The 144179-nt window shown below is 40.9% G+C and overlaps 1 protein-coding gene and 1 pseudogene across 4 annotated transcripts; one reads left to right on the top strand and one right to left on the bottom strand.

Annotated features, from left to right (window-relative positions):
- Positions 5788 to 6986, top strand: LOC102185251 (annotated as a pseudogene).
- Positions 24132 to 140778, bottom strand: BCAT1 (branched chain amino acid transaminase 1). 4 transcript variants are annotated; one of them, XM_018048394.1, is made up of 11 exons: positions 140592 to 140778; positions 98097 to 98168; positions 87680 to 87880; positions 79066 to 79176; positions 76631 to 76750; positions 55543 to 55706; positions 49204 to 49346; positions 43223 to 43308; positions 38749 to 38889; positions 36291 to 36365; positions 24132 to 25204 (listed from the first exon to the last, which is right to left on the bottom strand). In XM_018048394.1, exons 1-11 carry the CDS (start codon positions 140595 to 140597, stop codon positions 25163 to 25165), a joined length of 1161 nt encoding a protein of 386 aa, XP_017903883.1. In that variant the 5' UTR covers positions 140598 to 140778; the 3' UTR covers positions 24132 to 25162. The 4 variants fall into 4 exon arrangements, with proteins under 4 accessions (XP_017903883.1, XP_017903882.1, XP_013819613.1 ...); XM_018048393.1 differs by lacking the exon at positions 140592 to 140778 and adding an exon at positions 99305 to 99637; XM_013964159.2 differs by lacking the exon at positions 140592 to 140778 and adding an exon at positions 98973 to 99262.

Here is a 144179-nt window from a genome sequence, read left to right as displayed (position 1 = left end):
GTCATTCCCTGCTTGAATTTTGTCTTTTCCAAAACATCATCCAGGTGGAATCATACATTGTGTAGCCATTTCAAATTGGCTTCTTTCACTTACTAATATGCATTGAAGCTTCCTCCATGTTTTTCTTTCTCTTTTTTAAGTTTATTTATTACTTTTGGCTTCTCTGGGTCTTCATTACAGTGTGCTGGCCTTTCTCTAGTTTCAGTGGGCGGGGTTACTCTCTAGTTGTGGTGCACAAGTTTCCCACGCCAGGGGCTTCTCTTGTTGCAGAGTATCGGTTCTAGGGAGCATGGCTTTCAGTCGTTGCAGTGCACAGGCCTAGTTATCCCGCGGCATGTGGAATCTTCCCAGACCAGGGAATGAACCCATGTCTTCTGCATTGGCAGGCGAATTCCTAACCATTGGACCATCAGGGAAGTCCTTGAATAGTTGAAATTATTATCGAGACCATTGGAGATTCACATGCCACTTCTAAGAAACAATAGAGATAACCTTTGCCCAGTCTCCCCAGTGATAAGTAATATTTTACAATACTGCAGGATTCTATCCCACCCAGGATACTGACATCACTACAACCCACTGAGCTTATTCAGATTTTCCTAATTTGCACGCATATTTGTGTGCATGTGTTTAGTTCTGTGCTTGTGTTCATTTTTGAAAAATAATTTTACCTATAATAAATGGAGTACTTGCTATCTGCCTGGCATTGTTCTAACTTCTTTATGTGTATAATCTTGTCCATTACTCATGGATTAAGTACTCTACTGGGCTGACCTAGTGGCTCGGATGGTGAAGAATCTGCCTGCAATGCAGACCAGAGTTTGATCCCTGGGTTGGGAAGATTCCCTGAAGAAGGAAATGGTTCTCCACTCCAGTATTCTTGCCTGGAGAATTCCCTGGACAGAGAAACCTGGCAAGCTACAGTCCACGGGGTCACAAGGAGTTGGACAGGACTGAGCAGCTAACACTTTCACTTTCACTTGGCCGCGTTTTACAGATGAGAGGGTCTAAATGATGTGGCAGGGGCAAAGCAGGGCCAATTCTCTTTACCACCAGGCCGCACACCTCTCGTTACTACAGAGCCCCTTCCGGTTACAATGTTCAGCCCTATAGAACCAGACCGTGTTCAGAGGGCATGAGGCCAGGAATATGCTTCTGAAATAGCTATAAAAGTCAATGTCAGTCGCACTCGCTCTCTGTGATGGCCCACACTGTGTCTGTAGAGGGTGCTTCTCTCTGGACCTAAATAAATCCATTTCTTACCTATAGAAAAAAAAAGTCAATGTCTCTTACAGAGGATTTTTAGGACAGTGAAATTATTCTATCTGATACTCTAATGGTAAGTATAAAAATTTATGCATCTTTCAAAACCCATAAAACTGTGGAACAGAAAAAGGGAACCCTAAGTGAAGCATGGGCTTTAGTAAATAATAATGTATCAATGTTGGTTCATCAATTGTAATAAATATACCACACTACTGCAATATGTTATTAAAGAGGGAAGGAAGCGAATGGGAACTCTGTACCTTTGCTCATTTTTTCTGTAAACCTAAAAACAATTTTTCTGTAAACTAACTCTAAAAAATACTCTTAATTTATAAAATAGTAATAGACTCAGAGACAGAAAACAAACTTATGGTTGCTGCTGTTCAGTCACCCAGTTGTGTAGGATTTGGGGACCCCATTGACTGAAGCACACCAGGACTCTCTGTCCCTCACCATCTCCTGAAGTTTGCTCAAGTTCATGTCCATTGCATCAGTGATGTTATCCAGCATCTTATGGTTACCAGAAGGGAAAGGGAAGGAGGAATAAATTAGGAGTCTGGGATTAAATTATACACACTACTAAACATAAAATAGATAGCCAACAAGGACCTACTGTATAGTCTAGGGAACCATACTCAATATCTGTAATAAGCTGTGATGGAAAAGAATCTAAGAAAGAAATACATATATATATATAACTTAATCACTTTGCTGTACACCTGAAACTAACACAAGATTGCAAACCAACTGTATTTAATTAAAATTTTAAAAATAATAATCTATTCATTTTATAAAAGGTTTTAAAGAGTCAATGGCTCTTTCAGATGGACCTAATCACAAAGTAACTGAAAATGCTTTTATCTTTGGAAATCTCCAAACTGTGGTCACTGAGCATTTATATTTCGTGAGCCATCTTGGGTTATCTGAAGTGGCAGGAAAAGAGTGACAAAAACTCAGGCACTTAGAGTGTGCCCTGGGGATGTGTGCAGCTTTTTTCCCCTTCCACATCTTTCCCTGCATGGACCTCCGTGGCTGAGCAGAACGAGGGCAGGCAGAGGAAAGTGTCTGTAATTCCCATCCATTCCTGAGCCCTGCGGAATCTGAACTTATGCTTACTGTGTTGTCACTTGAACATTCAATCTTAACTGTCAAGACGTTCTTCAAGGCAGAGAAAGGACTTCAACATGGTATGCCAAAATCTCTTTTCCATACACTTTTTGGCAGCTATGAAAGAAAATGCTGCTCCTATTCTCAAAAATACTGTTTTTATGTTCCTGTGGAAATTCACGAAGGGGATATTATATTTAATCTTTACCACAGAAGAAATACTCATTTCTGATGGAAATAATACTAGACATGGATATCATGGAAAATATTATGTAAGCTTTTATACTGAGTGGGAAATCCACTCTGTACCTCTAGAGTATTGTACACCCACCAATCAGGAGGCTGGCCAATGACTACCCACTGTGGAACTTGTTCCTTTGACAAACGTGCTGTGCTCCAGGCAAACTTACCTCTACACATTATCATATAAAACCTGAGACACAGATTAATCTTAGCAGCTATTTGGAGGAAGATATCTGAACATACCTCAGCCTCCTCCGCCCCAAATCACAATCCAATATTAACTCATAATCTTTTTCATTGGCTTTGGTAATTGTACCCTTTGAAGACAATCTATGAATATGCATAGAGCCCTTAGGCACCTTAATTGCCATTTCATCCAATTAACAAGTTATTAAAAATGCTTCGTGTGAGTACCTCTTCCCTTTTCCTTTCATCACCAAAGAGTGAGCAGAGCCTGTAAGGATGAAGGGCAGGAAGCAGTCACAGCAATGGCAGATAACAAAGGTATCAAAAACAAACAGCCAACTTCATCCCATTTCACTTTTTTAAAAATATCTTTTTTTTTTCAATTTTCTAAAATTTTTGGCTCCACAATATAGCATGTCAGATCTTAGTTCCCTGACTAGGGATCAAACCCACACTCCCTACATTGGAAACTTGGAGTCTTAACCACTGGATCACCAGAGAAGTCCGTAAAAAACATTTGTTTATTTGGCTGTACTGGCTTTTAGTTGCGGCATGCAGTAATCTTCCATCTTCATTGTAGCATGCAGGATTTTTTGTTGCGATATGTGGGATCTAGTTCCCTGACGAGGTATTGAACCTGGGCCGCCTGGATTGGGAGCTTGGAGTCTTAATCACTTGACCACCTGGGAAGTCCTCTCCCATCTCACTTTGTCACTTGACCCTCTAGGTTTAGGTTTTAATGATCAATTCTTCTCCTTTACTAGTTCTTAGGGGACTAGTCTGGAGAAGGCAATGGCACCCCACTCCAGTACGCTTGCCTGGAAAATCCCAGGGACGGGGGAGCCTGGTAGGCTGCCGTGTATGGGGTCACACAGAATTGGACATGACTGAAGCGACTTAGCAGTAGCAGGAGACTAGTCATGAGATGTTCCTGAAGTTTCAGTACGTTGCTTGAGTCATTTTTACGAAGAGTGTTATGGACAGATTATTTTCAGTGCAAATGAGAAGCAGATCATACTTACAGCTAAATTGGCAGAGAGATCCATTTAATACTGCAATCAGCTTTTTCCTCACTCATCCATGGAAGGAAATGGGCATAGTTAGCCTCAAGAAAAGGAACCTGACTTGAGAGAACAATCAAATAAATATATTTTAAGGGACTTCTACTTCCTATCACAACCAGGATGGCTATCAAGTTAACCTATGATAATGAACAACCCTCAAATCTCCATGACTCCGTCCAGGTTTATTTTTCTTCATGAAATGCGTCCAGCATGGGTCAGCAGAGTCTCCATGTCGTTTAGTCTCCCAGGTTCCAGGATGATAAAGACTTCATGCTAATTCATGTTCCCACCATCTCTGAGGCTTCCCTTGTAGCTCAGTCAGTAAAGAATCTGCCTGCAGTGTGGGAGACCCAGGTTCACTCCCTGGGTTGGGAAGACCCCCTGGAGAAGGAAATGGCAACCCACGCCAGTATCCTTACCTGGAAAATCCCATGGACAGAGGAGCCTGGTGGGCTGCAGTTCATGGGATTGTGAAGAGTCGGGCACGACTGAGTGACTAACACTTACTTATTTACCATCTCTGAAAAAAATGTGCAGTCGGTACCACCAATTAAATGCTTCTACTTGGAAGTGGCACATGTCACTTCCACTCATATTTTATTGGCTGAAGTCAAGTCACCAGCCATACTTAACTTTAAGGGGACAGGAAATTGCGATCTTAACAGGGACCCAGAAGGAGGAAAATCAGAATATTTGTGAGTAATTGTTACCATACTGCCTATTCCCTGTGACTGACTCAGGAGTTTAATGATACAGTGTGGTTTGAGAATTTAGCATTGAGTGTGTGACTCTACGAAAGTGGACCCTGAAGGTCTATGACAAGATCTAGTGTCTTGTGGGAGAAAGCTATTTAACTAATAAGTTGGCTTTGTGGTCCCCAACTTGTCACATTTGCTGTAATCCAAGGAAGGTGATAAAACCTGTATCTCTTATAAGCATACTTAGTTGTCCCTTATGAGAACTTTCTATTGTTTTAGGAACTAAGAAAAGCTTTGTCTTCCATTGAGGAGTTGGCATGTTTCCAGTTGGAAATTAATTAGAATCTGTTGACTCTGCAGAGAACTAGGTTATAAGCTTTGAATCAGCCCCAAGAGTTAACCTATTTTCTTATCTGGTTTTAACCTTGTTTCTTCCACTGTAATTAATTGTAAAACAATGGTATTATATTTGTCCTTTAGATAAACTACCTCCAGCCATTGTCAGAGATGGAGAATGAACAAAGAATTGGAAGTCGGGGCCGGGGCGGTGGGGGGGGGGGGACTTGTCATTTTGTTAAAAACAATAGCTTTCCTGGTGATGATGTTGTATTATAGTAATGGGCTTTCCAGGTGGTGCGAGGAGTAAAGAACCCTCCTGTCAAAGAAGGAGATGTAAAGAGACGTGGGTTTGATCCTTGGGTGGGGAAGATCCCCTGGAGGAGGGCATGGCAACCCACTCCAGCAGTCTTGTGTAGAGAATCCTTTGGACAGAGGAGCCTGGTGGGCTAATAGGGTCGCAAAGAGTCAGACACGACGGAGTGACTAAGCACCCATGCACTATAGTAATGCAAGATGTTGCTACTGGGGGCAACTGTGCGAAGGATATACAGGGTTCCTGTGAGTTACTTCTTACAACTGCATGTGAATCTGGAATTATCTCAATGTTAAAAGCTTTTTTAAAAAAAAATCTACAATAGCTTCCAAAGATGCTGCTAGTGCAGGTGCTTTAAGTTATTTTAAAGGACTTGAAAATGTCAAGATTCTCTTTCAAACCAATAATGTAATGAAATTCCCAATTTACCATGCAGTGGGAATCATTGTGGCAATGACTTGAAACCACAGACAAGGGATATTTCCATGAATTACTTAAAAAGAAAAGACACAAGATTCATATATTTAAAATTGAGATGCATCGCTGAAGTCTCCCCACCTCCACCACTGTCATGTCAAAGTCAGAGTTTCCCAAAGAACTCAAACAGCTACAAAACTCTCCGTCAGACATCTGAGCTTTGAAACAACCGATGAGAGCCTGAGGAGCCATTTTGAGCAATGGGGAACGCTCACAGGCTGTGTGGTGATGAAGGCTTCAAACACCAAGCACTCCAGAAGCTTTGGGGTTGTCACGTGTACCACGGTGGGGAAGGTGGATGCGGTCATGAAGGCAAGGCCATGCAAGGCGATGGAAGAGTTGTGGAGCCCAAGGGCCATCTCAGGAGAAGATTCTCAAAAATCTGGTGCCCACTTAACTGTGAAAAAAAGATTTTTATGGTTGGCACTAAAGAAGACACTGAAGAACATTACCTGAGAGATTATTTTGAACCATATGGGGAAACTGAAGTGTTTGAAATCATGACCGACTGAAGCAGTGGCAAAAAGAGAGGCTTTGTTTTTGCAACCTTTGATACTATGACTCCATAGACAAGACTGTCATTCAGAAATTCCACCCTGTGAATGGCCACAACTGTGAAGTAAGGAAAGCCCCATCCAAGCAAGAGATGGCTAGAGTTTCATCCAGCCAAAGAGGTGAAAGAGATTCTGGAGACTTTGGTGGTGGTTGTCGAGGTGGTTTCAGTGGGAATGACAACTTCGGTCATGGTGGAAACTTCAGTGGTGACGGTGGCTTTGGTGGCAGCTGTGATGATGATGGATATGGTGGCAGTGGGGACAGCTATAATGGATTTGGTGATGATGGAAGCAGTGTTCGAGGTGGCAGAATCTACAATGATTTTGGCAACTACGACAATCAGTCTTCTTGGACCCATGACAGGAGGAAACCAGAGGACAAAGGTCAGGCCCTTGCAGTGGTTGAGGCCAGTACTCTGCCAAATCTTGAAACCAAGATGGCCAGGGTCGTTCCAGCAGCAGCAGTAGCTGTGGCAGTGGCAGAGGTTTTAATTACTGCTGGGAAACAAAGCTTAGCAGGAGAGGAGAGCCAGAGAAGGGACAGGGAGGCTACAGATTACAACAGATTTGTGAACTCAGCCAAGCAGAGTGGTGACAGGGCCTAGCTGCTACAAAGAAGACACGTTTTAGATAATACTCACGTGTATGGGCAAAAAACCTGAGGGCTATACTTGTGACTAATTGTATAACAGCTTATTTTAGTTTCTGTTCTGTGGAAAGTGTAAAGCATTCCAACAAAGGGTTTCAATGCAGGTGTGGTTTTTTTTTTTTTTTTTTTTTTTTTTTTTGCACCCATGCTGTTGATTGCTAAATAAAATAGTCTGATCGTGACGCTGAATAAATGTGTATTTTTTTCAATGTGCTGTGTAAAGTTAGTCTACTCTGAAGCCATTTTGGTAAATTACCCTCAGTGTGAAGTTAGAATTCCTTCAGAGTAATGCCAGTTTCCATTTGAAATTTATTTACAACCTGCTTTGATGGAGAAGCTGCTGTCTTCAGAACCTTGGTGTAGTTGAACTGACAGTTATGTGTTGTGACCTGGAGTTCATTGTTAGAAGGGTCACCCATGAAAAGTCATGGAGCTTCTGTTTTTTTGTTTCATCATTGATGATTGTTGGCAATATATCTAAATTGAGTATATATGTATGCAATATACCTAAACTGAGTTATGGTATCAGATAAAGTTATAGATGGGAATGAAGCTTCTGTATCATCCATTATCATGGATAATCAATAAAAGATTTAATACCCTCTTGAAAAAAAAAAGTGAGTACTCTCTGCCTGTTTTCCTTTCTCTCCTCTCTCTGCTTTCTGTCCCCTTACTTCCTTTTCTCCTTCCCTCTCTTTCTCCCTTCCTCCTTTCTTTGTTTCTTTCTTTCTTCTTTCTTACATTTTTCCTTTTGAAACACAATTGAATCCCTCCTATTGCTAAAACTATGGTAAGCAGTTGATAAAGAAGACAGAAAATGTGTCTGCCCACATAGTGCTTATAATTTAAAGGAGGAGACAGTAAAATTACAGCTTTGATGCATGCTTAGAGTAAAATTAAGAGAGGGCTGGGATGAGGTAAGGGGAGTGAGGAGCTGCTCTAGACAAGGTCATCTGAGAAGAGGAAGGAGAGAGAGAGAGAGATTTGCATATTTTTGAGAATCCTTAAAACTACCGCACAATTGCACTCATCTCACATGCTAGTAAAGTAATGCTCAAAATTCTCCAAGCCAGGCTTCAGCAATACGTGAACCGTGAACTTCCTGATGTTCAAGCTGGTTTTAGAAAAGGCAGAGGAACCAGAGATCAAATTGCCAACAGCTGCTGGATCAGGGAAAAAGCAAGAGAGTTCCAGAAAAACATCTATTTCTGCTTTATTGACTATGCCAAAGCCTTTGACTGTGTGCATCACAATAAGCTGTGGAAAATTCTGAAAGAGATGGGAATATCAGACCACCTAACCTACCTCTTGAGAAATCTGTATGCAGGCCAGGAAGCAACAGTTAGAACTGGACATGGAACAACAGACTGGTTCCAAATAGGAAAAGGAGTCCGTCAAGGCTGTATACTGTCACCCTGCTTATTTAACTTCTATGCAGAGTACATCATGAGAAACATTGGACTGGAAGAAACACAAGCTGCAATCAAGATTGCCAGGAGAAATATCAATAACCTCAGATATGCAGATGACACCACCCTTATGGCAGAAAGGAAAGTGAAGAGGAACTCAAAAGCCTCTTGATGAAAGTAAAAGAGGAGAGTGAAAAAGTTGGCTTAAAGCTCAACATTCAGAAAACGAAGATCATAGCATCTGGTCCCATCACTCCATGGGAAATAGATGGAGAAACAGTGGAAACAGTGTCAGACTTTATTTTGGGGGGCTCCAAAATCACTGCAGATGGTGATTGCAGCCATGAAATTAAAAGACGCTTACTCCTTGGAAGGAAAGTTATGACCAACCTAGATAGCATATTCAAAAGCAGAGACATTACTTTGCCGACTAAGGTCCATCTAGTCAAGGCTATGGTTTTTCCTGTGGTCATGTATGGATGTGAGAGTTGGACTGTGAAGAAGGCTGAGCGCTGAAGAATTGATGCTTTTGAACTGTGGTGTTGGAGAAGACTCTTGAGAGTCCCTTGGACTGCAAGGAGATCCAACCAGTCCATTCTGAAGGAGATCAACCCTGGGATTTCTTTGGAAGGAATGATGTTAAGCTGAAACTCCAGTACTTTGGCCACCTCATGCAAAGAGTTGACTCACTGGAAAAGCCTCTGATGCTGGGAGGGATTGGGGGCAGGAGGAGAAGGGGACGACAGAGGATGAGATGGCTGGATGGCATCACTGACTCGATGGACGTGAGTCTGAGTGAACTCTGGGAGATGGTGATGGACAGGGAGGCCTGGCGTGCTGCGATTCATGGGGTAGCAAAGAGTCAGACACGACTGAGTGACTGAACTGAACTGAAAGGTGACCAGTTTGGTTGGAAGATGGTTGGCTAGGAAAAGGCAAAGATTATCTTGGAAACATTGTGGGCAAAGCAAAAGTGTACTGACTCCAAGCATTGTTATAGGCGACTGTCAGCTCAGACTGACATAATTACTGATATTTGTTCTAAATTAAACAAGTACATTGTTGAACCAATGGAACTTTAAGTAGTCATTGTCTCTCTGATATACTGTTCACATATTCTTCCATATTCATTTTCCAAAGAGAAAGCTAATGAATAAGAAGGGAAGTGATTACAAAATGGGATAGAAAAGTTGGAGAAGGAAATGGTAACCCACTCCAGTGTTCTTGCCTGGAGAATCCCAGGGACAAGGGAGCCTGGTGGGCTGCCGGCTATGGGGTTGCACAAAGTCGGACACGACTGAAGTGACTCAGCAGTAGCAGTAGCAGAGAGCCCTAGGTATCTAAAGTAGCAGCAATAAGGAAAGTCCTTTTGTTGATACACATAGGACACAATGTAAATTTATTATGATTCTCAGAGCCACTCTTTCCATGGGGATGGATATTCTGCTCCTAGCATCTCGTTCCATCTGCCCCAAATTCTGCTAAACATATTTGTAATCTATTTATTTTATTATTAGAAATATAAGGCCTAAATCCCTTGCAAAAACACTATGATTTAAATTTACATTAAAGACTAAAAGACTATTTTGGAGAGAGGTCACCTCCGAAGCGTGGAGAAGGAATGGCGATAGATGAGAGGATATTAGGATATCAAGGGAACTAAGCTTTTTTTCTTAGGGCATGTAGCATCTTAGCTCCCCAACTAGGGATCAAACCTATATCCCCTGCATTGGAGGCCTGGAGTTTTAACCACTGACCTACCAGGGAATTCTCAAGGACTAAAATTTCATGGTAACATTTTATTTATTAATATGGTGAGATGGGTACATGGATGATAAAGGTATTAATCTTTATAATGTTTTGGATTTTTGTGTAGGTAATTGCTTTCTCTCGTTTAAAGTTTTTATTTATTTATTTATTTTTGGCTACACTGGCTCTTCGTTGCTGTGCTTAACCCTTTCTCTAGCTGGCTTGTGTGGGCTTCCCGTTGTGGTGCCTTCTCTTGTTGCAGAGCATGAGCTCTAGGATACGTGAGCTTCAATAGCTGTGTCACACAGACAGGCTTTGTTTACCTACAGCATGTGGCATCGTCCCAGACCAGGAATCAAACCCATGTCCCCTCCATTGGCAGGTGGATTCTTAACCACAGGACCATTAGGGAAGTCCAGATGATTACCTCCTGACTGTGTCCTAAGAGTAATCTTTAAGCAAGTTAGCTCTTAAAATAGAAAAATTAAAGGAGAGGGGACAGAAGGAAAGGGCTATGGGAAAGACTGAGTCTACTAATGAGAGATTTCTCAGACTTGAAGAAACTTAGAGATTTAAACAGTTGACTAAAGGAAGCCCTCCTTTTTAGAGCAGTTAGTCTGTTCATGGTCATGGGACCAGTTGGTGGAGCTAGAGGAGGAAACAGGGGGTCAGAGCTTCAAGTCAAGAACTCCTGACTTCAAGCTGTTGTCCAAGAATTGCACGACAACTGCCTGGGATTTCCTTTTTGTTTTATCACTGTTGATACCAAATTTCATTTTAGTGACACAACTACTATCTGGAAGTTAGAAGTATACTTGTTATTTAATGGCAAACTGGAGAACGTATTTTAAACAAGGATGACAAGGGACTCTTCTGGTCCTCAGCAGGGTTTCCCGGGTGGCTCACATGGTAAAGAATCTGCCTGCAGTGAGGGAGACCCAGGTTCGATCCCTGGGTCAGGAAGATCCCCTGGAGAAGGCAATGGCAACCCACTTCAGTATTCTTGCCTGGATAATCCCGTGGTCAGAAGAGCCTGGCAGGCTGCAGTCTATGAGGTCACAAAGAGTGGAACCTGACTGAGTGACTAACACAGGCACAGTAGAGCAAGGAACATGTTTCTGGTAGGAGCCCAACCCAGCTGACTTTGCCTCCCAGCACCCTAGTCTCTGGTTCTGAAAACCTACCACCCTCAGAACTGGGGAAGGAAAACTCATCGGGATCACTTGGGGTCAGCACTACATCTCCACTGCCCCCCAAGAATACTCGAGTTCCTCAGGTTATCAACCAACCGTCACTGGCAGAGAACTTACTTTGATATAAAAGGAAGAACTTAATCAGGTTAGTGTTCCAAGAAACTTCAGAACAGCTGCAACTTGGCTGAAAATCTTGTTTATCTTGTTGATCTCTTTAATTGTGCCTATAAGCCCAGAGACCCTCTGATGGCTCTAATATAAAGAATAAATGGTGTATGGGAATCCAGTAATTAAGTTTCCTTTCATTTCCTGTGTGGTAATTTTTATGGAGACCACCATGATAATTTTCTCTCTTGAGGCTGAGACAGAAAGGAAGTGCCAGGAGAAAACTCAGAAGGAATGAGCAATTCAGGAAGTGCATCAATTTCATAATCAAACCTGCACATGTTGGGTTTCAAGCGGACTCAAGACTAGTTGGAGCACAGTGATCTAAAATCACTTCAACTTCAGGACAAATGCCTTTGTTGATAAAATTGATTATGCCTTTCACATGAATCCTTTTCCAGAAACTCCTTGATGGTCCGGTGGTTAGGACTCTGGGCTTTAATTGCTGAGGGCTTGGGTTCAATCCCTGGTGGGGAAACTAAGATTCCACAAGTGGTGTGATGTGGCCAACAAACAAATAATAATATCAGAGGGAAGAAAGAGATACAATATAAACAAAATAAAGAATATCTATATAAAACCAACAGCAAATATTTTTTAAAAATAACCTAAACAAATGAAAATTTTTTCCCACCCCACAGTAGTTTCTCAGTAGTATGCACCTCTATTTGGTGTTTACTGAGAAATGTTTTGATCACCACTTTCAAAAGTGAATGTGCAAATGAATTATTGGGTTAAAATGCAGATTCTGATTCAGTAGACAGAGAATGAGGTGGTTGGATGTCATCACTGACTCAATGAACATGAGTTTGAGCAAACACAAGGAGATAGTAAAGGACAGGGAAACCTGGCAGGCTGCAGTCCATGGGGTCACAAAGAGACACGACTGAGTGACTGAACAACAGCAACAAGATCTGAGATTCTGCATTTCAAGGGGATGGGCCTGAGATTTTGCTTGTTTTGTTTTGTTTTGTTTTTGCCACACTGAGTCATATGTGGGATCTTAGTTCACCAGCTAGGGATGAATCTGTGCCCACTGCCGTGGAAGTGTGGCGTCTTACCACTGGACTACCAGGAAAGTCCCAGATTCTGCATTTCTAGAGAGTGCCTAGGAGATGCCCATAGTGCTGGCCTGGGTTTTAGATAAGCTCTAAACTCATCCAACAGTTACTGTTTTATATTTCAAAAGACATTCTTTGAAAATAATAAATTAATCCAAACAACTGGAAACTAGGATGAGTTTCAATGCTAAAGGCTCATGTCTCTTTGGGCCAAGAAGAAACTTTTGTGAGTTGAGATCAAGAGCAAGCTGGTAGACAAAAGCAGTGCCAGGCAAGATGCCACCTGATTGGGAAGCAAGGCTTATTTGGAATTACTTAGTCCATGGGTTATGGCAAACTCAGGTCTCATCAAGGTCGTTTTCAAAATGAATGGTTACAGTCCGGTTGATGGGGTCCAGCAGTAATCATAATGGAGCAAGAGGCAGTGATTTTGTTCCAAAGGTGTCAATCTGGATGGAAAATGGATCCATCTATGTATTGATAGGAAGAGACAATGTACAGGCTTAAGAAGGTGGCTGAACCTCAGTCAGATGGGCTGTGGCTGTGAGCACAATGACTCCCACAAAGAACTGTACCAGAGCAGAAATCCAGTCTATCAGAAAGAGTGGACATGCATGTTGAGGGTTAGGGAAAAAGCACAGTTGGATCCACAGGGTCATCCAAGAGACACCAGATGCTAGGATTAGGACAGCAAAGCTAATTTCATGCCCCTGAATTTCAAATGTTAAATGCACTTTGAGACCTGTTTCCAACTAACTCATGAATTAGATGAGATTAAATTAATTGATGCTTTTGAACTGTGATGTTGGAGAAGACTCTTGAGAGTCCCTTGGACTGCAAGGAGATCAAACCAGTCAATCCTAAAGGAAATCAGTGCTGAATATTCATTGGAAGGACTATTGCTGAAGTTGAAGCTCCAATACTTTGGCCACTTGATGAGAAGAACTGACATTTGAAAAGACCCTGCTGCTGGGAAATATTGAAGGCAGGAGGAGAAGGGGACGACAGAGGATGAGATGGTTGGATGGCATCACCAACTCGATGGACATGAGTTTGAGTGAACTCTGGCAGTTGGTGATGGACAGGGAGGCCTGGTGTGCTGCAGTCCACGGGGTTGCAAAGAGTCAGACACCACTGAGTGACGGAACAGAAAATTAGATGAGACGTCTTCAATGCTTGGAGGTAAGTGGTGTTTCAAGAAAAAGTGGGAGCTGCCAGATATGGTATCTGAACACTACATAGAATGTTTAAGACCCACTACTTTTATATGATTAAAGAATTTTGCTCTGGGAAGAGAAGAGAATGAGGAAGATGCAATTCTTTGAAGAGTTACTGGTCAAGTGGGAGTGGGAACTTTGACACAAGTAAGTTCTCATGAGCAGAGCTGTCTGTGGGCTTCATATCCTCAGCTGAATAGTAGCCATTCAAATCAGGAATTACAGGACTTCCCTGGGGTCCAGTGGCTAAGACTCCAAGCCCCCAGTGCAGGGGACCCAGGTTCCATCTCTGATGAGGGAACTAGATCCCACATGCTGAAACTAAGAGTTTACATGCCCCAACTAAAGACCTGGTGCAGCCAAATAAATAATTGATAAAAACTAAATAAATTTTAAAAATAAGTAAATTTTAAAAAATCAGTGACTAGCAAGAAGAATAATTGTTGAATTGAGTTAGGAGGATTACTGACATTAAAGAGAGGTTGCATTGAACTAGGGTGGGGAAAAACTCTTGCAGAAAATACAAACATTTACCTCGCGATTATGACAAAAGCCAGGCCAAGAAAAATACTGTTTCTTTTCAAAGGAAACATGAAATTACCTTTTCCTATGTGAAAACCAAACTGATGAGGAGTTCCTTTAGAAGTTTTCTGTCCCCATCACTTAACCTCATCCAGCTTCTTATTGCCTTTCAGATTCCCTTGTCAAATCTTACTGGAGAAACAGACTCATTGATTCTCTTTACTCAGGAATTTACAAAGACTGTCTTGCAAAATATAACTTTAATATATGGGGTATATTCCTACCTATCTTGGTAAATAAAAGTCCAAATGACTACAAAGATGATTCCTAAATTGAGCATGGTAGTGAAAGTATCAGTAAGTATGGGGTTGAACCTGGTTGTCATGCTATGTCAAGTCAGCAGGGTCCAGGTGACTCTGTGATGTTCATCATAGCCTAGTGAATCTGTGAAACTGATTTTTATCATCAGAGTGGTTGTTTACCTGACAAAATAACCCCATCACTTAATTATACCAAAAAGGGAGTTCTTAACATCTATTTTTGGCCACATTGCATCCTCAATCAATTGGCATTGATTCAGGTCAAAAACACTAAGTCAACAGTATTTTATGGAGTATTTAACGACCCATCAATAAAAAAATAGTTTCCTCACTGATGCCTGAAATTTCACTGGTGATGTTTGTCTTCATTTAGTCAGTATAGGTTGTATAACATAACTAGCCCTGAAATTCTTAAAAAACTATTGCCAGTTCTTTATGCAATGAACAACTTTCTGAAAGCTAGGCATGCCTTAGGTTAGATACTTGAGTCAAAAGAAAATAATACAGTAAGTCCCCTATATACAAACAGGTTTCATTCCAAGAGCTCATTTTTAAGTTCAATTTGTTCAACAAAGTTAGCCTAGTACCCAACTAACACCACTGGCTTCCTAGCACTGTACTGTAATAGGTTTATAGTACTCTTCACATAAGTAATACATAAAAGAAAAACACACAAAAAAGAAAGAAAACACTTCTAACATTCCAGTACAGTAGCTTGAAAGGTACCATAGTATAGTACAACAGCTGGCTTAGAGGGGCTGACATCAAGTCAACAGGCGAGAAGAGTTACTGACTGGAGCAGGGAGAGGAGATGGGAGATGGTAGAGCTGAAGGATCATCAGCAATAGGAGATGGAGGGCAAGTGGCAACTTCACTCACCCCTGACCCTGATGTTGATGAAATGCACATTCACATCTTTGAAAGACTGCAACTTGAAGGTTCATATGTAGGGAACTTACTAAATAGGACATGATTTTCTTCTCTAGAAGAGGGACCCATAAGAGTGTTAAAAATAGTTTATTAGTGTACTAGTCAGGGTTCTATAGAGAAACAGAACCAATATATCTAGCACCTATATGGTACTTATACATAATGCATGCATGCTAAGTCGTGTCCAACTCTTTGCAACCTCCTGGACTATAGCCTGCCAGGCTCCTCTATCCGTGGGATTTCCCAGACGAGAATATCGGAGTGGATTACATTCTCTTCTCCAGGGAATATTCCTGACCCAGGGATCGAAACCAGCATCACCAGTGACTCCTGCATTGGAGATTCTTTATCACTGAACCACCTGGGAAGTCCTGTGCGTAATGTATTAGTTCAGTTCAGTTCAGTCACTCAGTTGTGCCCGACTCTGAGACCCCATGGATTGCAGCTGGCCATGCTTCCCTGTCCTTCACCAACTCCCGGAGCTGGCTCAAACTCATGTCCATCAAGTCAGTGATGCCATCCAACCATCTCATCCTCTGCTGTCCCCTTCTCCCTCTGTGTACCATTATCAAGGATATTGATGAGAAATGTTTAATAGATTATTGTAACTATCTTTGAAAACAAATGCAGCTTAATCTCTTTTTAACCAGTTTTGTTTAAAAACAGATATATTGCATTCAGGATACAATCAACCTGAATACTGAAACTCTAAAGTATTTCTGTAAGTGAATCTCATAGATTTTTCAAAAATCCTTAGTGATGAATAAAGACCTTTGAAGAGAATGAACCATGGTTTCAATCAACACTATCCCTTCTGCCTACAGACACAGTTAGAGAACAAATATGCACAGAAGGGTCTATATCTTGGCTGTGGGTTTTTTGGTTGCAGGAATGTGATCCTAAGTTGTCACTATCTTAAATAAAGTCAGGCTATAATAGAATATTTCATCTGAAGATATGGTGTCAAGCAACTATGAAAGGTCTTATATGTGGAATCAATTCTTGATTCAAAAAATATGCTTAAGATCAAACTGAATCAGTATAAACAGAAAAATAATGACAAAGGCTGAAAATTCTCCCCTAAATTTATTTTTTCTTCTTCTGTTAGTAAACTGATGTAGAAGAGACACTTTGTACCCTGAAGGAGACTGCTGTCGCATCTGATAAATCATATAAGCTCCAGTGAATGTATGTCATCACCCTCAGGAATGACAGGTCTATCTTTGTCACCCTTGTGGGATTTGAGCACTGACACTGTCAGAGAACTTGACTAATAACCTTCACCTGGACCTTTCAAACTCTGCACTTCTTGATAAAGATCGTGATAAAGGACAATATTTTCACAGGTTGACAGGGTCAGGAGAAGAGGGTCACTGAGGACTTTGACACTTTTAAGTTCAGTTTACAGAAGGCTGTGAGAAACCTTAAGTTTTGCTGCACTTACAATTGTCGGGATGAATCACAAGAAAATGAATATGTGACCCTCAGAGATACCGCACTGGCTTTATTCTCTCAAAGATATGTGCATATGAGGGCAATTATACACATCACTGTTTGACAAGGACACATTGCTGACATTCTCTAAGTTTAAATCGAACGCCTTTCACTTGATATTGCGCGCTTCAGGGCATGTGTTGTTTTATCAGTGAGAGATCCATTACGACAGTGAACGGGAAGAAGCAATTCATTCCCCTTATGTTCAAAATGCAAAAGCAAAGGTAAGCTTTGCTAAAGACGGAGCCACACCCAGGGGAGAGGACAATTCTGAAACGCCCATTGTATTTTTTAATCCACATGTTTGAAAATATGAGACAACCTAGACTCTATCCAGGGGAATGTGCTCAGTTCCTTCTTTCTCAATGTCATTCTGGTTAAAAACATCATACATTCACATCATGACCAAAAACCTTGGAACATCATAAAACGGTAACTAAGCATGATTATTTTGTGCATTCAATAATGCAGATTTCAAGAGACCACGCAAACAGGAATCCTTGAAATTGCTTTATTGTTGACAAAAACAGCATATAATTAAAGATTTGATGAGGAACCCGCAAACAATAAAGAATGTGACCACTGCCAGCAAAATACAATTATTCCAAGTCCTTTAGACATTACAAATATAGTTCTTTCACACCAGATGGTTCACATGTAACAAAGCCATTTTAGAATGCTTAATTGTGCTTTGACAAAACCTTCAAAGAATGAGGTAGTTTCCTTTACCCACCATATTTTCCACATTACCATTGTTACACTTTTAGTGAGCTTAAATCCTTTTAACATGACCTTTAAATAATTATTCATAAAAGCCAAGCCTCATTTACAGTATTTCTTTCTACTTGATTATTCTTATAGATAATTTCAAGAATCACTTCATAACTGGAAATTTTTGAGACAAGCAATGGTGCGGGCTTTTTCTTTACAATCAGACTTTGAGGCAAGAGAACAAGTTCTAAAAATTCCATAGTTAAGCTGGTATTCTCCCATTTCTGTCCATAAATGCTGATTTTAAAACTATGTCCACAAAAAAGCAAAACAAAACACTACTTCCTCACACTCTGATTTCCTCTCAGCCATCATGCAAGCACAAATTCTTTAGAATAGGGGGTTAGGTTCCATGTGTAGGCTGATTGGGCAATTCGTGTGGTCATCCATTCTTATTCATCAATAGGGGACCATCTGCATAATTTATGAATGCATACAAATTAGCTAGCTTATTTAAAGACTTCATTCAAAATCTACTCACAGCCATACTCTTGAGAGAATACTAACACTCTTCAAAAACTTATCAATGAAGTAGAAATTGAGGCAGGTATTCGCAATCCTTTCTCGACCCTGAGAATGACTTTAACAACCACTATGAAATTAGCTTGAGGACATCACGGCATGTTGTACAATTTAGTTAAAAACAAAATGATAATATTCGACTATTTTCCAAGTCAGTTAACCTTCACCAAGGAAAGGGGGGATGGTGGCAAATAGTATTCCCAAGGGGAAAAAGAAGTCGTGGTTTACTCCTTGCTACTTGTCTCAAGATGATTCACAAATCTTAAAACAGTTGAAGAAGAGATGTAATCGATTTTATAGATATGCCATTATAAACTCTTAACCAAATTGGTAGTAATTCGAAGTGGTTCCCATGGAACATGAATGTCAGATTCCCATGTAACATGACCTCAAGGTCATGGCAAAATTCTAGTATCTGATAAGCTGACCACTATATTTAGTTATCTCCTAGCTGGCAATGTTTGTACTTGGCACCTATATTGAAGGCTGGAGATCCCTATGGCTGGCACAAGAAAAAAAGAGCCGTTTTGGACAGCACAGACCCAAGTTTGAGATTTTCCTTTCTTTCTCTACAACCAGTTGTTCTTCCTCTAATATCTCTAACTAAAATTGTCTCCATTCAGTGATGGGTAACAAGGAATTTAGCCATTGCAATAGTGAGCTTGAGGAGAAATCTGTCAGTGAAAATACATTCAAGTTCATTCTCATATCACAGTTCACAATTTTTACCATCCCAACAGTGGATTCCATAGGTAAATATAATGTAATTCAAGTTTTAGACCTTATTAATTGGGCCTACTGTGGTATGAAAAATATACTTATTTACCTGAAACTTCAGTACTTGAATCCAGCAGACTCATTCGCTAAGACTGAACTTCATGCCTTTATCATTCACTAAAGCAAATATATTTACATGTATCTGAATTATTTACTCCAAACTCTTCTATATTCTACTGTTTCATTATCATATCCTCAGGTGAATATCTGGTACATATGCTGAAGATGGAAAATAAATCACTTTATTATTTCATTTTTTAATTTTTTTTCTTTTTTGTCTGTACAACTTTCAGGATCTTAGCTTCCCAACCAGGGACCAAACTCCAGCCCCTGCAGTTCACTGCACCAAGTTCAAACCACTGGACAGTCAGGGAATTCCCTACCTTTGTGTTTTTAAAACAGCTTTCTGGCAATGATTTTTTTTTTAATAAAAAAATCTCTTTGCAATATTTTAAATAGCCTTTCTTTTAAAACCTCAAACTGTGAAAAACTGTTGTGGTAAGTCTTCCTCCTGCTATTTTCCGAGTAGCTGTAATCCATCATTTTCAAGCTAAGTCTAAACAGTTTGGTTCATAATTGATATTTTCCAGAAAAACTCGCTCTAGAAACATTTTGTTTATTTCAATAATACCTGACTTTGAATTTAAGAAGATCAGCAAGGATGCTTTAGTTTGAAGTGTTCTTTTGTTAGATGTTCCCTGGTGGCTCAGCGGTAAAAGCGTCTGCCTACAATGCAGGAGACTGGGGTTAGATCCCTGGGTTGGGAAGATCCCCTGGAGAAAGAAATGGCAACCCACTCCAGTACTCTTGCCTGGAAAATCCCATGGACGGAGGAGTCTGGTGGGCTGCAGTCCACGGGGTCACAGAGAGTCGGACACGATGGAGTGACTTCACTTTTGTTAAATCTACCACAACAGCTTAACATTGCTCCAAAGGAATGCAGTTAAGAAACACACCAAGTTGCTACAACAATTACACCAGTATGCAGCATGCAGATTGGTGTGTGTGCTCAGACGCTGCCGACTCTTTGAGGCCCCGTAGACTCTAGCCCGCCAGGCTTCTCTGTCCATGGAAATTTCCAGGCAAGAATATTGGAATGGGTTGCCATTTCCTACTCCAGAGGATCTTCCACCCAAGGATCAAACTCTTGGCAGATTCTTGAGCCACCTGGATAGCTCAGTAAGCAGTAAACCAGGAGGTAATTCCTACCAGTAACCCCTAAGTACTAATCTACTGAGCAGTTTCCCACGAGAGGAAAGAAAGGAATGGAAAAATAGGACATATTTCTTCTAAAAATGAGATGAAAATGTTCATTGTGATTTCTTGATAACAGATGTGCTCTGGCCTTTGCTTCATTATCTAACTGTGTTATTAATAAATACTACTTTTACACCTAAAACTTGAAATAGGAGAGTACAAATGCCTTGAACGTAATGTCTATAGACTACTTATTTTCTAATCCCTACTGTGAGTTGTTAGGCACATTAATCATCAAATGAACTCATCATCAAATCAACTATAAGCTTTTCTGATCTTTATCAGTCAATATGTTAAGCTTATTGAAAGAGTGACTCCTTTTGTGGGGAGGTATTTAGAAAACAGACACCTGAACAAATTCTACCTGCGGCAAAATAAAATGATAGGTGTTATTGTCGTTGTTTAGTCACTAAGTGGTGTCCAATTCTTTGTGACTCCATGGACTGTAGCCCTCCAGGCTCCTCTGTCCATGGGATTTCCCAGGCAAGAATACTGTAGTGGGCTGTCATTTCCTTCTCCTGTGTCAAGGATCTTGCCAATTCAAGGATCGAACCAGCGTCTCCTGCACTGGCTGAATTCTTTACTGCTGAGCCACCAGGGAAGCTGGATAGGTGTTAATATCTACTAAAATTACTTGCCAGGATTAATATTTATAACTTAGTTATCACATATCCACAAAAGAAACCCACATTCCAGGAATATCAGGGATCTTCCTTATAATGTTTCTCTGTGCTGTGCTTAAGTCACTCAGTCATGTCTGACTCTTTGGACCCCATAGACCATAGGCCCCCAGGCTCTTTTGTCCATGGGGATTCTCCAGGCAAGAATAATGAAGTGAGCTGCCATGCTCTCCTCCAAGGGATCTTCCCAGCCCAAGGACTGAGCCTAGGTCTCCCTCATTGCAGGCAGATTCTTTACCATCTGAGCAACCAGGGTAGCCCAAGAATACTGGAGTGGGTAGCCTATCCCTTCTCCAGGGGATCTTCCCGACCCAGTAATTGAACCAGGATCTCATGCATTGCAGATGGATTTTTTACCAGCTGAACTATCAGGGAAGCCCAATGCTTCTCTAACCCCTGTCTAAGCTTTAGTGCACCCCACGAATATTTATTGCTCTCAATATTATAAAAACTATCACTCACTGAAAATAAACAAACATTGTTTTCTGCTTAAAATATTCTTTTCCCAATCGATCATAAGGGTAAACTGAACATATAATTTTAAAAAGGAACATTTTAAGGAAAAAGAATACAGTGATTGAGTGGGAATGTAGAAAATAAATAAGCTTATGGCAGCAACTGATGTTATAGCACAAATTCCCCTAAAACAGAGCTGAAAATGCAGCTTTAATAAAAGGTTCCTACAATTCTTTTGACCAAGATATATTCATTAATTGCCTTCAAGTGGCCACCCAATGGGAAGAGCTGACTTGGAAAAAAACCCTGGTGCTGGGAAAAATTGAAGGTAAGAGGAGAAGAGGGCAGCAGAAGATGACATGGTTAGATAGATAGCATCACCAACTCAACAGACATGAATTGGAGCAATCTCTGGGAGATAGCAGAGGACAGAGGAATCTGGCATGCTGCAGTCCTTGGCGTCACAGAGAGTCGAACATGACTGAGGGACTGAACAAGTGCCCCAAAGTGCTCTGATTTGAAGAAAGCCAGACTCCAATAATTTGGCCACCTGATGCGAAGAACTGACTCATTGGAAAAGACCTTGATCCTGGGAAAGACTGAAGGCAGGACGAGAAGGGGACGACAGAGGATGAGATGGTTGGATGGCATCACTGACTTGATGGACATGAGTTTCACCAAGCTCCGGCAGTTGGTGATGGACAGGGAAGCCTGGCGTGCTGCAGTCCATGAGGTCACAAAGAGTTGGACACTACTAAGTGACTGATCTGAACTGAACTGAGACCACTTCTTTGGGTACAATTGTGTCAAGGAACAGAACTGATATGATGAAGAGTTCTCATCCAGGGTATATAGCATAAGCTTCTCAGATCTTCAGAAGGCTGACACTGCCAAGTCATATAATCAGTGTGACGCTGCACTTTCTTGTAGCTGCTGCAGATCTTTTTTTTCCTCCCTAATGACAACCTTTTAAGAAAAGAATAAAGGGGGTTTACTAGGTAGGAAAAAAAAAAGTGATTCTCCAACAATGTTTCCCAGGCATTTATTCCTTTTTTCCCTTTTATTTTGGAAGTAAAGGTTTTATTATGAATGTATTCATTCCTGCAAGTTCTGGGAGGCATAGTACCTGTCCCTGAAATGGACTCGTCTTTTGGGATATTGTGAGCTGAATCCTTGATAAATAACTGCAACAGAGAAATTCCTAAAAGCAAACAGCTTTAGGAAATGCTCTGGTTATTTCTAATGCCTGAACACTTTGTTTTAAGATCTTGGTTTCTACTGATTTCATTTTGAAAAAGACTGATGAACTCGGTCTGAAATGTAAAAATGGGGGAAAAAAATGGAAGGAAGAGAACATGCAAAATAAGCTAATCATTACCATTTTAAGTGCCACCAGTTCTGTTTATAATCACGCACATGTGAATTGCTGAATCTCATTTGATCAACCCAATTAAACATTAAATAATTGCAGCCAATTATGCAAATATCAGCAACAATATTAATTTGTTGATCTTTTTGAGCAGATTAGCCTCACATGTTCCTAATGCTAGACTATCTTACGCCTTAAATGATCAATTAGTGTTACGATAACTAAGTCTTGAAGAATGGATAATTGCCTAGTTATAATGTGCCACTCTTGCTGTATTAATCCACTGCAATTAAACAAACAGTGCACAAGGAAAAAAGATGTGCAGATGTTCCTTTTAAATCTATTTAACAAGTTAGTGTCAAGGTCAATTTCCTGTCTTATTACTTAAATGAGAATGGCAGATTGTGTTCGCTGTTTTAGGAGACTTGGTTCCTTTAAATGTACATCCTTCATCTTCACAAAGTCTGGTTTTTAAGGGCTTAAAATGCTCTTAAGGTTTGATGAAAGAAATCACACAGACATAATGTCAAGACATATTGTTCTCCAACTTTTACAAGGAACATGTCTAGCCATACTAAATTTAGAGATGCAAAGTATAAAATGTATTTGTGGCAAACAAATGACTTCCATTTCTCATAGGAATGTTGAGAATTATTATGTTATGCTGGTTATTATGTGCTACTTGACAGGTTAGAATTACCTTAGGTCATTTCTAGACTACATAAGAGAGGTCACGAGGTTTAGCAAAGGCAAATGCATACCCTTAGAATACTACTTGGTGAACGACGTGCAGGCGGGACAGTCAAAGCATGTCAGACCTGAAAAGAACAGACTCTCCCAAGACTTTAGATTGCCAATTAAGAGCCTCCTAAAAAAGATATTTTTACCATTCCTTTTCATCTTCTACTTTTCTCATTTTCATTTTACCATTCCTATCTAAAAAGACCCTATGGCCAAAAGTCTTGGAAAAGAATCAAAGCCCCATTTGCTATGTGCTGCTAAATGCCTTAAGGAAATTTTTCCAGCACGTCAAACTTTTAGAATTTTTTTCCTTACTCTGAAAAGAGAATGAAATATGATCAGCAAGATGAAAGTTATTAGGACTGAAGGAAACCAAAATAAAATGTCTGAGAGTTGACCTTCCAAGGGTAAATGTTTTCTATCAAGATTTGACTTTCCCCTAGATAAACCAGGATACTACACTTTTAACTCACGGCTCCCAAACAAGGAAAATATCATCCATTATCACTCTCCCTATACCCTAGCCATGTGCTTATCCAATCCCCACTCAACAGGAAAGAGCACCTATAAACCCAGAGTATAAAATCCAGAGTATATTCCTCTTTGCTTTCTACCAAAAAACTAAATATGATTTATTTTGCATTTAACACTTTAACATTTATGTATTTAACATATAACATGTCATTTCCATTTGGCTGGTATGCTATCACCATCTTTTTAGAATTATTACTTTAATTCCAAGACACTCTTCAAATAAATCATTCCTCCAACAAACTACAATCAGAGTATCTCTAATGACTTGGCAGTCCATGGAAAGTAAAGACAACATGAGGTAAATATAGACAAAGTCAGAATCAATCACAAATTCTAATAAAGAGGTTTCATAATATAGAAACAAAGAAGGTACACTTCTATAGAAGCTAAATGTTCATTCATTCCTTACTATGGGCCAGGCTAGGGGATGCAAAGATCTGTAAGGCACAAGACCCTCAGTCCTGTAGTGAAGCCTGCCCACGAATTACAACACAATCTGGAGACAGCAGGGGCGGTCTTGTTGATGTACCAGTGGAGCCTGGTGCAGACTGTGATATCAGGAAGGAGGAGAGCTTTTCCCTAAGATGGACTTAGGGACCTGGAAAGAAATGTAAGGGAAAGAAATCCAGTTTCTCTAAGTTTTGATTTATAAACAACAACAACACACTTTTCTGAGGATGGAGATGTGGCCTGGGAAATGGTACCTGTGAAATGTACTCAGATCAGCTTTCAAACACAAAGACACTCATTGATTGAGAAGCAGAACATAACATATGCTAAAGAATAAACATTAAAAAAAAAAAAATCTGAGTGAAGCCCTAAGGGAGGCACTAAGATTATGGAGGAAAACTCTACAATTATATGGCTTCCATAATCAACTCTAGAGAAGGTAAGGAAAACTTCTAGGAGCAAGTTTAGAAACTATCATTGGATGATTGTGATTCGTCTTCTCTGGCATGAAGAAACAATCGCCCTGGTAACACACATAATATGAACAACGTGATGCACAACCAAAATCAGGTAGCCAAAGACATTTCCCATAACTCAAATGCCACAGTCTGTCCCAAGCGCACACAGATGATATCCTGTTCTTTTCCACTCAGGCTACCGTGATTGTCCAGTCGCTCTCTTCTCTTCCGTACTACAAGAAAAGCAAGAAAGCAGGTTTCAGTGTAAAAGCTAACAGCACAGGAACAGCTTATAAATAAACTTAATGATATAACCAACGTTGAACAAACGGTTCACTTCTGTTTTGTACATTAAAAGCAGGTTCATATTGAAAATAAGACCGTGTATAAAGAAACAGTCAAATACCTGGGAAGAATCATAGATTTTATAATTATTGTTGAGCTCCAATTTATAGCTGGTATAGGTTCCTTACACATGCCTTTTCATTGCTATTCTGTATTTAGTTTCTCAGATCATGTCCCGTTTTCGCTTGAATCGCCTCTTTAGTACTAATATAACTTCAGTTGAAATGAATACAAAACATTAGAATTCCTAAATTGGAAAGAACATTACAAATCGTCTAGGTTGCACGGAATGAGCCAAATAAGTGTGGCTCTGGATTTAACTTCAGAGCAGTTCTACTTCTATTGGTTTCATATACTAGGATTCCAGGAAAGGTCTCTTTTGCAGAAAGTTCTAAGGCTTAAAAAATCAAGTGTGAAGAGCAATAAACAAGTCCCGCTTCTCATTTAAGGACACTAAGGCTCTGTGTCCTTAAAAACTCTGTTTTTAAAGTTTTCTTTCATTGAAGTATAGTTGATTTACAATGTAATGTTAATTTCTGCTATATAAAGTGATTCAGCTATGCATACATATATATGTATGTGTGTATATACACACACGCACACACACACACACACACACACACATACATATACATGTCTATATATACACGTTGTTGTTCAGTTGCTAAGTCATGTTCTACTCTTTGCGACCCCCATTGACTGCAGCACTCCAGGTTTCCTTGCCCTTCACTATCTCCTGGAGCTTGCTCAAACTCATGTCCATTGACATGATGCCATCCGACCATCTCATCCTGTCGCCCTCTTCTACTCACAGTCTTTTCCAGTGAGTTGGTTCTTTGCATCAGGAGGCCAAAGTATTGGAGCTTCAGCTTTAGCCTCAGCCCTTCCTATATATATACATATTTATTTATATATAAATATATAAAATATATATTCATTGGAAGGGCCTATATATATATAGACTTCCCTGGTAGCTTAGCTGGTAAAGAATCTGCTTACATTGTAGGAGACCCTGGTTTGATTCCTGGGTCAAGAAGTTCCCCTAGAGAAGGGATAGGCTACCCACTCCAGTATTCTTGGGCTTCCTCGGTGGCTCAGAAGGTAAAGTATCTGCCTGCAATGCTGGAGACCTGGTTTGATCCTTGGGTTGTGGAAGATCCTCTGGAGGAGGGCATGGCAACCAACTCCAGTATTCTTGTTTGGAAAATCCCATGGACAGAGGAGCCTGGCAGGCTACAATCCACGGGGTCGCAAAGAGTCGGACATGACTGAACAACTAAGCATCGCACAGCACCTATATATATATGTAAATATATATATGTTTCCATATTCTTTTCCATTACGGTTTATCACAGAATACTGCATATATTTACCTGTCCTATACAATGTAGGTTCTGTTGTTTATACATTTTCTACATGGTTTCCTTGTGCTAATCCCAACTTCCCAATCCATCCCTCCCGCACTCCCATCCCCCTTGGCAGCCATAAGTCTGCTCTCTTCTAGGAAACTCTTAACTACAGCCCAGTTCTGTCTCTGTGCAATGCTATTTCTCCTCCATCACACTGCCCATGTCCTGGGTGCCTCTTAATGGAGCTTTAAAGACTTCAGAGAGCAGAATCTATCACATTGGTAGAAGTACTAGAAGCTAAGAATGGGTCCCCCTACAACCTTCTGGTTTACATGAAAAGGAGAATGAAGGAAGCCAGTGTCACTAAGCGACTTACTTAATCCACATCAGAAAGTGTCGCCTACAGAGTATGGCCTCCCACTGTTCACACTGTTGACTTCATAATGAATGCCAGACAAAACATTCCCAAATTCTGCCTGATTTATATATAGAGGGAAATACACGTTTTATTTTTCCTATTTGAATTTCCATTAATACATTAGACACTTTAGCCATTAATAATAATTGAGTATCAGCCTACTGATACTTTGTATGCTAAGTGGGTTTCCACATTTCCTTTTGGGTATGTGTGTGCTTGCATACTAAGTCGCTTCAGTTGTGTCCAACTCTTTGTGACCCTATGGGCTGTAGCCTGCCAGGTTCCTCTGTCCTTGGGACTCTCCAGGCAAGAATACTGGGGTGGGTTGCCATTCCTTCTCCAGGGGATCTTCCGGAACCAGGAATCAAATCCGCATCTCTTGTGTCTCCTGTACTGGCAGCTGGGTTCTTTACCACTAGCGCCATCTGGGAAGCCCTATTGACATTTTAGCAGATCTACCAACTTACGCTTCATGACTACAATTTCATCATGAATCTCACCAGTTAAAATGAATTTGTTTTCAGTCACTAATTTTAGTTTTATCAACAGTCACGATCAGTTTGAATACAATGACAGTCATAGGCCGTGTAATTCTAGGAACCTACAGAATATGTATTAAGGTTTTTCTCTCTTGTCCTGCAACTCATGCTTTCATGTAAAATCATAGCATCTTGAGATGTTATTCAAGGGCTGTGATAATACAGCTAATTCATAATATCTAGACCTAGGTGATTATCACCTTTCATTTCAATGATGAATAATATACTTTAATTTTCCAAGGTGAAATAATTCAAAGTAGAGATGACAGATTTTAGCAGGAATAGAAATATGCTGCCTTTAAAAGGTATCCAGAGAAGGCAGGGAAAGAAAACACTTGTCTGCATGGACCAGGCTGTCCTTATACTGCGGTCAGTGCTTTTAATGGGCTTCCCTGGTGGCACAGTGGTAAAAGAATCTGCCTGCCAATGCAGGAGATGAGGATTTGATCCCTGGGTCGAGAATATCCCCTGGAGGAGGAAATGGCAACTCCAACATTCTTGCCTGGGAAATCCCATGGAGAAGAGCCTGGCAGGCTACAGTCTATAAGGTTGCAAAGAGTCGGACATGACTTAGTGACTAAACAACAAAAATGCATCCTTAACACTACCATTAAAGGCGACAGCCTTTAATGTTTGCAATGCAGTAAATCAAATCCAGCCTGTGGGATGGTACTTTGAATCCATGTGGAAGGCTCAGTGTGCTGTGCAGAATTTTTCAACTTTTCATCAATTACAATTAGAACACTGAACTAAAACGTGACTAATAATGACAAGCTTATTGCTTGCATTCAATGCACATTTGGCAAGTAATTTTACAAGGCTTTTGCTAAAACGTGCCTTTTACATTTGGCAGAAAATTCTAAAACATAAAAGGCCACGCTGCAAGTTAGGCACTTAACTCTCAAAAAGGCCAATAAAAACAGAACCAGTGCTGCCCACCAGTTAACACTTCATTCTGGTTGTAGGTCATATTCAATGGCCATGCAAAGCTCTGAGATCCGAAAACAAGGGATGAAGTGTGAATGAAGGAACAAGGAGAGGCTGGGAAGCTGGGCAAGGAACTGCAGCATCAAGGCAATCTAGGATGTTCACCAAGTCTGCAAACACACACAGAATAGCTCAGGACTTCTCCAGGGAAAGAACAGCTATTTTTTTCTCACAAAGCTGCAGCCACTGGTGGGAAAAGAGATTTTTAAAATTCTATCTGGTGATGGGCTATCAATACAGATCACACTTTGATCCCACTCATCTTCCCTTATTTTAAACTACTAAAGATGTCGACCTCTGGGTCTTGACAATCACTCCTCCCACTTTCTGAAATGGCAATAGCAGCACTGCTAGTTATTCAAACATGCTACCCTGATATTTACGACCTGGGCTGCAGCTTTTACCCGATCTTGACAGCAGTTTTGATGTATATCTCACTTTGAAAAAAATCTAAATCAGATTCTCTTAAGATTTTTTTTTTCTTTTTGTAAAATAACTTGACATTTTTCTCTCTTCTCAGAATGTGTTAATACACAAGGGCAGCACGTTTCTCTTCTTCAGTACTTGCTTGGTGTGTTGCTCACCCATTCATTTCTTTTTCAGCATTACTGAGGTTCCTGCCTGGCGGTCCAGTGCTTAAGAATCTGCCTTCCAATGGAGGGGACCTGGGTCCAATCCCTGATCAGGGATTTAAGATCCCACAAGCCACAGGGCAACTAAACTCACATAACACAACTAGCGAAACCCACGTGCTGCAATTACTGAGGCCGTGTGCCACAAGAGAAGCCCACAGGCACCACAACCAGAGGGAGGCCCTGTGCCACAGTGAAGAGCCATCACAGCCAAAATTGAATTAATTAAAAAAAATTTTACTTAACAAATTAATTTTAAAAATTGAAGAATATAGTATAAAGAGAAAATATTAGCAGGAGTCAGGGTAAAAAAACTAAAAAAAAACAAAGAAAGAGACATTGATAAGTATGTACTGTGACACAGACGCTGTGAGAATATTGGAGTTACAAAAAGAGAATAAAATAACACCCACACTCAACCAACCATGGCACAAAGGTAAGTGTGTCACTAATCAGAACATACTTTAAAAGTCCTAAGTGATCATCCAGGGGCTATGGAAAATGGGGAAGCAGCAGCATTTAAGTGGGTGAATGTATGTTTGTACTAAGGAAAGGGGATGTTATTCCAGAGATTTAAAAGATTCTTCAAGGAGATGCATCTTGAAGAAACAACCAACACTTATCAAACAGGCAAACTGTAGAAGATACAGGAAGGCAGGAAGGAAGCAAATATAGCAGAGCATATTGGAGGACAGAGAAGACCCCCATATGGCAGAAGCAAAGGTGAGTATGATGGTAACAGGAATAGCAAAGAGCAATGGGAAGGTGAGGGATATGGACAGCATGGTGATGTTCTCCAAGTTCAAGCCCGGTTAAGTATGAACACAGAAGTGCTTTTTATTTGTTGTTATATCGCTGCTGCTGCTGCTAATTCACTTCAGTTGTGTCCGACTCTGCGTGACCTCATAGACGGAAGCCACCAGGCTCCGCCGTCCCTGGGGTTCTCCAGGCAAGAACATTGGAGTGGGTTGCCATTTCCTTCTCCAATGCCTGAAAGTGAAAAGCGAAAGTGAAGTCGCTCAGTCGTGTCCGACTCTTCGCGATGCCACAGACTGCAGCCTACCAGGCTCCTCCGTCAATGGGATTTTCTAGGCAAGAGTACTAGAGTGAGTTGCCATTGACAATAAAAACAGCAGCTGTAGTTCTACCACTTAATGAGAGCCTGTCATTTTATTTATTTATTTTTTTAATAAAAAGAAGAAGAAGGGACTTCCCTGTTGGTCCTGTGGTTAGAATTCACACAATGGTTCAATCCTTGGTCAGGGAACTAAGATCCTACACACCAAAGAGCAACTAAGCCCAGAAGCTTCAACTAGAGGGTCCATGTGCAATGAAAGGAGCCCGAATGACAATGAAGATCCCACGTGCCACAACTAAGACCAAACACAGCCACATAAATAAATATTTTTTTTTTAAAGTCACAAAATCAGTCTGCATTCACTGATTTAAAAAATTGGAAAAGAACTCTAAAACCTTGTCATTTGAAAAGTTTCCCCCCAGGAGGTAATTTGTAGGGCAATAAGACCCAGGGAACTATATGGCTAATTAGCCAAATGGGATGAACACTCAGCCTCAGAGATTCTTGCTCATATACAGCAATATAGAAGTTAAATGAAAATCAGATCTGTGGTTAAGAAGGAATTCTCCCCCCAGAGGAAGAACTGGCAAGAATCTTGAGGATTCTTTGGTTGCTACTGAGCTCCTTTTCAATTTCAGAGCACTTGGGAGGAAACATCATGTTTCCATGTAACGTCAAAGAGATCAAATGTAAAACATGGTGCAATTCTATGCTTTTTCCTCAGTAATAACTTAAATTATTTTTCTTGGAGAGAAACAGACAATTTAGTAGCTTGGCTGACAGCATCAATTTGCCATTTTGTAAGAGAATAATTTTGAAACTGTAGGTTTCATGCCCACAGGCACAAAATAATTGAAGAAGAAAAGAGGTGGTCTTAGATTCCAAAGGGATGGTCCTGGGTTACTTAACAATTTGGAGCAGATTTGGTGCTTGGTTTGTGGTTTAATTCAGAATCTCATGTATCCCTACACTTCCCAGGTGGCTCAGGTGGTAAAGAACTTGCCTGCCAGGAGAAGCAAGAGACAAAGATTCGATCCTTGGGTCAGGAAGATCCCCTGAAGGAGGGCATGGCAATCCACTCCAGTATTCTTGCCTAGAAAACTCCATGGACAGAGGAGCCTGTCAGGCTATAGTCCATGGGGTCGCAAAGAGTTGGACATGACTGATCACGTGCATGCTTGCATCCCTTTGCTTCTTTGTTCAGTACAGAGCTCTTGAACATATCATTAGTTTTTTAGTGTTATTACCATTACACTTTACTACCTACGGTAAAAAGAAATTACTAACTTCTTAGCCAAGTTATAAAGAGAATACATACAGGTAAGAGAAAAATGTTCTATTTCTCCTTTTCTACTTCATATGTAACTTTTATTTTTAAACCTTTGGATATGGTCTCAAATTTAAATTGAATAAATCTGTCCTTCTATACCAGTTTGCTCTGACTTCTTCAATTTCCTGGTCACTTTTTTTGCTACTCTATTCCCGGGCATCTGAAACAGCCTCTGGCATACAGTGTGTGCTCAATATAATTGTTGAATGAATGAATCAAAACCATTCACTTCTGTCACCTACATTCCTGCGTTCTGTAATCTTACTTCTAAATATGCTCTTTCTCACAGGGAACTCTCCTCAATTTTACGTGGCAGCCTGAAAGGGACTGCATTTGGGGGAAAATGGATACATTACAAGTATGGTTGTGTCTCTCTGCAATCTACCTGCAACTATCGCAACATTGTTAATTGTCTATACCCCAACATAAAGGCTTCACATATATACACTACCAAGTGTTAAATAGACAGCTAGTGGGAAGTTGCTGTATAACACAGGGAGCCTTCCAGTGAATATTCAGGGTTTCCTTTAGGATTGACTGATGTGGAAGCTGAAGCTCCAATACTTTGGCCACCTGATGAGAAAAGCCAACTCACTGGAAAAGACCCTGATGCTGGGAAAGACTGAGGGCAGGAGAAGGGGATGACAGAGGATGAGACGGTTGGATGGCATCACCGACTCAATGGACATGAGTCTGAGCAAATGCCAGGAGATAATGAAGGACAGGGAGGCCTGGTGTGCTGCAGCTCACGGGATTGCAAAGAGTTGGACACAACTTAGTGACTGAACAACAACAGGGCGTCCAGCCCAGTGCTCTGTGGTGACTTAGGGGGCTGGGGTTGGAGGGAGGAACAAGAGTGAGGGGATACATATACACACACACATACACGCACATACTTATGGCTGATTTGCATTGCTGTATGGCAGAAACCAACACAACTTCGTAAAGCAATTATCCTTCAATAAAATAACTAAAAATGCCCTTCTGAGACCTTTTGCAATGGCTTCCCATCTGTCGCAAAGTTGCCTCTGGACTTCTTTTATTCATAATATAGGGTTTGGGGGCATATATCTGCTTTACTGACTATGCCAAAGCCTTTGACTGTGTGGATCACAATAAACTGGAAAATTCTGAAAGAGATGGGAATATCAGACCACCTAACCTGCTTCTTGAGAAATCTGTATGCAGGTCAGGAAGCAACAGTTAGAACTGGACATGGAACAACAGACTGGTTCCAAATAGGAAAAGGAGTACGTCAAGGCTGTATATTGTCACCCTGCTTATTTAACTTCTATGCAGAGTACATCATGAGAAACGCTGGACTGGAGGAAACACAAGCTGGAATCAAGATTGCCGGGAGAAATATCAATAACCTCAGATATGCAGGTGACACCACCCTTACGGCAGAAAGTGAAGAGGAGCTAAAAAGCCTCTTGATGAAAGTGAAAGAGGAGAGCGAAAAAGTTGGCTTAAAGCTCAACATTCAGAAAACTAAGATCATGGCATCCGGTCCCATCATTTCATGGGAAATAGATGGGGAAAGAGTAGAAACAGTGTCAGACTTTATTTTGGGGGGCTCCAAAATCACTGCAGATGGTGACTGCAGCCATGAAATTAAAAGACACTTACTCCTTGGAAGAAAATTTATGACCAACCTAGATAGTATATTCAAAAGCAGAGACAGTACTTTGCCGACTAAGGTCCGTCTAGTCAAGGCAATGGTTTTTCCTGTGGTCATGTATGGATGTGAGAGTTGGACTGTGAAGAAGGCTGAGCGCCGAAGAATTGATGCTTTTGAACTGTGGTGTTGGAGAAGACTCTTGAGAGTCCGTTGGACTGCAAGGAGATCCAACCAGTCCATTCTGAAGGAGATCAACCCTGGGATTTCTTTGGAAGGAATGATGCTAAAGCTGAAACTCCAGTACTTGGGCCACCTCATGCAAAGAGTTGACTCATTGGAAAAGCCTCTGATGCTGGGAGGGATTGGGGGCAGGAGAAGAAGGGGACGACCGAGGATGAGATGGCTGGATGGCATCACAGACTCGATGGACATGAGTCTGAGTGAACTCCGGGAGATGGTGATGGACAGGGAGGCCTGGCATGTTGCGATTCATGGGGTCGCGAAGAGTCGGACACGACTGAGTGACTGGACTGGACTGAACTGAACTGAATGTAGTCACCATCTCAATGGGGATGATACTCATTTCTGCTTTGCCTTAAAAAGATTCATGATTATGCTGGCTGAACACCTCTACTTAGCTTTTTCTTCTGATTCATATGTAATAGAATTTAATTTTCCCTCTGTCATCTTCATGACCCAAATAATCATGACGGTGTGATCAGTCACCTAGAGTCAGACATTCTGGAATGTGAAGTCAAGTGGGTCTTAGGAAGCATCACTACAAACAAAGCTAGTGGAGGTCATGGAATTCCAGTTGAGCTATTTCAAATCCTGAAAGATGATGCTGTGAAAGTGCTGTACTCAATATGACAGCAAATTTGGAAAACTCAGCAGAGGCCATGGGACTGGAAAAGGTCAGTTTTCATTCCAATTCCAAAGAAAGGCAATGCCAAAGAATGCTCAAACTACCGCACAATTGCACTCATCTCACACGCTAGTAAAGTAATGCTCAAAATTCTCCAAGCCAGGCTACAGTAATATATGAACCGTGAAGTTCCAGATGTTCAAGCTGATTTTGGAAAGGCAGAGAAACCAGAGATCAAATTGCCAACATCCACTGGATCATTGAAAAAGCCAGAGAGTTGCAGAAAAATCATCTATTTCTGCTTTATTGACTATGCCAAAGCCTTTGACTGTGTGGATCACAATAAACTGGAAAATTCTGAAAAAGATGGGAATACCAGACCACCTGACCTGCCTCTTGAGAAACCTGTATGCAGGTCAGGAAGCAACAGTTAGAACTGGACATGGAACAACAGACTGGTTCCAAACAGGAAAAGGAATATGTGAAGGCTGTATATAGTCACCCTGCTTATTTAACTTCTATGCAGAGTACATCATGAGAAATGCTGGGCTGTATGAAGCACAAACTGGAATCAAGACTGCCGAGAAATATCAGTAACCTCAGATATGCAGATGATACCACCCTTATGGCAGAAAGTGAAGAAGAACTAAAGAACCTCTTGATGAAAGTGAAAGGGGAGAGTAAAAAAGTTGGCTTAAAGCTCAACATTCAGAAAACTAAGATCATGGCTGCCAGGCCTATCACTTCATGGTAAATAGATGGGGAAACAATGGAAACAGTGGCTAACTTTATTTGGGGGGCTCCAAAATCACTGCAGATGGTGACTGCAGCCATGAAATTAAAAGACGATTACTCCCTAGAAGGAGAGTTATGACCAACCTAGACAGCATATTACAAAGCAGAGACACTACTTTGCCAACAAACGTCTGTCTAGTCAAGGCTATGGTTTTTCCAGTAGTCATGTATGGATGTGAGAGTTGGACTATAAAGCAAGCTGAGTGCCGAAGAATTGATGCTTCTGAACTGTCACCCACTTCTCCTCCTGCCCTCAATGTTTCCCAGCATCAGGGTCTTTTCAAATGAGTACTAAGAAACAGGTGTGCATGCTCTTTGACCCAATAATTACCATTTCAGGAATTTATCTTAAAGAAAAAAACTAAAAATACACTGTTCATAACAATGAAATAATTTCCAACAACATAAATGTTCAACAAGGAGGTTTCTTTGAAAATTATTCTTTACCAACATAGTAGAGTTCAATTAAACTTTATACATAAAATTTTAAAATTTACTGATATCAAAAAGCAAATGATTTATTAATTTAAAAAAGCAGGTTAACAAAATTATATGTGATCCCATTGTTAGAAAAACATCTATCTAAAAATATCTAAATGATTACAAAATATTAAAAATCAAGATATCAAAAATTAACAGTGCCTCTATCTGTGATGGAATCACAGGTAATATTATTTTTTCTGTGCTTTCTTCTACTTTAAAGCTTTTTTTCTTTTTTAAAAGTATGTTACAAAAAAAAAGTATGTTACACTTTTCAATGAGATTTTTAAGTGTTATCAAAATTTACTGAATATATTTATTTTTTAATCTTAAGTAATTGAGTCTCTGACTCTCTCTGTATATATGTGTTTGTATCTTTTCCCCCTTCTTCCTTCCTTCCTTTTTTTTTTTTGTTCTTTTTTTTTATTTATTTTTTAAATTTTTTATTTTTTTTAAATTTTAAAATCTTTAATCCTTACATGCGTTCCCAAACATGAACCCCCCTCCCACCTCCCTCCCCACAACATCTCTCTGGGTCATCCCCATGCACCTGCCCCAAGCAAGCTGCACCCTACGTCAGACATGGACTGGCGATTCAATTCTTACATGACAGTATACATGTTAGAATTCCCATTCTCCCAAATCATCCCACCCTCTCCCTCTCCCTCTGAGTCCAAAAGTCCGTTATACACATCTGTGTCTTTTTCTTTTTTCTCATTTCCCGCTTTGCTCATGCCTACACACACTAGCAGCAACATCTTCCTTAAATTTAGTTTGTTGACCTCAAACGGCAGTACTTACTCTCTTCTCTCCACAGAGGTAAGATTTGGTTCTAAGCTTTGAATGAAATAAACAACATCTTAAAAATAGATGCTCTTACCTGAATATCAGTCAGTTTTTCTAAGATGCGGCTTGCAAGCTTAGGACCGTTCTCCATAGTTGGAATGTGTATAGTCTATAAAAGAAAAGCAGACATGAACTAGTATGAGGATATTCATGTACACAGTGACAACAGGTAAGAAACTAAGCAATTTTACCAAAATAGGGAATGGCACTATGATAACCTTGTTACATATGCTAACTTCTATGACAAAGATTCTTATTCTTAATTTGAATAAACAATCTACTCAATGCTAGGTTGTTCATCTCCTACCACTTGATTTCAGGGTACAACTGGTTTATATGCCAATCTCCAGGCTGATTTCAAGAACGAACAAGAAGCCAGGGGTACCTAGAACCGTGGCTAAACTTAAAGAACCCTACTTCCTCCAGCATCCTGAGAATCTAGAAAGATGAAATATTAGCCTCCACATCTACCCTTTTGGCAGGGAATGAGAACTCAAAAGATATTCTGCCGTGAATTAAAGCAAGCCATTTCAGGGACTTAAGTTGTTTTTGTTGTTGTTGTTTTCTTTCTGGCCTTGTTGTATGGCATGCGGGGATCGAAGCTGTGCCCCCTGCAGTGGAAGCAAGGAGTCTTAACCACCAGACCACCAGGGAAGTCCATCAGTAGCATAAATGCAAACAAGTCTATGTCTTCACAAAAGGGGTTGCCAAATCTGTCTGTTCTCAGCCAAGCTACCAAGGGCCACAAATTCCACAAAGTTGCACAGATGGTTACAGTCAGGGCAAAGAGATTTTATGACCCTAACCTGTATTCTGAGCCATGCCTATTCATGCCTTGCTGGCTTGAGGCTTTTGATAGTTTGATTTTAGTAGACAGTTTATACTCCTACTTTTCTTATTATACACTCTAGGATAACAGGATAATTAGATGTGCCTTTTGGCTCTGAATGCTCCCTTATAACAAGGCCACAAAATGTGTTAAACTTGACAAACTTACTTCTAGAGATGAAGTAACAACTGGACTTTAAAAGTCTGACTCAGGGACATCCCTGATGGTCCAGTGACCAAGAATCCACCTTGCAGTGCAGGGGAATTGTGTTCCATCCCTGGTCAGGGAACCAAGATCTCACATACTGTGGAGTAACTAAACCTACGAGCCACAACTACTGAGCCCATGAGCCACAAATAGAGAGACCCTGTATGCCTCAAGGAAAGATCCTGCATGATGCAGCAAAGACCCGATACAGCCAGATAAATAAATAAATATTAAAAGAAACATGTGCTTTAAAAAAAGACTGACCTAATGACAACTTTAGTTCATTTAAGTGTAGACCAATAATATATTATCTAGTTATTACCACCATAAAATGTGAAACAGTAGCTTTATAATCAGTACAGGTATCCATATAAAATAGAATACTCTTTTTCCCTTGAAATCGTCTATCTGTTCATGCAATTATGTCAAGTTTTTGAAAATCCCAAGCAATGAAGCAACCACCATTTAAATCAGCAGAAAAAAAAAATCAGTTCACCCAGCTGAGGAAACATAATTATAATGCTGAATTTAAAAACCAATAGAATTTGCATTTACTATTATGAATAATTTAAGCCAATTATAAAAATAATGCCCCTATGCCTTTGAATTATGAAGTTAGGTGAGGACAGAGCTATGTTGTTATAAAGAAGAAAGCAAGAAACAACAACAACAAAAAAAACACTGACAAGAAATGGAAGTACAGCATATATAAACAAGATTAATTTAATAGGAGAAAATGTCTTCCAACTAAAAGCTTCTGGAAGTAAATGCATCATGTTTGCCAAATGAAAATCTTCTATGAAGTGGTTTAATTAATGATGATGATGAAGATGAAAAAATCATCATTTAAAAGAGTTTTCCTTACCAATTTGCTATCCCTCCTCCAGTAGTTAGGAAGTACTTCTGGAAACCGCAGACTGAAATATAATTACTTGCAAGTCCTCCTCTGGGGCTTCCCTGGTGGCCCAGGGGTAAAGAATCAGCCTGCTAATGCAGGAGACTCTGGTTTGATACCTAGTCTCGGAAGATCCCCTGGAGAAGGATATGGCAACCCACTCCAGTATTCTTGCCTGGAGAATTCCATGGACAGGGGAGCCTGGCAGGCTATAGCCCATGGGGTCGCAGTTCAGACACAACTTAGCGACTGAACAACAACAAGAAGAAGACCTTCCCTAGAGAGATGCGAGATAAGTGTAAGCCTATTGGCATACTTAAGGCAGGTATGATAACCAAGGATGAAACTGCTGGCGCTTTCAGGAAACCACTGGAAGGATGAGTAAGTCATTTGCTAACACAGGTTCATAAAGACAACTGCTGCAATCAACAGAATATCAAGTTATTTAAAAAATGCTTTGCATCCTGAGGTCAACTAGCATTTTGTCCATATATATATCCAAAGAGTTAAATTATAGGCAAATGTTTGAAAATGACAGGAAGTGAAGAAACAATGTGTTACCTCATCCTTGTACAGTATAGTCGAAACAGGGCAAACAACACAGGCGGTACCTGAACCAAACATCTCCCTCACCCGATTCTCCTCTACAGCTGTGGTCAAGTCATCCATGGTGAGGTATCTCTCTGATACCTTAAATTCACCCTGTTTGGAATAGAAATAAACAAATATAATTCAAGAGGGAGCAGACATATGTATACCTAGTGCTGATCCATGTTATTTGGCAGAAAAAAAAAAACAAGAACAAAATTCAGTAAAGCAATTCTCCTTCAATTAAAAAATAGATTATATATCTATATATATTTAAGGAAAAGACATGCAAAAAAATGCCCTGAGGTACGGATCTTTCTACTTTACCTTCTGACTGAACTGAAACAATGTCATAATCATGTTTAGAAGAAAAGCTGGAAAGAGTGACATCATCTTTTGGGAAACACACCAAGATGCTAAGCAACCTACTCCAAGGTCACACCATCTCTAAATGAGATGATCAGAATATAAAATATAAGATCAGCATGATAGAGTACACAGTATATTTTAATACTTGCTTTCTTTTCTGCCTTTTGTTTGTTATCATGGCCAAAGTTTCACAAGCTGATGCACTCGAGTGTCACCTAATGTGTGTTCCAAACCCTTATTATCATAAGACAAAGTACACTATTATCTAATATTAATAATTATAGCCACTATTTATTGAGCATCAGTTACATGCCACGTTCTCTAATTTTTAAGATGGGTCAGTTCAGCTCAGTCGTTCAGTCGTATCCGACTCTTTGCAACCCCATGAACCACAGCATGCCAGGCCTCCCTGTCCATCACCAACTTTTGGAGTCTACCCAAACCCATGTTCATTGAGTCAATGATGCTATCCAACCATCTCATCCTCTGTGGTCCCCTTCTCCTCCTGCCCTCAATCCCTCCCAGCATCAGGGTCTTTTCCAATGAGTCAGCTCTTCACATCAGGTGGCCAAAATATTGGAGTTTCAGCTTCAGCATCAGTCCTTCCAGAGAACCCCCAGGACTGATCTCCTTTAGAGTGGACTGGTTGGATCTCATTGCAGTCCAAGGGACTCTCAAGAGTCTTCTCCAACACCACAGTTCAAAAGCATCAATTCTTCGGCTCTCAGCTTGCTTTATAGTCCAACTCTCACATCCATACATGATTACTGGAAAAACCATAGCCTTGACTAGACGGACCTTTGTTGGCAAAGTAATGTCTCTGCTTTTCAATATGCTGTCTAGATTGGTCATAACTCTCCTTCCAAGGAGTAAGCGTCTTTTAATTTCATGACTGCAATCACGATCTGCAGTGATTTTGGAGCCCAGAAAAATAAAGTCAGCCACTGTTTCCCCATCTATCTGCCATGAAGTGATGGGACCGGATGCCATGATCTTAGTTTTCTGAATGTTGAGCTTTAGGCCAACTTTTTCACTCTCCTCTTTCACTTTCATCAAGAGGCTCTTTAGTTCTTCTTCCCTTTCTGCCATAAGGGTGGTGTCATCTGCATATGTGAGGTTATTGATATTTCTCCCGGCAGTCTTGATTCCAGCTTGTGCTTCTTCCAGCCCAGCGTTTCTCATGATGTGGTCTGCATATAAGTTAAATAAGCAGGGTGACAATATACAGCCTTGACGGACTCCTTTTCCTATTTGGAACCAGTCTGTTGTTCCATGTCCAGTTCTAACTGTTGCTTCCTGACCTGCATACAGGTTTCTCAAGAGGCAGGTTAGGTGGTCTGGTATTCCCATCTCTTTCAGAATTTTCCAGTTTATTGTGATCTACACAGTCAAAGACTTTGGCAAAGTCAATAAAGCAGAAATAGATGTTTTTCTGGAACTCTCTTGCTTTTTCAATGTTCCAATGGATGCTGGCAATTTGATCTCTGGTTCCTCTGCCTTTTCCAAAACCAGCTTGAACATAAGGAAGTTCACAGTTCATGTATTGCTGAAGCCTTGCTTGGAGAATTTTAAGCATTACTTTACTAGCGTGTGAGATGAGTGCAATTGTGTGGTAGTTTGAGCATTCTTTGCCATTGCCTTTCTTTGGGATTGGAATGAAAACTGACCTTTTCCAGTCCCGTGGCCACTGCTGAGTTTTCCATATTCGCTGGCATATTGAGTGCAACACTTTCACAGCGTCATCTTTCAGGATTTGAAATAGCTCAACTAGAATCCTATCACCTCCACTAGCTTCGTTTGTAGTGATGTTTCCTAAGGCCCACTTGACTTCACATTCCACGATGTCTGGCTCTAGATGAGTGATCACACCATCATGATTATCCGGGTCATGTTTTTTTGTACAGTTCTTCTGTGTATTCTTGCCACCTCTTCTTAATAGCTTCTGCTTCTGTTAAGTCCATACCATTTCTGTCCTTTATCGAGCCCATCTTTGCATGAAATGTTCCCTTGGTATCTCTAATTTTCTTGAAGAGATCTCTAGTTTTTCCCATTTTATTGTTTTCCTTCTTTGCATTGATAGCTTAAGGTGGGTATTATCACCCTATTTTACAGATGAGAAAATTGAGGTTCAAGGATGTTCAGTGACACCCCTGAGGCCTCACAGCTAGGAAATGGCAGAAACTGGATCTGAACTCAGGTCTGATCTCACTGACTCCAAATCTAGTCCTCTTTCTACTGTGTCTTTTATGAAGTAGAAACAGGGGCTGAGTTTCAATATCTGGAATATTTCATTACTTTAAAACATACATAGATAGCATATTTGAGAAATTACACTGTGTATTTTTTTTCCCCCAATTTCATTGGTTCAATTGACTTTACAGCAGTAATCCTCTTCTTTCTCTCTGATGCAGTTTCAGGTTGAGTTTCATCACAGAATTATTGGTATACTCTCTCATCAACTTCCGCTTAATTATTTGAACATCTGCTCAAAGATAGAAAGTGGGGGAAAAAAAAAAACCTGATGCTTTTAAGCTGTGTTTAAAGTATGTTTCATACTCATTCTTTAATCCGTTTAATTCTCATTCTTTGTTAGTAGTTAAAGCTCAAAAAAAAAAAAAAGAAGAAGAAGAAAGAAAAGCTGGTCAAGAGGCTATTTGAATTAAGGGCAGCAGAGAATGGATACTTTAAGTAAGAAGAGAGCATTTTTTTTTTAATGTACAAGTCCGCAACAGATACAAATGGAAATCACTGCCCTTGGCAAGATTCAAAGCATTAGAAGAGTGCTTCGTGCTGTAAGTATATTTGGAAAGATAAAAAAAATATATGCCTGCAACAGAAATGTGGCTTTTTGTAAGTTTCAATTTATCTCAGTCTGCAACTGCAATTAAGTTGTACAAAGGTAAGTAGATAAATAAATATATAAACTCCAGAAAATCAGCCAAGTTAAAGCTGAGTTTTGTGTTCTGGAAAAGAAAAAAAAAAAATCTCCTGTAAATAAACAGAATTGTTTTTCCTCTCCTTACCCTCCTTTATCTTTGGACAATTTTCCCCTGTCTGGCAAATACTGGTAACCCCCCACATGCCTCTTGGCGTGTATGTCTCACAGTTTTAAAAATAAATTATAGCTAAGGAGTCAAGAAAAAACTTCCTCCATAATAACCTATTTTTCATGCTAGCAAATCATTAGTGTGGGAAAGCATTTCCACTTGCAACTTGTCATCAAACCTTCTGTACTTGGTTGATTTTTCTCTTTAATGAAACAAAAATTACTGAGCTTGGAAAATACATCTTTCCAATTGCAAACATATTTAGGACAGGGCAAGCTGTTTGAAATTATACCAACAGTCTGTAAATGTCATGCCCAATGTGCCAGCCAGCATGTGGCAGTTGGGTCTTGTCTACTTCAGGGTTTTGTAGAATTATTTATAGCACATTTTCTCTACTTCCAAAGCCTTTTCCAAAGAAACTGTACTCTCCTAGATATGTGTATTTCTAAACATTTGTCCTATTAACACTGTTTGACCACAGTATGTTCAAAGCCTTTTCTTGTCCCCTGGAGACCATTTTAACACATGGGTCAAAAGTCCCATCCAAGAATCTTTGCCAGATTAACCAACTCATTCAATATTCATCTTGAATATGCGAAGTCATTTCCAATACCGAATGGTTTAACAGACTTGCCTGTGTCATGTAAATCAGAAAGGCTACTGAAAACAACTTTTCATTTACTTGAGTGTTTAGATTTTTAAAGGCTGGCGAAAAGGAAGTACACGGAGGATAAACCAGGTGAATTAATAGGAGACACCTGGCATAAAGCTTGAGTCTAGTACTAGAATACTTCTTCACTAGGACAACTTGCTAAACTGGTTTCTGCCTGCCCTTCCCTATAAACAGTACTTATTTGATAGTCTTGCCAAGACAGTCCTTCTAGAAGAGTTCTTTTCACTCAAGTTATGATTTAAAGATAAGATAACATTAGTTGGAGCTACAGGAGATTATTTTAACACTAAGCTGGACTTATTCTGATTACTTTTTATTTCATGCTTTTATAAAAGGGGTTCATGCCAAAGGTACCCACCCACTTATGTGCCAAGTCCAGAATGCTCTGCCTCATCACTCCCGGAAGAATGATGCCATCTAGCGGAGGAGTTGCCAGTTCTTCTTCTGTCAATTAGAAATTGGAATAGTTTCAAACTTTATTAGATGCTTTTCTAAACAACAAACACTTCTTGTTATTGTTCTGGTAACAAACACAAAAAGGGGGCCATTGTTCTGTACTGTCAAATTTTCCAAATCAACTCACACTTCAGGTAGATCCTTATATTTTCTTTAAAAGAAAAAAAATGCAGAAAAAAGAACAAGAAAGAAAATCAGTCATCCTTCTGCTTTAGTCACTAAGCTGTGCCCGACTCGTTGCAACTCCATGAAATATAGCCCACCAGGCTCCTCGAGGTCCACGGGATTTTTCAGGCAAGAATACTAGAGTGGGTTGATTTCCTTCTCCAAAAGATCTTCCTGCCCAGGGGTTGAACCTGCATCTCCTACATTGGCAGGTGGATTCTTTATCACTAAGCCACCAGGGAAGCCCAATCAGTCATTCTACTACCTTCAATTTATCCTTAACCAGTGAAGAATGAGATGGTTTCCCACTAACAAACAATAAGAGTTATAAAATACTCCAAAAAACAACATTCCAAAAGTCAAGAAACATTGCCAAGTCAAAAAGATTAAAGCTGGTTATGATTAGGAAAATGGAGGTAGACCCTTATCCAGAAACACTGGGCATTTCCCAACCTTCTAAGAGCACTGTGGGGCAACCCTGTCCTAAGAGGTATGCAGGCCCACTCAGGCTGCCGCTGCTCCCACACTGGCCCTGACAACTCTATCCAGCGACATTCAACCGTGGAGGAGCACCCACATCAAGCATGGAGACGCTGACTTCATCCTCTGAAATTTGAATGTAATGCATGCAGGGTGGGCTCAAGCATGGATATGCCCAACAAAGAAAGCATAAGAAAGAAGAAAAAAGGAAATCCAAACAACAAAATAACACTCCACGGGTGACCCACAGGGCCAAAGCCAAGACACTGGTCTACTAAGAGAAAGACTGCAGACACTCCCAACCACAGTGCAAGTTGGCACGATGACCTGTCTACAAGACTCAGTGTGGTGCTTCCCTGGGGGCCTAGCAGTTGAGAATTTGCCTGTCGATGCAGGGAACATAGGTTCGATCCCTGGTCGGGGAAGATCCCACAAGCCATGGGACAATTAAACTAAGCCTATGTGCCATAACTACTGAGTCTGGGTGCCACAGCTACTGAAGCTCATGAGCCTAGAGCCCGTGCTCCACAACAAAAGAAGCCATCCCTGTGAGAAGCCTGCACACTGCAACAAATAACCCCCGCTCGCAGCAACAAAGACCCAGTACACCCAAAAATAAATAAATCTTAGCAAAAAAAAAAAAAAAAAGTGTGGCACACCAGCCACACAGCCTCCTTACAGAAGGATGCCAACAAAGACCCAGTACACCCAAAAATAAATAAATCTTAGCAAAAAAAAAAAAGAGAGTGTGGCACACCAGCCACACAGCCTCCTTACAGAAGGATGCCTCTGGTACTCAACATTCCCTTTCCTCCTCACCTCTGGCACCCAGGAAGCTGAATCTAGTGGGAAATTTGAGCCTTAAACCATCATTTTTATTTAGATGTTGAACCTCAGGACAGATGTGTTGCCTGTCATGTGTCTGCAGAGGACTTCACAAGGGATGTTGGAAAGGACCACTGGGTAGCAAAAGTTGGGTAAAAATCGGTCTTTGAGCTCCAGAGTCACTTGATGCAGCCTGAAAGGACTTTAGAGATCACCTAGTGCAGTCCTGTTTTCCAGAAGGAGAAACTGAGGCTGAAGAAACATGGGACTTCCCAAGGTTGGTGACGCTGGGGAACACTGTCAGCGCTCAAGCCTCTCAACACTGTGGCCACCGCCATTTGCTTTTATAGGCTGTGCTCTGGACTCATCCACTCCACTGTGGCCACATGAGACGTCCCCAACAACAACACAGCTCTCTGGAATGCAAGGACTCTATGTTTACTCCTGTGTCCCCAAAACTCAACAACATGCCTGGCCCAGAGTGATATGTAATACATGTTTTTGAGTTTGTTTGTTTGTTTTTAAAAAAAAAAAAAAAACAAAAAAAAACACCTCTTGCTAGGGTATAGCAGTATGATTTCTTTGAATTTTGAGTCAAAAAATCATCTGCTGAAAACCACTGTTTCAAAAGAAGAAAATTTGTTTTCGGCAATGTTTTGGGGGCTACTTTGATCTCAAGATAAACACGTGTTTTGCAATAGCAAGCAAGCTGGATATATGGATGTACAGATCTATACATGTATGCACACATATACCCCACACATATAAACAAACAATTCTAGTGCCCCCAAACTGGACCTCCCCTAAAGCTTGCTGGGCTTTAAGACCATGTGCTAAGTCACTTCAGTCGTGTCCAACTCTTTGTGACCTCATGGACTGTAGCCCACCAGGCTCCTTTGTTCATAGGATTCTCCAGGCAAAAATACTGGAATGGGTTGCCATACCCTCCTCCTAAGACTGCATAGAGTTCAATGAAAACAGTGGCCCCGCGTGTGCAAATGCAGTTTTGTGAAACATATGTAACACCCAAATCTGTAACCGCTAGCCTGAGGTCAAGGAACAGAACATCTGCTTCTCTGGCTGCCAGACAGAGATGATGACATGACAACATTTGGGTGAGAAATATTCATTTTCCTCTGCAACCACAAACAAGCTTACAAGAGCCAGAATGAGCTCCAGATTGCTCAACAGGAGGAAAACAGAGCCTAAGAACACAGCTTGTTTTTGACAGAGAAATCATTTGGGGGAGATGAAGAGTTTAGAAGCAATAACAGCAGGATTCATCTGACTTCCCAAATTCAAGCACTAATGAGAACCAGGAATGTGGGTTTGTGTTAATGACCCAAACACCAACAGCACAATCATTCATTCATTCAGCAATATATACTGAGCATCTATCAGTATCAGTGTCAGCATCAGTGCCGCTGGCCATTCTAAGTATGAGGGATACATCAGGGAACAAAATTGATGTGACTCCTTGCTCACTTTCTAATGGGCAGAGGCAAACAATTATATTAAATAGCATGTTAGGCAATGGGAGGGGAAAAAAAGAAGGTGATGGGGAGTGTTGGGGAGAGAGTTTAAGATTTGTATTAAGGTATCCAAGAAAAGGCTTACTAAGAATGGGTGTCTGGCAAAGACTTGAAGGAGGTGAGTGAACAGCCACCTAGCAAGAGTACTCTGAGCAGAGCTGGTGTAAATGCATCGCAAACTCACTGTGAAACTCAACCATGACAATCCCATCTTACTTTCACAGTAGTTCCAGTGTCTAGTATTAGATAATATTGCTTTCTCAACAGTGAACAGTAAGTGTGTATGTCATATGACTCATTAATGAAATAAAACAGAATTGGGGGCCATGTGACCTTACAATCAGGGCTGCAGTTATGGAATCAAAACCCACATGAATAGACACTCAGAAAGGACCTCCTGTATAGCACAGGGAACTCTACTCAGTGTTGTGATAACCTATAAGGGAAAAGAATTTTAAAAAGAATATAAACACACACACACACACTGAATCACTTTGATATACACCTGAAACTAACACAACCTTGTCAATCAACTATACTTCGGTTTAAAAACAAAAACAAAAAAACCCATGAGTTCCAAGCCAAGTGCCACAAAACGGCACAGCACTGTGGCAGCTACCTTGGCCCAAAGGAATGGTGAGTGGGTGCTCATGGAAAGAACTCTGCTTGTAACTCTTACTGGAAAGCTTTTTGGGAAAAAAAACTCAACATTTTGCTGATTTTCAGTGCATTATTCTTTGTCTTCTCCTAAAGCCACACAGTATAAATCAAAGTTACTAGACTTGCTGTAATGTCTGTTTTCTTTTTAAGCCCAAAGATTGTTCCTGACATTTCCCTCACTTCTCTCAGAGTACTGTTCAAACATTTGTTCCATTTCCTTTCTCCTTAAATTTTATCTGATCTGTCAGTGAACAGCATCTTCACATTAAAACTACTTATTTCAGGCAACCATAACCTGAATAGGAACTCTCAAGGTCTTGTATATTTTATAAGAGTCAGAAGACAAATTCATTCAATTCTCTTCTGACCTTTAAAAGCCATGGAAATGGTTCATGATCATTGTTTGCATAAGAGGTCATTTTTCACCAGGACAGTTTCTGGTGTTTCTGGTTAAATCATGTAGCTCTGATTCAGACTGTGCTTAAATCCTGACATCTCCCCATCCATAAATAAGGATGGTGCCACTTCTGTATGATGTCACTGGTTTTGTTTGGGACTGCATGGGTTTTCTTGGCGATGGGGAAGGCAGTGGGTAGATGGAAAGAATGAACTGAATCGATTTATTATCTCCTATGTACAGAGTTCAACAGTGGCTGTCAACTTTCAGGAACAGCTTTTGATATATGTCATATGCAATAACTCCAAATTAGAAATCACAGATATTCCAGTACAGATTTTGTTTTTCAAGAGTGTCAACTACAAACAGCCAGGTATGGAAGGACAAACATAATCTATACCTGGCTTTTCATATGCCAAGTGTTACCAAGGATCAATCCCAGAACGTGGTGTACTCACCACACCTTCGGTTTGTTCTCGCTGGGACTGGAATATAAGGCTCATTTTGTAATTCTCTGAAAGCAATGCTCAAATTAGCTCTGAAGTCAGCTACATCTGAATCACCATTTCCCTCTATCTGTAGCCAAATAACAAAAGAGCAAGAGGCTACTATATCTGCTTTAAAATTAAAATTTCATTTAAAATCTGAATTAAAACCAATCCCAAGATTTCAGCAGTATTAGGTTGGTCAAAAAATTGTTCAAACTCAACTCAATCTTTGAAAACTTATCATTTTCCATTTGGGCTTTCCCTGGTGGCTCAGACCGTAAAGAATCCGCCTGCAGTGCAGGAGACTCGGGTTCAATCTCTGGCTTAGGAAGATCCCCTGGAGAAGGGAATGACTACCCACTCCAGTATTCTTGCCTGGAGAATCCCATAGACAGAGGAGCTACATTTGGAAACTTATCATTTTACATTTCTAGTCTGTGGTTTCTGCCAACTAATTTCAAAGAAAAGAACTGCAAAGAAGGAAAGTGAGCATTCAGGATATTAAGGATAATAAATAAGTACTGATTTTTGTAGTAGACATATATTAATGGTCTTAAATGAACCACAATCTAAATACAATCCCCAAATAAGGCCAATTTGTCCTAAAAACGGTGTCCTTTATTCAAATAGAGCTCCAGTGTAAATCTGGAAGGCTTCTAATGTATTATCAAAATATGTAGAAAGGGCAATGATTGTTAAACGAATTACAATAAAGAGTGCACTAAATTTCATATCAGTAGAAAGAGCAGACTATGGTTATCACTATAGTGTCTTATACATAGTATATGGTAAATGACCACAGGCTTCCCCACTGGCTCCGATGTAAAGAATCCACCTGCTACGGAGGAGAGGTGGGTTCAATCCCTGGGTTGGGAAGAGTCCCTGGAGGAGAACATGGTAACCTACTCCAGTATTCTTGCCTGGGAAATGCCATGGGCAGAGAAGCCTAGCGGGCTAATCCATGAGGCTGCAAAGAGTCAGACACGGCTGAAGCAACTGAGCATGCATGCATGCATGGTAAGTGACCACTGAAATAATCAGACAGGAAAAATGATAAGATAATAAAAAGGATAAGGCAGCACATTTTCAAATAGTGGAGATTTAAATTCCTTAAGTTGACAACTCAAAAGTAAGTACATCTAAAGCCAAAAAACAAAACCAAAAATCTTTGTAAATACTGTAAACTCATGTAAACTTGGACAGCAGAAGCACAGAAAATCTTAAGATCTTGGAATTGTGCTCCTTGTTCTCTTGTTCTAAGGTTTTAGTTCTTTTCTCTCCAATCCCACTGAAAATGATTGAAAAACAGCAGAGCGCTGAAATCTGAGTGGGTTACCTCCATCTTCATTTATCCAATAAAGAAAAAGATTCATAGTTCCAACTTCAGTTATTTGATTATCTTCTCCATAGAGCCACAGAACCTGCTGACACGCATTTTCCACTGCTTCACATTGGGCAAAAAGAGATGAGCCATAATTCCTTTTAAGAAAGAGGAAACACATGATTATGAATATACTTCAGCCCCTACCTCCCAGCAAGTCTTTAATTCAAGCATGGATGTAGTCAATGTACGAGGTTCTTAATTATATATCCTCTCCAGTTAACTGCATAATATTAGAGGAAACACATTAGAGAATCTATGTGGTCTAACCGCATTCATTTGGGAGAGAGAGATCAAAGAAACATTGTGCAATTCTAACTTGAAAAGAGAAAACACAGGTGAAGAGCCAAGTCAACAACACTTAAAAGTTATTGAGTATTTTTTTCACATGCCAATCAATTGTATATGAATTACTTCATTTTGGAGGCGTGCTAATTTTTCCCTTTGTTCTAATGTTCTAGTTCTTTGCACTGGAAAAGACCATGATGCTGGGAAAGATTGAAGGCAAAAGGAGAAGAGGGCAGCAGGGGATGAGCTGGTTAGATAGCATCACTGACTCAATGGACATGAATCTAAGCAAATTCTCGGAGACAGTGAAGGACACAGAAGTCCAGCGTGTTGCAGTCAATGGGGGTCGCAAAGAGTCACACATGACTTAGCGACTGAACAAGAATATTCCATTTAAACCCCACAAAACACTATTGAGTTCACGATGATCATTAGTCCCTTGGTTCAGATGAGACACTGAGGCTTAGAGAAGTAACTTGTATCAAGTTATATGTGTTCATTAGCAGAGCACCAACTCCGTGCTTTAACTGGTACCTTTCAATATAATCAAGAAATACCTATTGTTCAACGTCTAAATTCCCTAAAAGTAAGACAAGAGGCTAAAAATTCCTGATTTTAACCAAGAAGTATTCCAAAAACCTGTTTTTCTCAATCAATACTATTCACCTTGGATTATTCAAAGGAACATGGCATATCTTCCTGGAATGACAATGTAGTTTATAATAGTAATTTATTTACTCATTCATTCATTCATTTGTTACCTGACTCCTAGAAGTTTAAGTAAACTTGGTAGGGGAGCACTTTCCTCTGTAAGTCAGAGTGTTAGATATAACTGACATTTAACACACACATACACATGGCTCGTGGAGAATAAATTCAAACTAAAGAGACAAGAAATTTAGATATATTGGAATTCTTTTTAAAGAAGATATATTTTGACAAATGGTCTATCATTTGGAAGGAGAAATGACTTCTAAATTAAACAGAAATATTAATGCTTTTTATACCTTAAATTTTTATTTGGCATAAGTAGGTTCATTCATAATGATGCCTAGCTCTCACTATCCTCATTAATGAGTTCTCCAACTATATGTTGCCTTAGGAGAAAAGGACTGGGGCTTCCCTGGTGGCTCAGAGGTCTGCCTGCAATGCAGGAGACCTGGGTTCGATCCCTGGGTCAGGAATATCCCCTGGAGAAGGAAATGGCAACCCACTCCAGTACTCTTGCCTGGAAAATCCCATGGACAGAGAAGCCTGGTAGACTACAGTCCATGGGATCGCAAAGAGTCAGACACAACTGAGCAACTTCACTTTCACTTTAGGAGAAAAGGAAGTAATATTTTAAATTTATCTTTTATTAAACTTAAATGGGAAAAGTATTCAGTAGAATATAAAATATGAATCAATGCTTTAGATAAAACATGAGAGTCCTTAAACATATGTGATGCTTGTTTGCCTTTCTATGCTTCTGGCTATATAATTCACTTTCCTTGGCTTTTAGAAGATATCAGCAAACAAGTTTGAAAGCACTCCTCTAAGACAGTCAGGACTAGGAAAAAACCCTAGACCCATCCTTGGACTATGAAGCCCCAAGAAGAACATAGAAACAATCAAACATACTACCAAAAAATTAATGTTATTATTACCTTCCAGAAAATACCCACCTAGGCCTTTTAAATGATCTCTTTTATATCTGGGCAAGATTAAATTTTTAGTATTTCCTAAGTTAAAGTGTAACTTAAACACAGAAGCCATATATCACAGTGGCTACATGCCATTCTCATCTGCACAGCTTCTCCTCTCTTCCAACTGTATTCTCCTGGGCCCTTCCTATGCAGCCAAGTCATTCTGCTTGGGTGGACAATCATAGCATCCTGCCCCTATCACAACTGAAGAAAAGGGTGGGCAAGTAACTAAGTTGTTCATAAGTTCTTCTTTGAGTTTACTCACTTATTCATTTCAATGTACAAAACCCTTTGAAAAATGTAGTTTTCCCCTTTGAGAATGGTGGCAGCTTGTCTGCTATGATGCTGGGTCTCTCGTATCCATGATCACCAGCCTTCAAAGGAGAAGATATCTGAATTAGGAGAGCCTTATGCTAACACGTAGCCAGAAGCTTAGACAAGAGATGGGGGAAGGATGGAAAGAGAGGGCAAGGAGAGAAGAGAGAGACTGGGGTGGACGTAGCACGAGCAGGACATACGCAAGGGCAAAGCAATCTGGCGACAATGATTCGAGCTCTTATTGGCCCACAGCTGCCATCCTACTAACATGAGCCAGTCATTCCCCTCTCTACTCAAGATGCACTGAGTTAGTGTTCTGACCTGTAACTCAAAGACTAGTGACTAATGACTGAATTATTCTAGAAAGCTATGGGAAACAGACATCATACAATCTGGGGAATGATGAGATTTACTTACACCAGGGTATTCAGATTCCTTTAAAAGACCCTCAACATGTATACTTCAAAACACAGGCAATGAAATGTAAATTACTAGTCAGTCTGGAGATGACACAATTCTGATATTCAGGAGGCTTTCATTCTTAATGACCATAGAACATCAGACCACCCATATTCAGAACTAATGGCAAATACGCAGTCACTGGGTTCAATGATGAATACTTTTTAAGGAGTACAGACCAGCCTGCAGGGAGTCTGTAGACAGAGCATGGGCTTGGAGCCAACAGGCCCGCATGCAGCTCTTTACTGTCTACTTCTTGTTTAGCTGCTAAGTTATATGCGACTCTCTTGTGACCCCATGGACTGTAGTCCACCTGCCTCCTCTGTCCATGGGACTTCCCAGGCACGAATACTGGAGTGGGTATCTCCTCCAGGGGATCTTCCTGACCCAGGGATTGAACCTGCATCTGCCTCACTGACAAGTGGATTCTTTACCACTGAGCCCAGGGAAGTCCATTTATAGGTGTGTTTTTCCCCCAATACAAATGTGTATCAAAATTCTCTCTCAGGTGTAAACTGTATTATTAATGTCCACTGGGTTATTGATACTTTGGTAATATACTTGGGCTTCCTTCCACATGCTGCCAATATTAAGAAGGAAAACACATGTCCTTGGAGGAAAGAGGAAAATGAAAAAGTAGGAAAACTGTCTACATATAATTTTAATGTGGAATCTGGGAGACTAGGAATATTAAATACATCCCTCCAAAAGAGTAAATCCTACTGTGTGCAATCTAACTGATTACTCCTAGGAGAGAGTCCAGGAGATAAAACCAGAAAGAAAGAGAGCCTCATAATATAAACTATTGTCTGTTGAGGGAGTACCACCTACCAGGCAGGGTGCTAGGTTCTGAACCCCATTATTTCAACAAATTGTGTTAACACAACCCAGATGTTATTATACTTTTGAGGACTTGTAGGGAGAAAGGACTTAATTGCATAAGATCATGCAGATATGTGCACGATTTATGGGTATCTCTTATTCCCAGATCCACACTGGAAACTGCCAGGTTCTAACTCCATACTTGTTGAGAGCTCCCTAAGTGCCAGCCAGGATCCTAGGCACTTCACATTATCCTCCTTCATCCTCACAGGTAAAGTGGGCATTATTACCCTCACTTTATCAATGAGGAAACTAAGGCTTAGAATTTAAATTAATCTGTTCAAAAAGTTCTAAGATTAAAAAATTTAATCTTAGAATTTAAAAAATACATATATTCTCTCTCTTCCTCAGACTCACTTAGACAGAAAGCAGAAAATTCTTGAGCTCGTGAAAGTCAATAGATATTTAATAACTACCAATTGACTACAGAGATACTAAAAAAAGATTAGAAGGTAACTATTGAATAAGTTGGAGGAGGGCATGGCAACCCATTTCAGCATTCTTGCCTGGAGAATGCCCATGGACAGAGGAGCCTGGAGGGCTACAGTCCATGGGGTTGCAAAGAGTCGGACACGACTGAGCAACTAAGCCCAGCACAGCACTGAATCAGTCAGGTCTAGAAAAGAACAATAATACATAAATCTAAGGGTGCCGCCAAATGTCTCTCTTAACTAAACTGAATGACGGCAGATGCAAAATCATTTGTTTCCCTGTGCTCCTCCAGGTTGGGAGTACAGGAGCAGAGAGCTTTGAAACTCTTGGAAGCAACAGGCGGGTTTGTGACGAATCCACTCTCTGCTTCAAGCCTGCCCTCTTGCCAGTTTTGCTTTTATGTATGAGGCCCAATACTCTCTTCTCTAAGAAATTTCAAGTCAATGTCCACTGATTCTGGTCCACATGAGCCTAATGAGTCAAACTAGTAATTTATTTTATAGTTGGCTTTATTTCTTAGAGAAGTTGCAGATTACAGAAAACCTGAGCAAAAAACAGAGCTTCTATAACTCTTCTTCCTCAATTGCCATTTCCCTTCTTATTAACATCTCACACCGGTGGGGTACACTTGTTATAACTGATGAGACAATATTGAAACCCTAGTTGTTCATAGTAACACCAGAGTTCAGTCTCTGTGTTGTACAGAAAGTATTGATTTTTAATTGCTCTTTAATGATCATATATTCTATGAGACTGCCTCAATATCATCTTTGTAACAAATAACCATCTGCCCAGACACCAAACTAAAGGATCCCCTGCAGTTTGCGTCTCCATGTTATCTTTTCCCAAGGCAGGTAGGGGGAGCTAGAGAGTAAGATTTAAAGAGGAAAAAATTTTATGTTATCTCTTCATCAAGACGGTTGCTTTACCGCACTGTGCACGGAGAGAAGTTTTAATAGACTAATACAGATATGCTCTGTGAATAAGTCTGAAAGGTAAAGAAGCCATTGAGAGAATAAACAAAAAAGTTTTTGACCTGGCTAGCCTAGGACTTAGGAAGGAGATCAACACGGAATAAAGTGACTTAGTTTATTTAATGAACTCCATCAGAATTGTTTTCTTTTTTTTCCTGGGCTTCCCTCATAGCTCAGTCAGTAAAGAATCTGCCTGCAATGCGGGATACCTGGGTTTGATCCCTGGGTTGGGAAGATGCCCTGGAGAAGGAAATGGCAATCTATTCTAGTATTCTTGCCTGGACAATTCCATGGACAGAAGAGCCTGGCATGCTGCGGTCCATGCGGTTGCAAGAGTCGGATACACCCTAGCAACTAAGCCACCACCGTCAGGATTTTTCTGACCCGATGAGGGAATGCAGTTAGTGAGTGAATGCCAGTAGGGATGACAGGACATAGCATTTTACCACCATGCCTTTTTGGGGATAGAAAAGTGAGAAATAGAAAGTCTATGGAGGGTTCAAAGCCAGCTGTCAAGGTCTCTCTGGCATGTCAGCACCACATCCTTTCTCTCTCCCAGGGCTCTGAGACTTTACAGTTTGCACCAGGGCCCAGAAGACTGCCACTGAGTCACCTTGCAGGCCAGCTGGTGCTCTTCCAAAGGAAGAGCCAGGCTGGGTAACCCGGCTATTCTTGTTCACCCGTCGGGGCATTCCCGATTCACGGCCAAGTCCACCCCTGAAATTGTCTAACACTTTCAAATGCTCTTTTATTTCCAGTCAGCTACATATGGCCTATGAGACTGGCCTGACCGAGCCAAAGCAGGGCTGTCCCACAGCCAGTTGGCAGCAGATATGGTTGCAATCTGCGGGAATGAAGACAGCACTTCAGTGAAGCAGGCACCTTCCCCAGACAGGGCTCCTTGGAGCCGACTGAGAGCTTGCGCCCCAACACCAGATGCTCTCGAATGCCAACTGTCAGCCTGCGGCCAGGGACCAGCATCCCGGGCAGTTCATCCAAAGCGCTGATTTCATTCCTGGTTTAGTTACTTTAGTTCTTGCTTATGTGTTAACAGTCAATGTTTCTCCCTTACAAAGGGCCGCAGAGGTTATCCTTCAAACAGCTAGCACATTCAAACCACTGAAGGCCACACACGAAATAAAAATGAACATTCCAGTGTGAATACTAATATATATAATTTGTATTGAAGTCAAATGGTCATAACTAAATGGTCACAAGGGACTCTATCCTTTAGACAGAAACACAGATCAACTTACCCTCCCATCTTGCAGTCCCCGGTCCCACCTTTCCAGGCTCTTACATACTTCGGGTTGGCCCACAGGGACACAGGATTAAAGCTTCCACTGGAAAAATAAGGTCCCACTGGGCTCAAGATTACAAAGAGCAGGGCTTTAGTCGGCTTCTTGACTCCCAGAGAAGGCTGGAATATAGTAAAAGTGCACACAACTGTTAATCTAAAAGGCAGATGCCAGTCTCAAAGTCTATAACATATCTGCAACAGCTCCCAGAAGCCACAAATGACAGCTGTTACTTCTGAAGCTGAGTTACACAAAGCCTGATGGTCTTTTAAGAAGAAAACACCAAGACTTGGTTCCATTTTGCTTTGCTTTCAGAGTTATGATTTTAAAGGAAAGGCAAATTTGTCTACTGTTTTATTAGTAGGTTTTTTGTGCGTGCTCAGTTGCTCAGTCCTGTCTGGCTCTTTGTGACCTCATGGACGGTAGCTCGCCAGGCTCCTCTGTCCATGGGATTATCCAAGGCAAGAATACTGGAGAGGGTTGCCATTTCCTCCTCCAGGGGACCTTCCTGACCCCGCGATCGAACCCACGTCTCCTGGGGCACCTGCATTGGCAGCAGATTCTTTACCAATGAGCCTCCTGGGAATACCAGTACATTGCCAACTAGCCATATACTTTTGACAACTAGCCATATAACACCTTTCAGGATTGCACTGATTGGGAACTGAAAAAGGAAAGAACCTAGACATGATTTCAGTTTTGGGGGGTGAAACCTAACATCTGCTTCTCTAACTTGCCCTTCTACTTCGTTCATAACACTCTGGTGCCAGCAGACTTGGGCTGGAGAAAGTGCCATTAGCATATCGGACTGTGACAGATAACAGACACCAAAACTGTAGCTTCACTAGAAACAAAGACATCAGACAAGACAAATCCCCGCCACCCGGGCCCCTGCCCACCAAAAGACACAGGACGAAGGACTTAGGAATTCGTATTAGGAATGACAGAGAAAACAACCTTCCCCACAAACACTGAGAAAATCACAAGCCAACAATGCAATCATAAATTTCTTCAGCACAAAAGTAATTACTCTCAGTTGGTTTTTAAACAGAAAAATTGAGAGACTAAAAAGTTTTGAGGGCTACATATTCTAAAGGCATTAAAGGTTGCTGGGTTATCCTGTACAGTTAGTTATAGGCCATGCAGGTAAGCAAACAAATTAAGACTATTATATTAAATCTTGGACAATAGAATACATACATTGAGTCTTCAAAACAGAAGCCTAGTCTGCCTGGATGGGGTAGCAATCTGGTGTGAAAATAATGGGAGACTCAAATTCAGCCAATTCGTGACTTTTATAATATTTAATGAAACTGGCTAAAAGTGGGCCTGGGGATATATTTTTTTTCTGAATTTCAATTAAATCTCCTCTCCTGCCACCTTTTAGCTCAAGGAGCCTCACCCACTACTTACGCCCAGATGAAGAATCAGGTAGGCAAAAGATGTGTGAGCCTGATACAATGTGTTTGTACATGTGCATTCTGATGCCACCAGAGAGGCTTACGAAATGGGAAGCTGAGTCCATTCACACAGTGTGTGAACCTGAGGGTCACACACGGCTTGGCTGGCCCCAAAGGAAATGGATAAAGAGCGACAGATACCAAGTCAAGGAAATGAGTCAGTTCACAGACTTAAATAATGAACTTATGGTTGCCATGGGGGAAGGATGGGGTGAAAGGATAGCTTGCATGTTTGGGACTGACAAGAACACGCAACTGTATTCAACAAGGATCTAAAGTATAGCACAGGGAACTCTGCTCAATGTCATGTGGCAGCCTGGATGGGAGCGGAGTCTGGGGGACAATGGACACATGTCTATGTATGGCTGAGTCGCTTTGCTGTCCACCTGAAACTGTCACAACATTGTCAATAGGCTATACTCCAATGCAAAATAAAAAGTTCAAATTAAAAAAAAAAAAGACAAAGAAATGAATCAGTGTTAGGGAAATTAAATAGTCTTGTTTAGGCTTCAGAGACAGAGCAGGGCAGGCCTCCGACCTTGCTTCTGACCTACATGGATACAGCCCTGACTACTGCTGTGGGTGTCAGCCACACCTGCTGTGAGTGTTAGAAGAGAAACACAGTAGATAGATAGGGAGAAGATCTTGTAATTTGTCAAGTCCTCTGAGGAGGTCTGGCCTACCACTCCTAGGACTTAGTAACATTCCAAGATTTGCGTAACAAAGCAAGTGTTAGTTGCTCAGTCCTTTCAGCCTCTGTAGCCCACCAGGTTCCTTTGTCCATGGGATTCTCCAGGCAAGCCTACTGGAGGGGGTTGCCATTTCCTTCTCCAAAAAAGGAAACAGCATTGTAAAAACTTAACGTAATACCATTGCCGCAGTTTTGCTGGCAGATTGACCATGATTTATCAATAACCTCAGATATGCAGATGACACCACTCTATGGCAGAAAGGGAAGAGTCTCTTGATGAAAGAGAAGAGTGGAAAAGCTGGCTGTTACAACTCAACATTTCGAAAACTAAGATCATGGCATCCGGTCCCATCACTTCATGGCAAATAGATGGAGAAACAATGGAAACAGTGACAGACTTTATTTTCTTGGGCTCCAAAATCACTGCAGATGGTGACTGCAGCCATGAAATTAAAAGACACTTACTCTTTGGAAGGAAAGTTATGACCAACCTAGACAGCATATTAAAAAGCAGAGACATTACTTTGCCGACAAAGGTCCGTCTAGTCAAAGCTATGGCTTTTCCAGTAGTCATGTATGAATGTGAGAGCTGGACCAAAAAGAAAACTGAGCACTGAAGAATTGATGCTTTTGAACTGTGGTGTTGCAGAAAATTCTTGAGAGTCCTTCAGATTGCAAGGAGATCCAATCAGTCAATCCTAAAGGAAATCAATCCTGAATATTCATTGGAAGGACTGATGCTGAAGCTGAAGCTCCAATACTTTGGCCACCTGATGCGAAGAACTGACTCACTGGAAAAGACCCTGATGCTGGGAAAGACTGGAGGCAGGAGGAGGGGATGACACAGGATGAGATAGATGGCTGGATGGCATCACTGACTCGATAGACATGAGTTTACGAGAAAGCTCTGGGAACTGGCAATGGACAGAGAAGCCTGGGGTGCTGCAGTCCATGGTGCCTCAAAGTGTCGGACACGACTGAATGACTGAACTGAACTGATGAGAACGTATCAGTTTGCATCCTGAGATTATAAGTGGGAGAAATGGAATCTTTGAAGTCTCACCCACAAAGCGGACACGCTGCCTGGGAACTTTTCCTAACTGAACTCCAGACCGCTGTCACTCGAGACTTCCCAGTGCTGTTAAAGTACGGATGTTGGCAAATCCAATTTGGTGATGTATGTTCTATTGCTCTCCTCTGCTGTTTCTATTTCTTTTTTCTTTTATGTTAGAATATTGAAAGTAGACTAGATAGTTCTCTAAGAAATATTTGTATTGTTTATTTGTATATAACGCATGGCTTATTTTGTTAACAGATCCTCTGGACCTGAGACAATAGTGAAAACTTTCAGCCAAACAGCCAGCAAATAACAACAGGTTTTGGTTTTTTTTTGCTCATTTGGGTTTGTTCTTTAGTGGAGGCTGAAAAGGTCACCCCTACAAAGAATGAGACTTAAACTCCATTTGCTTTTACTGGTTTCATTATTTGGAAAAAGAAATTCCCAGAATAACACACGTATTTGCCTTTCTTCCCAACTTTGATAAAAATTGACTATCTTATCTCTGCACTTTTATTTACCTGTCAGTTAAGTAAGTACACTTCATATCAGGGGGGCTTTGAAGCTTCACATTAAAAAAACAAATTATTGACCATTATAATAAGGAATTAAGCTTCTCAACATAATTTAGAAATACAATACGCAGGACACAGTATCAATAATTTACCTAGCTTCTAATGTTCTAAATAAAATACCTTATTTATGGATAAGCTGATAAGCATTTTATTATTGATATCACATGAATGCCTGGACTTTTTTCACTCTTGTATTTTTTGCAACCTACACTCTACTAAAAAAAGTAACAATAACTCATCATCATGGATAAATTTCATGTTATTCATTTCCTTCCCTTGATTTTAATTGACAGGTAAACTTGCATTTAATCCACTAGGTGGCAGTAGAGAGAAAACAGATGAAAAACAGAATAACAGATTAAATCTATTTCTAGAGAAGAATATCTTGATAAAAATCTTTAAACAATATCTTTATCCCATTCCAGTATTCGTGCCTGGGAAATCCCATGGACAGAGAAGCCTAGTGGGCTATACAGTCCATAAGGTCGCAAAGAGTTGGACATGAGTAAGGGATTAAACCACCACCACCATTCTTAGCAAGCAGGTAGATTATAGACTAGAATTTTTCCATGCTGAGAGAAAATGTGTTAATGTGTACTAACTTTTAGTTCTGAAATTTAAGCAAAGTCAATTCATATTTTGCAAGCACTTTAAGTAGTGGTGTCACCTTCATCCTTAAATAATTATTTACGTCAAATATCTTTCCATGAAAAGAACTGTGACTTTACTGAAAATGATCACACTGTTTCATAAGTGAGAGTAAGTAGAATGTAACTTTTGGGATCAGGAAGGGAACTTGGTGATTGGATCTGTTTCTCCCCTCAGCATTTGTCCTTCAGTTCTCCCTTCTTTCCTGGGAAGCAATTTAAATTCTGCACTATCCCTGCAGTAAAGAGTAGTAGCGTAACATTAATCAAATGGCAATGAACAACACTCTAGGATCACAAGATCAGGATTCTGGTTGAAATCAAATAAAAGCCATATACATAAAGAAAAATATGGATAGTAACAGCTGATAAGTTATGTAGACCAGTTTCACTGTCTTATTTTGATTGATTTTTAAAAAATTCTCCTCTACTAGTTTCTTGGATTATTTCAATACATAAACAACTGAAAGGGGCTTTTAAGAAATCCCTCAGAAAATGAGAAATACAAAATTTTAGATGCAAAGTTTATAATGTCTCAAGGGACCACATTGACTTTGAAGTTGAAATTCTGATATATTAAAATATATACTCTTTTAAGTTATACCCCACAAATAACAAAAATAAATACATATATGAGCATTAAGTGTGGGTACATTTTGCACAAAATAACAGGGCAATTGAGTGTGATGGAAAATAAAGACACATTTCACAGTGGAAATGACTTCTGTGCCACTTAGAAAATTGCTTTATAGAAAGGCAGGACTTCTAGGGTGATCCATCTGCAGCGGGCATTCAGAAATGTACATTCAGAAATGTACTACTTAATAGTCCATGTTCTACTCAATAGTCCATGTTTTGGCCTGGAAGGCAGAGAAGCACTGCTGCCATGTAGAGGCTTGAGAACGATTCTGCTGGGCAAGGCAATTAAGGGGCAGAAGAAAAAATATAATTAGAAATAATTGGGGAACATTTTTCAAAAAGAAATTTTTAGGGTGCTCCAAATTATTTTTTTGATCCAAAGAGTAGACTAATTTAAAAAAAAAATTCTGCCAGTTCTTAAAAAAGATTAGATAGAGGGGAAAATGACGAAGAATACTGAACTGGGATCCCTAGTAGGCAGGTGGTTAAGAATCCACTTTGCAATGCAGGGAACACGGGTTCGGTCCCCGGTTGGGTAAGTAAGATCCCAGACGGTGTGGGGCAACTAAACCCTCGCACCCCAACCAGAGTCCATCTGCCGCCATGAAAGCCCCCATTGGCCTTGCAGCCAAGTTGGTTAATTAACTTTTTTTGTTAAGTTTCTATCTTAGAAAAAAACAACAACAAGAACAATGAACTAAGGGGATGCTGTAAGAAACATAGGACTGGCTGGTGACCCATTTAGGGTTTCAGTGTGAGTCACATAGGGGAGGGACACCAAAGTCATGAGATGTGTTTATAGGAAAACTAGCTGATCTGATTTAAGATTAAAATAATAATTAGCAACCCTCAATAATTACACGGTACTTTCAGGTTTCCAAGACATTCCATAGCCATTTTCGCAGAAAATCCAACAATCCAGGAGTATTTCTAAGCTAAAGCAACTGAGGCTCAAATGATTCACCCAGAGTTTCCATTATTAAGCTCTGGACATCCCTCTACTCTTAGTCCAGAGCTCTTTTTTTTGATATCAGAATTTGAGAGAGGGGTAAAATAAATAAATAAATAAATCCGTGAAATTCTCGAGATTTCCTAATGTGAAGAGAGTTCAAACCAGACCTTCCTTCCACCCTCAGCCTTCATCACACTCTCATATTCTGTACTTCCTCTGCTCAAACCATATGGAATCCTTTAGGGTTCCTCCTTGCTTTCCTACTCAAAATATATAGGTAGAAGGCCTAACCCCCAATGTGAATGTATTTGGAGATAAAGCTTTAATGGAGGTAAAGTTAAATGAGGTTAAAAGGCTGGCGTCCCAATCCTGTTGGGACTGTGGGACTCTGTGCGTGTTCAGCCGTGTCTGACTTTTTGCCACCCCATGAATTGTAGCTCTCTAGGCTCCTCTGTCCATGGAATTTTCCAGGCAATAATACTGGAGTGGGTTGCAAAATTCTCCTCCAGGGGATGTTCTTGACCCACAGATCAACCCGAGTCTCTTGTGTCTCCTGCACTGGCAGATGGATTCTCTACTGAGCCCCCTGTGTAGTCCTGTTATCCTTATAAGAAGAAACACCAGAGCATATGTGCCCTGCGACCTCCCACTATAGAGTGACAAAGTGAACGCCTACAAGCGAGGAAGTGTGGCATCACCAAAGACAAACTCTGTTCACACTTTGACTATGGACTTCCAGCCTCCAAAACTGAGAAAATGAATTCCGGTGGTTAAGGCACCTGATCTGTGGGCCTTCCACGGCGGTCCAGTGATTAAGACTCTGCACTTCCACTGCAGGGGGAAAGTATGGTAAAGCATCTGCCTACAATGTGGGAAACCCGGTTGGGAAGATCTTCCCTGGGTTGGGAGGATCTCCTGGAGAAGGAAATGGCAACCCACTCCAGTATTCTTGCCTGGAAAATCCCATGGAAGGAGGAGCCTGGTACGCTATAGTCCATGGGGTTGCAAAGAGTTGGACACGACTGAGCAACTTCACTTTCACTTAGGAAACTAAGATCCCGAGTTCCTCATCTTTGAAATTCTGTTGTGGCACCAGGCCTCCCTGTGGCTCAGGTAGTAAAGAATCTGCCCACAATGTGGGAGATGTGTGTTCAATCCATGAATCGGGAGGATCCCCTGGAGGAGGAAATGGCAACCCACTCCACCAGTATTCTTGCCTGGAGAATTCCACGGACAGAGGAGCCTGGCGGACTACAGTCCAGGGGATTGCAAAGAGTCGGACGACTAACACTTTCACTTTCTGTGGCAACACAAACCGATTGAAACAACCCCTCTCTCTAGGTAACACAAACCCTTCAATCTCTATTTAAATGTCATCTAACTGTCACTTCAGGAAATGAGCTCCAGTTACAAGCCTAGGTGTGTGTGTTACACGGTATTACAGCATCCAGCACTTCCTCAAATGTAGACAAAATACCCATCGTGCTTTCTTACAACTGCTTATTTAATTCTCTACCACTCAGGCATCTGTGCACTCCATGAAGTGCAGGACCTTCTTTGCCCCTACACAAAGCATCCTCTGTTGTTTATTATACCAGGTACTGACTAGACATTGGATAAACTGTTGGCCATCTTAATAAGACATTTATGGAAAAGGGCTATGAAACCAACCTAGATAACTACTTAGGAAATTTGAATTATTTTATTTGTAAAAAGCTGATGTTAATCCTTATCTGTTGAGTTGATGTCATAGAGAACACGTTCCTGTTTCCTGCTTGATTTCCTTTAATGCTGGCCTTCAGACTAATGAGTAGTTAATATAGACACTGAAAGAATATCATGGGGAAAACAAACGCCGAGAATTTTCTGAGACCTGCTATAAAACAGGTAGGGGACAGGGCTGAGTTTGTTTCTCAGTCCTATTCAAAGAGAAAGACAATATACATTTAATATTAGACAGGCTAACCACTCAGCTCTTTTTTTTTTTTCTCAATTTTTCAATAAAAAGTTAATGTTAAAATTTAAAAAAGAAAAACACAGTTAAAAGAAAACTAAAGCTCAGGTGAGAAAGACTAGAACACTTTACAATCTAATATTATGTAAAGGCAGTGATAATATACTAATAATAGCTCACCAGGTTAGAGTAAGGATTAAATTAGATATCTGTTGAAAGTTCCCAGGGTCTGATCTTTTTTATGCATGCAATAAATACCAATTTTTACTATTTTTAAATAAATAAAACATGATAATAGTAATAATGGTAAATAAATTCAACATATACCAATTTACAGGACATTCAGATGACATTAAAATGATTGTAGATCTGAGCAATGAACTAGTAAACACTCAGTGTTGGAACCGTGGAGAATGTGTTGGTCCTTGGAAAAAAGGCAAGGATTCCTGTACTGACAATGTGGAAAATATAGGTTGGTAAATGTGAAACATAAATAGAAATTTCAGCATGAATTATTAAGTAAATGGCTAAGAATATGGGATGAGGAAGTACCCAAGGAGAGCCAAAATGAATCACTCTTAGGAAAGCCATGCTTCATTTCCCTTCTAAAGTAACTCAGGATCAAGGGTCAGCAAATTTCAGCCTACTGTCAGTTTTGTTTTTAAGTTTCACTGGAACACATTCTTTCATTCATGTGCGGCCTATTGTTGTTTTTTTGCTACAAAGGCAGAGGTGAATAGTTGCAAGGAACGCAAAGCCAAAAATATTGAACTACCTGGCTTCCCAGGTGGTGCTAGTGGTAAAGAACCCACCCACCAATGCAGGAGACATCAAGAGACGTGGGGTCAAGCCCTGGGGTCAGGAAGATCTGGAGGAGGGCATGGTAACCCATTCCAGTATTCTTTCCTGGAGAATTTCATGAACAGAGGAACCTGGCAGGCCACGGTCCACGGGGTCACAAAGAATTGGACACAACTGAAAACACTCAGCGTGTACACACACACCTGGCCTTTAACAGCAAATGTCTGCCAGCCCTTTCTCTGGATGCCAGGAAAATGCCACAGGATGCTACCGCCTCAGAACCAGGGTCCCCTCACTGACCTAGCCTCAGTGCTCAGACCTGGACAGCAGGATTCCATCCAGATTGGTTTAGTGGACTGAGCCAAGCAAGGCACTGGGCTTGGAACTGAGCAACAGGTAAGACCAACAGAGGGAGCTGGCAACTGCAGTAGCCTTAGCCTGTGAGTTGGCTGAGGAAGGGGGAAGGATGCCACCCTCACGAAAGAGCCCTCCGGTGACCTGAATGTCACGTGGAGAACCGCAAGCTGAGGAGCAAGGCAGGGGGTACTTGGATGTCCCTCCATCCTGTACATGGCACTGCCTGCTCACACTGTCACCTTCAGAAGTAGATGCATGACAGAAGGAGAACTGGGGAAATCTTGTGACTATTTGATCAGTTTCCTCTTCCTTCTAGATCACTGACATCAGCTTAGAAACACGCCATCTCACCTATAGCCTCAAAAAAACACTCTCCCTTCATCACCTGCCCCCCTGCCAAGCACCCACCCATCTCTGCTGCACTACAGCGCAGAATTCCTCACAAGGTTAATGCATACTCACAATCACAACCTCCCTCCTCTCATCCTCTACTAGTCCACTTCAGGCTTCCAGTCCCACTACCCCACTGAAAGATGTTTAAGAGCCCCAAGGACTCCACGTTGTCAAATCCAGTTATCAGGTCTTGGGCTTCGTGGCACTGGTCCTGTGGGTGGGACTCGCCACAGTTCACTGCGTCTCCATGCTCTTCATTTGGCACAGAACACCAAGGCCTCTTGTTTTTCTTTCTACTTTCCAGGCTGCTACTTCTCAGACCCCTTAGCTGATTCGTCTTCCTCTCCCTTTCTCTACATGCTGGCCTGCCTCAGATCTCATTCCTTGCCTTCTTAACACCTCTCTCTACAGCTATTTCCTTGAGAACCTCATCCAAGCCCCAGACCGTAAAGGCATTTTGTGCTAAAGATAAAAATGTAGCACTTAAACTCCCAAATCTCTCCTGAATTCCAGTCTGGTGTATCCACCCACCAACTTGATATCACTGGCTGAAATTCCCACGTCCAAGACTGAACTCTTGATTCTACCCATTGTCACTCCAACAAATAAAATCCTCTCCTTCACGTTCCCTCATCCCAACAAATGGTCACTAACCAGCAGTAATGGCCCCAAAGCAAAACTGGACATCTTTCCTCTTACTCTTATAAAAATCTAAGCAAATTTTGTGAGCTGTAATGAATATCCTTGAATGTCTGTCTTTATGTGCACTAGGGGATACGTCTATAGCATAAATGTTGTAAAGAAAGTCTGCACTTTTTAAAGGTCCAAATTCAATTTTTCCTATGCTGCACACTGTATCAATTAATTACAGTTCTTATGTCTGTTATATTGACAACATAATGGTTGATCAATAGGACACTGGTTATATAAATGACACCACTCTTTCACAGATTCTAAGATGTCTACTTTTTTACATTTAATGTGTCAAAAATCTGGGCACAGCATTTTATAATTGCTACTGGCTAAGGAGCAATCATGGGAAAGTTGTTCAGACTTAGAAATAGCTGTTCATACTGATGGCAATTCCAATAGTCTATGGGCATTGGTGAGGCTACAAATGTTGAATAGGCCATACAGAATGTCTTCAAAAAACTGCATCTGATTTAGCACCAAAAAATTACTACAAAGAAGCAAAACAGGAATGGGACATGTATTTGGTATTAGTGAAACAAATATGTGTATTAATGTTCAGTTCAGTTCAGTTCAGTCGCTCAGTTGTGCCTGACTCTTTGCAACCCCATGAATTGCAGCACACCAGGCCTCCCTGTCCATCACCAACTCACGGAGTTCACTCAGACTCATGTCCATTGATTCCGTGATGCCATCCAGCCACCTCATCCTCTGTCGTCCCCTTTTCCTCCTGCCCCCAATCACTCCCAGCATCAGAGTCTTTTCCCATGAGTCAGCTCTTTGCATGAGGTGGCCAAAGTACTGGAGTTTCAGCTTTAGCATCATTCCTTCCAAAGAACACCCAGGACTGATCTCCTTTAGAATGGACTGGTTGGATCGCCTTGCAGTTCATGGGACTCGCAAGAGTCTTCTCCAACACCACAGTTCAAAAGCATCAATTCTTTGGTGCTCAGCTTTCTTCACAGTTCAACTCTCACATCCATACATGACTACTGGAAAAACCACAGCCTTGACCATACAGACCTTTGCTGGCAAAGTAATGTCTCTGCTTTTGAATATGCTCTCTAGGTTGGTCATAACTTTCCTCCCAAGGAGTAAGCGTCTTTTAATTTCATGGCTGCAGTCACCATCTGCAGTGATTTTGGAGCCCAAAAAAATAAAGTCTGACACTGTTTCCACTGTTTCCCCATCTATTTCCCATGAAGTGATGGGACCAGATGCCATGATCTTCGTTTTCTGAATGCTGAGCAAGCCAACTTTTTCACTCTCCTCTTTCACTTTCATCAAGAGGCTTTTGAGTTCCTCTTCACTTTCTGCCGTAAGGGTGGTGTCATCTGCATATCTGAGGTTATTGATATTTCTCCCGGCAATCTTGATTCCAGCTTGTGCTTCATCCAGCCCAGCATTTCTCATGATGTATTCTGCATACAAGTTAAATAAGCAGGGTGACAATATACAGCCTTGATGTACTCCTTTTCCTATTTGGAACCAGTCTGTTGTTCCATGTCCAGTTCTAACTGTTGCTTCCTGACCTGCATACAGGTTTCTCAAGAGGCAGGTCAGGTGGTCTGGTATTACTATCTCTTTCAGAATTTTCCACAGTTTATTGTGATGCACACAGTCAAAGGCTTTGGCATAGTCAATAAAGCAGAAATAGATGTTTTTCTGGAACTCTCTTGTTTTTTTTGATGATCCAGTGGATGTCGGCAATTTGATCTCTGGTTCCTCTGCCTTTTCTAAAACCAGCTTGAACATCTTGAAACTACCACACAATTGCACTCATCTCACACGCTAGTAAAGTGTTAATAATGTTAAACAGTGCAATTCAATATTTTCTTGCAAAGCACCAACCAAGTCTTCTAATGGGACCTACGGTCAGCAGAAACCCATAAGATAATGCTGTTAGCTTTTGTTATTAAGATACATGTAAAAATAAATATGCCTGTCACAAGCTGAGCAGTGCACCTGATGGCAGGAGAAACTGCAGATTTTCTCAGAAAACAATATGCATTTCAAAAAATGAGAGACAGGTATGACTCATTCACAATCACTCAGCACTATCTAGAAAAGTGCCGTGCCGTGGTGTAATTGGCAATGTATTTCCACATCAGTGCATAAAACAGTGCTGCCTCATAATTTGTGGCATCCTATATTCAACTAAGTATGGCATAATGTACAATGAAATAGCTTACAGTTAGGAAAATGAGAGCAAAATGTGGACAAACTGATATTTTAACGGTAAAAGACTTGTAAAGGCACTTCATAAAAAGGATTTCTGACAGTCAGTATGTGAAAAGGTACTCAACATAATTTGGCCTCAGAGAGGAGAAAATTAAAACCACAAAGAGATAAGGCCGCTAAATGGGCGAAATTACTAAGATAACACCAATGTTAGCAGGAATATGAGGCAAATGGAACTTTCATACATTGCTGGTGGGAGTGAAATGGTACAAATACTTTAAAAAACTGGCAGTAGTTAGTAAAGACATAGATATATTTTTATATATCATATATAATTATATGTGTGTATGAATATCACCTCTGGCCCAGCAATTCATCTCTGAGGTACACTAAAGAGATGTATGTATGTATGTCTACCATGAGATACATTCAAAGATGTGCAGAACAGCTTTATTTAGAACAGTTGGAAATAACTCAAATGTCCATTTGTAGACATGTGGCCCCAGGGGAGTAGGGATGGCTGCATGACTGTACTAGGGAGGGTAGGAGAGGTGAAAGGAAAGGATTTAAAAGAGTGTCAAGTGTCCTAGACATATTCTAATCTTAATAGGGTGTTGGGTCCTCAGATTTTCATTTTTATCTTTTAAAACCTTGTGTGTCAGGGGGTGGGGACAGGGTGGGTGGGAGTCGGTGTGTTTCATGTAGTTTTTAAAAATCTTGATTACTGGCAAAAATTGAAGAAAGAATTACTGCCATCTTATAAAAAAGAAGGCTAATACTTAACATACAAACACATGTAAGCAGGTATGGGTATGTATATTTATCAATATGTATCTCTAGAAGGATATGAGAAAACTGGCAACAGGAATTGCTTAGAAGAAGGTGAACAGTGGACTCTGGATCAGAATAAGAGTAGGAAGGAAACTTTCTTTCCAATGTATACTTTTGATACTATTTTAATTTTTGACCAAGGTTTTCCTTCCCTCAAATCCCTCCCCGCTTAAAATTTCAGAAATACACTGGCAAGTTGCATGTGAAAATTGATATTCTTAAACTCAGAAGCACTGTGAATGAAATTTAGGCTTAGCATGACTCTACATCTGTGTTATTGGATACATGTTACATACTGTAAAATACACAGTACAATATAGAAAATCTGCAGTGATTATTGTCAAATATAATTGAGAGCAAGAAAGCTGAGAGCTCAGGGAAGGAAACAAAACAGACACAAAGGCAGACTTAACATTATTACAAGATGGGGGGCAGGGGGGCGCTTCCCTGGTGGCTCAGTGGTAAAGCATCTGTCTGCTAATGCAGGACGCACAGGTTCAATCCCCGATCCAGGAAAATCCCAAATGCCTCAGAGCACCTAAGCCTGTTGTGCCACAACCATTGAGCCTGTGCTCCAGAGCCATTCTCTGCAGAAGCCAGGCAACGAGAAGTGTGTGCGCTGCAACTAGAGAAAAGCCCATGAAGCAAGAAAGACCCAAGGACAGCCAAAAATAAAGAAATAGTTTTAAAAAAGATGGGGTGCAGGGTTAAAGTGGAGATTGGCATTGTCATGCTTGGCAAAATAAGCTACCAAAGAAAAGAAAAAAAATAGGAAAGAAATTATTAGTCCCATCTGAGTTACATTTCCATAAGCACTCTTATAGAATCACACCCCCACTTCTTCACAAAAGTGACCTCCATCTACCAATACATTCATTCATGGATCTGACACTCCACAAGCTCCATGAGACACTGAGTTCCATGAAGGCAGGGAGGTGGTTTTGCTTAGCACCGCATTCCAAGACCAGCCCATAAGGGATGCTCCAGAACAGAGCAAAGGGGTTCTGATTTCACCTGGGTAGCCTCAGTTTCTTCATCTCTAAAGCGATGCCAATGGCACCTCCTCACGGGGCTGCTGTCAATTTGTGCAGGAAGGGCCCTATGTGTCGTGCCCAGCACGCAGGAGAGCTTCACAATGTCAGGGGATGGATATGACAACAGACTGGACCACTGTGTTTCATCAGAGAAACAGGATTTCCCTGAACAAAAGGAGGCAGGACTTTCTTGAGATTGAAAAGTAAGGTGAGCCTAGGGTATCTTTCAGGGAAATGGTAACTCTTTCAGCAATTCACTAAGTTATGTATTTTCAAACTGCTCATTGCAGTATCATATAAGGGGACAGGGAAGTGAAATCCCAGTAAAAGAACCAGGACAAAATGTAGTACATGTCCAGCATGGGGAACTCAATAGAGTTAGAAGTCATGGACTGTCTCTCCCAGAATAATGGAAATAAAACCAAAAATAAACACAAGGGACCTACTTAAACACAAAAGCTTTTGCACAGCAAAGGAAACACAAAACAAAAAGACAACCCACAGATTGGGAGAAAATATTTGCAAATGATATGACCATTGGGATTAGTCTCCAAAATTTACAAACAGCTCATGACACTTAACAGCACCAAAACAAACAACCCAATTGACAAATGGGCAGAAGACCTCAACAGACATTTCTCCAAAGAAGACATACAGATGGCCAGTAGGTACATGAAAAGATGCCCCACATTGCTAGTTATTTGAGAAAGACAAATCAAAACTAAAATGAGATATCACCTTACACCAGCCAGAATGGCTATCATCAAAGAGTCCACAAATAATGCTGGAATGGGTGTGGAGAGAAGGGAATCCTTCTCCACTTTTGCTGGGGATGTAAACTGGTACAGCCACTGCTGCTGCTGCTGCTGCTAAGTCGCTTCAGTCGTGTCCGACTCTGCGCGACCCCATAGATGGCAGCCCACTAGGCTCCTCTGTCCCTGGGATTCTCCAGGCAAGAACACTGGAGTGGGTTGCCATTGCCTTCTCCAGGTACAGTCACTAGGGAGAACAGAATGGAAGCTCCTTAAAAAAATAAAAATAGACTTATCATATGACCCTGATATCCCACTCCAGGGCATCTATCCAGAGAAAAATATGACCCCAAAATATACATGCACCCCCATGTTCATTGCAGCACTGCTTACAATAACCAAGACATGGAAGCAACCTAAATGCCCATGGAATGGATAAATGACAGAGGAATGGATAAAGATGTGGGGGGGTGTGTGTGTATAGAGAGAGAAAGAAAGAAGTTTGCAGCAACATGGATGGACCCCGAGAGTATCATTCTGAGTGAACTAAGTCAGACAGAAGAAGAAATATCATATAAGATCCTTATTATGTGAAATCTGAAAAGAAGTAATAGAAATGAACTTACTTTCAAAACAGATTCACAGACTTTGAGAATGAATTTCTGGTTGCTGGGGGGAAGATGGGAGAAAGGGACAGTTAGGGATGGACATCTGCACACTGCTATATTTAAAATGGATAACCAACAGTGACCTGCTGTATAACATATAGAACTCTGGTCAATGTTATGGGGCAGCCTAGATGGGAGGGGAGTTTGCAGGAGAATGGATACATGCATATATATGGCTGAGTCCCTTTGCTGTTCACCTAAAACTATTACAACATTGTTTGTTAACTGGCTACAGCCCAATACAAAATAAAACATTTTTTTTAAAAGGTGATGGACTGGACCTATACATAATAACCTGGATAGAAATGAGAAACATAGCATGGAGGGAAAACATTAAGAGACAGTGAGGTGTGTGGGACAAAACCATTTATATAGATTTTAATTATGGGGGTCCAAGGTAATAAGATGGAGAAGGCAACGGCACCCCACTCCAGTACTCTTGCCTGGAAAAGCCCAAGGACAGAGGAGCCTGGTGGGCTGCAGTCCATGGGGTTGTTAAGAGTCGGACACGACTGAGCGACTTCACTTTCACTTTTCACTTTCATGCATTGGAGAAGGAAATGGCAACCCACTCCAGTGTTTTTGCCTGGAAAATCCCAGGGACCGGGGAGCCTGGTGAGCTGCCGTCTATGGGGTTGCACAGAGTTGGACACGACTGAAGTGATTTAGCAGCAGCAGCAGCAAGGTAATAAGAGATACTTAAAACATATATAAACCAAAAGAATGTTCATTCAATACATGAGAATGATTTCCAGAGACTGAAAGAAGGGATAGAAAAGGGAATTAAAAAAACAAAGAGATGGTCACATTCTGCCCCAAAATGGTAAGTGGTATGAACTGAGGGGTATCATTATTAACTAAGTGCACCAACACTTCAAAGTAAAAATACAGAGAATAACAAATAGCTATCATCTCCTGTGATAATGCTGAAAGAACAAGAACAGCCTCAAGAGGATATGGGGGAGTGGCCTGATAACAGCAAGCTGATCATCACAGACCAAAATCAATGCAAACAAGCTGTATCTCTAAAAACAGATAATTGAGATTTGAAGATACTAAAAAGGGGGCTGTTAATACAAAACATGTTAACAGTTATGCAAGTAAGATTTTAAGGTGGTGTATAACAGCAGAATGAGATACATATATAATCTCAAAAAGGACTGCAAAAGAATACATTTAAAGTATGGACAAAACCCAAGTGAATGATTACAAATTACTGGTCTGATAACCAGTTTTCAAATCTGTTCAGATTCTTTCATTTAGAGGCTAATTGTGAAGGGAAAAGAATAAGATGTATAAGCATAAATAAATAAGGGCTATGAATAAAGGGAATTCTTTTCATGGAAATTGTTATGACTATAGGTAAAATTATATATGGAATATAAAGACTTTACAAGGTGATAAAAGGAAAAGAATGACAGGTCCATGAATTTTTTTAATTTAAATATGATTTTAGGTTTTATCTAATTTTGAATTAACAATCAGCAGCAGTTTGAAACACTCCAGCTTTTAATTTCTAAGTTCTTAACTACCGGTAAATATTTCAGAAGATATTGATTTAGATGATGCTGAAATTCTCTTTTTTAAAATTTATTTTTGGTTCTGCTGGGTCTTCACTGCCATGTGGACTTTTACTCTCTAGTTGTGGTGGCTTCTCCTGCTGTGGAACACGGGCTCTAGGGTGCATGGGCTTCAGCAGTTGCAGCGCTAGGGCTCAGCAGTTGTGGTTCCCGGGCTCCAGAGCACAGGCTCAACAGTTGTGCTGCACAGGCTTTGGGATCTTCCCGGATCAGGGACTGAATCCAGGTTTCCTGCATTGGCAGGAAGATTTTTTTACCACTGAGCCACCAAAACTCTCTTTTAATATCAGAATATGTTTGGGATCATGAATGATTTTAGTCTCTATATTTACAAAAAGCTTATGTAATACTGTTCAGTATTTTTTTTTAATAATGTAAACTTTAGAAAAAAACTTTTTTTCAACAATCTCTACTCACTGGCTATTTAATTAGTTAAATAATTAGTTATTAATACATGTCCCAATAAATACTCTTCTGTTTATTACCATCCTAAATCTCAAAGGATTTTAGTAATGAATCCAATTATTACCAAAGAAGGCCAGAAGACGTGAAGAATTACACAAAAACACTGGTACATAGGTATAAGGACTTGCCTGTAGCTCAGATGGCAAAGAATCGGCCTGCAATACAGGAGACCCAGGTTCGATCCCTGGGTCAGAAAGATCCTCAGGAGGAGGTAATGGCTATCCACGCCAGTATTCTTGCCTGGACAATCCCAGGGACAGAGGACCCTGGCAGGCTACAGTCAATGGGGTCGCAAAGAGTCAGACTTAGGTAAAATAATTTTTAAAATGAAGAAACTGTTGATTATAAGACACGTAAAGAAGTACAGTACCTTTGAAAATGTATGAAATTCATAAGTTGGTGTCAGAGTTACTCTCAGATTATATGGCAGCTACTAAGCCTTACTGAGTGTGAGAAGCAGTAATTAATAACAGTCTATGTCACAGCTCAGGAAAGTGAAAACAACACTTCTGCCCTTAGGATGAAGTGAAATTTTCAAAGATAAAAATATTTCCACCTTGGTACTAGTTTGCAGTTCCTGGAGGAAATAAAGTGTTAAAGACTGCAAGACATATTTTTAATTCTTTCACAAGACTTGGGATGGCGATTCTATTGCAAGTTTTTTAAAAATCTCTGGAGACTTTATTTAAAAGCAGAGCGTTTGATCTTGGATCCACGGATTTAGATTATTTAGGTTGAGTTGGGGCCCAGTAGAAATATGTCTTTTGAAGAATACAGAATATTCTCTATACACAAGTGAGTGCCATACCAGAGACTAGAGACTGAGTACAAAGTTAGTGGTTACATCACTTTAAACATTACCCGACTCAAAGTAACTCTTAGATAAAAGACCCACTTAATCAGTTAAGATAACCATGAAAAGAAGATGAAATGACAGATGTTAGCCAGATGCTGCACATAAGACCAAAATACCAGATAACAGATATAGAGGTGGTCCTGCAATTCTGTGAAGGCAGAGACAAGACAGAGCCATCAGAGAAGCAAGTAACATAAAAAGGCAAGAAAAAGTTAGTCGTCCCAGATAGAAGAATCCCACTGACCTGGAACCCATGGGCACCAACCAACCCTCCAGCCTTCATCTCATGTATCAAATGTAGATACCATGGAAAGGCAAGGTGTGATAATTACCAGACTGAACTATACAACATTTGTGTGGTCTGCAAATGTTTAAATCTATTTGCTTTACTGAATGCTATTTGTAACATGCTCATTCTGAATGCCTGGTGATTGTTTTTTTCCTGCCTGTACCATGAATTAGAAGATTCTAGTTGATATAACCATAGCAACCAAACACAAACAATGCTGACATCAAATGCTATCAGTTTTTTCTTTCAATTCTTAGCTTACTAATTGGAAAGCAGATATTTAAAAATTCTTGATCCAGAGGTTCAAAGTATGATCAAATATATAAGCTGATAGAGTGCCATGGGAGGGGACTATTTGGCAGGATTTTTGTCACTGAGGTTCTTAAATTTGGTTGAGCAACAGAATATTCAACTGGAATATCTTGGGATTGGTATAAATATGTGTATTTTAAACAATATCTGGGTAATTCATATGAAAATATATGAAGACCATCAATAAAGTAAATTATTGGGAGTATCAGCCAGACTATAGAATCAGACTTAAAAGCTTGTCTAACTCTACATTACAGAATTTCAGGAGCCTAAAGACTTGACTAAATCACAGAACTAGGTATATTAGAAAACTATAGACCAATAACTTTCATAAGCACTGACACAAAAGTCCTTAACAAAATATTTGCCAAATGCATACAGCAAAATATAATGTAAATTATTCACCATAATCAAGTAGGATTTAGCCCAAGAATACAAGTTTGTTTTAACATCTAAAGATGAGTTAATATAGTACATTATAATGGAATTAAGGACAAAACCACATTATCATGTCAAGACATTTTAAAAAAGCATTCAACAGAACCCAGCCTCCATTTATGACAAAAACTCTCAACAAACTAAGACTGGAAGAATCAGATCTTAGAATGGGAAAGCTCCCCAGATCACTAGAAGGTAGTGCTTTGAAAATTTTAAAAACTGCTTCTTCATACTGGAGTGGGTTGCCATTTCCTTCTCCAGGGGATCTTCCCAACCCAGGGATTGAACTGAGGTCTCCTGCGTTGCAGGTAGACACTTTACCATCTGAGCCACCAGAGAAGCCCTTTTAAAACTCAATAATATTAAAATATCAGAAACTTAAGGAGAAGATGACTCTTTAAATTATTCCAATTCTTTAACAGTTATTAGGAAGACTGCAATTTATGAAATTCATTATCCAGATGCTTAATAGTCTTTCAAAAGGCATCAAAAGGATGCCAAAGGACCACTTAGGTACCTATCCTCTGGCCTTATATATTTCTCTATTGCTTACATTCATATGACCCAGTGGAAATATGGTAACCATACAATTACCCCAGAGAGAGCAAAATGCCTCTACTATAGCAATGCCCTGCCTGTCCCATTTTCCATACGCCACACCTTCCTCACCCACCATCTACAATCAGTCACCCCCCTCACATCACCCATTCTCCATAGAGCCTAACCCTGCTCAGCAGAGGAAGGAGACGGGGACAAGGTCTTCATATTTTATATCACATACTCACCCACACAGATGGCCGTGGTCACTTCAAGTATGTCCTTCTTTTGAAAGGTCAGCAACCAGTAGACTGAACGACTGGGAGATCTCTTAGCCACGTGGTTTAAACCTGTCTCTCTAGCTCTCAAGTATTTCCTTGATACCCACTGTGAACTTTATTTTCAACATTCTCTATGGGAGAAGAATGTCCTTCACTCCCACTCCTTACCAAGTAATCCCAAGACTTCAAGAAAATGAAGATTAAAAAACAGGAGATCGCTCTCCTCCAAATTTCAAAACCATGACCACTCTTACCTTGGAGGAGAACTACCCAAATAGGTCAACTGAGGAGACTGCGGTTAGTCTTAGGGAAAGGCAAACAGCCTCGGTCCTTGCTTTACTCATTTATGTTGGTGGCGGTGGCTGTGGCTGTGTTTGTACCACGTGTCAGCGCTGAGTAGTGTCAGAAACCATATGGCTCACAAAGCTTAAAATACTGACTATCCGGCCCTTTAAAGTAAATGTTTACAGTCTTAATGATCAAGGGAAAGGAGCATCAGTGATGCTACTCGGGGGTTATTTCAAACTTCGTACTAGAAGTTTCACACAAGCATAAACAATGATAATCGCCCACCAAAGTACCCCGAAATAGGAAGTCGGTCTGCACCTCAGTTCCAATGAACGTAGGACGGATATATAGACTCGCAGATGTTGAGTAGGGGACCCATTCCTCATCCAATTTCACAAGCTGCTGAATACACTCTAAAAGCTCTTTCTTGTCAAACGCCTGAAGGAATGAAAAACACAATGAATAATGCAACGTTTTTCCACTGTAGCAGTAAGAACTGATCCTCCTGAGAGCTTTGACTGTTAAAAAGTACTAAGAAGGAAATCCCTGGAGGTCCAATCTTTAGGACTTGGTGCTTTCACTGCAGTGACCCAGGTTCAATCCCTGGTCAGGGAACTAAAGTTGTGCAAAGCCAAGTAGTATGGACCAAAAAAAAAAAAAGTACCAAATATAAGTAAGCCAATAGATATATAAAATTTATAACTAATAATATAAAACCAAGCAATTTTTTCTGTGACTTTTCCTCCTCAAATTGTGATGGAATGATAGATTAGTCACATAAGGAAGATAAATAAGTGGTTCCCTACCTCTTACCAAACCCAAATACCAACTGTAGCTGATGACATACTTAAATGTGAGAAAACATTAATATTTCTATAAAACAAAAATACAAAGCATCACTGTCACCTTAAAGCAGAATTCTTAAATAAAAGACATAAAGCATAAATCATTAAGGGAAAAAACGGACAAAATTTGACTATTTAAAACTTAAGATCTGCTATTCTTCAAAAGATAAAAAAAGTGACACGCTGGGTGAAGTTTTTTGGTAGTATAACCAACAAAGGATAGTAACTGGAAAACGTTAAGATAACCTGAAAATCAGTAAGAAACCAATGATACAATAAGAAAACGGGTAAAAGCGAAGAGTAATTCATTTCAGGAAGGTGAAAAAGGGTTTTATGTACTAAATAGGTGACAGCTTATAAAATAAGTAGTTTCTACTTATTTGGCAGGGCAAAGAAACATACTTTCAGAGAGATGTGATGGGTTATTCAAGGTACACATGAGTCAGAAACACATATGAACAGAGTTCATGACATCAGGATTTGGCTACGAAGTACTAACTTGTAACAGCAATTACAGTGTAGCAGCGTTCCAGAAATCAGGACTGCCAATCATCTGGGACATACCAGCTCCCTGTGTCAAGTACAGGGTTTCTCTTACTCCTGTCTAGAGGTAAGATTTAGTGGAAAGAACTTGACTAGGGATTTTAAAACTTACATCAACGTTCTTACCCTGTCCCTTTATTCTGTGTGAGTTTAGGCAAGTCATCTAACCTCTCTGGGCTTGAGCTTTTTAATCTGTGCAAAGGTGCTGCTAAAATTTGCAAGGCATACCTTCTTGGCAGTGGCTCACTGCTACGATTGAAAATGCAAAGAATGTAAAACCACATAACGCAGTTTGTGGCAGCGTTGATGTCCAATAAACGTTACTTCCCTTTTCTTCTGTCCTCATTTTAAAAGGATTTCCCAATGATTTGTCTGTAACGGGTAAAGAGTAGAACTAGGACTGAATTGAAAGAAATTACCTGAATGTTCCTTCTGCTACTATACTATGGCCTCTGAAGAAAGTGGGTAAAGCATGGGTTCCAAAAGGAAGAAGGAAGGGCTTCCCTGGTGGTCCAGTGGTTAAGAATCCACCTTCCAATGTAGGAGACGTGGGTTCAATCCCTGGTAGGGGTACTAAGATCCCACATGCTGTGGGGCCACTAAGCTTGCCTGCCACAACGAAGAATCCGCACAGCCAAAATAAAACAAAAAGGAAGAAGAAGGAAGAGCCTGACTAAAAAAAGAGTCATCACTTGAGTTTCTTCAACTGAAGACCTTCAGGTGAAGGTCAGGGACAAATGAAATATCTCAACGGAGAAAAGACTTCTTTCGGTTTAGAAAGGCAGCCTGTTCACATCTCGAGGAATGAAAGTAATCTAAGTTACCTCCTACCTAGGCATGAACCTTAGGGTCTTCCAACCCACCTCAGAATGAATTCTGCTCCATAACAAACAATGGTATAGTCAGGAACCAGTGGCTATGAGAAAACATTTTTATATCCTTTAAAAAAAAAAGTTAATAAAACTTGGGGTAAAATGTCAAAACAACTAATTAAATCACTGCATACTTTTTAGTAGCATCTTAAGCAATTAGGGAAAACTCCCTAATTATCTGTGTGGTACACCGTATTTCATACTACAACTTCATATAGTCTTTAAATTTTATTATTTCAGTTTGAGGCATAATTTTTCCTTGTCCTATTATCTTCCACATACACATTAAATCCTCACAGACACTCACAAAGAAATAGATTGTGGAATTGCCAGACGGTTACTTCTTGCATTTTTACCTCACTGATTGAAAAACAGACCAGAAATAACTTCAGTACTCATATGATTTATAGTAAATACTGATCTAAATACTCAGCAATGTTTCATTTGGTGGAATTCAGTGACCCATTACAAGAGAAATTCCTAATTTACGTACCGGCAAAGTGGCCCTCATAGCGGATCGATACATCCTATCCATGTTGAGGTTTGGCCGAAACAGACGAATTTTATTATCTACTCCCCGAAATGCCTTCAATCCTTCAAATAACTGAAGATAAAAGAAAAATAAATGTTAGAAGGTAAATAAATGAAAACAATCCCCATGTTCTGAAAACTGACTTTTCTATGGCTCTTCATCACCTTCACCATGTAAAGCTATTGACACAGACCCTAAATCTAGAAAAGCCAGACAGACTGGTTTTAGTCCCTGGGATAGAAAGAAGTCCCTTTATCACCAAGATCTGGAGGGAATTCAGAGTTATGCTTTGTACTGCAGGAGCTGGATGGTTAAATAACACACACGTCTACACAATGTGGACTGACTGCCTACAAAACAGAAATGGAATCAAAGACCCCCATAGTACCCTACCCCCAACCCATCCCAAAACACCCTGTATCTTTTCATTTTATCTGGCTCCTATGAACTCTGGAGAGTGGATATCTATGTGACTGGAGGTGGTTCAGCCTCCCAAATCACAGAAACCAAGCAGCTCAAGACTCTTGCTAGGGCAATGCCACCTTCTTAGGGTGGGGCCACAAACAAAATGCTGAGGAGGGATATGAAAAGACTCTGAAGTTAGTGCATATTGATAAATATATAGAAAAGAGGAAAAATCGAACATTTTAATGGGAATTTTTTTGTGTGATAAACTATTTGAGAAAAGAATCTAAAAAGGATGAATGTATGTATATGCATAGCTGAATCATGTTGTTGTAGACCAAAAGCTGACACCACATTGTAAATGAACTATACTTCAATAAAATTTTTTTTTAAAAAGGGAAATTTCTACCACAGGTTCTCTAAGTGATTGATATAACAAACAGGTTAAAACAAATAAAAATATGGATGATTTGAACAACAGGAACAACAAACTAACTTAGTGGACACAGAGCCCTGCACATACTACCTGCAGAAGGCACGTTCTTTTCACATGTTTAAGATAAGCTAGATATCAAAAGCAAAAATATAACCATAACATATACACATTTTGGAAAAAAAGAAACCCATTACTTAATATTAAAGAGTGAGCTAAAGAAGAAAAAGAATGGAAATTAGAAAATATGCTAAGCTGAATGAGAATGAAAAATAGGGCCTTCAGATGCTTACAGCCTCAAAGCTTACAAGAGAAAAGAAATACAAATTCTGGAGCACAACCAAAAAGCACAAGAGGAGATGTTTTGCTAAAGTGCAAATATGTGGTTAATTTCTTAACTGTAATAAGACTAGAGCTTTGGTTAAAAGACATGGTTGTCAGATTAATTCAGCTGATAACTCTGAAACAAAAAAGCATAAAAAGCAATGTCATATAAACAGTTTTAAAAATGAAGCCAGTGAGGTTATATTGCTAAATATATAACAAAACAAACTTTCAGACAAGAAGCACTGCCGGAAATAAAGAAGGTATGTAACTTTATAAGGTTCAATTTATTTCAGTTTAAAAATTGTACACATTTGATATAGGTTCAAATTTACATAAAGATTATATGATAATGTCATTGAATAATGAAGATGCAAAATATACAAAGGATAACAGTCTAACTAAGCTGGATTTATCCCAAGAATAGTCAATGGTTTAACATTAGAAAATATATGAAATTCACTATATTAATAGTTTATGTAAAAAAAACTATATATCATGCCACTGATATAATAAATGCACCTGATAAAACCAAACATTCATTTATGATTTTTAAAAAGAGTTTCCTCCATAACTAAGGAAAAATAGAATCTTCTTTAAGTGATAAAGGCTTTCTTCAATAAATTTACAACAAATATTATATTTAAAATGGCAATTTTTTAAAAAGTATAGTTGATTTACAATGCATTAGTCTCAGCATCAGGTATGCAGCAAAGTGATTCAGTTTATATATATATACACACACACACATATATATATATATATATATATCCTTTTTCAGACTCTTTTCCATTATAGGTTATTACAAGATATTGAATAGTTTCCTGTGCTATAGTAGGTCCTTGTTGTTTATCTATTAAAGTGATAAAATTTAGAGCTTTTCTTTCAGATTGAGGCCATCACACATTGCCTGCTGTAACTACGAATACTTTAAATCAATATTGCACTATCAATAAAGTAAAGCAAGGTTCATGAAATAACGCCAGGGGATCTTTCCGACCCAGGGATCAAACCCGCATTTCTTATGTCTCCTGCACTGGCAGGAGGGTTCTTTACCACTAGCATCACTTGAGAAACCCTGAAATAGAAGTATAAAGTTAGGAGAAGAAAAAAACTGTCATAGATCTTGAGACACAGAAAAGATTAAATGTAGAAAATTCAGAAAAACTGACATAATCTTTTGAAATTATCTGTTTAGGCAAGGTAACCAGATAAGAAACTATATTCCCATATAACAGCAGCAGTTAGAAAAAAAAAAAACACTATTTAAGGTAGAATTAAAACCAATTCCTAGGTGGGAAAAATCTAACATAAGTGAAAGACATAAGGAAAATATAAAACTTACCAAGTCATTTAAGACCTAACTAAAGCAGAAAGCAATCCCATTTGCATAGATTGAAAGATTCTATATTATAAAGACTGCACTAATGAATAGTGCAGGGAACTCCACTCAGTGTTACGTGGCAACCTGAATGGGAGGAGAGTTTGAAGGAGAATGGATACACGTACATACACGGCTGAGTCCTCAGTTGCCCACTTGAAACTATCTCAATATTGGTAATCGACTATACTCTAATCAAAATCAAAAGATTAAAAAAATAAAATGCTTTAGGATTAAAAAAATAAAATATAAAGATGTCGATTCTCCCACAACTGACTCATAAAATGTAATGCAATCCAAATGAAAATCATGTCAGGGCATTTATTTTTCTTGCAACAAACTGAATCACAAAAGTTTGACTGACATGATAAACTGAATCTAAGCTATAAGAAAAAGCAAAAGAACAAGAAATATCCAAGGCACTCTTGAAGAGTGAAACAGAAGGACCTGTCCTAGGAGACATCAAGACTCCTTATTTAAAAAATAAAAAAGACTCCTTATAGTGATTTGGAGATAAAGACAGTGTGGCTTTTGCCCAGACGGACAAGCAAAACAATGAAACAAAAGAGAGATCCAGATAGACAAGACAATGGAAGGCAAATAGAGATCTAGAAGCAGAACCTCATGTATGCGCTAAGATGTGCTGTGACGTATCAGAAGGAAAAAGCCTTCTTTAATGATGCTGGGACAATTGGGTATCTGTAGGAAAACAAAGCAGACAGAAAGAAAAACTGGACCCCTACTTCATACAAAAATCAACTTCTGAAATTAAAGACCTAACTGTGACGGACAAAATCAATAATACAGGAAGATGTCTTCATAATCTAGGAACAGAAAAAGACTCTTTAAACAAGACACAAAACCAAACCTAAATCAAAGATTGATAAATTCAACTTTTAAAAATTGAAATGTGGAATTCCCTGGTGGCCTAGTGGTTAGAATTCTGAGGTTTCACTGCCTTGGCCTGGGTTCAATCCCTGATCGGGAAACTAATAATCCACAAATTGTGTGGCATAGCCCCTCACCTCCCCAAAAAGTGAAATTTACTTCTTGTCATCAAAAACTTATGGGGAGAATAAAAAGTCAAAGTGCGGAAGAAGATATTTAAAACATATATAAATGACATAAGACCTATACTCAAAATACATAAAGTACTTCTAACAAATCAGAAAGAAACACAATAGAGTGAGCAAAGATGGAAACAAGCAGGCACCTCAAAGAAAATGAAATCCAATTGACAAACATTTGAAAATGTGTTCAACCTCTTCAGAAGTGGCAATTAATATCACAATAACATGTCATCTTATTAATAAGCTAAAAATTCAAAGTCAGGCTATCTAAGAACTGGCAAAGTTGATGAGTTGTGATTGAATGTATTTGCCAATTCATGGCTAGTGAGTATAAAAACTGGTATAATCACCATGGAAAAGTTTCCCCTTTCTCATAAAATTGAAGATATGTTCAATACCAGCAACACATTCCTAGATATACCCTCAAGTAGTATTTCTCAAAGATTTTTGGTGTCAGGTGCCTTCACACTCTTAAAAATTATAAAGGTCTCAAAGAGCTTTTATTTTAAAAAGTATTCTATCAATATTTACAATAGCCATAGTGAGAAATTGTATTTATTAACAATAATAGACTATGATGTTAAAATATTTTCATTCACATTATCTATATTTTCCAAGAGGATTAATATTAAATGTGGCTCTGTTTTACATTATTGCAAATCTTTAACGTTTGGCTTAACAAAAAACACCTGGATTCTCCTATCTGCTTCTGCATGCAGTCTCTTGCAATAAGAAATTTTGGCTAAAGTATACAAAGAAAATCCAGTCTCATATAGATATATGGTTGAGGAAGAAAGTACTTGTGATAACTTTTTCAGATAATCACGGCTATTAATCTCTGATACTCCTCTAAAACTTGACAACTGCTGATCCCTTACAGCTTAGCTGCACTGCAAAATCTGAAACACCATCAGTGAAGTTTTTATACTCTGTTAATTTCTTAAAATCCAATGGTCTCAGTCAGGGTTCAACTGAGAAGAAACAGAACTAGGAGAAATATATATAACATGTACAGATTTATTAGAAGAAATTGCCCAAAGCATCTGTGGAGGCTGGCTAAGCAAAGTCCAAAATCTGTAGGATAAGTACCGAGAAACAGAAGGCCACAAGCAGGCTGGACCAGGAGATGTGAGCTGCAGCCCATCCCCAACTGACTCAGGAAGGGAGACAGAGCAAGAGAATGAGTGCATGTGAGCAGCCAGACCTACACAGATGTCCTGCGGTCAGGCTCACCCACAGTAATCTCCCTCTGGGTACCTTCAAATCAACCAATCAGGGACTTTAACCACATCTGCAAAATTCCTTCAAAGGGCACCTAGATTAGCGTTTGACTGAATGACTAGAAGAAGGCGTGTGCACACCACAAAATGACCACTGCCTCCCAAAGTCCTCCTAGGTTCACAAGAGAATGTCCTTGCAGTCCAAAACCGATGGGAAACGAAAAATGGAATTCTAGGGACCTCAGTTTACAATAGCCAAACTGACGCATCAAAAATCCTATCTTGTACTTGGAATAGGTTTTTTTTTTTTTTTCATTTTAAAATGTACTTCAGGGATTTGGGGGTTTTGTTTGTTTTTTAATTTTATGGCTGCAGCAAGCAGGATTCAGTTCACTGACCAGGGATCAAACCTGTGCCCAGTGCAGTGGAAGCATGGAGCCTTAACCACTGGGCTACCAGGGAAATCCTGCACTTTGAATGAATCTTTACTCATAATAAATTTGTAATATCGTGGAACACTCACTTGGAAAAATACTGGTTGCCTGAGTTACACAGATCTTTCAAAGGGTAACTCCTTCTAAAACTACCAATATCATCAAAACATTGGTAACCACCAATATAATACAAAATAAGACCTCTTTAACAGGAGGAAAGGGTGGGGGATACAAATTTTCCAAAAATTCCAATTTTCACTTGAGAGCTAGAATTTTACCACTGCCAATAAATATAGTCCATTGTTTTACTTGAAGTGACAGGCTTATTTCATTCATTTTCAAAAAAACACACACAAGTTTGAACAACTTTGTTCTTTCGAGGAACAATGGTGCCAGGTAGAAAAAGCAGCCGGTTGAGTTCACCACACAAAAACAATCACGCGGTTGCTTTTCCTTGAGTCAACCATGGCACTTCAGTCCAACAGAGTGCTTCATGTGAAATGATGTTTTCTCACACAGAATAAAATGTTTATGTAAGAGTCAAGATTTAATAAACTCAATTATTATTATGCTTCATTGAGAACATTAAGTAGAGCTGACATTCTTTTTATACCGTCATGCATGGCAATAAACAATCCAATGACTAACAGAGGTTGGGTGGCAAAGCGTTATCTGGTACGAATGTCAACACAGTGAGAAAGAAAAAATAATACCTTGGTATTACTGTGAAGAGTTTTACCTTAAGCAATCTCTTCAAAGGGCAGCCTGGAGGGGTCTCTATGGACCACACTTCGAGAACTGCTGACTTAAAGAAACATGTAAACAAGTACACCAGCATACTATGTACAAGAATGTTCACAGAAGGAAACTGAACAGGTGCCAAGTCAACAACAGACTGAATATATTCACATAACACTACTGCTATAAGGAACATACGATGTGGTACCTACCACCCTGAGACTCGGATAACACAGGTCTCTGCCCTGAGTTTCACACTTTCGAGGGCCTCTCACCTCTATCTTCCCCCAGTTGTGACCTCCTTGGAGCAAGTAGTTGACTGGACCCTTTTCTAGACAGACTCCAAATACTCAGTTCTAGGGATTCCCTGAATTCCCTGCCCAAATGGCCCTGATCCTATTTTCAGGGTCTGAGCAGGCCTTCTGATCTCTTAAGAACAGACAGGGTCACTAGGATGCTTGCATCTAAGTCCAAGGGATGGCCAAGGGTCATCTGTTTGCAGGTGGGGTGGGCATCTATGTGCGTGCGCAAAAGGCCCCTTGTTACACAGGATGAGTCAGGATTGAAAGAAAGAGAGAGGGTAGACTATGGGATGTCTCTGTTTTTATTTTTGTCCCAGAGCCCACAGACATTAGGATTGGTCCTGGATGGATAGATCTCACATAATATTGAGCTCAAACAATAGATACGTGTGCATGTGCACACACATGCAATATATATGTTTATATAATTACACTTACAAAAAGAGGCAAAACTGTAGTGTTAGAGGTACACATAATCCAAAGTGAAAAGCAAAGAAAAATCATCATAAAAGTAGTGCCAGAAAATACAGGGTTTATGACATAGAAGGGGTACAAAGAATGTTTCTGGGATACTCAAGCTGTCCATTTCTTTGCCTGGATGGTAGCTATTTGGGCATTCCTTTATAAGTATCCATTAAATAGTGTGTTGTCCACTTTTTCAAATTATCCTTTATCTCACTAAATATTTATCTTAACTTGAAAATGAAGTACATGTCGTAAAATTTCATTTTCTTTCATCTAGGTTCCCTACTCACACTTCCATTTCTCTCCTTCACTATGTGAAAGTGTCACTATTTATGGTCGGGAAGATCTACTGGAGAAGAGATGGGCTACCCACTCCAGGATTCTTGGGCTTCCGTTGTGGCTCAACTGGTAAAGAATTTGCCTGCAATGTGGAAGACCTGGGTTTGATCCCTGGGTTGGGAAGATCCCTTGGAGAAGGGGAAGGGTACTCATTCCAGTATTCTGGCCTGGAGAATTCACTGTATAGTCCCCGGGGTTGCAAACAGTCAGACATGACTGAGCAACTTACACTTTCACTTTTCACTTTTTTATCAGAAAATACATTTGAAATCAACAAAACCTCATGTAGTTTTAGCTCTAAAAACAAAACAAAATGAAACAAAAAATGGGGCTGATTAGTGGAAGAGAAAGATGTCCAAGGAGACTATATGCATGTTAATTTGTGGGTCAAAATAATACGACTCTAGACAGGATCTGAACCCAGGATGTTTAACTCCAGAATCTGAATGATTAACTACATTTTTCTCACTTAAAACAATTAGAAGAGCTGACCCATACAAGGTACCCAGTAGAGGGCATATTGCAGGATTTCAATAAACAAATGTAGTTATTTTATCAATATCAATATGAATATTTACTATTTCCACCTTTCAGCCCCTTAAATACTAGGCCACTGCTTGATTCTTGAATCCCAATATTCTAGGAAAGATATCCAATATATTAAAAATGAGTGACAGCAGTCTGCAACACTTCTCTGCACATGGGATTTCCCAGACAAGAATACTGGAGTGGGTTGCCATTTCCTTCTCCAGGGGATCTTCCCTACCCAGGGATTGAACCTGGGTCTCCTGTATTGCAGGCAAATTCTTTACCACTGAGCCACCAGGGAAGCCACACAGGGAACAGGGAATATATTGTATACTTGGCTAAGTGTGTATCCTAAGAAGGACCACAGAAAGCATCTTCTATTTAACACTTAATGCTTATAATTATTCCATTCATGCTTGAAGGCTGACATTTAATTAAATGCCCCTTAACATGCATAATAAGTTATTGCTGTCATAAAACCATGCAGCTAGCATTAAAATATAAATATAATACTGTACCTAATGATCCATTGTCAATCATTAGGAGATCTAAGAGCAGTGACTTAGTGAGATATTAACAGTACAGGCTATTTGATTGCTAATTTTCTGTCCTTCCCATTTGTTCCAAATAATTTTCTGATAATACTATAAGCCAATGTTACAAGTTTCATGTGCAAAACATTATATTTCTATTCTCTACACCCTAGAGTGTGCTTACCACCTACATGATTTTTCAATTGACATTTTAAAAATTCAAGATAATCTGAAAAATTAGTTAAGACTCACCTTCAATCCAACTGTTTATACAGACACTTATGATTGCCTCTAGTTAATATGGTAAAGACCACACTGCCCTAGAGCTCTTTGAGCAGAGGAAGCTACTTAGTAACCACACTGAAGACCAATATGCCACCATCATTAATTTCCAAGTACTTACTTCCACAGCATAGTGCAAAGCCGATGAACCCGGATGCAGTGAGAGGTTTTGAAGAGGTTTGATGCGTGGTTTCTCCCATCCAAGCTCCAAGGACCACTCCACTGTTAACATGTGATCTGTAAAAACTGTTCCAAAAACCAGAGTACTGGGGTCTGGTTTTTCCTTTAAAACGGTGGCTCGTGTGATTATTAGATCTTCAGCCTAGGGAAGAAAGTCAGCACCATTAAAGAAAAGTAACTGAACATCCACCAACTAGAGGAGGCAGAGAGTAAAAAGACAGAATTTAAGTCACTGGCCATTAAAAAGTGAAATCATTTAACTTTTAAATGTTGGCAACTAACTCAGAAACTTAACAACACTAGGTGAGCCAAGAAAAACCATGCCTCCATTCAGAATCTCTTGTTTCATATCTCTGCAACGTAGGGAATTCCCTGGCAGTCCAGAGGTTAGGTTGGGAGCTAAGATCCCAGAAGCTGCAAGATGCAACCAAAAAACAAAACAAAACAATTCTTTGCAATGTATACTACCAAACAAATATCAGAACCAAAAATTTTTCAGTGATGTTTAGAAACTGGGACGAAATAGTAGATGGAGTCAAATCATGCTAAAAGAAGAAAATATTTCTTCACTTCCATCATTAGACCCGTGTAGAACATTCGGGAAAGAAGAAGGGCGGGTCTTAGAATCAAAACAGCAGCACTCACAATGACTTATTAAACTAAAAAGAATGTCACTAAGAACTGAATCTCTTGGGATGGTTATACTCCGGCTCCCTCAAAGAATTCTTGGCAGCAGCTTCCAAAACCCTCTGGGTACATGGTAGGAGACAGGCAGCAGTGAAGCAAATGTTTTCCTCGTTGAAAACAGAAGTAGAGATTGAACAGTAAGATATAAATCCTCTATTCTGTGTTGAGGAAACAGTGAACAAAGGACCCCTTATTCAAAGAAAGATAAATAAGAGTAATAGGAAACAACTTCACACAGCCCCGCTGCACCAGCTCTCCACAGCCGGCTTGCCAATTACAAATGACCACCACATACACATCCGGATCACAAACAATAGCATCACTAACTTTACAATAACTAGAACAGCTGACACAAACCACAGGGGAAGGCGCATTCAGACTTACTTAAACCCAAAATGAACCAAGGACAAGTTCAGGCTGTGATCAGGCTGTTAGGAAGGTCAGACTTCATTTCTTTCAATACACAAAGTAGTCATTTCCCCACTCCCACAAAGCAAATACAGAACTTCAGAACTTCGCTTTGTATCATCACCTCTTATCATTATTTTTTGAATGACCTAGTTATATCTGATTAATTCACTGCTTTACAGCCACCTTTGTGGTTTGATATATTATGAATCAGTTAATTTTAGAGTACTATTTAGGTCCAAAATGCTATTTATTTTAAAACAACCAGAAAGCTTCCATTACAATGAAGCATAAAGCATAAAGGACAACATGTGTGTGTGCTAAATCGCTTCAGTGAGTCCAACTCTTTGCGACCCTACGGACTGTAGCCCGCCAGGCAGTTTCATTCACTTCCACAGCTTCAGTTATCACCTGCGGTGGTGGCGGTTTGGTCGCTAAGTTGTGTCTGACTCTTGCGACTCCATGGACTGTAGCCTGCCGGGCTCCTCTGTCCGTGGGATTCTCCAGGCAAGAATACTGGAGTGGGCTGCCCTCCTCCAGGGGATCTTCCTGACCCAGGGATCGAACCTGTGTCTCCTGTATAGCAGGCAGATTCTTTACCACTCCAACATATATGTACACCTTGGCTAACTCATGCTGACGTATGGCAGAAATCAAACCAATATGTAAACCAATCATCCTTCAGTTAAAAAGAAATTTGAAAAAAGCAGTTTGCCAGTCCATCGAGACTGTTTAGATAAGAACTCTAGCTAGGGTACTTGCAGTTAAATGTCCAGCCCCAGCACAGTGCCTGGCACATACAACAGTAAAGGTTTTCTTAGATACTGAAAATAACATTTGGTTGATTTCAGCTGCACTCCACAATGAATGACAGACTCATTCCCAGAAGATGGCCAGGATTTAAAGAGAGTGAAATCCTAACATACACTTTTTATTACATGAATGGTTTCACAGTATTCTTGTACAATGAAGCACTTGTGCTTTTGCTTTGGTTATTTTTCTTTTTTTCAGTGGCTAGGGGGATCCTGGGCTAAGAAAAATCTGGAACTATAGCAATACAAGAAGACAAACTCAATGCAAATTTTCACTTATTAACACCATTAACAAAAGTTTCTTAATAACAGGGAAAAGTAGTAAGATACACAACAAAAACAGAAAGATGAAAGTAGATGAAAATGGGGTGGAGATACTGTGAGTAGAAGGGGTGAGTTCTTAATCCATGAATTCAGGACACATCTTAAATACCTCAAAGGCAACAGACATCGGCTTTCTTTTTTTCAAAGACAAAACCAATGATTTGCATGGTTCTTCAAAAGTAAAATTACTAAGTTCTAAATTGTGTGGTTTTAATAAAGCAATTTAAGTTTTTAAAAAGGAAAATGAAGTTTGACTTCCCATCTGCTATTTCTAATATTAGGTAGTCAATTCTATCACTAGTTAATCAACGAGAACACGGTCACACAAGGTCTTTCTACCTTTGGGGATTTCTAGGTTTCTCAGTAACCCTACCTTGCCATGAAACTAACAGGCAATGGAATATATACAACTGTATTCCAACAACCTACAATGCAGGAGACCAAGGCTGATTCCTGGTCGGAATGATCCCCTGGAGAAGGGAATGGCTACCCACTCCAGTAGTCTTGCCTGGAGAATTCCATGAATAGAGGAATTTGGCAGGCTATAGTCCATCGGGTCGCAAAGAGTTGGACAACATTGGGCAACACTACCATTAGTATTTCAACAACAATCTACAGAGAAACTTTTAAAAACAAGACTATGGCTTTGACTCATATCAAACTGTAGGGTGATTTCTTTTCCTTCCCTTACTCGTTTCTTCCTTATCTGCTTTATTATTCTTAGTATTTTGCCTTTTTATTCACTCAGTGAACACTGTACCAGTACCGCGGCTCAGGCACTGCACTGCACTAAGCAAGCACAGGAGATACCAAGATGCAAGGGCTCAGTCTTCCTTCTCTGCCACGCTCGCTGCCAGTCGAGGACAAGTGGTAGCCACTGTGAGCAAGTGTTACTCATTCAGAACTGGTTAGAACCAACTAGGACCAAGATGGCAGAAGATTTGACTTCCACTAGACCTTGGGCCTCACTGTACACTCACTGTAATACATCAGCTAAATGACACACCCACCAGCACCATGATAGCTGACAACTGCCATGCCAACAGCGGGAAAAGCCACATATAGGAACTGAAAAGCAGAGCTGTATCAGTTCCGGGTCCAAACCACACTCCTGTTCTCAGGTAACGCATGGATATTATAATTCCCACACTTTCCAGTTTCCTCCCTTATACTTCAATCCTCTTACACATTTGGTGTCTTTGCCTGACTGGGGTTGAAAAGTTGATTTGCGAGGGTTCCCACTTCACCAATGAATAAAGCTTGTGCTGTTCCAGTCTCAGCTTCAGTTTTGTTATTGGCTGCACAAATATGACCAGAAAAAGAACCTCCCTGGCACAAACAGGGGTCTTAGCTCAGAGTAGAACCCTAGTATAGGTCCATTCAACCAATTCAGTACCAAATTAACCTAATAATTTTTGAGCTACTATGTACCTGTATTGTGCCAGGCACAAAGAAACCAAGGGAATGAGACAAGACCTCTTCTCTTAGTGAGGGGGAAAAACAGTATAAAGAATAGGTGGTTTGGGCCAGGGGGATGTGCCAGCCTTGACAGGAGGGGGTTTGGGGGAGAATGGATACATGTATATGTATGGCTGAGTCCTGCTATTCACCTGAAACTATCACAGTATTGTTAATTGGCTATACTCAAACACAAAATGTTTTTGGTATTAAAAAAATCAAATTAAATTAAATTAAAAAAAGATTTTTAACATAAATAAAAAGAAGGTAGGTATATTATGATTATAGATAACAAATACCTGGAAAATTCAGAGCTGGCCTAATTATCTTGTAGAGTTTTCCTACTGGTTTTTTAAAATTCCTTCACAAATAGCACTTTTTTCCTTATTATAAGTGCAGTATCTGTTACTTATCAAATATTTGAAAAAGACTAAAGAATTATGAAGGAAAAAAATAAAATCAACCACAATTGCAAAAGCAAACAAAAAAGAATAAGGAGATAAACAGATGTCAAGAAGTGATCAGTGCTATGAAAAAAATCAAAGTTTAAAGGGATAGAGTGGGAAACAGAATGCTTATTTTAGATGGAAGGGTTAGGGAAGGCCTCCCAGATGAGGTGACATTTGAGCAGAGACTTGAATGAAGACAGTAGGTCATGTAGAGATTTAGGGGCAAAGTATTTCAGGTAGAGGAAACAAGTGCAAAGGCCCTGAGGTGGGAACACACTGGGTAGGTACAGGAAATGGCAAAGTCAGTGTGACAGGGATGCAGGGAAAGTGTATTGACAGGAAAATCTTAGCGGCTCTGTGACTGCTGGAGTAGGAAAGGGAGGGGCCAAGAGAACCAATTTCCCCACTGTGTGTGTGTGTGTGTGTGTGTGTGTGCGTGCGCACGTGCACACACTAAGTCGAACCAGTCATGTCCGACTCCTAGCAACCCTTCAGATTGTAGCCCGCCAGGCTCCTCTGTTCATGGGGTTCTCCAGACAAGGATACTGGAGTGAGTTGCCATGCCCTCCTCCAGGAAGATCAAACCCATGTCTCTAGAGTCTCCTGCATTGGCGAGCAGGTTCTTTACCACTAGCAACCTGGGAAGCCCACCCCATTGTATACTGATTGGCATTCCGGTTCTCCACATACTCTGCCTCTATGCAACCAAGATTCTACCCCATCATTCTTATTTCCCCAGGACCTTTACCACAAACATTGCTGGCAGTTGACGTAACCCAAGTTTATCTCTCCATTCCTGGTAGTTTGTAGGAGCCATTAAGGCATGGCTACCATGTTTTAATTTCCTTCTGTTTTTATGAAGCATCAAGGAGCAAAGTTGAAAGGAGGACAGTTTCACTGGTAAAATAAGAGAATCTGGGTGATGTTGAGCTTTTTCTCTGAGCCTCTACACTTTCCTCTTGGCATCAGAGATTCTCAATCCTGAAAAAATGTTGGACTTAATTGTGGAAGTTTTTAAAAACACGAAGCTGGACACCATTCTAAAATCCTGGAGGGATGGAGCAGGACTGTGCTTGTTTGTTTAAGTTATCCAAGTGGATTCTAACTGTAGTCAGGGCTGAGAAACATACCATACCATTTCTCCTGAAAATTTCATCAACTTAAACAGCAGTGGTTCCCAGCATTGAGCTGATTTACCTGGGAGGATTTCTTTTTTTTTTTTTAAGAAAAATATCAATGCCCATGCCCTACCCTAAGATTGGTGAAAAAGAGACTCAAAAGTGGGGCTCCACATCAGTTCCAGTTTAAACTCTTCAGTTTAAAACTCTGAAGGACAGGCTAGTGCACAGGAAGGGCTGAGAACCAGCAAAAGAGATTCAGATCTCATGGATCTGTGAATTTTTAGTGAAAGCCACATACTCTCTCACAATCATATGAACTTGGTCATCTCAAAGTGAATATGTCCAAAATGGAACACACAATATTTCCTTCAAAATTGGGTACCTATGTCTGATATTCATATTGCTTTCTACTTCCTGACTTCTCAATCATTAATTTATTCAAAAAATTCTACTAAAAGAAGGAAAGAAAAATGAAAAGTAAAAATCTCTAACCTTTACCTGGCAATCACATTTACACTTTTCAGAGATGACCACTGCTGGCAAATTCATTGTGTGTATGCTAAGTCACTTCAGTCGTGTCCGACTCTTTGCAGCCCCATGGACCGTAGCCCACCAGGCTTCTCTGTCCATGGAATTCTCCAGGCAAGAATCCTGGAGTGGGTTGTCATCTCTTCCTCCAGGAGATCTTTCCAACCCAGGGACTGAACCCGCATCTCCCGCATTGGCAGGTGTATTCTTTACCACTAGCGTCACCTGGGAAGCCCAAGGATCTAATCAAAGTCCAAAGAAAGGGGAGGAAAAGGACAATACCAGACAAATCAGTACCCTTTGATCGCAAAAGCAAAATTTTCTCAGAAATTCCCTTATGCCTTATTGGTTAGAAATGTATCACATTGATATCTTTAGCTGCAGGGGAGGTTGAAATGCAGGTTTGTCATTCAGGGTTGGTCAGGGAACTGCAAACAAAAGCAGAGTTCTGGTAATAAGGAATATGTCTGGGGCTATCCATGAGGCTTCCCAGGTGGCTCAGTGAAATCCGTTGCCAATGCAGGAGACACAGAGATGCATGAGACACAGGTTCGATCCCTGGCTCAGAAAGATCCCCTGGAGGAGGGCATGACAATCCACTCCAGTATTTTTGCCTGGAGAATCCCATGGACAGAGAAGACTGGCAGGCTACAGTCCATGGGGTCACAAAGGAGTCAGAAACAACTTAGCAACTGAGCACGTCTAGGGCTGTACTGGGTGTACACATTAGCCCAATGCCTCAGTACTTAGGAATGCTTGTTTATATGCCTTTGTCTAACATGGGAACAGATAGAAGGACTAAAACTCGGCTACAGATGCCTTCCCACTCTCATCTCTTTTTTTCCATTATTTCTTCCACATGTAAAATTGAACATAAGGCACCTCCAGCTTATCTCAACTCCCTCCCTTCTTCCTCCAGCAGTAAGAGTGGAAACTAGAACCCCTACCCAACCCAGTCGTCTGGGGTGTCCTCAGCTTTCTAACCACCAATCACTTGCCTTACCCATTTCTCATGCAACCATTTGATATAGACAGCTCACTCTCCCAAGTGCTTAGTTTCCTCTATAAAGTCCCTTGGATTGACTTAAACAATTGGGAAAGAGTCATTTCTCTTGATCATATTGGCCTCTCATTTAACACAGTATCATATCAAATATGTTTGACTAATTCTGTTCTAAACCTCACTAAACCTGGATTGATCTTCATGGTTTTGGATATCTCAGCATAATACACTGCTATAGTAAAAACAAAACTGAAAACAAAAACCTGTACTTACCATAAATCACAAAAGACGGTTCTATTGTCATGATTTCAAACCCTTAGAGAGTTAACTTGAATAATAATCTGGGCCTAGAATATACTTTTCTGAATCCTCTCTTCAAAATACTTCTAAGACCACCCACAATGGGTGGGACTCACTGTTAATGGCAAAGCCTTTTTTATGTTTTTAAGTTCAACTAGTGCTACTGTAATAATTTGCTAATACTAGTTAAGTTGCTTGAAATCAAAAATAATTGATTATATTGCTAGGTATTAGTTTCCTTTCAGTAAACTACTACATCTTCTTGTAAGACATGTAATTTGTTAATGAAGTGAATTGCAACCCTCTAACATTCTGATTTATACATGAGGATTGCTCCTACGTGCAGCTTTGTAAAATAGCACACTAATAGGTACCTTCAGAATTTCATCAAGAACTCCAATTTTCCCTTATTGACAAAAATTCCGGCAATTCTGGAAACTAAAAATAACAGCTGTTAACCTGAATGGAAAAAGAAATTACCTAAGAAAACTAAATCTAATCAATGAGGTGATACAGTTGAATGAAATTCAAAAGTAAGCAAGCGATATGCAGGTGTGTGACTGGTTTGAGTAGATGTGAGGTACAGTTCAAAGAGGAAAAGAGCACTCGTGTAAAAGAAACAAATTTTATGCACAATTTTTACCAGGGTTCTTTAGAAGTCATCTTTTTCCTATAGTTCCTTTCTAAAGATGGATAACATAACAATATTTGTAACATGTTATTTTCTCCTTCATGATTACTCTGTCTCTTCCTAATGCTCCAAAGTTCTCCAATGATTTCAAAGTCAGGATGTCTCATAACATACGCTTGTGGAAAAATTTGGAAGGCCACAATGACTGGACTGTGAAACAACATGAAATATGACCAAAAAAGGGTATATTAAAAAACAACCATTTCTTGACACAAAATGTGTGGTTGGGGAACCATTTGCTCTGAGATGGGGAAGCATGCACCAGGCTAGTGCAACTAGGTTAAGAGCCCCTGAGGACTATTATTAGCTCTGAATTCAAGCAACATCCAATTGCCATCAGTACTTCTCTGAGTTGGCACTTAAACTTTCAAAGGCTCTCTCTGGATTACAGCTGTCAGGACTTCCCAGGCAAGAATACTGGAATGTGTTGCCATCTCCTCCTCCAGGATCTTCCCGACCCAGGAATCAAACCTGTGTCTTTTGTGTCTCTTGCACTGGCAGGCAGATTCTTTACCACTGTGCCACCTGGGAAGCCCTTTGAAATTGCATAACTTTAAAACAAGTGCATCTGTCTTGCTCTACTTGGAAAGCCATCGGTGCTACATTTGTTATCATTTAGAGACACTTAAAAAAAAATCTAATAAGGCAGTTGTACGGATGAGAGAGTAAGGGCTGTGGAGAGAATTTGGGCTGTGGGAGCAGAGGAAGGAGGTCACAATTGACCTCCTTGAAACGAAGATAACCCTGGAGTCCACAGAAAGATTCCCTAGGATTTTTCAGTAATAAGGCATATCATTACCGGACTCTCGGAAAATGGTTTCCTTACTTTAAAATTACTGTATCAACATGTATATGTATGAATGAATCCTTTTGCAGTCCACCTGAAACTATCACAGCACTGTTAATCGGTTATACTCCAATATAAAATAGAAAGTTAAAAAAAAAAATGACTGTATCAAAATGGGAGAAGGGATATAATATGGAAACTCCCCAAGAGAGATCAAAAGGCAATTTAAAGTTATAAATGAGGTGATCAAGAAGGAGATAGAAAAAGTCCAAAGCCAATATGGTCCTACAAAAGCTACTATTTTTTTGCCCCACAAATTATCGGTTTCATTTTTCATTTGCCTCATCACATTGCACTGTGAATTCAACCACAATTACCACTGATGTTTTGATATGCAAATACATAAGCACAGAATATCAATGGGCTTCCCTGATAGCTCAGTTGGTAAAGAATCCATCTGCAATGCAGGAGACCGTGGTTGGATTCCTGGGTTGGGAAGATCCCCTGGAGAAGAGAAAGGCTACCCACTCCGGTATTCTGGCCTGGAGAATATCAATACACTTCCCTTAACTAAAATCTAAAGTATAGAAATTTAAATTAACAAAGAGAAGATTATTTACATGATGAATTAACCCTTCACTTTGCAAACAATTCCATGTACAAAAGTATAAAAGCCTTTAGGGAAATTTTTTCATTAATCTATATAGCCAGTGAGGAATTTACTATATAAGATGACCCTTAGAGATTATCAAGGAGGAATCCTTTTTATTTCATTCTTTCAAGGATCCATATCTCAACATCTAAGTCCCTAAAATGTATTAGAACTTAGTCTTCATAGACTAGCAGAGTTTATCTATCTACTGTTGGGTTAGAGGACACTATCTTTAAAGGACAAGGAATAACATGAACAAATAAACTCACAAACATTTTAGTAAGGAAATTACTATATCATATCTTGATTTTTAAAAAATCCTGAGAGTAGAGATCTTACCTTAAATTTATCTTTGGATTTCTAATGCCTAGCACAGTCCCCGGCACATTGTAAGAGCTGGGTATGTGTGAAATTGATGAGCAAGTCTCATCCGTCTCTGAACCCTGCCAGGATGTGAGATCATTAGGACACTCTGTGCTATGGATGACAATTGACAGTGACTGAAACAGGCATAAGAGCAGAAGGAGGAAAAAAGAAAAGCCACGGAGGAAAAAATCTCCATGGCCTGGAGGAGTCAGGAATAGGTGGAGATAATGAACTAAGGAGAAAATGATAATAAACCTTACATTTATGTTCTTATGATTTTTAAAATACTTCACAAGATTCTTTTTCTCTTGCTTCTCACTATTCCTCTGTGAAGTACGAGGTTATTTAATATATAAACCCCAGAATTTAGAGAGAAATGAAGGAAATACAACCTTTTTTGTTTTTTACTATAAAATGTTAGCTGCTGCTTAAAGAAGAAACAAATGAGTTTAGCGTTTTCCACAAATAGGGTGAAGGGTTAAAAGTATTATATAATCAGGTAAACCTCAAGGTGAAAGTCACGAACTGGTTATTTTCCAAGAAAACTTTTATAATTCATGAAATAAGCAATTAACTGCCCGGAATTTTATATGACTATCCTACACTGCTCCCCATACGACTTTTTCCCCAGAGGAGTGGAATTTAAAATGCATGGCAGCTTATTTAAATTATTGTATAAACCTGTGCGGAGAAAACTGCCCCCAAATCTCAACAAGAAATGGCTGTATTCAACTAAACTGCTGTTTCACTTAGCCTCTGGCAAGTAACTTACCTTGAAAGTCTCCACCGGCTCTTTGGATCCGCCTTCTCCGGTACCTTCTGCAGAGCATCCATTATTGCAGTCCTTAAAGAAGAATTAAATCCATTAAGTAAAACTAGGTGTCTCACTAGGGTCTGGGGTAATCAATATCACTCACCATCACACCCTTCGCTGCGCTCGGGTCTGGTCCCCAAGCAAACTGGGAAAGGAGAATCAAACACCCAGGCACCAGCCCCAAAGGAGAGCGTCCTGCGAGAGCTGTCCTTCTCTTTCTGCCCTGTCGGAGGTCGCGGCTGTTTTTGTCCTCCACCACTGGCTTCGAGCAGACTGGTTAAATTCCAGGTTCTCCCTGAAGCGCCAGGGTTCACCAGCAAAGAACAAGAAAGTAATTGTCTCCCTTTTATCCGAGGAAATAGTCTAGATTAGGGCTTAAAGCCATTAAGAGAGAAATCTCCTGGGCGCACTCAGCCTCGTGGTCTTGTCGATCACGGGCGCACAATAGCAAGCCTGGAAAAGCGATGGGGACCAGAGTGAACCATTTTCTCCATGGGTAGGGTCCTCCAATGCAGGCGCAAGGTCACTCGTTAAGGACAGAACTCATGGAATGAGGGGGCAAATTTTTAAAAACACTTAAGGACGCAACGGAAACAGGTCGAACAGGAAAAGGTACTGACCTTCAAGAAAACAAACAAACAAACAAAAAAAAAACACAAAAACCCTAATCTGCTACATCACTAGGGAAGAGAGGAAGAAAAGGATTCAGGGAGGCAAAAGGCTACGGGCAAAATATTTTGGGGTGGCGAAGGCACGCAGGATGTGGCTGTCAGTTCTGGCAGCCCAGAAATTCCGTTCCCTCTGCTCCCCCGCCCCCCTCCCCGCCGCCCCCACCTCTTCCACCAAAGCGGATTCCATGGCGACCCTCACGTTCCCGGCGGCTGTCCGCGCCTCGCTCCGGAGCAGGTCACCGGCGGGACTTTTAGATCTGGCTGGCGAGGGCCTCTCCGAGGCGTTCGCACACTGGGACTCCAGATTTGGGGCAGGGATGGGGAAAGAGGAGACTCCCGGATGGAGACAGCATGGTGGTGCAAAGCGAGGCAGGATGGTGCGGGAAACAGCAGCTGCGCGCCCCGCCAGGCCGGTGGACTTCCGAGAGCCTGGGGTCCGATCTGCCCCGCCCCCACTCCTACTCCCACCCCCGCCAAAGCCTGTGGTCTGGGTACCTGAGGGACGAGGGCCGCGGCGGCGGGGCGCGGGCTGGCCATGGGGAGCCTTCCGGGGCGCGCGGCAGCGGAGAGCGGCGGCGACACGCTGCGCCCGGCTCCACGAGAAAGCGGGCGGAGCGGCCAAGCCCCAGCGCACGCACCGCGCGGAACCGGCCGCCACCGCCCGGGTGCCCCGGCCACCAGGCGCAGGGAACAGCGTAGCCCCTGCATCATCCCTGGGGGAGAAACTGATCCTGCAGACAGTAAACTCCAAGCCCTAGTCCCAGCCCCCAGGGCACGGGAGTGCAGGAGCGCCTTTCCGGGAGCAGGCACTGAGCAAGCATCCTTATTTACCAAACAACCCCACGGTGGGCCTGGAAACGCCCCTCTGCCCGGGTAAGCCACCTGTGGTAAATTAATTTTCTTTAGGACAGATTTTCCTTTGACAAACCCACAAAAGGCAGTTTCTGCTTCCCTCCGCCCCTCCTGCCCGGAGAGCACTTGTGCCTGGGCGGTTATCTGCCGCTGACCCCCAGTGCGCAAACTGAAGGAGAACGTGAATCCAGGCTTTAGATTTCACCACCAACCAAGTCGGATTTGCAAACTTGGGGTGTTAAGGGGCTGCTAGGCTCACAGCTTCCAAGACCTTTTTCTGCCCAAAGACCTCAAGGCCACTTAGACCCACTTACCACCCCTCCACCCCCACCCATAGGTTTCAGGCAAAGTAGACCACGAGCTCCTAACCAAGCGGCTTTGACAGTTTTTCGTTGTAGGCGTGTGATAAAAACATTTAGAAACTGAGCTGGGAAAGTGACATAGGAAAAGGAAAAGGAAGAATGTAATGGCTATTGTCTGCTGTGTGCTCCAGGAGCAATGTCAGACTAAATTATGAGCCTTTCTGGGCTTTTAAAGGAATAGGAAGTGGTGACTTGTGCTGATTTGATCTTAGAAAGGGAGAGGGTGGTTAAACCCAGTCTGATTTTAGAACTGATTTTATACAGCCCTAAAGTCAATATAGCTGTAATCTTATCGCCCAGAAATTGCATACACGTCTCCCTTCCTCTCTGCCCTTCATACTAGACATAGAAAAGCCTCTTATGCTGGGGTGGAGCCCTAACAGGTCACATGGCACTGGCAACCAGTCTCTTGTTAAACAGATGTAAAATTGAACAATTGAAAGAAAATACGGATTCACTATACTCAAGTATACTTCTGAACAATTAAAATATAGATTAAGTATACTCAAGGATATTTTTGAACTATTGAAAGAAAATACAAATTGAATGTACTCCTACCCCAAGCATAAAAATAAGAAACGCTTAGTTGAAGAGTTTCATTAACAACTTATTTGCATTCAAAAGTCTGGTTTAACTGTGTATGGGGATTCCCAAGTGGCTGAGCAGTAAAGAACCTGCCTGCCAAAGCAGGAACCACAGGAGACTGGGAACCTATTCCTGGGTCCAGAGATGGGGAAGATTCCCTGGAGAAGGAAATGGCAACCCATTCCAGTATCCTTGCCTGGAGAATCCCATGGACAGAGGAGCCTGGCACGCTGCAGCCCATAGGGTCACAAAGAGTTGGACACCACTGAGCAACTGAGCACAAATGTCTATACCTTACTATTCATTCAAAGCCTGTGATTATTTTATAGGTAGATACTAAACAGCTCCGATTTCCTTGCCATTTTAAGGAATGACCTGTAAGTGACCTTTAAATGACCTGTAAATCATCCTAATTCAGCCAAGAAAGCCTGTATCATACATGAATGATGCTATTTAAAAATTACTACAGGGCCCCCCTGACCTTTCCTCTTTCCTCCCCTTCAGAGCCAGACTCTGGTGGGAAAGCACCATCTATATTAACTGCTGCTACTTCCTTTCCTTTCAAGTGACTATAATTTGACTTCTGTCCAATTATTCCACCTAAGCAAGGTTCCTAGTAGCCTTCATTTTGCTCAACCCAATGGTTTTGCTTCATGAGCATTTTTATGGCTCCACCTATATGCTGATGACTCCTAAATACTATTTTTTCAGTCCACCTCTCTTGCTTACAAAAGTCTGAAATATTCATTGAGTGTGTCACATTTGTGCCTGCACCGGGCTAAGTGCTGGATATGCAGTTTGAGCACACCCCCATCCTGTTATCTAGCATTGTCTCCAATCAAATAGAAAAATGTTACTTGTGTTTAAATGTGTTAACTAATCCCTGCAAATGTGAAATTGCATATGTGGCTAGTGCTACCTGTGCTTAAGAGCCTCCAATGATGAAATGTAACTGACCTAGAAAGGTCTGGCAAGGAATCCTTGAGGAAAGATTTGGAGGATAAAAAAATTCACTACAGGAAGAAAGGATGAAGAACGTTGGGGATGAAAGTGAGTTCCAGGCAGAAAGGACATCTCTCAAAAGGGAAGGAATGTGGAGCTTACAAAAGAGGGTGGGCTTCCCTGGTGGCTCAGTAGGAAAGGATTCTCCTGCCAATGCAGGAGATAGATACTGATTCAGTCCCTGATCTGAGAAGATCCCACATGCCTCAGAGGAACTAAGCCTGCACACCACAATTATTGAGCCTGTGATCTACAACCCGCAAGCTGCCACTGCTGAAGCCCACACGCCCTAGAGCCCGTGTTCTACAACAAGAGAAGCCAGCGCAGTGAGAAACTCAAGCACGGCAATGAAAGAGTAGCCTCTGCAACTAGAGGAAAGCCCTTGCAGCAATGAAGATCCAGCACAGCCAAAAAACAAAGATGAGGGCTGGAGGAGACATCCGAGGAGGGTGACCCAGCTAAGGTGAGCCTGGGAGGGTAGGCAAAAAGCCAACCGGGTAGTGGCCTTTGGTAGTGCCTTAGAGAGTTGGTTGTTGTTCAGTTGCCTAGTTGTGTCCGACTCTTTGTGACCCCATGGATGGTAGCATACCAGGCCTCTCTGTCCCTCACCATCTCCCGAAATTTGCCCAAGTTCATGTCCATTGCATGGGTGATGCAATCCAGCCATCTCATCCTCTGATGCCCACTTCTCCTTCTGCCCTCAATCTTTCCCAGCATCAGGGACTTTTCCAATGAGTCAGCTGCTCGTTATCAGATGACCAAAATACTGGAGTTTCAGCTTCAGCATCAGTCCTTCCAATGAGTATTCAGGGTTGATTTCCCTAATACTGGCTGGCTTGATTCCCTAAATGTCCAAGGGGCTCTCAGTTCAGTTCAGTTCAGTCACTCAGTCATGTCCGACTCTTTGCAATCCCATGGACTGCAGCACGCCAGGCTTCCCTGTCCATCACCAATTCCTGGAGTTTATTCAAACTCATGTCCATTGAGTCGGTGATGCCACTGAACCATCTCATCCTCTGTCGTCCCCTTCTCCTCCTGCCCTCAATCTTTCCCATCATCAGGGTCTTTTCAGATGAGTCAGTTCTTCATATCAGGTGGCCAAAGTATTGGAGTTTCAGCTTCAACATCAGTCCTTCCAGAATATTCAGGACTGATTTCCTTTAGGATTGACAGGTTGGATCTCCTTGCAGTCCAAGGGACTCTCAAGAGTCTTCTCCAACACCACAGTTCAGAAGCATCAATTCTTTGGCACTCAGCTTTCTTTATACTCCAACTCTCACATCCATACATGACTACTGGAAAAACCATAGCTTTGACTAGACAGACCTCTGTTGGCAAAATAACGTCTCTGCTTTTTAATATACTGTCTGCTGCTGCTGCTAAGTCGCTTCAGTCGTGTCCAACTCTGTGCGACCCCATAGACAACAGCCCACCAGGCTCCCCCGTCCCTGGGATTCTCCAGCCAAGAACACTGGAATGGGTTGCCATTTCCTTCTCCAATGCATGAAAGTGAAAAGTGAAAGTGAAGTCAGGCTCAGTCATGTCCAACTCTTAATGACCCCATGGACTGCAGCCTACCAGGCTCCTCCGCTCATGGGATTTTCCAGGCAAGAGTACTGGAGTGGGTTGCGATTACCTTCTCCAAATATGCTGTCTAGGTTGGTCATAACTTTTCTTCCAAGGAGCAAGCCTCTTTTAATTTCATGGCTGCAGTCACAATCTGCAGTGATTTTGAAGCCCCCCAAAATAAAGTCTCTCACTATTTCTATTGTTTCCCCATCTATTTGCCATGAAGTGATAGGACCAGATGCCATTATGTGTTTTTTTTTTTTTTTTATGTTGAGTCTTAAGCCAACTTTTTCACGCTTCTCTTTCACTTTCATCACGAGGCTCTTTAGTTCTTCTTCACTTTCCGCCATAACTGTCGTGTCATCTGCATATCTGAGGTAATTGAAATTTCTCCTGGCAATTTTGATTCTAGCTTGTGCTTCATCCAGCCCTGCATTTCTCATGATGTACTCTGCATATAAGTTAAATAAGCAGGGTGACAATATACAGCCTTGATGTACTATTTGGAAACAGTCTGTTGTTCGATGCCCAGTTCTAACTGTTGCTTCTTGACCTGCATACAGATTTCTCGGGAGGCATGTAAGTTAGTCTGCTATTCCCATCTCTTTAAGAATTTTCCATAGTTTGTTGACACCCACACCGTCAAAGACTTTGGCATGCTCAATAAAGCAGAAGCAGATGTTTTTTTTTTGAACTCTCTTGCTTTTTCAGTGATCTCACGGATGATGGGCTTCCCCCATAGCTCAGTTGGTAAGAATCTGCCTGCAGTGCAGGAGACGCAGGTTTGATTCCTGGGTTGGGAAGATCCCCTGGAGAAGGAAATGGCAACCCACTCCAGTATTCTTGCCTGGAGAATCCCATGGACGGAGGAGCCTGGCAGGCACAGTCCATGGGGTCGCAAGAGTAGGGCATGACTTAGCAACTAAATCACCACCACCAGCAGATGTTGGCAATTTGATCTCTGGTTCCTGTAAGTAAGTCAGTCAAGTCACTCAGTTGTGTCCGACTCTTTGTGACCCCATGGACTGCAGCCAACCAGGATCCTCAGTCCATGGGATTCTCCAGGCAAGAATACTGGAGTGGGTTGCCATTTCCTTCTCCAGGGGATCTTCCCGACCCAGGGATCGAACCCAGGTCTCCCGCATTGGAGGCAGATGCTTTAACCTGCTTTTCTAAATCCAGCTTAAACATCTGGAAGTTCACAGTTCATGTACTGTTGAAGCCTGGCTTGGAGAATTTTGAGCATTACTTTGCTAGCGTGTGAGATGAGTGCCATTGTGCAGTAGTTTGAACATTCTTTAGCATTGCCCTTCTTTGGGACTGGAATGAAAACTGATCTTTTCCAGTCCTGTGGCCACTGCTGAGTTTTCCAAATTTGCTGGCATATTGAGTACAGCACTTTCACAGCATCATCTTCTAGGATTTGAAATAGCTCAACTAGAATTCCATCACCTCCACTAGCTTTATTCATAGTGATGCTTCCTAAGGCCCACTTGACTTCGCATTCCAGGGTGTCTGGCTTAAGGTGAGTGATCACACCATCATAGTAATCTGGGTCATTGTAACATATCAGTATGCCAAATAACACACCCACAGGTGCCATGACCATAAACATCAAAAGTGGATGGTGGTCCCATTCCTGAAAATCCTCACCCTGTCCCAAAAAAAGCTGGAATTACTCCTCCACTCATTAGCCTATGAAATTTTTATGGTTGTTCAGTTGCTAAGTCATGTCCAACTCTTTGTGACTCCACAGACTGCAGCACACCGGGAGTCCCTGTCCTTCACTATCTCCTGGAGTTTGGTCAAACTTATGTCCATTGAGTCGATGATGTGATCCAACCATCTCATCTTCTGTGTTCCCCTTCTCTTCCTGCCCTCAATCTTTCCCAGCACCAGGGTCCTTTTCCAGTGAGTTGGCTCTTCACATCAGGTGACCAAAGCATTGGAGCTTCAGCATCAGTCCTTCCAGTGAATATTCAGGACTGATTTCCTTTAGGACTGACTGGTTTGATCTCCTTGGTCTCCAAGGGTCTCTCAAGAGTCTTCTTCAACACCACATTTCAAAAGCATCAATTCTTCGACACTCAGACTTCTTTATGGTCCAACTCTCACATCTGTACCTAACTACTGGAAAAACCATGGCTTTGACTATACAGACCTTTGTCAGGAAAGTGATGTCTCTGCTTTTTAATATGCTGTCTAGTTTTGCCATAGCTTACCTTCCAAGGAACAAGTGTCTTTTTAATTGCAAGGCTGCAGTCACTGTGCACAGTGATTTTGAAGCTCAAGAAAATGAAATTACCCACCCCTATAAAACCTGATAACCCTATACCCTGGCACCTCTCTAGCCTCCTAAGATGGCCCACACTCTGTCCATAGAGTGAGTTTCTTCCCTGTATAAACATTCTTTCACTTTATATGGCTCACTCTTGAGTTCTTTCCTGTGTGAAGCCAAGAGCTCAGACTTGGCAGCCGTCTGAGGCACTCAGATGTGACCCGCGAAGGGACCATCCTCGCACACCCCACTCTCTTCCCTGAAACATTTCCTTTCTCAGATTACTTAATAGCACTTCCTTGGGGAAAGATCCTTGAGCCCTGTCTAGGCTACATGGGCCCCTCTGCTATTTATTTCTACAGAATTCTTTCCATTACAAAATAACTGTCATGCTTTATTCTAATTATTTGATTAAAATTACTCCACTTTTAATGATGGGAGAGTGTGTCTATTTTGCTTGCCTAGCAATCTCCCCTCAACCAATGCCAGGCACACAAATGAGACTTAACTATCTATTGAATTGCAGCTCTCAAATTTTTTAAAAGTATGTCTTTAATATATTTTGAAATTTTAGCTACTAACGTTTACAAATGTAACAGGGCTCTAGATCTAGGCTTCTTTCTCCATAAAACTGTTCAAAATCTTTCTCCTTCCTTTTCCTATCTTCTCTTGCACTATTTCATCTCTTCTCTTAACCAGCCATCCTATGGGCTTTCAATGTATTATGACTGTTAAGGGATTGGATCAATGCTTTCCAATGTGATGATGGAAACGTTCAGTCTCTGTGCTAAGTCATGTGTGGATACTGAAGAGTTGAAATGTGGTTAGTGTGCCTAAGGAATTGAAGTTTTAATTTTGCTTAATTTTCATTCATTTGCATTTCATTTAAATAGCCATGTGTGGCTCTGGTCTTAGTGCAGTTTGGGGGCATTGTAATACGTTTAATCATAGCTGAGGGTTGGTATCCTGGCTTTATCACTTATCAGCTCTATAATCTTGAGCAAATGACTAACCTCTTTCGAGTTTGAAAAAAGCTATTTTTTAAAAAGCTATCCTTTTTCGTTTTAAATTTACTTTTAGGAACACTGGGTCTTCATTGCTGTGCATGGACTATTCTCCATTTTCAGCAAGCGGAGGCTGCTCTTCACTGGGTTGCATATTGCTCTTCTCCCCCAGCTTCTCTCCATCACTGCCCCTCTCTCCTGGCCACAGTCTCACAAGAGATCTCCCCACCCCCTCCATTCTTGACCTCTCATCTCCTCCCTGCTTTCCTACATCCACCATGCTGTCATCAAAGTGCTTGCTCTGAAAAGGTTTTTCTAAACCAGTCACTCCCCAATTCAAAACCATAATGATATCTGCTACAGGTTGAGCCAGTTACACTGTTCCGGATACTTTGTAACCCAATGAAGACCTGCTGGGGCCTTCTGGAGAGAGACCCCTCCCCCTCCCCCATATCCTCTGCTTTAGCTCCTCTCTGAAGTACCTAGATAATCGTATCTACCGCATATGTCACATTGTTTTACAGAGGCTAAAACCACCACCAAATGGGAGAAGTTAATAATTGACAATCATGAGCATGTAGCCCTCAGACCTATTGGTTCCTACAGATTGATGCTGTGAACCCCTATTACTTCACTGTCAATCCATCATTACTGTGCACTAGCTGATCACATAGCCTTGAACATCCCTCCCTCACCTGGACTGTAAAAATGCTTTGCTAAAACCCACCAGGGAGCTTGGGGGCTTTGAGCACTAGCTGTCCTGGACCCCTTGCCTGGTGCCCTGCAATAAACATTGAACTTGCCTTCACCACAAGCTGGTGTCAGTAGACTGACTTTACCATACATGGGCCAGTGGACCCAAGTGTGGTTCTGGAACACTTTGGGTACACATTTTCTCATCTAATATTCCAAACAGCCCCCTTCACCCCTCTGCCCCACACACCACCATAGGTTCTACTTTCTGGATTTTCAGTGACTCAGAGACATTACTTAAATTTCCCAGGATGAAACACCTGTTAGTTAAGTCAATTTGTCCACACGGTTGTGATCTCACCTACAATTCTGTCTTGTTCCAGTGGCTCCAGGTTTTATGACCATAAACCCATCGGTAAAAATTGCACCATGTGTGGTAGGCTGTGTTTTCCAAATATTAGCCACATTTTCTCCCATGCATATGCTCTTCTGCTCAACCCCATCAAGCAGTGGAGTTTTCCCCCCACCCTTTTGAATTTGTGACTGTTTTTAACCAATAGAATAGGACAAAAATAGAGAAATGATGCTGCTCCTATTTTAGGCATGTACTGTAACTGGCCTGGAATCTTCTGCATCTTCCTCTTGGAAGGTGCTTGGGACTCCCGCACCTGGTACCCAGCCTCCATGCTGTAAGAAGCCCAAATAAGGGAGAAGCTGCGTATAGGCTCACTAATTGACAGTCCCAGATGAGCTCCCAGGCAGCATCCAGCATCAGCTGTCAGCTGTGGGAGTCGTCATCTTGAGCATCCAGCCCTGTTGAGCATTCAGATGACCAAAACCACATGGGAAATCTCAGGTTAAAACTACTCTGCTGTTCTTGAAGCAGTTACAGAAGATGGACCATCATCCTTCAGGTTCCCATAAGAATATGGGAGTAAAATCTCTGAGGGAGGGATGAAACAGGAGGGAAGAGGGCAGGGTCCAACTTTTGCAAGAATGACATAGCTCAAGGACACAACATAAACTGATTAGAATCAAATGGATCCAAGGTGGCAGACAAGTCAACTTGGTCCTCAACCAGCAAGCTAAATGGCACTCCCAGAGGTGACATGACAGTTTCAAGGCATATCAGAAGATCAGAAAGTGGGTGGTGGCCCCATTCCTGGAAATCTCCATCCCTTCCCAAAATCATTGGAATAGTCCTCCCACTTATTAGCCTATGAAATTACTCAACCCATAAAAGCTAACCACACTACATTTTGAGGCTGCCGCACTTGCCCTTTGCAAACTACTCTGCTATTACAGACTTAGAGAACAAACTTATGCTTACTAGGGGGGAAGGGTAGAGGGGAGGCATAGTTAGTTTGAGACTGACAGGTACACACTGCTATATTTAAAATGGATAACCAACAAGGATGGATTGTATCGCACAGGGAACTCTACTCAATATTATGTAACAACCTAAATGGGAAAAGAATTTGAAGAAGAATAGATACATGTATATGTATAAGTGAATCACTTTGTTGTACATCTGAAATTAATATATTGCTAATCAACTATACTCCAATATAAAATAAAAAGTTTAAAGAAAAATGCCTTACTCTGCTGAGCCCAGATAATCTACAGACTGTGAGAGATGGTAAAACATTATTTTAAGCCACAGAGTTGTGGGGTAATTGGTTATATAGCAGTGTTAACCAAAACAGCATGCAAGCCTAACATATATTTATATAGTTATTTGTGAAAATAGCTTAATACATAATGTCATACACAAAAATAGGGATAAAAAAGAAGAGGTAAGCATGAAATAATTAGCATTTTAAAATATTTTCTGAATTATGGTTGTTTTCTTCTACTATCCTTGGTTAAAGGCCAAATACACAGAAGGGCTAAGTAATCAATAATGAAAATTCCCTTTCAAATAGTCTTCTTGATGATACCACAGTTTTGTGCTCTACTGTTTGTTAATTCTGATTAAATCATCAATATTTCTGTCTTGGAATATTGATAATGGAGAAGTTGTAATAAGAATTGGAAAAATAGTGCTACTTTGATTTTGCTATTTCCTTATTTTTATATCACTAATACTTTATTATTTTTTTTAATTTAACAATGGTAGTTAGTTTTAGTCAGTCAGTTGTGTCTGACTCTTTGTGACCCCATGGACTGTGGCCCGCCAGGCTCCTCTGTCCACGGAACTCTCCAGACAAGCATACTGAAGTGGGTTGCCATTTCCTACTCCAGGGCATTTTCCTGACCCAGGAATCGAAACTGAGTCTCCCTCATTGCAGGCAGATTTTTTACCATCTGAGTTGATTTACTAAAATATTGTGTTAGCTTCAGGTATACAGTTTCAGATTCTTTTCCATTATAAATTATTTTAAGATATTGAATATAGTTTCTATGTTATATAGTAAATCTTTGTTGTTTATTTTATATATAGTAGGCTATATCTGTTAATCCTATAATCCTAATTTATCCCTCCCCCTTCCTTTTCCCCTTTGGTAGCCATAAATTTGATTTCTCTGTCTGTGAGTCAGTTTCTGTTTTGTAAATAAGTTGATTTGTACTATTTTTTAGATTCCATATATAAGTGATATTATATAATCTTTCTCTGTCTGACTTACTTTATTTAGTAAGGAAATCTCTAGATTCATCCATGTTGCTGCAAATGACAAGCTTTTGTTCTTTCTATGACTGAGTAATATTCCACTATATATATATATATATAAAATATTCCATTATATATATATCTCCACATCTTTTTAAACCAATTGTCTGTTGATGGGCACTTGAGTTGTTTCCATGTCTTAGCTATTGTAAATAGTGCTGTTATAAATACTGGGATGCATATATCTTTTTAAATTATTATTTTTTAAAATCTCTTTTGGATATATGCAGGAATGAGGTTGCTGGATCAAATGTAAATCTATTTTCAGTAGCTTATGGGAGCTCCATACATTCCCATCAACAGTGTGGGAGGGTTCCCTTCTCTCCACATCCTCTCCAGAATTTATTATTTGTAGACTCTTTGATGATATATACATTGAATTTTGTTTGTGTTTGTTTTCTTCTGTATGCTGAAATCTTTTCAAGCTAGTTGTCCCTTTCTCAAGGATCATCAAGGAACACTGGCTGACATAATCTGTCTGCAAAGCCCCTTCAATTCAGTTCAGTTCAGTCGCTCAGTTGTGTCCGACTCCTTGCAACCCCATGGACTGAAGCACACCAGGCTCCCCTGTCCATCACCAACTGTTGGAGCTTGCCCAAACTCATGTCCATCTAGTCAGTGATGCCATCCAACCATCTTATTCTCTGTCATCCGCTTCTCCTTCTGCTTTCAATCCTTCCCAGCATCAGGGTCTTTTCCAATGAGTCAGTTCTTCACATCAGTTGGCCAAAGTATTGGAGCTTCAGCTTCAGCATCAGTCCTTCCAATGAACATTCAGGACTGATTTCCTTTAGGATTGATGGGTTGGATCTCCTTGCAGTCCAAGGGACTCTCAAGAGTCTTCTCTAACACCACAGTTCAAAAACATCAATTCTTTGGTGCTCAACTTTCTTTATGGTCCAACTCTTACATCCATACATGACTACTGGAAAAACCAAAGCTTTGACTAGATGGACCTTTGTTGGCAAAGTAATGTCTCTGCTTTTTAATATGCTGTCTAGGTTGGTCATAGCTTTTCTTCCAAGGAGCAAGCATCTTTCTATTTCATGGCTGAAATCACCATCTGCAGTGTTTTGGAGCCCAAGAAAATAAAGTCAGCCACCGTTTCCACTGTTTCCCCATTTATTTGCCATGAAGTGATGGGACCAGATACCATGGTCTTCATTTTTTGAATGTTGAGTTTTAAGCCAGCATTTTCACTCTCCTGCTTCACCTTCATCAAGAGGCTCTTCAGTTCCTCTTCACTTTCTGCCATGAGGGTGGTGTCATCTGCATATCTGAGGTTATTGATATTTCTTCCGGCAGTCTTGATTCCAGCTTGTGCTTCATCCACCCAGCATTTCGCAGGATGTTCTCTGCAGAGAAGTTAAATAAGCAGGGTGACAACAAAGTAGCCTTGATGGACTCCTTTCCCAATTTGGAACGAATCCTTTGTTTGATGTCCACTTCTGACTGTTGCTACTTGACCTGCATACAGATTTCTTAGGAGGCAAGTAAAGTGGTCTGGCATTCCCATTTCTTTAAGAATTTTGCACAGTTTGTTATGATCCACACAGCAAAACCCCTTAACCCAGCTCATATAAATTGCCAGTCACAACCCGCTTTGCTGAAAGAGGGTGAATCCTTGAGGCTACACAGGAGACTCTCCCCCTTCCCTCAGGACACTCACTGCTCAAAGCTGTTGACAGTATGACCATCTGATGGACTGAGTAGAGGGTGTCCATGTCAATCCATGTGAATTAAATATTAGTACAGTTTCACTTTTTCCTAGATGTTAGAGAAAACCTAATCAATGCTTCTGACACCCTAGTAGTCTCTGTTCACATTCTGGGTGCGCACACCCACTTTAACATCACTGGGCTTGCAGACAGAGTGCAGACCCCTCAGTGGATTCTGCATGTCCTGAAGTTCTTGCTTTCTCACCCTTCCTGCCCTTCCCCTCACTCTCACTGGCTTTTCTCACTTTCCTTGATACACAGAAGAAACCCCTAGCATGGCAAGTCTCTACACTAGGGTCACCTCGATATACTCTTAAAAAAGGAGTGACAGGTGCATGAAGAAACAGACACCTAAAGACTCCAGGCAGAAAGATTAGAAATTTCATTTCATGTTTGGAAACAATTATGCTTATAATTTTGCCTTTTACAGAAATAGAACCACATATCAACTTCTGAGAGGGAGAAATTAATCCTAAATAAATGAGGTTTGCTTTTTAATATCCAAGGTATTATATCCTGGATTGTTTTAGAGAACATTTTGTTTTCCACCAAAAGCAGCTGCTCCCTTTTTTAAGAGCACAAGTTAATCTGCTTTGAGGAAATTAACAGCAGAAAGAAAAGGCCTTGCTTGGACCACGACCAAGGTAGATGTATTAAGTTTTAGTCATGATTGTTCAGTACTAATTACAGTAGAATCCGCAACGTACTCCCATTAAGATAAACCACTTTTAATAAATACATAGGTAAATAGGAAAAAATGAGAAGTGGTTGATGATCGACCTAAGCAAAAGATACACAGCAAAGGAAAATTAGGTATTTTGGAGTACAATGAATGCTTGGAAAAAGTTAATGAAAGTGCTTTTCCTGTAAGTGTAACATATGTTCAAGAAAATACAAGATACTAGCTCCTTTCAGATATGTCCCTTTTACTCTAGGATGTGTCTTTCCCTATCAGAACTGTGTACACGGCACTCATCACCACCTACTCTTTGAGATCATTCCGAGTATGCAAGAGAAATGCAAACAAGTGGAATGTGAAGCTGTCAAGCTTTCTCAAGGTGAAAAGGCCTAGGGCACGCCTTGGATATCTGTCATTTACAGCAGACTTTTTATAAACCTCAAATCCTCTAACTTTAATGTGGAGAGATTAAAAGACAGACATGTGTGTCTGTCACCTGGAAAAACAATGGCCTGCTTTCTTTAATGTTCCTCGCCAGCCCAGATGATTCATTAAACAGAGTCAGGGAATGGAAGAGGCAAGGCCTTTCCACAAAACTTGTCATTGCTTCTGCTGCCTCGATCTTAAACATGGTCCAAATTCAGACTATCACTACACACACCAAAACTTCCTGCTCCCTTTTTCTGTTTCCGACATGCAACAGGAACCTAATTCCCCAACCAGGGATCGAACCCACATCCCTTGCATGGAAGGTGCAAAGTCTTAACCACTGAACTGCCAGGTAAGTTCCGAGACTTCCTGCTTCTAATGCCATTCTCCATTCAGAGTGAAAAGCAGCAATAAGCCAAAGAAGAGAAGCCCTGCAGTGGCTTTATGGTGACTTAAGGTTAAATGGCTTTACTGACACAATCATCTGACTGTCCATTTCTTCCTGCTCTTGTGGTTTGCTGGGTGATTTGGAGTGAATGAAAGAAAAGCTTTTCTTTTGTAGCGCGGGAGAAGGGCTGTTGTGAGAAGGGAGGTGGGAAAAAGAGAACTAACAAGCTGCTTGTTCCTCAGATGTTTTCCTGCAGGCAGAACTTGGGAAAGACTTGAATAGATAAAGGCTGAGGATCTGAAAGCCGTCTTTGGTGCTGTTTTGGAAAGTCTTCCTGGACCCCCAGTTAGGAGATGCTTGTTAAACCTACATTTATTAGAGCTGTTATGACACTTCACCACAGTTTTCTCTCATCTGGGCAGTGACTTCGCTCTCTTTTGGATTTTACAGTGATTAGTGCACCGCCAGGCAATTATGTGAACCTCAAAAAATATTTTCTGAATAAACTGATTGAATGTATAAATCCACCAGGTTTTTGTTTCAATTTAAAAAATGATATAATGGATGTTAATGAAACTTACTGTAACAATAAAAAAAAAATGGACAAATAAGCTATGTGTTACACAAACATGCATATAAGGAGAGAAGGAGAAAAAGCAGAGAGCAGATACCTAAGTAAACTCAATTGTTTTAGGCATTAAAGAATCAAAGATTTTAAGGAGGCTGTTTGTTAAAGCTCCCTGTCATAGATATATTGAACCTTGTAAACCTTTACCTGTTTACAAGATATTTTGCCTGTCTCCTAACTTCCACACTCTTGAACTTTGTCTGAATCTCACTAAGTCATAAGTTCCACGTTCATTATAGGATTTTGTTTCAACATCTAGCTCCTTTATCTAGGAGATGTGTAACCTTGGGCAAATCGCCTAATAGCTCTAAACCTCAGATTAATTTCTTTCTTTTTTTAAATTTATTTTTAACTGGGGGAAAATTGCTTTACAATATTGTGTTGGTTTCTGCTGTCCAACCACGCAAATCTGTCATAAGTGTAGATATATCCCCTCCCCCTTCTTCCTCCCTCCCCTTCCCCCAACCCACCCCTCTAGATCATCACAGAGCGCCAGGCTGGGCCCCCTGTGTTGCACAGCAGCTTCTCACCAGCCACCTATTTTACACAAGACAGTAAAATACACACGTCGATGCTGCTTTCTCCATTTGTCTCACTCTCTGCCTTCCCTGACTCTGTCCAGAAGTCTGTTCTCTACATCTGAGTCCCCATTCTTTCCCTGCAAATAGGTTCATCAGTACCATTTTTCTAGATTCCATATATATGCATTAATATTTGATATTTGTTTTTCTCTTCCTGACTTACTTCACTCTGTATAACAGGCTCTAGTAAATCTCACATTAATGTCTGGATCTCAGCTACTTTCCCTACAGAGGTAAAAAGGAAATACATAAGTTAAAGCATTTTGCAAACTTATGAACAGAATATATTATAGCTGGTTTTTTTTCCTAACATAAAGTTATGGAGTTTATAGAGAGACCCTATAACACAGTCAGAAGGCAAGTAAGACTCTGGAGTAACGTTGCCAGCCAGATTCAGTGGCTCTGCAAGCGTGGTCTAGTTGCTTAACCTTTCTGTGTCTCAGTTTTTCCACTTGTGAAATGTTAATAAATAGAGTCTTCACGAGGACTAAATGAGGTAATTCTCGTAAGGCCTGTGTTGGCATGCAGTAAGCCCTCACTGTTGGTTATAATTATTATGGTGACAACTCATACTGAATCTTCATATTTGAGAAAATTTCGCCTCTGTGAAACTGGAATTATTTCTAATTTTAGAGAGATGAAAGGAACCATAGGACTTTCACCTTGCTACAAATAGACCTTGTGGTCTTCACTCAGTCCTGCTGTTTGGCTGAGAAGTGGTAGTTTCACCTCAAATGCCCCTTAAATCCGCTTGGCAAACTGACCACCCGAAGTGGTCAGCACTTCTACCATTGTACTAAGAGATCCACTGGCTTTTTAGCCTTCCCTCAGATTACTGGAGCAACATAGAGAAGACCAGTTTTCCATTAATGCTTCAGTGCTTGGATTTGGTGCAATTCTCAAGTAAACTAAAACTTGCTTCAAAGAGTCGGACACGACTGAGCAACCGAACTGAACTGAACTGAACTGATGGAAGCTCTTTTGCACTAACGATGGCAGTATACATTTTTCCCACTAAAGTAAGTCCAATATATGATAGTCTCAATTTACAAAACAGATATAGGCTTTCTACAATGCAAAATTTTACCACCGATGGCTTTTAAGTAGCAATTTACTGTGTGCATTTGAGTATGAATAGTTTACAAAATATAAGTAGACGTTAGAACTTTACAATAATGCGCCCGTCTACTGTATAAAAATAGGCTCAACAGTAAAGAATTGTACTTCTCATACCACTCTACCTTCTGCCATAGAAAAAGGTGGTTTTAAAAGTGTGAGCACATGTATTTTATACTTACATATTTTTTAAATTGAGGTATAATTGACAGATAACATATTAGCTTCAAGTGTACAACATAATGATTCTACATTTGCACACAGTGTGAAATGATCATCCAGTCTACTTAACATCTGTCACCATACATAGTTACAGAATTTTTTTTCTTGTGATGAGAACTTTCAAGATCTGCTCTCCTAGCAACTTTCAGCTATGCAGTACAGTGTTGCTGACCACAGCCATCATGCTGTACATTATATCCAGTTTTATAACCGGACGATTGTACCTTTTGACTCCCTTCACCCATTTTGCCCAGCCGCCAACCCATCTCTGGCAACTACCAATCTGTACTCTGTTATCTATGAGCTTGGTTTTGTTTCTTTCTTTGTTTGTTTTTAGATTCTATATATATGAGTGAGATTATACAGTATATGTCTTTCATTGTCTGACTCAATTTTACATTGCATAATGCCTTCAAGGTCCATTCATGTTGTTGCTAATAGAAAGATTTTTTTTCTTTTGGCTGAATAATATTCCATTGCATATGTATCTGTACATACTACAATTTCTTTATTCATTCTGCTGATGGACACTTAGGTTGCTTCCATGTCTTGGCTGTTGTAAAGAGTGCTGCAGTGAACATCAGTTCAGTTCAGTTCAGCTGCTCAGTCATGTCCGACTCTTTGCAACCCCATGAACTGCAGCACGCCAGGCCTCCCTGTCCATCACCAACTCCCGGAGTCTACGCAAACCCATGTCCATCGAGTCAGTGATGCCATCCAGCCATCTCATCTTCTGTCGTCCCCTTCTCCTCCTGCCCCCAATCCTTCCCAGCATTAAGGTCTTTTCCAATGAGTCAACTCTTCTCATGAGGTGGCCAAAGTATTGGAGTTTCAACTTCAACATCAGTCCTTCCAATGAACACCCAGGACTGATCTCCTTTAGGATGGAGTGGTTGGATCTTCTTGCAGTCCAAGGAACTCTGAAGAGTCTTTTTCAACACCATAGTTCAAAAGCATCAATTCTTTGGCACTCAACTTTCTTTACCGTCCAACTCTCACATCCATACATGACCACTGGAAAAACCATAGCCTTAACTAGACGGACCTTTGTTGGCAAAGTAATGTCTCTGCTTTTAAATATGCTATCTAGGTTGGTCATAAAGGGTACAGAAATCTTTTTGAGTTAGTGTTTTCATTGTTTTCAGATAAATATCCAGAAGTACAATCACTGGATCATATTGTAGTTCTATTTTTTTTTAATATATTTTTTTAAGGAGCCTCTATAATCTTTTCCTTAGCCTTTGCACTGATTTGCATTCCAACCAAAGGTTCATGAGGGTTCCCTTTCTCCACATTCTCACCAACACTTGTTAATTGATGTCTTTTTTATAATAGCCCTTCTGAAAGGTGTGAGATGATACCGTTACATGGGATATCATTCTCCCAACCATGTATAGAGTGGGTTGAAGCAGGAGGAACTGAAAGAGGGGAGCCCTTTGGGGAGCTAACCCAGAAAAAAGGTATAGACAATGAATGGTACAGATTCTGGAGTCTGCAGAACGAGAACTGACTGGATGGCAGACCAGGGAGGAAGAAAAACAGTTTCCACTCTAAAGTCCAACATGTTTTATTTCCCCATCATATTTTATTTATTTATTTCTTTATTTTTTGAAATGTGTTTTCTGCATGACATAATTTTTTTTCCCCTGGCTGCTCCATGAAGCTTGAAGGATCTTAGTTCCCTGACCAGGGACTGAACCCACATCTTTGGCAGTGAAAGCTTGGAGTCCTAACCACTGGACCATCAGGGAATTCTCCTACGATGTTTTAAATACAAAGCATTAATGAACAGTTCTCAAGGATGGATGTTCAATATGAGACTCTTCTCAATCTGGAGTTAAAGAACCAAGAGCCAATACCGTTCTGGAATCCTGCCTTTAATGAGTGTGATGTGTGTGTTTCCCTTTCAGCTTTCATGCAGTGTGGTGGGTGCTTGTGGTGTTGAGGCACGTCACATACCAGCTGGGATGCATTCTCCGTGGTTTGCTCTCTTGATTGTAAGAGATATAACACACCTTGGAGGTCTCCAGATTATTTAATGAGACATTCAGCAGCATTTCCTTCACTTCTAGGCAACCAAAGCACAAACTCTGTAACAGCTATAGTTGTGGAGGGAGTGAAGAGTGATGATGTATCCTCAGTACATTGTTTTCACAGTTTCCATTAGTCACAACTATTGGAGAAGGAAATGGCAACCCACTCCAGTGTTCTTGCCTGGAGAATCCCAGGGATGGGGGAGCCTGGTGGGCTGCCATCTATGGGGTTACACAGAGTCGGACACGACTGAAGTGACTTAGTGTAGTATAGTATAGTCAACTGTAAGCGGCTTCCCAGGTGGCTCAGTGGTGAAAGAATCTGCCTGCAATGCAGGAGACATGGGGACAGAGGTTCGATCTCTGGGTCTGGAAGATCTCCTGGAAGGGGAAATGGCAACTCCAGTATTTCTCCCTGGAAAATCCCATGCACAGAGCAGCCTGGTGGGGAACAGTTCATGAGGCCGCAAAGAGTCAGACACGACTGAGTGACTGAGCGCACACGCACAGTGAACTGTGAAGTTCTCTAAATCCATTCCATGCCCCTTCCTCACTTCGGAAACTTTCTATTGTTAGAATACACAATGCGTGCTCACGCTACAGATTGCCAGGGGCACATCAAAAGAAAGTATGAGAAAAAAAGAAAGAATAGGAAAGAAAAATTGTCTTAGTTTATTTGGGCTGCAGTAACTAAGCAACAAAACACAGCCTGGGCAGTTACTAAACAACAAACATTAATTCCTCACAGTTCTGGAGGCAGGAAGTCCAGGGTCACGGTACCAACATGGCCGGTGAGGGCCTTCTTTGGGGATGCAGACTTTTTGTCCTGTCCCATGTAGCAGAAGGGGCAAGGGATCTGTCTGTCTCTTTTCCAAAGTACTAATTCCAAGTGTGAGAGTTCCATCCCCTTCCAAATGACGCACTGCCTAATACTATCACCTTTAGGAGTTAGGATTCAACAGGTGAATGCTTGGAGGGTGGGGGAGGGGGAGGCGGGGAGACACATTCAGATCATAAAAACCCTCAAAGTATTTCGTATTTGTTAGGTGATAAAACACACCCACACACATACATACATTTTAGTGAAAGAAGCAGGTGTCCTTATAAGCGGGCATGTGAACCTGTTTCTCTCATCAAATGAGTCATCAAAAATTTGAGAGTTAATTTACGTGAGCGGATGTGGCAGTGTTACTTTGACAAAAAGACATGAACACACACAAAACACAAATGTTCCTTACATAAACAATGAGCATACTGCATAATACCAACCACCCTCTATCAGATACATCCTACATCAGGCCCTTAATTCCACTCTCGTTTCATACGACAACACTATAAGGTAGATATTATTGTTATTATAAACTCCACTTTACAGATGAGAACATTGGAAACTGTGCAATGATTAGCTAGGATGATGTGCAGGGCTCAGTGCTCACAGCTGTGATTTATTACAGGATGGAAAAGGTCCAAAGGCAGATCAGCAAAGGGAAAAGGCACAGGGGACAAAGCCCAGAGAAAACCAGGCACGAGCTTCCAAGAGTCCTCTCCCAGCAGTCACACAAGATGCACTTCATTCCAATACATTGCAACAACCCATGTGAAACTTATCCACCAGGGACGCTCATCAGAGACACAGTGCCAGAGGTTTTTATTGAGAGCTGGCCATATAGGCACCCTCTACCAGCATAACAAATTTCAGACTCTTAGAAAGAAATAGATGTTTGGCAGAAAACACATTGCTTGTACTATTTGTGCCCAAAATAGTTTGGGCACAGTGACCCACTCTTACCTGGGAATTGTGATAAGTCTGAAAATTGACGTTCCCAGACACCAGACAAGGGCCAGGCTTGCCAGCAGATCTTTCCAAAATGAGCCATCTCAGGCTTACTTTGTTAATGTTTTTTGACTTGACCAATTGTAGAGAGGTTGTCATTGAGGACAAAGGGCATGAAGCACCCAAGTAAAGTTCTCATGTTGACTTTAGAGATAACCGAACTGCATCTCGGGAAGGTTGACTGCCTTGATCAAAGTCACATCTATAAAGAGGCAGTGCTGGTACTAGAACACAGGTCTTCAGACCACACAGAGCACCTGACTGATTGTTGTTGTCATTTAGTCAATAAGTTGTGTCCGACTCTTTGTGACCCCATGGACTGGAGCACGCCAGGCATCCTTGTCCTTCACTATCTCCTGGAGTTTGCTCAAACTCATGTCCATTGAGTCGGTGATGCTATCCAACCATCTCATCCACTGTCACTCCCTTCTCCCCATGCCTTCAATCTTTCCCAGCATCAGAGTCTTTTCCAGTGAGCTGGCTCTTTGCATCAGGTGGCCAAAGAAACAGAATTTCAACTTTAGCATTAGTACTTCCAGTAAATATTTATGGTTGATTTCCTTTAGGATTGACTGGTTCGATCTCCTTGCTGTCCAAGGGACTCTAAAGAGTCTTCTCCAGCACCACAGTTCAAAAACATCAATTCTTCAGCGTTCAGCCTTCTTTTTGGTCCAACTCTCACATCCATACATGACTACTGGAAACCTGACTGATACGGAAGTAGAAAGCAGTCTGTGTAGCCCATGCCCATCTCTGCAATTACTGGGGATCCCAATCAATTTGCTCAATTTTTACTCATTCACTGTTAGATGTTATTAGAAAACAAACAAAAAAATACAAGTTGATTTTGCACAGGTACCTTTTTGGTCTACATGTTGGCATGACTATTTTCAATCGGGTATATTGTAACTTACTGTCTCATTTCCTCCCTTTCCTAGACTGGGGAAATTGCCCTAATTTATTAAAAATTATTGAGTTCAGTTCAGTCGCTCAGTCGTGTCCGACTCTTTGCTACCCCATGGACTGCAGCACGCCAGGCCTCCCTGTCCATCACCAACTTGCGGAGTTTACTCAAACTCATGTCCATTGAGTCAGTGATGCCATCCAACCATCTCATCCTCTGTCTTCCCCTTCTCCTCCTGCCTTCAATCCCACCTAAAAAATATTGCAATTCTTAATAACTTAATATAACAATGAAAGAGGAGGGAGAGAAAAGGAAACCTCCCTCAAAAGAGAATGCTAGCTAACCCATGGTGAGAGTGATATAATCAGATCATTCAAGGGACGCTAAAGCCATCAGAGAAAAGCGACTGGAGAATGAGATATTCACAGTCCCAAAGAATCAGGTCCCAGATTAAATCTGAATTAAAAGGAAGAGGCAATACCCTGATGGTCCACTGGTTTAGGACTCAGTGCTTTCACTCTTGTTGCCTAGGTTCAATCCCTGATTCAGCAACTAAGATCCTGCAAGCTGTGTGGCACAGCCAAAAAAGAAAAAAGGTAATAAAAATTAAAACAAACTGAAAAAACCTTCAGCTCTTTGGTGATGAGAAAATGACCAAAAATCCAGTCATGGGGGATAGAGGGGTAAGAGGAGAATTCAAGGTGATTTATATAGACAAGCTTTATGTAACAGTACTGGGAAAACTGAGTATGTTATTATTAATATTTATCCTGAAAACATTTGCTTGAGATTCCAATTAAACATGGTGGAACATATGGCCATTTTTGCACAGTCCTTCCAGAAACTCACTGAGACAACAGTACTTCTTGTTTCTTTGGCCAAGCCGTGTGGCATGTAGAATCTTAGTTCCTCAACCAGGGATTGAACCTGTGCCCTCTGCAGGGGCAGCATGGAGTCTTAACCACTGGACCACAAGGCAAGTTTCTCAAAGATGTTTTTTAAAGTGCAATCCACAGAGAAAACAGAATGGGAGACAAAGCAATAATACTGAGTGATGTAAACCCATTCTGGAAGGCAGAAAGCCAAGAGTGGAGAAATTACCAATTCTGCAACTTCAGTTCAGTTCAGTCGCTCAGTCGTGTGTTCGACTCTTTGAGACCCCATGAATTGCAGCACGCCAGGCCTCCCTGTCCATCACCAACTCCTGGAGTCCACCCAAACTCATGTCCATTGAGTCAGTGATGCCATCCAGCCATCTCAGCCTCTGTTGTCCCCTTCTCCTCCTGCCCCCAATCCCTCCCAGCATCAGTCTTTACTAATTCTGCAACTTAGGAAGGACTAAAACCACAGTGCCCAAAGGAGACACTAACGAAAACCTGATTTCCCTCATAGAAGCTCAGAAAGACTCAGAACAAAGGCACCAGGGACTTTTAAAGGTGAGGCTGAAGTAGGGAGTTCTGATAAAATCTGCATAACCATTACTGAATGGCATTAACCAGAGGAGAGTACAATCAGCAAGCAGTTCATTTTTCTCTCACCACCACCCTCAATCTCAATTAAACCTAGCTCCACATCTGGAGATGACCAGGCTGATCCTATTGTGTTCCAGTCACATTCAAGTATGAGTTCAAGCTTGTTTTCAAGTATTCAAAAGACCCAGTAAGTACTAAAATGAAACTTTCACATCACGGACAGCTGTTTCTCTCTGAGCAGGCCCCACCTCAACCTCAAGAGCTGGAATGCAGCCTTTCAGTGTTGTGTTTTTTGTTTTTTTTTTTACCACTTTCCTTGTTCTTTCTTCTCTCCACTCCCCTGCTGCTGTTTCTACATCCCCCAGGGTCATGTGGACCAGGAACAAGAGGAAACAGGAACAGACTTGCTAGGACTGTTACAATTGCCTCCCACCCCCACCCCCCAGGGCAAGAGCGTCACAGTGCATTTATGGATGCTTCTCACACCTGTCTTCTCCTGCCCCATCACCAAAGGAGACCTCTGCCCTGCATTTCCTCACTGCAACAGCGCACGTTCTGCCTCACCTCCGAAAGGACCCCCGCAGCTCTGACTCCGACATTACACCCTCTAAGCAGGTGGTCATGTATGGATGTGAGAGTTGGACTGTGAAGAAGGCTGAGCACCAAAGAATTGATGATTCTGAACTGTGGTGTTGGAGAAGACTCTTGAGAGTCCCTTGGACTGCAAGGAGATCCAACCAGTCCATTCTGAAGGAGATCAGCCCTGGGATTTCTTTGGAAGGAATGATGCTAAAGCTGAAGCTCCAGTACTTTGGACACCTCATGTGAAGAGTTGACTCATTGGAAAAGACTCTGATGCTGGGAGGGATTGGGGGCAGGAGGAGAAGGGGACGACAGAGGATGAGATGGCTGGATGGCATCACCGACTTGATGGACGTGAGTTTGAGTGAACTCCGGGAGTTGGTGATGGACAGGGAGGCCTGGCGTGCTGCGATTCATGGGGTCGCAAAGAGTCAGACATGACTGAGCGACTGAACTGAACTGAAGCAGGTGGTATAAGGCAGGTCCTTTCCAGGTGATTCTAACATGGCTCTTTTCCTAAGAGTCCACATAGCCTGTGGCACCTTTGCCTCATGAAACACTGGAATTGTAAACTGCATCCTCTGAAGACCCCTCTCTTGACTCTCCCATCACAGGCAGCACCAGTCAGCCAAGTTATCCCAAGGGAGAGTCACACTCTGGCTCTGGTACATAAGAGTTCACACATATAAGATTCATATACTCTTACCGCTGGGTCTCCACACCCACCCAGCACAGCCAGGTAACTACTTCCTAATTCTAGTAGGAAATGAGAGATTTATTCCCTGGAGAAATGGGACAGAAGAGATTCAGGCTTGAAGGAATCTAAACACTTTTCTGGGAAAATATGTGAAAATTCACACACTAAATGATGGAACCTTTAGTTCCCTATGAATGTAGTGTTTATCGCTCAGCCATGTCTGACTCTTTGCAACCCCATGGACTGTAGCCCACCAGGGTCCTCTGTCTGTGGAATTCTCCAGGCAAGAATACTGGAGTGAGTTGCCATTCCCTTCTCCAGGGGATCTTCCTGATCCAAAGATCAAACCCAAGTCTCCTGCATCACAGGCGGATTCTTTACTGTCTGAGCCATCAAGAAAGCCCAACATAGGCACTAAGTCCTATGCAAATTGGATAATTCTTCCTGCAAAAAACTACATAAGACTCTGAAAACAGAGCTAGAATTAAGACTAGCTGGGAGTCCTCCAATGAAATAGCCTAGTCACTTCCGCATGGTCATAAAACTTTGAAATGGACCGGAGAAGGGACTAAGCATGTACACAGAGCTTCCTAGAGGTTTCTTACTGCCCTAAGTAGTAAACGTAAATGAGGTGCCGCTGGTCAACAGATGTTTGAGGAAAGCCTCCTACATGAAAGGCAACCTGCATGGCCCCTGCCCTAAAATGCAGAAATTAGAGGTGTAGGGGAGGGCTAATACAGAGAGTAGAAGAAAAAGGGCTTAATTATAACTGATTTCCTCAGAAATAAAGAAAAGACATTTCATCCATGAAAAAACATGATATTATTTCAATAATTGGAGAATTTTTAAAGATCTTAGAAAGATGAAGACTAAAATTTTAAAATTCAAGGAAAAGGTTGGAAAACAACATTGACAAAATATCCCCCTCCTAAATCGGACATTCAGGGAGAAATTTTTAAATTAGAGAATCAGTCAAGGTGGTCTAACAATAAATTGATAGGAATTTAAGGAAAATAAAATAGAGGAAGAGGAGAAGAAGAAATTATCAAAAGGTAAATGACCAGAAAAAATCCTAGGATGAATAAGGACTCATGTTATCATAAAGTTAATACGAGATCCTTAATGCTTCTGGAAAGAACAAAAATAGGTTGTACATAAAAAAGATAGGAAATAAGAGTGCCCTTTGACTTCTCCTTGGTGCCACAGGAAACTAGAAAATAATACTGCAGCTCCTTTAAAATTTGGATGCAAAAGTCATTTCTAATTCAGAAAGCTGTTCTCAACCAAACATCAATCTAGCGCAATAGTAGAACCAGAGCATTTTCAGGCATGCAAGGAATCAAAACATTATCTCTCATATACTATTCAGTTGGCCACTACTGAAGGATATGTTCCACACAAACGAGGAAGGAAACTAAGAAAGAGGAAGCCACAAGATTCAGAAATCTTGGAACCCAACACGGAGGATACAGGATGCCAAGTAGAATTCTTCGAAAGAGTTTCACAACTGGCCTGGAGAGAAACCAGCACAGACTGAAACAAGAACAAAAAGAGGGGCAGAAAAAAAAGAGTCCAGGAAAAAAAAAAGGATACCTTTGATCTATGCAAAATTATAGAGGCTATTGGAGAGTTGAGAATAATTCATAATAAATACATAATAAAGTAAGCAAATGGAAAATACTAAGGCAATGATTAACTATAGGAAACACAAAAAGTTGTGTAAGAGAAAAAAAATGTAACCACAATAAACTACTTGACCCACAGTGACTTTTTAAAATGAAATTCCATCTTCTGCTCAAATGATCCACTACACTTTGAATAAAACCCACACTCCTTATCATGGCTTAAAGGAGTATTCATGATGTTTCCCCTCGCTCACTAAACTCCAGGAGATTTAGTAAGCTAACTGCTGCTCACCATGTACCGGACGCCACCTCCATGTCCCATGGTTTGTCATGGTACTCAAGTCTTAGTGCAAAGTTCATCTCCTCTGTGAGGCTTTCCCTGAGTAGCCAGTACAACTTAGTACTGGCTTCCCCTCAGTTCTATCACCATAACATCACTTCATTTTTATTTTCTTCCTACTGCATCACTAGTTGAAATATTTTATTTGTTAGCATTTGAGAGGAAATTAGAATAACCTTATTTGCCCTCCTCCAGGGGATCTTCCCAACCCAGGGATCAAACCCAAGTCTCCTGCATTGCAGGTGGTTCTTTACCATCTGAGCCACCAGGGAAATCATGGATAGAAGGGCTTTACATTTGTTATTTTATTCAATCCTCACAGCATCCTTGTGGAATAGGTACTATTATTTTCTTTATAGACAAGAAAAAGGAGGCACAGTTAAACAACTTGGTGGAGATCACTTGAGAGCAAAGCCGAGAATCACACATCAGCAGTCTGGCCCCAGACTGTCTTCATTACCATCATGTTACTTGGACTTTCCTTACAAGTGCCATGAAGTGTGTCGACTCTCCTTACTCTTCCTCCTCAAAGCTTCAAGACCTTGAGAAGTGCCCAATGCTTACACAGAAAGGACTCTTTACATGTTTGTTCAAGAAATGCATTACAGGACTTCCCTGGTGGTCCAGTGGTTCAAGAATCCATCTGCTATTGCAGAGTTAGGTACTCAGTCCGGGAAGATTCTACATGCTGTGCAGCTACAAAGCCCATCAGCCGCAACTACTGAAGCTCACATGTTGCAGAACCCATGCTCTGCAACAAGAGAGGCCACCATGATGAAAAGCCCACACACCACAACTAGAGAATAGCCCCTGCTCTCTGCAATTAGAGAAAGCCCGCTGGCAGCAACGAAGACCCAGTGCAACCGAAAATAAATAAAGAAATATTAAAAAGATAAAAAAGAAAAACTTTATTTTAAAAAAAAGAGAGAGAGAAATGCATTACAGTAATCTGAAGTCATCACCCTGAGGAAAATGAAAAGAAGGAGGTCGATGTTTTTCTTTCTTTGCTATTAGCTGTATCACTGACCACATCTCAGCTTTGTTTTCCTTTCAGCACCCATGGTTTCTGGTTCTTCTAGGTTTAGGACCTCCTGCTCAAGAGATTTCTGTCTTCCTGACAGGCTTTGGGTCATTTGGTGGCTCCATCACTTTATTATTATCTCTCCTTTCTCTCTAATCCTGTTAGCTCAGTTCAGTTGCTCAGTCATGTCCAACTCTTTGTGAGCCTATGGACTGAAACACGCCAGACTTCCCAACACATCACCAACTCCTGGAGCTTGCCCAAATTCATGTCCTTATTTGCCCTCCTCCAGGGGATCAAGTCGGTGATGCCATCCAACCATTTTATCCTCTGTCATCCCCTTCTCCTCCCACCTTCAATCTTTCCGAGTATCAAGGTCTTTTCCAATGAGTGAGTTCTTCACTTCAGGTGGCCAAAGTATTGGAGCTTCAGTTTCGGCATCAATCCTTCCAATGAATATTCAGGACTGATTTCCTTTAGGATTAACTGGTTTGATCTGCTTGCAGTGCAAGGGACTCTTAAGAGTCCTCTCCAACACCACAGTTCAAAAGCATCAGTTCTTCAGTGCTCAGCTTTCTTTATGGTCCAACTCTCACATCCATACCTGACTACTGGAAAAACCAAAGCTTTGACTAGATGGATCTTTGTTGGCAAAGTAATGTCTCTGCTTTTTAATACGCTATCTAGGTTGGTCATAGCTTTTCTTCCAAGGAGCAAGCATCTTTTTATTTCATGGCTTGCAGTCACCATATGCAGTGATTTTGGAGCCCAAGAAAATAAAGTCTGTCATTGTTTCCATTGTTTTGTCTAGTCCTGTTAAGACGGTATTCACTTGTCTGCTATACAAGGACTGAGGACAAGGTGGCCTCATCCTCTGTATGAGCCCAGGGTGAAATGGGTGTGATGGTGACTGTGTCTTGGGCCAAGTGAATCCAGTGAGTTCCCTAAAGGGCATCCAGAAGACTCGCTGGTAAAGTGGAGGGGGAAGAACAAGAAGCTAGAGACCACTCTTCACTGGACCTTTAATCCAAGAAGAAATCCAGAGTGCATACAAGCAAAAAATGATGATTTGGTCCCAAGCGACACTAAGACAGAACATTCCAGAGAGGGTTTACAGAGGCCAGACAGTTCAGGTGGCCAGGAAGGGGAGCACTATAAGAGTATAGCATCTGTTTCCACTTACAGGCCCAAATGGACCCTAAACAGAGTCCCAATAAAATCAACTCATCCCCCTGTCTTTTTTCACACCTCACACCACCACCACTCCCACTAATCCAAGCATCATCACCTCTTCGTTGCATGTCACTGTAATCTCCCAACTCAGCCTCAGCTGTCTCATCAAAGTGGACTCTCCTAATGGTGAATCTCCTCGTGTGAGCATCTTACTTTATAATCTGGAGAGTCTGATTACTTTCTAAACCATCAAAACCTGCCTCCTTGGGGCTGAACAGCTTCCCCCTCAACTTATCTCTTTCCTCTTGCATTTTACTATTTATAATCAGAGAGAAGAAACCTTCAGACCGTTGCTTGGAAATCTCAACTAAATCTCAGTTAACCACTTCCAAGTTCTGTTTTCCATATAGCTATAGCCACAAGTCCACTAAGCTTTCTTCTACTATATAATAAGGATTTCCTCTGGTTTCCTTGAACATCTTCCCCAATACTCTCAGAGCCCGCATCAGTAGTGCTTTTAACATCCATATTTCTAACAACAATCGGTTCAAGACAATCTAGGCTTTTCTTTTTGTGATCCTCAGATTTCTTCCATCCTCTGTCCAATGCCCACTTCAAAGCCACTTCCTTATTTTCAGGTATTTGTTACAGTCAGTACCAAAATTCATATTCATTTTCTGTTGTTGCTGTAACAAATTACCATAAATTTTGTGGCTTAAAAATAACAGAACTTTATTATCATAGAATTCTGGAGGTCAGAGTTCCAAGTTAAGTGAAGTGAAATGAAGTGAAAGTCGCTCAGTTATATCTGACTCTTTGCAACCCCATGGACTAGAGTCCATGGAATTCTCAAGGCCAGAATACTGGAGTGAGTAGCCTTTCCCTTCTCCAGAATTTAGATACTAGTCAAATTCTCCAGGGGATATTCCCAACCTAGATATCAAACCCAGGTCTCCTGCATTGCAGGCAGATTCTTTACTATTCCAGCCACCAGGGAAGCCCAAGAATACTGGAGTGGGTAACTTATCCCTTCTCCAGCGCATCTTCCTGAGCCAGGAATCGAACCAGGGTCTCCTGCATTGCAGGCAGATTCTTTACCAGCTGAGCTATCAGGAATGCCCCTCCAAGTTTAGGTATAGAATTTATTTCCTTGCTTTTCCACCTTCTAGAAGCCACCTGTATTCCTTGGCTCAAGGCCCCTTTTCCATCTTCAGAGCAAGCAGTGTAGCATCTTCAAATCTCACTTTCTCTCTCCCTCTCTTGCTCCCTCTTTCCCCCTAACCTCTGCTTCCACTATCACAACCTCTTTATGTGAGCTTCCTGCCTTCCTCTTGTAAAGACCTTTGCAATTAAATTGATCTGATCCAGAAAGTCAAAGATAAGCTCTCCATCTCAAAATCTATAACTTAGTCACAAAATTTTCTTTACCATAAAAGTTTCAGAGGATTAAGCTATGGGCATCACTGAGAGTTCATTACTCAGCCTACCACACTTACCAACCACCTATCCTAGGCCAAGTATTGGATTACATGTGTTTGCACAGTGGCAAAAAACTGGATATGCTCTCTGTCCTGAAGAAATGTACCATCTAGTGGGAAAGTACATCAGAGACCAATCCCAAAACCGAACAGATAATCACACGCATGCGTGGGTGTGGGTGTGCTCAGGTGCTTCAGCTGTGTCCGACTCTTTGAGATGCTATGGACTGTAGCCAGCCAGGCTACTCTGTTCATGGGATTCTCCAGGTGAGAATACTGGAGTGGGTTGTCATGCCCTCCTCCAGGAGACCTTTTCACACCTATGTCTCCTGCATCTCCTGTATTGCAGGCAGATTCTTTACCCACTGAGCCACCTGAGAAGCCCAATCACACCCATAAATAACCGTAAATTGCAATTCGTGCTCTAAAGGACTTGGAATCACAGAGGATCATAAGATCAACTGTGAAGTAGTGACATTCAGTCTGAGGCTGGCAGGGTGGTAAGGAGCTAGCTTGATGAGGAGCAGGGGGAAAGCCTCCAAGGCAAAAGGATCAGCCCTGAAGAAAAGTTTGGGGGGTGTGAAGGAAGCTGGAAAGATGAAGTGAGGCTGCAAAGTAAGAGTGATCAGAACTTCTGGTGCCTTCTAGGGCACATTAGTCAAAGCATAAGAGGAAGGGTTGAGGCGCTTTTTAAATCAATGACAGATGTGATCACTCTGCTTTGTGGAGAACAGACTGGGGTGGGGGTGTGGAAAGCTAGAGGTGAACAAAAATAGAAACCTATTAATATTTACCCACTTAATATCCATTTATTATATATATATATACCCATATATATTATATACCCATATAATATCAGCCCATTGACAAGAAGAGAGTGGCTTGAACTGTGCACTTGGCAGCTAAAATGGAGAAAACTGCAGAGATGTAAGATGTATCTTGAACCAAAAATAACTGATGGGACTTGGTATAATTAAATGTCATTTAAAAGTCTGGGATATGACCATAGGTATGGATGGATTATGAGGAACATTGTGTATTAATGGAGATGAGATGCAAGAAAGAGGAATGGACCATCCATGAACCTTGAAATAATATGAGAAAACAGGACTTAGGATGGAAGAGAGAATGATGAGCAAGTGCCAAAATCTTCGGTGGAGAAGTCTGAGAGCATGTGATAGTTAAGAGGCAGAAAGAGATGGCACACATCGCTGGACTGAGCAGGGGAAAGAGGATTTTAGAAGAAGTCTGATGTGGGGACAGAATGGGCAGGGTGAAGGAGACAAAGCCCTTCTAACTCGAGAGGGAAGAGAGTACAGAACGTGAGCCCCCACCCCAGGTGACGGAGGTGACCTCACCTGAGGGCTGGAGGGGTGGGAAGCATTTAAGCAAGGAGTTGTGGGGGTGCGGTGCTAATATTGAGTTGTAAAGGGTCCTATGGACACATTTGGTGGGAGGATCTAGTGAGAGTTGAGACAAGAGAGAAAACCCAGAGCATCAAGGGATAGTGAAGCATGGAGATACTGTGAGCAAAGTGTGATGTGGTGAATTTAACTAGCCCCTGGGTTGCCAGTGTTGTGAGTTCTCATAGCTCACTCCTTGAGAATGTCGGGTACACGGGGCCCTGTATTTACCAGCGGTCTGGAAGAGAGGCCAGGCACACGTTTCCTCATGGTCTTTCACAGCAAAAGAATGGGTGATTGAATCTAGGTCCAGAAGTCTGGGGTTGCTCCTCCTTCCTTGCTCGGCTGGCCTTCTCTCCTGCTTCTGCTCAAACATCACCTCCACTGTAAATCCTCCCTTGACTTCTCTGATCAGCATTTTTCAAATACATAAATGTACACAGTTAAAAGGATCATGGAGATTTTCCTTTAATCTGTGTATAGAGAGCTTACTCATTCTTCCCTCCACTAGTTTTTTTTTTTTAACTTCATTCTTTTTTACATCTGTTGGAAATGTGGATGACTGCCAATCTTTTGTTATTACAAACAGTTCTGCAGTAAATTCTCTGGTTTGGATGTCATTTCACACAGGTACAAGTAAATACAAGTCACATCTAATTAAACATTAACAATGATGTTGAACTATTAAATCTCACAGTGTGTAGTTAAGTTCATGCGGTTGCAAAGGACCCCTCATTCCCAGCATCAAAATGTTGTCTTTTAACATCAAATTGTAGACTGATGGGCTACTGTGAATAAATGTCCTAAGAACATCATCAAGAGGAGGAAAGGTGCCTGGTTGCCTGCTGGACTAGCAGACACAATGTTTTTTTGTTTGGTTTTCAGACACAATGTTAATGTAAGAGGCAAACATGAAATAATTAAAGTAGCATAAACATTACTGACATACGATATCCACATATTCACTAAATTACTGATACTACTAATTAGAGCAAATAGAATACAGACCCAAAAGAAAAGAAAAATAAGTTAATTTTCAGGAAACTTTCAAATAGTGACTATAGTAAGTGGCAAAATTGTCCACAGAAGATTTGAGACGTCTTGGTTCTTGAGGTATTTGAGTGGAATAGAATTGAATGCTCGAAAAATAAACTTAAAAGAACAATCCTTCTTTAGCAGAAGTAAATGCCTAAAATGACCTAAGAGGTTTTTTCTTTCAAAATTCCAGTGTTCAATGAACACTGCCTCTAAGAGCCTCTTTTGTTGGATTTGTTTGCCCGCGTATGCATTAATTAGTTTGCTTAAAAACTGCTTTGTTTGTTACAACAACAGAAAATCCCCACGTTAAACGGTACTGGAACTAGTTAACATTCCTAGACACTTAGAATTTGTTCTAAATTCTCGACAGTTCCTTGGGGTGTGGCAGGGGCATGGTCTCTTGACATATTGCCTAAATCTGAAGGCAGTAGTGATTTAGTGAACCGGCATTATTGAGTTTGTTTTTTATGATTTTCGTGGGTCCAGTTCATATTGTTATGTAGCGTCTTTTTGAATGAACTTTTGCAGAAATGTTTTCAATGTATGCTTACAATCTATGTACAGTTTCACCACTGACACTCTAACAACATCAGTCAGTAGCTGTATGAAATGGATCTGGCAATAGGCATTAAAACATGTGTTTACTGTTGTCTGTGTTTTTATAACCCTCTATATTTTGGTAGTCAATTACAGTTCTAACATCAAATAAATTCCTATGTGGAAAAATATATCTACAGTTTGAAAACAAAGAAATATAAAACAGAATCAATGAATCTGAATCTAGGAAATCTAGAAAGAGGACATTGATTTAGCTCAACCAGTACCTGTAAAAGCACCACTGATGGTACAGGGTTCATGCAAGAGAGGAAAGGTGAGTGCAGAGATTGTAGAATATGATCAATATCTTATTTCCTGACTCCAAAAGGAGACTCTGCTCTTAACCTTCCCATCTCTCACGTTCTCATTCCACTGTAAAACAAGTCACTGTTTTACATTCCACTGTAAAACAAGTCACATAGGAACATGGGGGTGAGCCACATGATGAGGGGCATCATGGAGGGGACAGATGGGAAGAAGGTATAAATGGCAAGGAAGGAATTTTTTTGAAAGTTATTTATTTTAATTTTGGCCATTGCTGCTGCTAAGTCGCTTCAGTTGTGTCTGACTCTGTGCGACCCCATAGACGGCAGCCCACCAGGCTCCTCCATCCCTGGGATTCTCCAGGCAAGAACACTGGAGTGGGTTGCCATTTCCTTCTCCAATGCATGAAAGTGAAAAGTGAAAGTGAAGTCACTCAGTCGTGTCCTACTCTTCGCGACCCCATGGACTGCAGCCCACCAGGCTCCTCCATCCATGGGATTTTCCTGGAAGAGTACTGGAGTGTGTTGCCATTTCCTTCTCCACTGGATCTTTAGTTCTGTGCATGGGCTTTCTCTAGTTGAGGTGAGTGAGGGCTACGCTCTAGTTGTGGTACACTTGCCTTTCATTGCAGTGGTGTCTCTAGTTGTGGAGACACAGCTAGATGTTCCCTTTGGGCAGGAAGTTATTAATGAAATAGGAAACCTAAGCACCCCAAACTACTAAACTCTACTAAGAAATTATGTATTAACCCTGTTTAGTGAAATGGCCATGTATACACTTCAAAATGAGATGAAGATCAAATAAATGTGGGTGCAGCTTCCATGAATTAAGTTCTGCTCTTGACTATTGTAGAGGACCAAAATATGACATCCCAAAATAAGCCACTTTGGGATCAGGCTCTAGAGCACTCAGGTTCAGTAGTTGTGGCTTCTGGGCTCTAGAGCAGGGCTGAGTAGTTGGTGCACAGGCTTAGTTGCTCTGCAGCATGTGAAATCTTCCCAGACCAGGGATGAAACCAGTGTCTCCCGCATTGGCGGGCAGATTCTTAACCACTGGACCACGAGCAAAGTCCAGGAAGGAAGGAATGAGACATGAATATATGGAAATGTGAAAGCTCATCTTGAAGAAGAGTAAATCCTCCACTATGACTGGAGGAGCACATACACAGAAAAGAGAGGACCGAGTAGAAAAAGACTTCATGCCCTAAGTTAAATTCCAGAGGCAATGGGAAAGTCAGGACGTATTTTGAGTGGATGGATGACATAATCAAAAAATGCCTTAGGAAAATTTTTTAAAATTAATCTCGAGACCAACTGAAAGACTTGCAAAATAATTCCAGCAGGAAATAATGAGAGCATAAATCATTGTTACACCAGCAGTGGGAAAGAGAGAACATACAGAAATAAAATAGAATCCATAGAATATGGTATCTGGTTGAACGGAGTGGGGTGAGGGGGATGAGAGAAGAAGAAAGAAGTGAAAGATTGTTGGACTTGGGCCAAATATGCTAAGGCAGGGGTCATCTGGTAGCAACACAGCCGTGTAGATGTTCCCTTTGGGCAGGAAGTTATTAATGAAACCTAAGCACCCCAAACTACTAAACTCTACTAAGAAATGATGTCTTAGCCCTGTTTAATGAAATGGCCATGTATACACTTCAAAATGAGATGAAGATCAAATAAATTAGGGTGCAGCTTCCATGAATTAAGTTCTGCTCTTGACCATTGTAGAGGATCAAAATATGACATCCCAAATAAGCCACTTTGGGATAAGGGTTATTTTAAGCTGAAGGCACAAGAGAGCCAACAGGCACAGCAGGAAGCCTCCCTGGAGCCTCCCTTTCACTGATAAAGTAGAAACTTCTGAGAAATGAGGACTGCCCAGAGTCTCCTCTCCTGCAGAAGTTTTACAGCCACCAAGGAGCCAAAAAGTCAGTACTGAGATGGACCTGAACAAACAAATCTTACCCCATTAGTATCCCTTGTATATTTACCTCCCCACAGATTGCTGCCCTTGGAAATCTAAAACGTTTGCCTTTGTCTCATCAGTTCTCTACAAATGTGTTTTTCTTTGTTAGGAAGTTATATAAACCCACATTCTAACCACCCTGTGAGTTAGTCATCACTGAGTTTCTCCAGTTTGTATGCAAGCTGCAGAGATAATGAACGGTTCTTCTCTTCTTACACTGTCTTTTGTCAGCCTAATTTGCAAAACACCAAGAAATGAACCTAAAAGATAGAAGAAAACGTGTTTTCCTCCCCTATACTCTACACCTTGGGTCTTTATGAAATAAAAGAAAAAGATGAAACTGATAACATGTATGGTTAAAAAACAAAGAAAATATTCATTGTCTTTCTGTTTGGTCTAAAGACAGATATTTTCCTTTTTTAAAAAAAATTGATTTATTTATTTGGCTGTGCCGGGTCTTAATTGTGGCATCCAAGATCTTTGATCTTCGTTGCAGCATGCAAGATCTTTTAGCTGCTACATCAAACACTTAGCTGCAGCATGTGGGATGTGGTTCCCTGATCAGGGATGGAACCTGGGACCCATGTATTGGGAGCTCAGAATCTTGGCCACTGGACCACCAGGGACATCCCTAGAGGCAGATATGTTTGATATTCAAAGAACAGTGTGGAACTCTTCTATTTCTAGCTGATTACAGGAGCAAGAGCCAATAGCTCTCCACTGCTGTAAAAACTAGGTTATTTCAGTATCTTCCATCAGTCTTCCATGCTATATGGACTACACTGTCCTGATTTTAACAACAAATAATTTAGATATAAAATTTTGTGCCTATGTATGTTTGTACTTTTTGTTGGGGGAGATTGTACATTCTTCTAAGATTTATAAAGTGACGTCAGACCCCAAATGGATTAGAACACCAGTGAAGGAGATAGCACACTGGACTAGGAGTCAAAATACCTAGTTCCTCATCATGTTGTGCTATTTATGGTCTTAAACAATTTAAGTTAGTTTTCTGATCTTCATTTTTCCTTATCTGTAAAATGGGAGTTAATAATATAATTGTTGTGCTTTCCTCATATGAGGATTTTGAGGTTATAATTCAGTGTTATGTAACATTATGTATAGCATTTAGAAATATAAAGCATCTCTACTATTGTTAAGCAAAGAAGTCCTTCTCAAAACCTGGATGTGTTTCCTCTATAAACATCAACACTAATCTTGCAAGTATACAGACCATTCACCAACCTTGAAAGCCATGAAATTCCTCATAATGCATTATTATGCTTTTCCAAGCAGACCTTACAACTCCACTTAAATGCTACTTTTTATCTTCAAAGTTCAAAGAAACATTTATTGTCATTACAGATTCCTGCACTATACAACTCTGAATCTGAATCAGCTAAAACGAAATGAAAGGTACTAGGCAAAACTGCCCTTTACCATAGTGATGGAATGTTAACAACAGCTGAGTGATCACCATGTGCAAATCCATACTTGGCCTTAAATCCAAATTCTGTGAAGGTCTTTGTTGGACACGTAAGAGACATTCGTGGCATGTTTGGCCTAGAACATCCCAACAGGTGCCTCTTCTATCTATATTTTTAAGGAGTCAGAATTTGAACTTTCATGTCCTAGAATTCTTAACCACTTCCAGTCAAACTAGCAAAATCATTTCTCAGACAAGGGGTTAGACTGTATATGCAACTGGTCACATATTCAGATCCACATAGCAAAATAAAAAAAAAATGAATTAGTTCTTTTTAGATGAAAAATAGAGCTGTTAATGTAACTAGCCAAATTTTACAAATATTTCACAATTTCTCAATCACAAAGAATCACGTGTTTTCAATACAACTCTTCCAGACATTTGTTTGTTGTAATGTCATTTCCTCTATTTTTTTTAACTTGTCTTCCTTTTTCCTCTCTTCTTGACCTTTTCCCTATATTTCCAGAGTGTGATTATCTCTTTCTCTAAGATTTTCTTCCTCCCATTAATCATTGAACATGAGAGAAATATTTTGCAAAATGGTTTTTCCTATAAAAAGGGCATGGCCTATATATGACAATAGGAAAATATTTATATGCTATGCTATATTAATAAACTGATCCAATGTCTAAGTTATTTTAAGGATATAAGTACTCAATTTCTAGAGGTAATTCAGCCTGTAGACTTGAGAAGACAAATGAGCACAGGTGCAACTGACACATGAAGCCTTGTGTGTGCTAGAAAAGACTTTCTGCTTCGGCTTCATATTCACCGTTGATACTGTCAATCATAGACTAGATCTTACAATAAGAATGTTTGCAATTGCAAAGTTAGGCTTAGAATCAGAGCATCCCCAATACTCCATTTTAAAACATTTAAAGCATGTGGCACCTTAAGTTGATACTATGCAGTGTCCAATTTCAGTGGACTTAGTTGAATGGCCACTGACATGTATTACCAAATGGGCTACAGAGGCTCAGGAAAGCCCATCAGTAGGAATTTTTACCATATGTCACTTTAAATGTTTAGAGCATTTGGACAGCTGTTAAGGGGATAAAGTTACGACACAAAGACTGCCATATTTACAACTGTAAAATGAGCAGATTGGCCACAGTTTCCTCCTGTGCTCAGAAAGAATGATAGTATTATATAGAAAGTAGAAGATGCCTGGGATAATGATGTCCATCTTGGAAGTTACCAGATTCTCATTCTAATATGGTAACCAAATCCCCGCTGGCATAATAAGGCTGACCATTCCACTAGGTTTGTCTAGAGTGGCATCTGTTAGAGGATTAACAGTTGCCAAGCCTAAAATAAGCTAGAGAAAGCCCTTCATTTTCATCTTCTTACCCTCATTGAGAATCAGACAACCTGAAACCCCAAAGATATAACTAAACCAAACACGCAAGGTACCCACAGTTTAGAAATAATTCTTCATTCATGCACAGAAATAGTTTACTCATAACCCTAGACCTCCCAGTTTATACTATCCAGCTGTGCCCTTCTTTAAAAAAATTTGAAACTTTAATTAAATGACCCAGGAGAACAGAAAAGGGAATTCTCTAGCCCCAGACCCACGATCATAGCAGAGTCCAAAAAGAAGAAAGACTCCAGCAACAACTCAATGAAAAGCCACAGACTCTGTTTACTACGGCCCTCCCAATGTCAGTTTTCTCTGTGTAAAGACTTCTCTTGCTATGCAGAGACTTGCTGTGTGTGGCTGGCCTTGGTCACAGACCCCAAATTTTAATTCTCCGCTGACCCCCAAATAAACCCATCTGTGTCCGAGAAATATTTGCTGCAGTCTGTTTTAGGTCAACCCTCCCCTGGTCTATTATCTTGATATCAGAAATAATGCACTTAAGGGGAGCAGAATAGACCACCCCCAAAATATGCCTCTTTAGCATAAGGACAATTTTGAGCTGATCATTTTTTAAAAGCTATAGACACAAAAGAATATCTGAAAACAGAGTAGAAGTTGCATTTATAAGGGAAATCCCTATTTGGAAGGGTGTCTCCCTCTCTGTGCCAGGAAAGGAAGGATAATAAAATCTCTAGAAACTCTTAACAAGGAGAAGGTACTGACTTAAACATGCAGTTTATTCCTGTTCTCTGTGCGTTGTTTGATAACCTCCCATAACTAGCTTGCCCCAAACCTCAATATCTTTCTTTAGTCTTTAGCTGAAGATGATATTTAAGGTGGTAGCTTGGGTCATTCCAAGGAGTTGCTCAAGTTTTCCTGGACATTTTTGATGTACACAGGAGGTATACATGTTATTAAACTTGCTCCCCCTGACTCCTCCCCCATTAATCTGTGTTTTATTGTGGGGATATTTCAGCCAAGAGGACTTCTCTGGTGCCTCCGTGGTAAAGAATCCGTCTGCCAAAGCAGGAGATAACCAGTTCAGTCCCTGGGCTGGGAAGATCTAGAGGAGGAAATGAAAACCCACTTCCGTATTCTCGCCTGGGAAATCTCAGGGATGGAGGAGCCTGGTGGGCTACAGTCCATGGCGTCACAAAAAGGTCGGACACAGCTCAGTGACTAAACAACAGTTCAGCCAAGCGTAGTATAGAGGGAGAATTATTTTTCCTCCACTATAGAGCTAAAAGTCCTGATCTGAACTAAGAGACAGTATCTGAAATTATGAAAATAATTGGGAAATACACAATTACTGAAAGAAACCATAACTTGATTTTAATTCTTCACATAAATCTCTGTAATAATCAACTATTTTCCACTTTCTTTCACAAGATTTTAAGCCCATTTCAAATATTTAGACCTTAGATTCAATGACCCGACAAGCAAGAGAAATTCTTGCATTACAAATGAAAGTTTTCTTAACTCACCTTCCTTTTTCTCTACGGTTCTAATATCAGATGAAATTATTTACTACGGAGACTTCCTAAATGAAATACTGGCCAAAATGAAGCTCTCATCCATTGTTCTTGCTTTTTCTCTTATTCTCACCACCTCAGGTTCCACCAGTGCCCTTTTGTTAGGCCTGCTTAACTAGCTGCACTTCTCTGAGCTTGGCCTGAGGGGCCACATCCTGCGTCTTGAATGTGAACCCCACCCCCTCCCTGCCAGGCCTCTCGTTTGGCCCCCTGCACACACACTTCCCTTAACCATGCATCCCTGACAAAGGCTACTTGTCTCTGTCCTTTCGGATACACGTCATCTCCACTTTCATTCAGTAAATTATAATAGGTACTTCCCTCTTTTACACACATCTTACTCAACGCGTACGCAATTTTTCTCACTCGGTTGTTTGTTCTGTATGTGTCCATCTTAAAATAATAGCTCCCAGGCAAGACTACGTCTGGAAAATTATCTGAGGACAGAACTTATCAAGGGCTTCCCAGGTGGTTCAGTGGTAAAGAATTCGCCTGCCAAACAGGAGATGCGGGTTCCATCCCTGGGTTGGGACGATCCCCTGGAGAAGGAAACGGCAACCCACTCCAGTGTTCTTAACTGGCAAATCCCATGGACTGAGGAGTCTGGTTGGCTGCAGTCCATGGGGTGGCAAAGAGTTGGACATGACTTAGTGACTAAGCAGCAGCAGCAGCAAGGCAGATCTTGTCATGGTGTCATGTTAAAATGATGATTATGATAGAAATACTGAGGTAAAAGGTGAGTAGAAAGGTTTTTGAAATAAAAAATTTAAAAAAAACTTAAAGAAACCTTACATACACCTTAGACCATGCCTAGAACACATAATCATTCTTTCTTAATCTTAGTAAAATATAAGAAAACAGAGATGAGACTACTAGAAGAGATCCTCCAGTTTCCTCTGTAAAGGGCTGGGGGTTTTGTACTCATGCTAAAGCACCCATGAACTTACAAAAATGCATAATCCACTAAATTCCACCTGGGACAGGAGAAAGCTGAAAAACAAGACTGTTTATTCTCATAATTCTCTCCTTTTACTCACTAATTCGATACCCAGAGTATATTTTGCATCTGAAATTGGACAGACATGAGCAAGCCAGAAATAGAAATCTCTAGAGACTTTTTTCAACACAGCACATTTGCATGATCTGTTTTAATACAGAACTACATTTTCCACTCATTTCCTACTTAATCATAGTGGAAATTTTTGTTTGGTGAAAAGACACCATTGACACATCCTTTCTTGTAAGCACCGTTGTAGACTGGGATGGGTTGCGGATAAGCCCAGTTAGCAACTGTACTTAACACTCTCTTAGGAAACTCTGAACTGTGGCCTTTTTTCCCCTCAAAGTTCAGACTGCATATAGGACTCGCCTACTTCCAGGATGTTGGATAGCAATAGTACTTGCCCTTGCTTCTCTTTTCTTTAAAAAAAAAAAAAAGCTACTCTTCATTTTTTAAATCAATTGCAACAGTTTTCCAACGTGGGAAAACAGAACCCTTAAAAGGGTTCATTTCTACACCTTCCTAAGTAACAAGCATCTAGGCTCTTTATCCTTGATTAGCATAAGAATAAAAGTCACTAGGGTGCTCTTGAATTTAAAAAAAATGCCCTTAGGCTTATTTGATTATTTGTAACTCCTAGAAGCGTGAATTTCCACAAGGAACAGAGTAAGACCCTTCTGTTTTTAATAGAGATGGGACAGATTGCTTCCATCTCCCACCTTCACCTAGTTCTGAACCTTTGTAACTTACAGCCAGCAGAAAACCGCCATGTATTACCAGTGACACCTCCAGACCTCTTCTCCAAAATCCCCCACCTCCTGTGCATCTCAGAAACTGAGAAGAGAAGAAAAAAAAAAAGAAAAAGAAACTGAGAAGAGCTTCCTCTCCCTTTCCAGACTTCAAAACAGGCAGGGGAGGGAGCTGCGTGCCGCCTTTTATCTCGCTTCACAAATACAGCTGTGAAAAACCTTGAGGCGGCACATCCTGTGACGGGTTGAGCAGAAACCTGAAGAGAAAAATGAAGAGAAGGTTCGGTCCAAGCTTCATTGATAAGGAAGATGCTGCAAGCGTTTTGCATGGCAACTAGCCAGCCAGTTCTTCCTCTGTCCTCTGTCTGCCAACTCTGTCTGAGGAATGCGGGCTCAATTCATACACACATTGTTGTACAAGTACAGTCAGAATCGTAAGCGGTTACCTTCATCGTGGGGCCAGAGCTCGAACACAGCAGCTAGAGGTGAGCAGAGGCAGAGGCGCTGCGTCCCGAGCGCTCCAGGAGGCGCGGGCCTGGGGAAGCGGCCGGGGTGGCGGCGGGCACACGTGGCGGGCGCGTCGCAGACTGGCCGGGGCTGCGAAGTCTGCTGGCTCTCCTGCAGATTGCATCAGCAGGAAGAGTCTTGAGGCTGTGTTTCCCCTACACTGCCCCCAGAGGGTAGCGTTTCTTCCAACACGAAAATTCCTCCCCTGCACTCAGCTCAGACCCTTATCCACCGCTCAGCTCACCCGTGGGGTTGGAGGAAGATGCTAGCGTTTCGAACACGTTACCCTTGGGTTAGTGCCTTGGCGTGTGCGTATCTTTGATGTGAAAATGTAGCCTGTCAAGGAGGAGGAAAAAAACAAAAACAAAACAGTTCACAGACCTTGATTGCAGTTCCCTCCTGAGCGGGCTGCCTGCCCACCTGAGTTCCGACTCTCCCCAGAGCAACTTTCCCGGATTCCCCTGCTCAGAGTTACACAGTGAATTCCTGACATCTAAAACAGAAAATTTTAAACGTGATTATTCGCATAGTAAGAAGCACATGCATGGTTTTTGAGAGTTTGCCCAATCTCTGTTTCTCCCACCCACTTCCTCTAGTCCCACAGTCCCTGCTCAAACTTTTTTCTTTTTTGGTCAATTTCTTTTGTACCTGGGAAAATCATTTTAATTGATTGACTGAACATGTAAAATTCTTTATGATTTGCCTGCTAGACCAGTTCATCCTCTCTGGGTCCTCTCTTGTCTTCTATATAAGAAAGCTCCAGCATTGCTACTTCTCCAGGTCTCAGGTCAGGCTCCAGGATTTTTGCTTAAATGCCCTTCTGGTTGACCGCAACTCACTCTGTCAATCAGGCAACTTCCCATTTTTGTAACTATCAGCTGAAGTCTTTACTATGAAATTAAAGCTGAATCCCTCAGGCAGAACTGAGCCCTTGTCTGTGCACTGTGCTTTGTCCATATCCCTTATTTTAATTATTTGTTTGCATGGATGTGCTTGTCTGGGAAATCCCATGGACAGTGGAGCCTGGCAGGCTGCAGTCCACGGGGTGGCAAAGAGTCAGACAGGATAGCGACTGAGTATGCATACGTGATGTTAACATCATTAGATTATGAGATTCCTGAGGGTGGATCCTTTGTGGTAGTCATCTCCTAAAGCTAGTGTGAGGCAGGAGGCAGATACCTCCCCACCCCACAGCATCAAGCAATTGGAGATTTACCCCCTATGAACTGAAACTCTAGAATAAGCAGGACAATTAGGGAGGAGGCTGGGCCCTGCCCAGATCGCCACATATTTCTTTTCTCGAAGTCAGGAGATCGCCCCAACCACATATGTACAGAAAAGGTTCCTTGAAGGTCAAAGGGGGAGTATGTCAAGGGCTGTTCTACCCATATGCCTTTTCGGTAAAATCCATTTTGGCTAAGAGATGCATGTGCAGACATGGAAGGATCCTGTGATATACCAAATATGGACTGTGAACCAGGCAAATCAGAATGATTGGCCAAAGGAAACCCAGAAGAAATACCACATAAACGTAATTCAAACTGCCACGAGGACTCGACTCAGCAACACTCTTGGAGTCCACCTGTGTGGCTATCCACAAGTATTTTACTTTTTTTCCCCTCTTAATAAATACTTTATTTGGTTCATTACTTTTCCATCTTTGTGGGAATTCTTTTCTGCAAAGCCAAAGGGCCAAGATCTTTGCCACTAACCACTGGTCTAGTGGCTGGGATCTGGTGCCCTCCCCGCTGCGACCTGGCCTCAGTCTCTGGCTGGGAACCCAAGCCCCACTCCAAGCCATTGCCTGGAGGCCACCTGAGATCATATCAATCACCCTGGAGAGGAAGTATTCAACATAAATGTGTGTGTGGATGCTTAACTAAATTTGGTTAGGTGAATCAATGGTTAAATTGTATGAACATAAATCAAGTAGCAAAGTGTCCATCAACTGCTGAATGGATAAATAAAATGTGGTATATTCACAGAATAGAATATTATATGGTAATAAAAACAAATGAACTACTGGTGCATGCTGCATTTAACCTTGGAAACATTCCACGAAGTGGAGGAAGCCAGTCACAAATGATCACCAATCCTGATTCCATTCATCTGAAATATCTGGAATAGGACAGAAAATAGATGGTTACTGCCAATCCGGAGTGAAAGGATGGCGGGACAGAGAGTCACTGCTAATGTGTATTGAGTTTTTTGTGGGGATGATGAAAATGTTCTGAAATTAGATTGTGGTAAGGGTTGCACCACTCTGTGAATATAATAAAACAGAATTATACTCTTTAAGTAGGTCTTCCCTGTAGCTCAAATGGTCAAGAATCTGCCTGTAACCCGGGAGATCTGGGTTCGATCCCTGGGTGGGGAAGATCCTCTAGAGAAGGGAATGGCAATCCACTCCAGTATTCTTGCCTGGAGAATCCCATGGACAGAGTAGCATAGCGGGCTACAGTGCATGGGGCTGCAAAGAGTTGGACACAGTTGAGCAACTAACACTACTACTATACTCTTTAAAAAGGTAAATTGTATGAGGTGATGAGGTGAACTACATCTCGATAAAGGTATTTTTTAAAAAAATCAGGTAGCTAGTAGAAAACTTTATAAGAAGAAATAAAGCATGGGAAGGTGATTGAGAGTGATGGGGTGACAGAGCTGAATGAATTAACGAGTAGATTCGGAACCAGGCCTGGCAATGATATCTAGGTCCAATGACTTTCCCATGAAAGGATTCTTTCAGCAGTGAAGGAAGACAGAAGGTGGTATAAAGGCAAAGGGAAGCTGGAAGTAAAGCGAAAGGGGAATTGAGGGAGTTAGCATCGGCAGAAGGACTCGAGGACTATCCGCTGTGGCTGTGTTTGGTCTCCCATTTCCCTCTGGTGTTGAGAGGAGGGTCCCACAGATCTCCTTCACTGTGACATGCACGCATTTCCCAAACTTCCCTCCCGGACACCAAAATTTCTGTTCTCAAATGAAGAGTGTCATCATCAGCCAAGACTGTCATTCTGTCAGTGACTCAAGAAAGTCACAGTTAAAAGATATTGAAGTAAGTTGGATTCTTCAAACTTAATGTAGTCCATATCTGTATCCATAGGCAGTGTTGGTTTTTTTTTGGTTTGTTTTTGTTTTTGCTGAACTTGAAGAAGAGATAGAACTTCTAGGAGTCTCCAGAGACACTAGCTTTGAAGGGGACTTCAGATTCCCAGGAACCCAGCTCCATTTTGTCATCAGTGTTATTAAAAAATCTGCTATTGTATTCATTATGAAGACTATATGCCAGCCATGTGCCTGTAGAATTTCTCTCATGTATCTTACTAAATCTTCTTTAGAAGAAAGAAAAGTCACATTTTCTCAGTTTCTGGGACGTGGTTCAGGAGAACTAGCAGAAAACAATGATGCTTTCTGTCATAAAGAATAGAGGGGGACTTCCTTGGTGGTCCAGTGGTTAAGAATCCACCTTGCAATGCAGGGGTTGTGGTTTCAAACTCTGGTCACGGAACTAAGATCCCACATGCTGCAGA

Source organism: Capra hircus, chromosome 5 (assembly GCF_001704415.2).
Source record: "Capra hircus breed San Clemente chromosome 5, ASM170441v1, whole genome shotgun sequence".
In the NCBI taxonomy this organism is placed as follows: domain Eukaryota; kingdom Metazoa; phylum Chordata; class Mammalia; order Artiodactyla; family Bovidae; genus Capra; species Capra hircus.
This window is presented reverse-complemented; position numbering and strand designations above follow the sequence as displayed.

Coding starts and splice junctions, on each gene's coding strand:
- BCAT1 (XM_018048393.1), bottom strand. CDS start 99,520: ATGATGCAGGGGCTACGCTGTTCCCTGCGCCTGGTGGCCGGGGCACCC. Junction 79,177..87,679: donor CTTTGCACTATGCTGTGGAA/GTAAGTACTTGG, acceptor TTTTATCTTCAG/TTATTTGAAGGATTGAAGGC. Junction 49,347..55,542: donor GGGGACTGCAAGATGGGAGG/GTAAGTTGATCT, acceptor CTTTCTTAAAAG/GAATTATGGCTCATCTCTTT.